Source organism: Danio aesculapii, chromosome 10, assembly GCF_903798145.1.
Source record: "Danio aesculapii chromosome 10, fDanAes4.1, whole genome shotgun sequence".
Lineage (NCBI taxonomy): Eukaryota > Metazoa > Chordata > Actinopteri > Cypriniformes > Danionidae > Danio > Danio aesculapii.
In genome coordinates, this window is record NC_079444.1 from 8,492,493 (window position 1) to 8,636,671 (window position 144,179).

A 144,179-nucleotide genomic window follows, 5' to 3' on the forward strand; every position below is an offset into this window, starting at 1 on the left:
TATTTTGTTTTCTTTTCAAAATAAGGCCCAAGATTCAAAAAAAGTTACTTGTAGTGAAAACATTTTTCATTTACACTAGATTCTATGTTTTCTTTTTTTTTTCACAACTGGACGTTGAAGTATAATTGTTTGCGTTTACTGGAAGCCTTCTTTGATGCCTTAACAATTTTTGATGGCATAGCAGTCAAAATAAGCCAAATTAGCTCATGTATGGGACAAATTCTGGACCTTTTATCCCTTCTGCCTACGGGCCTGAAAATACAAGACACGTTTTTTCATTACAACCTCTGAACCATGTCTTTAGGTGTGATACTTGCAGTATAAACCTAATAACTGGTGACAGGCCATTCAATTATTGGAATATAATAATCTATGTGCATTGACCACATCAGTTCAGTTTCAGTTTCCTTTATTTTGTCATTCAAAACATCACAATAAAATTGTAATGCAGAACGAAATTACGTTGCAACAGACCCAACAAGAACATAAAAAAACATCACTATACAAACATTATAAAATCCTAACATGAAAGACAAGCTTTATAATTTCATAAAAATATAAAAATATTGATATAACCTGATTTAAAAAGAAATCTCAGTAGAGAGTAACTTAATACTAAAATACCTATTTCACCATTTGTTATAATAGTTATAATATTGATAATTTATGCTAGTTTAACTATTTATTGATTTACTATTTTACACTAGCTATCAATAGTGTTTAAGAATTGGTCTTATTCAAAAGTCTTATAATGACAGGATAAAAACTCACGAAACCGCACTGATTTGGTCCTCAGGCTTCTGTAACGCCTGTCTGATGGCATAAGCGTGAGCAGGCTATAGCCAGGGTGAGTTGGATCCCTTAAAATGCTATTTGCCCTAGACAGACAACGTCGTTGATAAAGTTCCTCGATAGATGTCAACTTGACTCCAACAGACCTTTCAGCTGACTTTATGATCCTCTTGGTGTTCTTGTCAGATACACTACTATTCTCATACCAAAGGGGAGATGCCATTAGTGAGAACACTCTCAACAGCCCCTCTGTAAAAAGTTGTAAGAATTGATGGGCTGAGGTGTGCCCTTTTTAACCTTCTCAGAAAGTGCAATCGTTGGTGCGCTTTCCTTGCAAGACAAGTGGTATGGAGAGACCAAGTCAAGTTCTCAGTAACGTGGACCCCCAGGAATTTAACCTGCTGTACAGTCTCCACCGCAATGTTGTTGATATATACAGGGGAGTAAATGGGGCACCTTAGGTGGGCATTATTTTGTAATAATTCAACTGCATATCAATTATTCAGCTTATACAATGTGGTTACTTTACCTATAGTCATTGTTCAGATGTTTGTAGCGTTACTGAAAGTTTTATTTGATTTAGTAATAGCAATATTACTAATAATAATACAACATGGTTTCCGCTACATTCATTCTTCCATGGCGGGGCGCCACACCAAAATTCATCCCGCCACGGCTACATTACAGCTTCTTATTCAAAACATAACATTTTTTTAATAGCGGGTTATAATTGCACCAAAACGTATTAAAGGGAAAGCGCGAACTTTTCTGTAACCGTAGTAGTGCTGTGCGTCATTTGTTTAACCCTTTAAGGTTACGTGCTGACTGACAGGTGCGTGATGCGTGAGACCCAGCAAACACGACGTATAGCCCCTTCACTTTACTTCAGGACGCATTAATACCGCTCTGTAGGTCTATTGGACGCATACATAAATATTCCTAGCAACTTGCTGGAGACATGCTCGTTACATAAGCGCACTACATCGCACTTCAGCAGCGTTTATTTAGGAGCACACAAGAAGATCTGCGCGCTCTTGAATCGGCTTATATTTGAGGGGGCGTGCAAGAAGTTTTATGCACAAGCAAAGGAAAACGGCGCACAAGCAAAGAGATTCGCATGCTGTAGGCTATTACATAAATGCAATCTCGACTTCTAGTACTGCACTCACAACATTTGTCATTAAAATAACGCCACAGGTAGTTGGTAAATCTGTGTTTAAAAAAAAAAAAAAAGGTCTGCCGCCACAGCTGGAAAAAATCCTCGAGGAAACACTACTAATTCTGTTAATCTCACTTAGTGTTATACTTAGTGGTCTAAGAGCAATAAACCATGAACCAACAGCAGTTGTTAATTTTTATAGCTAGATTTTAATATTAGAACATCTTTCTCTTTCTATAGTTGCAAGAGAAATTAAACTGAATATTTCTGTTGTATCATATCATTAGAATGTCATACATTTTTGACATAGTTAGGAATAGTTCTCCCTAAAATTAGCCCCACTGTATATTTTTTTTCCTTGAATTTGGTTTTTAACTGAAATAAGATTTTTACAACACATTCTTTAAAAATAATAGTTTTATTAACCAATTTCTAATAACTGATTTCTTTTATCTTTGCCATGATGACAGTACATAAAATTTTACTGGATATTTTTCAAGATACTAGTATTCAGCATAAAGTGCCGTTTAACGGCTCAACTTGGTTAAATAGGCAAGTTAGGGCAATTAGCAGGGGAGTAGCGGACATTTTAAAAGTGTGGGGGCACCTGTATGAGATCCAAAAGTTTACATTCATATAATTAATAAACACCTGTTTCTAAATGGTCTGTCTCTAAAAGTGAGAGGGACATATCCCACCTGAAAGAAATTTAAAACGGATTAGGGCAAACTTGGGGTGAATAAATGAGTTTTTAGGTGAACTATCCCTTCAGAGATGGATATTAAATATTTGCCTGGGTTTTTCTAGGTTCTTGTGGGAGGATGGCCATCCGCTGTCCTGATGGATCATGTTTAACACAGAGACAGAGGTGTGATGGAGTTGCTCAGTGCTCGGATAGCAGAGATGAACCTCTTACATGTGGTACATAAAGACTCTTGATGTTACATGTTTACTTGTACAGTACAATATCTCATTCCGCAATAGTTACATTGCAAGATCTGGAATAGTGAATCAGGATTATAGTTAAAAACACATGATTTGTGAAGGTATTGCAAGGTTTAATCAAAAAATATATTATTTAAATGTGTTTTAATGGCCTGTGATTCATTTCAAGCTAGATTAAATCATTCAGGCACAAGGAATGTATAATGTTTGTTACTTGTAAAAAAAAGTATTTGTGTATATACAATGAAGACTATACTGGATTTTTATTACATTTAATTTATTTAATTTGTGTACCTGAATCCTTTGTAACTTTGCTCTGCTGTATTTATCAAAGTTTCGTGATTTTGGTTTATTATATTTTATGCAGATGAAATCCCATTTTTCATCTGGAAAATTGCAAAATGTATTGCAGAAAATTAAAACAAGTCAATTTTCATTCCGATATCATACAGCCTTTGAACACAGTACAGTTTTTTTTATTCTTTTTTGTAGTAGAAGTAGCATTAGTATTATTAATATTATTTATGTTAAAACAATTTTTTAATGCCAAGTGTTTGACTTTTTCTTGTCATCTAGGTAAAAGTTGTCTTGATGGAAATGGTGGCTGTAGCCATTATTGCACTGACCAATTTTGGGGAGCTTTGTGTTCTTGTCCTGCTGGTATGACTCTTTCTGCAAATGGACGTGATTGTGAAGGTACAGTTTTGGTGTTTGATTAGGGGTAAGATAGCTATACATTGCCAGACCCAAATTCGTTTTTGTATAAAGTCTCACTTGAAGAAAATGGAAATTAATTTGGATCTCTTTTACTGCCCCACCTGTGGTCCCCCCAAAGTCCCCAAAATAAATGAATAAATATAAATGAATGAATGAATGAATTCGTATACAATTGATTAAACTTGGCTTAATATAAAAAGATAATTGTCAGTGACGAAGAAAGTCAAACAGTCTTGTATCTGTAGGTGTAGCAATTGGTTCAATACCTGGAGAAATAGTCTTCACAGCTAACTCTTGTTACATTTTGCTTTAGATCGAATAGAAAAACAAACATTATATTGTAATTTAAAAACAATGTGATTGTTAAACCAAATAACAATTCGTAATTTAAAAGTGTGTAACATTTCCGTTTACAAGCTCCTATGAGACTGAACATCAGTGTAATAGACAAAGTTGGATAGCAGTCCATATAAGATTCGTTACTGTTGTGGGTTTTTATTATTATTATTATTATTATTATTATTATTATTATTATTATTATTATTATTTTATTTTTTTCATTTATATTCAAATATATGTTTTTTCTTTGCTTGACTTTGAAAGAAAATTGGTCAATAATTGTAAATATTTTAAAAACATTGGTGGATAAAGAAATTCTGTTTTTCCAGAGCCATTGTTGATGACATGGCATTAAATTCTAAATAAATAAGCAATAATATATGTATATGTAACAATTTTGTATAGTTTTGTTTCTATGCATGTGTGTGCATCACATATAATTTTATATAATGCACACATATATTATGTAAAAAAAAAAAAAAAAAAAACTTTCATTTCGGATGCGATTAATCATGATTAATCTTTGCCCAGGACATTGTTTTATTAAAGTAGATCTTAAACTAGTTTAGATTTTTATTTTTATAATGATTTTTTTCATAATTTTATTTATAAACTTTTGTTTTATTGAAGTGTTATTTATTAAAAGAAAGAAAAAAAAAACACTTATGCCATGAAATTTCCATGATATGCCAATAAATTACTGGCGATAACTATTGCCAATAAACTACTTAATGTTTACTATTTAATTTATAAACCCATTTAAAGTAGCAAACCATTTGAACACAAGGTTTTTATTGTTCACTTTTGCTTAATATTGATTTTGTTGCAGATGTCAATGAGTGTGCCCAGTCTGTTGGTCCCTGTATGCATTTGTGCTCAAATACACCAGGGTCTTATCGGTGTCAGTGCACGAATGGTTTCAAACCTCTTGGCAATGGCTCTTGCGAAGCCCAAGGTAAATAACGCAGTTTGTTCCCAGATTAATGGCAAAGTATACAAAAATACTAATGTCAAAATTGTTTCTACAAGGGCCTGTGATAAAGATTTTGACAACCAAGAGGGGTCTCGTCGGGTTAGTGAATGTAAAGACCAGAGTGTTTGAGGCACTCTTTACAACTGAGACTGAACCTGTAGCCATGACCTCTGATATCCAGAGGAACCTCATTTACTGGGCTGATGGAAATGGAGCCATTTTTAAGACATATAACCGGAAGAGCACAGTTCTGTATTCAGGTTAGATGAGTGACTGATTGCTGATAAATTGGTGCGTAAATGCTTAAAGCTAGACACGGAACGAAAATGTATTTTTTTCAAAGTTTATTTTATAAATAACAATAATTATTAATAATTATTATTAAAACATATTTTTATTATTATTAAAATATTATTTTATTATTATTATTAAGTTTTAATATTTCTTTTCAGGTACTTGTCAATTTTGACTGACAATTTTTTTATATAGTAATATATTATAATAAAAATTGAAAGCAACAACTTTTAAATGATTATCAGCATTAAGTATTATTATTATTATTATTATTATTATTAATAATATAAATTTATTTATTCATGCACTTGTCAATTTTGACTGACAATTTATATATATATAGAGAGAGAGAGAGAGAGAGAGAGAGAGAGAGAGAGAGAGAGAGAGAGAGAGAGAGAGAGAGAGAGAGAGAAATTGTGGGCTTTCTGGGTTTTTAAAATCTTTTTTTTCAGTCTAATGTAAAAAATCCAAAATACAGAAGTGTTTTATAATACTTGATCATTTATTCATTTCAATTGTGATACTTATTTTTGAAGGCCATTTCTCAAAGTTTTTTTTTTCCTCCTGCACTAAACCAGAAGTTGTTGTTATTGATATTTATTTTTTTAGGTGTTAGTATTAATTATGTTCCTGCACTTGTCAATTTTGTCAATCACATTTTTCATTTTTATAGTAATAATATATTATAATAAATAAAGGCAACAACTATACATGATTTTTAATAAGTATTAATATTAATTTATTTTATTGCACTTGTCAATTTCGACTGCAAAAGTTGATGGATGAGGATGATTGTGATAATAATAGTTGTTGTTGTTGTTGTTAATAATAATGATAATAATAATGATGATGATGATGATGATGATGATGAATAATAATAATAATAATAATTGTTAAAAATAAGTGTTAATATTAGGTGTTAATTGTTTTTTATTTTATTTATTTTATTATTTTCGTGCGCTTGTCAATTTTGGGCTTTCTGGGTTTTCAAAGCGTTATTTTTTTTAGTCTAATGTAAAAAATCCAAAGTACAGAAGTATTTTATAATACTTGATCATTCATTCATTTAGATTATGATACTACTTTTCATTATTATTTATAGTTAAGTTATAATTTTTCCACCTGCCCTAAACCAGAAGCCTTAAACTTGGCAGCGTTTAGATAAACCAAACTTCATTTTTAATCATATTAATATTGTATTTAGGTTTATAGATTGTTTTGTTCATACATAATTAGCATGATTATGCACATTTTATTCAACACAAATAAATTTTAGATTATAATAATATCTTTTTTTGTTATAATTATAAATATTCACTCACTGTAAAGACAAACTTTTATTTTGTGCAAAATTAGTCACGGTCACTATTTGAAACCGGTCTCTAAAAGTGTAGTCCAATTTTTGTGCAATAAATGCTCAGCTTAATTTGCTGAAATAAAACCTGTTATACTCTTAGTAATAAGTACTAATAGTAAGACTATTAGTAATGTTTACTCGCATTTGGAATTTTGCTGCTGTACATTAACCAGACCTGTTTTCATCTGACCGTTTTGTATAAAATCTCACTTAAATATGGAAATTATATTGGATTCCTTTTGTTGACCCATCTGTTTTTTTTTTTTTTTTTTTTTTTTTTTTTTTTTTTTAACCCTAACCTCCCCGAAATAAATATTTTAAAAAAGAATATTCATTTATGATGTCGGTCATAACAAAATATTGTTTAAGATGTCGGACTCTATTTGGAACCTGTCTCTAAAAGTATGGTCCAATTTTGTGCTAAAAATGGATTCAAATCAGTGCATATTTAATTAAGTAAATAAATAATGGTTCATTTGCATATTTAAGCAATTTTAGATAACTTGTGATGCAAAAAGTTCTTAATTCTTAACCCAATTAGACCATTGTGGAAGTATGGTGCAAAATATAAGTAAATTTTTGCCTAAGCAGTGTCTTTCCTTCAAAAAGTTCTAAAGTTTTGTTCTCCACTCATTAGGCCAATGGGGTGTGAAGAGTCTTGCAGTTGACTGGCTCACTGGTCAGCTATACTGGACCAGTGTTACCCAGAAAGCCATCTACACTGGTGCAGCTGATGGCAGCGCTGTAGGCATGGTCATGTCAAAAGAAGTGGACCCAAGGGATCTTGTCCTCAGTCCAATTGAAGGGTAAAAACTGCTGTTTAAATGTGCTGCTGCTTTTGAGGACTACAGTTATATCTGGCTTTTTTTTTCCTTGGTAGTTTTATGTTTTGGTTGAATAAAGGAGCGAATGGAGAGATGACCATTGAAAGGGTTGATATGGATGGAATGAATCGGAAATCGCTGGTTTTTGTTACTGCACAGCTACCACGAAGTCTTACGCTAGATGTCTCTGCACGACGGCTTTACTGGATCAGTGTGCACAAGATGGTATGTAACATTTGGAGAAGCCACACCACAGAACAGCATATTATTTTCAGATTCATCATAGTTTTTCAAAATTTTGCCAAGCAATATATATTGCAGAAGTAGACCAAATGCACAAACAACAAAAAAAAATTATTAAATTAAGGATAAATTAACAATAAGTTGAATTAAGTGATAGAAGATAGGATTGTCAAAAGTATCGACTTTAGAACCAATCAATAATTTCTGTGTATCTTTTTTATTATTATTATTATTATTATTATTATTATTATTATTAATAATATTATTGACACTTTAATAACAAACATACAAATATGAACCTACACAAAAAAGACAGTGATGGTAACAATGATAGTAACTTAACAGAGCAGGGTAAATGTTATTCAAAATGCATATAAAACATGTGTTTTGGAAAATGTGATTTTTTTTTATTATTTTTTTTTTTTTTTTATATTAAGAAATTGGTACCAAAGTCTATACTTTTGAAAATCATAGTAGAGAAAACATGAATCCACTTTAATCAATGTTTTAGCTGTTTTACAGTATGTTTACCAAATATCATTGGCATCTTTTTATAAAAATCATGTGTGGTTAACTGAAACCAATCAATTTGTAATTGCTTTCTCATTATTGTAAACAAAATCCATAAAACAGAGTTTACACTTATTAGTAGACAAAATAAAATAAAAATACTGAATTCATATGCAGGAAATGACTCCGTAATCGAGAACGTCACATTTAATGCATTTTTTTTCTGTGAATGATCTTTTCAGACAGTTGAGAGCATCAGGACAGATGGCACTGGGCGGCACACCTTTTGGGATGTTTTTCAAGGAAGTCCTGCTCAAGCGCTAGCCGTGTTTAATGGCTGGTTTTACTGGGCCGATGACAAACGGCTCTGGCAAGCTCCTCAAAATCAGCCTGCTGCCAAACAAAATGGATTCATCTTAAAAGCCTCTCTTCCTCTTCTGACCATCTACCATCCACTTCAGCAACCCCAAGGTGAGTTCATTTCTCTATCCACATTGAAAGTGGTTACACCATTGGCTTCAAGCTTAAACTAAATACGGTTTCCTTCATGTAGGTTTTTCAGCGTGTAAAGGCTCAGGCTGCCAGCTGTGTTTGCCCACTAAGAGCAGTGACACTGGATTCACCTGTCTGTGTCCTGAGGGAGCATTGCCCATGGCTTATGGATCTTGTGAAAGTGTGTTGCTCATTTAGTGTCGTCTTTGCATTTCAGTAATCAGTTGTTGTTGTTTTTTTAATTACATTTAAAAAAAAAAATAATTTTCAGATTTTAAGGTTGCTTATGCAACGTCCACGGCTATATACAGTTTGGAGTTTACAGGGAAGACTCCTGTGAAAACTGAACTCTTTACATCGAATGAAGACATCCAGTCCTTTGATATGTACTGGCAGCAAGGATTGGTGATCTGGTCCAATGGCACAGGCCACGTAAAGACTAACACGCGCTCTGAAGACTTGTCAGAGTACATTCTGACGTTGAGACCAGGTATGTTGTTTACATTTCACCTTAAAGGCTCCTATTATGCTTTTACAATACACATTTTATAATAAGTTTATAGTTATGATGTATTTTCAGCCTTAATCTCCTGAAAATAAGGTAATTTTAAGTAATCTTTAATTAAAATCTGACTGCTCTGACTGCTGAATTTGCTTAGCCATGGCCATTTTAAATGTTTGCAGTGAGTGAAAGTTTAGAGAGAGTGCACAAATAAAGAGTAGCCCTGCCCCATACTAAATATTCCTTTTCAGTTGGAAATGCATCATAATACTGGAATAAAAGTTTGCAGCAATTTCTGGTTCATGCAAAGAACACATTTAAATGCGAGTAAGATGCTGCTTCCATATGGTGGCGGAGCCTTTACATCTTCTGCATTGGTTGCTTTGGCAGCAAGCAAAACTTGTTTTGTCAGTTTAAACTGACCTGATTCAGTCAATGCCAGTGTCGTTTACATGCACACACATGATCACACTCGCATGCTTGTGATTTGAAGCTTGAACTAACACGTCGTAATTGTCAAATTTTCCTCTGCAAAGAGCATAACTAGTTTTAACTGGTCTATAACTTGGCAAATGACCATGGAATAAGCAGGATAATCAGTGGCTTGCCATGTCCCCATGTGCGCTGTTTACTGAGTGTAACCACAGATACAGGGATACTGGAGCATTTTAAAACTGCGATTCATCAGCAGTTCGCTGGTATGTCAGCTTATAGACAAAGCAGCCGACTGACGTGACTGAAAAGCTCCAGTGTCCCTGTATCTGTGTTTACACTCAGTAAACAGCTGTGAGTTCGGTGAACTGATGACGTCCAATCATGGTCATTTCTGTTGAGCACGTGAACACATTGGCAAATCAGCACTGTGTAAGAATGTTACAGCGCTCAAATGTTAGCAGGAAATGTACACATTTAAAATTTCAGTATCACTTGATACTGAATTCCAGCATCCTGGCAACCCTAACGCACAGCAGTCTATTGATTATTCCTTATTACACAGCTGTCTGGAATATATTTTTTTAAAATTCTGACTGGTCAGTCGCTGATTATTATTTTGTACTTCAAATCATCTTGACAATCGGTAAATACATTCACATCCACATTTATACTTGTCTGTCATGCCACTGTTTTTGACTTTGTCACCTTCTGACTGAAATACGTAGGTTAGTGTATGCTCCATTCAGCCATTTTTAGTTTGTCTCATTTGCATTAAGCTATTAGGGCTCAGAACAATGTTTTGTCTATTTTTTTTTTACACTTTGTCAAGTAATAAGAAAGATTAAGTACGTCCAGGCAGTTGTTATACTGCCCTTCAGTCTTGTAACACTATGTTTCATTTAAGATAAGGTTGTCAGTCTTTGTTTTGCGATAACCACATGTATTTTATATTTTTATTGAAGTTGCTGATGTGACAGTAAATAAATAAATACTCTTGACCATGGTGACCGATATCAACGTGCTGAAACTTAAGAAATACATGCAAACAGTAAAAACACTAGCAAATTAAGAAAACATCTTCATCGGTTTTACATCTTTAAAATCTTCACAATGTAAATAAAAATGGAGAAAATGCACTGCAAAGTCTCAACACATGCACATTAAGAAATGCAACACAATAGCATTGGTCACAACAAAAATGTTTTAGGGGCACCAACTGAAAAAAGTGACAGACCTGTCTGGGATTTGCTTATTGTGCAGTGATTGATCAGTGAATTGTAGGTGACCTGAAAGGTTAGGTGTTTTTTTTTGTTTTTTTTTGTTTTTTTTGTTTTTTTAACTCCAATAACATGATTCCATTTGTCTTTTGCATATTATAAGCCCAAATAAGGTGACAAGTAACTGTGAAACAGTATTTTAGCTAAATGAACTTTGTCCTAGACTAAATATCATTTGAAGATTAATGCAAATAAATACATGAAATTTATGAGTATTAATTATAAAACAAGGTCAAAATAAATGCATATGATAATATTTAAGCTTATTCTGGCCCTTTTATTAGGCTGGAAAGGACAACAATACTAATACAAAGTGCTAACTGCACTTGTTTTTTGCTTGTTTGTTTTTTAGATCAAAGTCTGCATGTGTTGTGACGATTTGCAGCATGTTTTCTATTTGTTTGCATTGTGAGGATGTGCTGTTAAACCAATGATGTTTTTTTTTTCTACTTGCATGTTATGTTAGAGCGTTGAGCTCCCTCTGCCACCGTACTTTACTAATAAGATGACTTTAAATAAGAATAAGCTGTAATCTTCGAAATTAGGAATTTCTCAAGTTTTGACCTCCATTGGATATACAATAGCTTTGAGGTTTGTATGATGATTCTGTGTAAACAAATCAAATTCAGATATATTTTGTCACTTCATTTAGCGTGCATAATCAGAGTTGACCAGAGGAATGGAAATCTGTATTGGTTGGCCTGCGACGAGCTTTCCATTGGCGTTTCCACCATTGGCCCACTTGACCAAAGCATTTCCCGACAGCTATATCAAGGCAGATCAGCAATCCAAGACCTGTTTGTGGACTGGCAGAGAGGAAAGCTGTACTGGCTCGAGGGACAGCAGATCATGAGAATGAAGCTGGGTCTGATTGGTGGAAATGCTGAAACAATTTACACCTTTGAGGAGAATGCCATTGACCAGATTGCATTTGACAGAAAAGGGAACAGTTTTCTTTGGACCACAGAGACTTGTGAGTGTGCTTTTAATTTCTGAATGACCCGTTTCTGTTTCTTAGCTGAATGTTTGAGTGCTCGCTTATAGACTTGCAGGTTTTCAGTCTGCTGAAGATGAGGAAGTACTCTGCTTCTAAGGAATGGGTCGTTCCTGGCTTTGTCATGTCTGCTTATGAGCCCTACATGGTGGCTTTGTTTAACAACATCCTGACCATTTGGAATCGCAGAGATGGTGCTCGTGTTTCAGGAGTGGCGGTGGAGAATGGGGTTGTGAGCTTGTCTGTTGCTCTTAGGGAAGTCCAACAAGGTTTGTATTCTTTTTGTATGGTTTTCTTACGTATGATTTCATGGTGTGGTTATTTGTTTTCTTTGTGGTCATTTTAGAGATAGTGACCAAAGATGTGCCTCCTACTGAGGTGACTTGCCAAAGTCCTCAAGTATTTTGTCCAGGATCAACAGTGTGTATCAGCCGATCACAGCGGTGTGATGGGAAGAGAGACTGTCCAGATGGGTCTGATGAAGCCTCTTGTTTGCACATGTGTGCAAAACCAGGTATGCTTTGACATGGTTCATCCCTTTTTTTCCTTTTATTGAGTTAGTTGAATCCTGTATAACTGAGACTTTATAAGGGCTCTTGGTCCGCTTATACAGTGTTTTGAAATAAATGACTCCAATTATTTAATTCTTATTTTTGAAAAAGGCAAGTTTTAGTATAAATATTTTGCATTTGGTTTACAAAAAACAAAACTAATCAAACCAAGCAAAATCAATAAACAATAGCATAATTTTTAATTTTTTTTGCTGGGGAAATTAGGCTCTAATACATTTTAGTTTTAAAACGGCATTTTAAAACAAAAACGATACACGTCCGCACTGGTGTTTCACCTAGCATTTCTGAACAGCTCTCGGTCTACACTACACTGCTGAAAACATACATCATGGGGCCACACACACACTCTGGCATGCGCTGCAGCCAGCGGGTGCTTTGAGCCCACCTCCCAAGGTAAGAGCAGCACACGTCGGACAGTTTATCAAGGATCTACTGCTGCACCTCATCTCACTATAGTGTTAAACGTAATGTTTAACGACTCTTCAGGCTTTTGAATCTATTACTTGTTCTCAGGTAACGTGTTTGGCTGAAGCACAAAGACCACGTACACTGATTCTGCACATTTGACTGATTGCTTGCCTTCCCTATATTGTTAACTTATTGTACATTATACTTTTATAATTGGAATTATTGTTTATTAAAGCTGATATTCAGCTTTATGAAGCAAAAGAGACGGTATGTTCATATTTTTTACTGAAAATAAAAGGAGGCTGTTATGTTAGGCTCCGTTTTGTTATAAATATGCATTCAGTGGAGATGACGGTAATACAAATATGTAGCTACATGATGCCTCAACATTTTAATGTCTTAAGTTGTTAATATCTAAATGAAAATAGGTAGCTCCTTATATCATGTTTTCATTTTATTAAAGTGAAACAACGTAGCCAGGGTGATGTGAATGACGTTGAAAAAGTAGCTACACTGTTGCCTTTGAAGATTTACCTGACGTGCAATCGGGTGTTTGTTTTTCATATTAAACTCGCAAGTCTGAACAAGGAAAGGATGCAAGACTGAATTTTGTGCACTTGATATTGATTAAAAAAGCCATGCCTTCAGATGTCTCCATTTTCCAGAGAGCCAAGTTTTCAGATCTCTCCATTTTCCAGAGAGCCAAGTTTTCAGATCTCTCCATTTTCCAGAAAGCCACATTTTCAGATCTCTCCATTTTCCAGAGCGCCACGTTTTTCAGATCTCTCCATTTTCCAGAAAGCCACGTTTTCGGATCTCTCCATTTTCCCGATTGCAAAGTTTTCAGATGTCTCCATTTTCCAGAAAGCCACATTTTTCAGATGTCTCCATTTTCACTCATCCACACCGATGGAGCAGCATCTTTTTAAAATGAAAACGAACTCTTCATTGTTTCCAAAAAACTCCAGAGTAGTGTGGACGGAAGGCATAACCGTAGCAAAACTTGTACGTTTAAAAACAAAAATGTATTTGTGTAAATGGGGCCTTAGTGAGGCTAGTGGTGCTAATGGCACAAGTGCGCAACGCCCATCTTGAGTCCCATGTAGGAGGTGTAAGGATGATAAAAGGAGTGATGGGCGGAAGTTTTTTTTTTTATTTAGGAGGGGCTTATGCGGCATGTTTGTTTTGTTTATTTAATAGTGTCAATGTTTGTGGATTATCCACCTCCTCCCTGATGACTAGTGAGCCATCAACTTCATTACAATAATAAAGCATTAAAACTTAAAGTTTTGTTTGTATGCATGTTACTTTTTTTTTTTTTTTTGTCTGCTTTCCTTTTTCACTTTTTTTTTTGTTCTTCACCGTTTTGTTTTCAATTGTTTTTGTTTATTGTTTTGTGTTTGATTTACTTGAGTACTTTTTTTGTTGTTTTAACCTCACATAGATCTTAACATGTAACAAAATAAATGAAAATAAGAATTATATTTTTAATTTATTTTTATTTTTTTCTCTCCAGATGATTTCCTGTGTAAGGATGGCAGTAAGTGTGTGGGAAAGGATTTGGTGTGTGACGGCCGCTCTCACTGCTTTGATGGATCAGATGAGGATAGATGTCCCACTATAGCTACTGAAAACTCAATTTCCGGACCACTGAGGTGTCGTGTGGGCTCTAAACTCTGTAATGATGGACGTCAGTGTGTTCTGCACAATCATGTGTGTGATGGAGAGAAGGATTGTGAAGATGGATCTGATGAGCAGGGCTGTCCTAACCGCTGTAAAGCAGGTAAAGCTTACAAAATTGACCCATGAGCTGATTTATGACATAAGACTTGTGGAACTGACATTTTAAACAAACGTTTGCTCATAGATCAGTTCCGCTGTGCTCATGGGAGGATGTGTATTGACAAAAAGCAAGTGTGTGATGGCACCCCTCAGTGTCAGGACCGCTCTGATGAACTGAACTGTTTCACTCGATCACACGACTGCAGACATCAATGTGATAATAAAACTCGCTGCATCCCAGAGAGCTTCCTCTGTGACGGAGAGAGAGACTGTGTGGATGCCACTGATGAAGCTAACTGCTGTGAGTTTTTTTGCCTACTATATATTGGTAACATCTAATAAGCACAATTGCTGTACTTTTAGTATTTATAAAATGCATACCTAAACATAAATAACTCTCTTTTAGTAACCATTAATAAGCCTAAATTTAGAGTAAAAGTGTTGCCTGAATATTTGTCAACATGAGATCAAATGTATATTTATAATGTGCAGGTCACGCAGTGGACAGCGACTTTAATCAGAAATAGCAAATGCCATTTGAAAGGGATTCTGGTGCTCAGGCAAGGGTGGTCAGATTGTTAGAGATTAATATTGTTGTTTAACAACATAGAAATCCAACAATTTAACAATAAATTTACTTTCGTTTATTTAATATAGGTATGTCCACAATTATCTGACGTTAAGGCTAACATGACATAGTATTCATTTTATTTATTGGTAACACATTTTATTTTGATGGTGCATTTGAGTATTAGTAGACTCTCTGCTTAATATCTGTTTATACTGCTCCTTCAACAGACATTTAACTGACAATAAGAAACTTTGCAAATACGTCAGCTTACACTAATCTTAACCCCAACCTAACAGTCTACTTATAATCTAATGAGAATTAGTTGCAATGCAACACAAATTGAACAAATGGACCATCAAAATAAAGTATGACCTATTTATTTTTTTTACAAATCCCTGACACACTTCAAACCTCTGGAAAACCAGCTATTTTTAACCACTGTTTTATGGAGATTACATTCATAAAGTGCAATTCAATCATATAAAATATTTTCAACTATAACTACAACATTTTTATTTACTACACAAATGGCACAATTTTAGTAGTCCCTTTTATTTGTCTTTCTTAACCTGTGAGTGTGCTTTCAAGTTAAATAGGTCCCATTCAATGACTCTAAAAAAAATATATATAAATATATGGACAATGCAACAGAGCCTTTTGAACGTTTTGAATGCAGAACGCATTATGACAGGCAAAAACTGTCGCAAATAACTGCTGAAATTGGAGGTTGTCCATGCGTATAAGGGACTACCAGATGGAGCCAGAGGCAGAGCCACGGAATCAAGCTTCCAAACAAACGCTTGTACGTCAATCAACCACGCCCCCCGAACTTCTTATTTGACCGCCTGTATCTGCACTGTTACATATTATACATACATAATTTGCTTTCATGAATACTGTACCTTTTTGAGTGTGAACATTATCTGTAAATTACAAAGAACATTGACAACACTAAAAGGCAGTTATTCTCTATTTTAATTAGCACTGTTCCAGAACGTCTTGACTGCAGTCCTGAGTTTTAACGGAACAAACATAAAAATATCCACACATTTAATAATTCATGCCCAGCGCATTTCAAAAGGAATGAAACCTGGATGAGCTGCATTAGTATTGTGTTGACATAATTTTCAAATATACTGTTTTTTTTGTTTTTTTTTACATGCAGTTTCTTCAAACCATTTACATTCATCCACAACTGTCCTAAACCAGGGGTGCCCAAACTCTGTCCTGGAGGGCCGGTGTTCTGCATAGCTTAGCTCCAACTTTCTTCAACACACCTGCCTGGAAGTTTCTAGTATACCTAGAAAGAGCTTGATTAGCTTGTTCAGGGGTTGGAGCTAAAATCTGCAGGACACCGGCCCTCCAGGACTGGGTTTGGACACTCCTGTCTTAAACAATCCTAAACTAAAAGGTTTGTCCTAACCCATAACAATTGTAGCATCTCAGACTGCACAAACATGAATCCTAAGTCAAACTGTAAGATCTGTTGTCGTAATGTCATATAACTGATTATGTGGCAAACACTAGGCCTCTCAGGTAATCCATTAAAATATTGCGATAACCACCTTCAATAGAGACGTCTCTATTCTTCATCTGATCAGCTGCTTTGACACAATCTACATTGTAAAATCACTATAGAAATAATGACTGATTTTAATTGATAGGATTATAAACTTGATGATTCTGTTATCATTCAAAGGTTTCAGTATAATAACTAGCTATTAGGGGTGTAATGGTACATGTATTCATCCCTAATGGTCACAGTACGATGGTCATGGATCAGTTCACGTGGTCCCACAACGAATGCAATCACTCCAGATGTGCAGTAGCTGTTAGACTGGGGGTGTCAAAATTAGCAGTTTCTTCGGTGCGATGCAGAAGCGGACAATTTGGTATCGGTTCAGTAATAATCATAACAGGTTATTATGTACTGATGTCATTTATCTCATATGCGCTCTGTTGCGAGGGAGGTGAGCGCGGGTATTTATAACACTCCAGCCGCCAACTACTTAATGCAGAAACTGTGCACAATTTCACTGCGTGTGTGTGTTCTGACCACACCAGTATAGGTTCACACCTCTGTGTTAGACAGAAAACATCACAGCAGTGAAGCAACTGAGAAATTCACAACGAATTTGTCTTTAGGCCCTATCATACACCCGGTGCAAGAAATGCTTTTGTTGCTATTTTCAGACCAGCGCATCCCTAATTTTCGTGCTTTGCGCCACGTTGTTTAAATGGCAAATCCATGTGTGCCACTTTGTGGATTCATGGGTGTGCTGGTCTAAAAAGGAGGTATGTTATGGATCATTAACACGTTGCTATTTTGAGGACCTGAAATAAACTGCACCATTGACCGTCTAAAAGCTGTTCTAAAGTCCAGGGAAGAGCGTTTTAGTTATGCGCCTATGCTAGTCCAAATGCTTACACGTTACTTAATGCACACTGGATGTACAGTAGTACACATATCTTTACATATTAAAAAAATTAAAGGATTAAAATGTTAAAAAAATTATTTTCTGCATAAATATAAAAACTACATCCATGTCTTCATCTCAGGGCACTTTTTTTAGTTTATTCATGACGACAATTTTCAATAAATAATAATAATTATACAAATTGTTGTTATTACCAGTATTATTTATTATATGCATATTTATATTTGTTTTAATAAAAACCAGTTTAAATATGTATGCATCGCCATATGGGGCATAAGAATAGGACGTGTGTTTGGATGGAACTCAGTTTTTTGACCACATTTTGTTGTTATTGTACATACATTTATTTGTTTGCTGGAAATTAGAACTGAATTTAGAAATAGTTTTGAAACTAAACTAAATTATGCAGATGGTTTGTTTAAAGGTTTTCAAAGTCCGGTATGTAAATGGCAAATGCGCTATGGCGTGACGCAACTGACTCTTAAAGAAAATGTGAGATGAGACTCTGATTGGTTTAATGCATGTTATGCTCAAAACTCACCCATAACTCGCTAAGAGAATAAGCACAACCCTGTTAGGCCATGTGCAGGGACGCAGAGAGTATTTTTCGGTCTTTAAAATAGCAAAAGTGGATTCAGACATGTCCTTTGCTTTTTCGCCATGCACTTTGGACTTTGCACCTAGATCGTTAAAATATAGCCCATTGTGTCTGATACAATGGCATAGCAGCGTTCAGGAGTGGTTTTGCCATTTTCTTTTAAAGAGATTTCAGTTTGTTTGTTTTTTTTTTAGGAGAGGGCTGAGCTTTAATTTTTGAATTATAAATTCCTAATTAGTTTGCTAATTATAACGTTTTATTTCAATATTGTGTTTTTGTACACTTGCATCACAGGTAGCTTTTCAGTTCTGTAGCTGATTGTGACAAACACTTCTGCCTGTTCAAAATAAACAGAAAAAGTACCATATCTGTATCGAAACGTGAAGCCAGAACCGAAGTACACATCAAACCGTGACTTGACATTACATCCCTACTAGCCATTTATGCATATTATTTTGGACTAACAGTGACACTATTAACAAACGCTTTTTTTTGTGTATTTGTTTTTCCTTTCCAGCTAAGACTAGCAAAGGGGAAGTCAGTGTGATGCCAGTCTATGAAGACACTTTTACTTCATCTCCTCCAGTCTGTCAAAGTCCATCAGTGTTGTGTCCAGGAACATTAGTGTGCATTTCTCCGACTCGGCTGTGTGACGGGAGAACAGATTGTCCTGATGGTTCTGATGAAGATTCATGCTTTGACAATTGCGCAAAACCTGGTAAAGTACTCCATCTTGCAATGCAAACATAACATTTAAGATACTAATGAAAGTGACAGGCTTGCATTTATGCTTTTCCAGATGATTTCCTGTGCAAGGATGGCAGTAAGTGTGTGGAAAAAGATTTGGTGTGTGACGGCCGCTCTCACTGCACTGACGGATCAGATGAGGATGGATGTCCTGCTATGGCTGCTGAAAACTCAAACTCCGGACCACTGAGGTGTCGTGTGGGCTCTAAACTCTGTAATGATGGACGTCAGTGTGTCCTGCACGATCATGTGTGTGATGGAGAGAAGGATTGTGAAGATGGATCTGATGAGCAGGGCTGTCCAAACCGCTGTAAAGCAGGTAAAACTCATGAAATTGATCACAACTGTTTTGAGATGTTAGACTTGTGCAACTGACATTATCAATGTTTTGTTTGTACCAATGCTTCTAGATCAGTTCCAGTGTGCTCATGGGAGGATGTGTATTGACAAAAAGCAGGTGTGTGACGGCACCCCTCAGTGTCAGGACCGCTCTGATGAACTGGACTGTTTCACTCGATCACACGACTGCAGACATCAGTGTGATAATAAAACTCGCTGCATCCCAGAGAGCTTCCTCTGTGACGGAGAGAGAGACTGTGTAGACGCCACTGATGAAGCTAACTGCTGTGAGGAAAATTATTATTTTTTTTTTTTCTTTCACATTTATTTATTTATTTTTTGACTATCCGATTTGTTACTTAGCAGGTTTTTTGTCATGTCCTGCGTCAAATTTCACATACTATTCGATTAGGTACTATATTTAAATCTGAATATGCTACTCAACCTTTAAAAAGTGTGTTCTATATAGTATGAATAATAGTAGTACGAGTGAAATTTGGACATCTGCCATGTTGTCATTCATAAATCCTCTCCCATGGCCTTATGGGATGGTAGTGTGCAGTTGTGTATGTATTTCAGAATCTCACCGGAAGTAGACCATACAGGTATTTCTCACAATCTGTTTTTCAAATACTACGCAGCTCGTAATCTTTACCATACGACACTCTCTGGCCACTAGGCATGTGCCGGTATCACATTTTCATGCTGCGATTAATTGATTGAGCTTTTATCACGGTTTACGGTATTATCACGATATTGTAATTTTACTAGAGAAACGGGTAAAAAAACACAAAAAACTTCAGTTTCGTCAACTTAGTAACTTTAATAACTTTTTAATTAACTAAAAGTACTTCAAACATTTAAATACAAATAAATATAAATAAAACAATACACAATATAAAAGTAAACTTGAGCAATTATATCAAAGTGAATGTGCAAAGGGAAACCGTCTTCAATCAGCAATCGTGGAATGAACTGCCAACTATTCCAGCATGTTTTATGCAGCAGATGCCTTTCCAGCCACAACCCAATATTGGAAATCACCCATACACACTCATTCACACACACTCATACACTAAAGTCAATTTAGCTTATTCAATACACTATTCACTCAGCCTATATTCAATAATAAACATAACAAAAACTGCCTGCTAATGCATGGGTAAATCTTCAAAGGGAACAGTGTTACATTTTAACCTCTTTCACCTCATCCTGCTTGCTGTTTCACTATCTAAACAATGAAAACATAATAGAAGTCAAATTTGTTTCATTTTGATATTATGATTAATAGACACCAAACAGCCTCGTGTAGCTGCATATTTTTATGAGCATCATCTTCACACTGCATATTTATAACAAAACAGGGCTTAAATATAACTGTCTCCTTTCATTTCCATTGAAAAGAATGAACTTTACCCTGTCTCTTTTGCAGAATATCAGTTTTAATAACCAATAATGGCCATTATAACAGTATAACGTACATTAAATTTAAACGATAAAGGTAAGCAATCAGTCAATGTGCAGAATCAGTGTATGGTTACATAAATTAATATATTAGCTTATCTTTGCACTCAGCCAAAACAGTTAACTGAGAACAAGTGATTCAAAAGACATAAGAATTGTTAGAGACAACAAGATGAATTCAATATCACGTTTAACAACTATAGTGAGATGAGATCATCCAGCAAATGAACTGTCTTACATGCACTATACTCTCACCTGGGGTATATGCTCACCCGCTGAACTAGTGGCTGCAGCTCTGGGCAGAGAGTGTGTGGTCACGTGATTTGCGTTTTTAGCCGTGTACTAGAATGAACAGAAAACTTTTCAGAATCGCTAAATGAAACGCCGGTGTATTTCTCGCGATTTCTCTGCGCCTCCCTTGCGTTTCTTCTCTCTGACTCTCGACTATTTTGACAAATACACACAGACAACGCACGCTCACACGGAGTCCAAAATAGGAGTTTGTGATTGGACCAGCCCAATGTCAATACCGAAAAGAGCCAATGGGCTGCAGAGTGTCACATGGACTGGCCCGGTCTGTCTGTCCGGGAAAAAAGCATCTACTTTCAGAGAGTCACAGATCACAGCAGCGTCAATCAAAAAGGCAGAAAAAAACGATAGGCTGCTTAGCCTTTTATGGGCCGATCAAATCATAAGACGATGATCAGCCCGGCCCAAAAAGTACGTCGGCCCACCGGGTAAGTGCCCGGTCTGCCAAATGGCAAGTCCGCCCCTGCATGTGAGGATAATAGTGCGGTGGCAGCGGCGGCGCGCGCACAGGGCTTCTACATGTGGGATTGTTTACATCAGAGTGCGCATCAGTTCTGCGCAGCATATACGCAGTGTTTCTTCAAGCGGTTGATGGAAAATAAGCTAAGGCGCGTTCTAAGAATATAAATTCGGATCTATTATTTTTCACGGTATTTTGAAGTGCCCGCGATAACAATATCGTGCATATTCATTACCGTGATTTATCACATTACCGAATACCGGCACAAGCCTACTGGCCACATTATTAGGTTCACCTGTCCAACTGCTCATTAATGCAAATTTCTAATCAGCCAATCACATGGCAGCAACTTGATGCATTTATGGATGTAGACATGGTCAAGACGATCTGCTACAGTTCAAACAGAGCATTAAAAGGTGAACGTGGCATGGTTGTTTGTTCCAGACGGGCTGGTTGGAGTATTTCAGAAACTGCTGATATACTGGGATTTTCATGCACAACCATCTCTAGGGTTTACAGAGAATGGTCTGAAAAAAAGAAAATATCCAGTAAGCAGCAGTTCTGTTGGAGCAAATGCATTGTTGATGTCAGAGGAGAAGGGCCAGACTGGTTCGAGCTGATAAGTCAACTAACTCGAATAACCACTCATTACAACCGAGGTACGCTGAAGAGGATCTCTGATAGCACAACACGTCCAACCTTGAGGTGGATGGGCTACAGCAGCAGAAGACCACACCGGGTGCCGCTCCTGTCAGCCAAGAACAGGAAACTGAAGCTACAGTTCACACAGGCTCACCAAAATTGGACAATTGATGATTGGAAAAACGTTGCCTGGTCTGAGTCTCGATTTCTGCTGCGACCATTCAGATGGTAGAGTCAGAATTTGGCATCAACAACAAGAAAGCATGGAGCCATCCTGCCTTGTATCAACAGTTCAGGCTAATGTCCCTGCTTTTAACCACAGTGTACCTATCTTCTCATGGCTACTTCCAATAAGATAACGTGCCATATCATAAAGCGCGAATCATCTTAGACTGGTTTCTTGAACATGACAATGAGTACACTGTACTCAAAAAGCCTCCACTGTCACCAGATCTGTCCAATAGAGCACCTTTGAGATGTGGTGGAACGGGAGATTTGCGTCATTGATGTGCAGCTGACAAATATGCTGTAACTGCGTGATGCTACCATGTCAATATGGACCAAAAATCTCTGAGGAATATTTCTATTACCTTGTTGAATCTATGCCATGAAGGATTAAGGCAAAAGGGGGACCAACCCGGTACTAGTAAGGTGAACCTGATAAAGTGGCCGGTAAGTGTATATATTAGTGAGGAAATATGCGATTTCTGATGCATCTATGCTCAAACAGGTGACTAAAGTAAGTTGAAAGTGTAAAGATGTGCATACAACCACTTTACTATATTTAAGCTGTTTGCTTGTGGAATAAGTTACAATCATGCATGTTGTAATTTTTATATTTATTTTTTTCTCACTTTTACAAAAAATACCTTTTATATACGAATATGGTACCTTTTGTATGAATAAAAGTATAAATAGAACGTGGAGTAGCCACATCCTCGATTGTAATCACATGACTAACCATGTCAATTTGATCTCATCACTCCCATTCATAAATCCTCTCTCATGGCCTCATGGGATAGTAAAGTGTCAATTGGATGTGTTCTTTAGAGGTTCCCTGGAAATAGTAGCCCATACATGTACTACTTACCCACTGCTACGCTTCCATATTAAATACTAAGTAAAATCTATAAAATAAGTTTTTGAAATTTGAGATTTTGCATGGACCTAATGTCAAACTCCAACATTATGCACCAAGTTAAAAAAATGCATACAAGTGCATACAACCTCTGTTATGCACAAAAAAGTGCTGGGTTCCACACAGTTCCCTTATGTTGTCCCAAGACAAATTAATTAACTTAATTATTTTTATGAACTCAAGTGGACTGAACATAATACAATTAAGTTGTCCCCCAAAAAATGTCAGTAATTGTGTTGATTTAGCTCCATTTAAGTGAAGTTTTAAAAACTAATTTCGATCGAGGCTGGTCTCTTATCTGTTATCATTAGAAAGCCAATCTGAGTATTTCAAACTCACTATAAATAGCCCATCTAGTTTAACACCCTTTGTTTTTTGTAGAATCCACCCCATCTCCCCCTTTTCCTCATTTACCAGAAAGAGCTCTTGAGAACTTACCTGACCTATTGATCAATTATTTCAGAGCTCAGGGTTCTCTCCTGGGACAGCATGCCAGACCTGCTATTATTAAGCAATATCGAAGTGTGAACTCTTGAAATTAGTTTGTACAAGCAGCGAAAGTTGTTTGCATGTGGGATAAGTAACAATCATACATGTTGTGGTTTTAATCTTTTCATTTCCGATCTGCTCATCTTTCCAGCTGAGATTAAAAGTGTGGATAAAAATGTGGTCGCACGAAACAAAGACCCCTCAGATGTTCAGCCTCCACCTCCAGTCTGTAAAAGTCCTTCAATGTTGTGTCCTGGAACGTCACTCTGCATTTCCCAGACTCGGCTCTGTGACGGGAAACTTGATTGTCCAGATGGTTCTGATGAAGTTTCGTGTGTCCATGCTTGTTCTAATCCTGGTAAATGTTTGTTTGATCTTCAGCATAAGTTTTATTTCAAAGAGCAAACCACTGACATGTGTAATATTATGCCAGGTGACTTCCTGTGTAAGAACAGCAGGAAGTGTGTTGATGGAAATCGGGTGTGTGACGGTCGATCTGACTGCTTTGATGGCTCTGATGAGATGGCTTGTTACTTGTTGGCCAGAACCTCAAATAAAGTGCCACTGAAGTGTCGTGTGGGCTCTAAACCCTGTAATGATGGGCGTCAGTGTGTCCTGCACGATCATGTGTGTGATGGAGAGAAGGACTGTAAGGATGGGTCTGATGAACGAGGCTGTCCAAACCGCTGTAAAGCAGGTAAAAATTTCTTTGAACTCTTAGGGATTTTACTCCATTAATATAGTCTTTGATCACTTGATATTTAACCTATTGTCAATATTAAACACATATTTGCTTCTAGATCAGTTCCGCTGTGCTCATGGGAGGATGTGTATTGACAAAAAGCAGGTGTGTGACGGCACCCCTCAGTGTCAGGACCGCTCTGATGAACTGAACTGTTTCACTCGATCACACGACTGCAGACATCAGTGTGATAATAAAACTCGCTGCATCCCTGAGAGCTTCCTCTGTGACGGAGAGAGAGACTGTGTAGACGCCACTGATGAAGCTAACTGCTGTAAGTTTGTTTTTTGTTTTTAAGCACCACAACAGGGGGTTACTTTTTTTTTTTTTTTTTTTTTTTTTTTTTTCACTGTAACTTTCTTACATGTTCCGCAGGAACACAGAACGCATGCTCTGAGAAATGAGATGCAGCATTCTTCCTGTTGGTCACATGACTTTCACGTGTTTCTTTTAATGGAAAATTATTTAAACATTACAGCATTTATACAACAATTATATTTTTTTCCTTTTTAAAATACATAAGGACAGAAACATTACAAATATACTTTTTTACGTGTTCTTTAACTCTCAAAGTCTAAAAGAGTCTATCAAAATAATTTATTTGAAGAATTAGCCAAAATGCCTTGCCATTCTGTATAAATGTCAGTACAGACCAGGTCAACAGCAAACAACTAGCGCCAACGAAATCCAATTGTATTGTAACCTCATGTTTTCTCCCATTTGGTTCTATTTGGATCAAAAAGCTGTGTGGAAACACGCCAAACGGATAGCAGCCTACTGATTATAGAGCATGTTCTGTGCCTGCGTCAGAGGGATTTCTCTTTTCACACCCGCAGGTGGCAGTGATTTTTCTCGTTCAATAAAAAGCAACCAAGCTTCCAATGGGCACATGCACATAGTAAACAAAGCAGAATTTAGTGCCATTGTCTCACAGTATTTGTCACACCCCACAGAGGGATTCGCTTGTGCACATGTCCAACAATCTAATATTCCAAATCTTTTGCAAATATTTGAGAAATGTAACTACGTCACTTTTTAGTTTTTGTTCTCGCACTCTGATTCATTGGTTAATAACCAATAAGAGAGCACTCTTCGGCCGATAATGATTCTACATGCTGAATTAAATCAACGAGCTCCAACATTAATTCAACTAGGGGTGACGTGGAACACACCAAACCCAACATCCGATCATTGGCTTGGTGTGTCCCAGCATTAATAGGTAGAAGTATTGACTTGAACAATTACAGACATGCCTTTTTAAAGAAAGGGGTTTTATGCTCCTATTCCTATAATTAAGTCTTTATGCATTTTTATAAAAGATTTAACTTGACACCCAGGTTTGTTAATGGCTGTTTCTCAATTCCAAGTTCACAGAGAACATACTGGTGTTCTTGTGGAGACCGTTCTTGCCGGTTTACCTTGGTGGTATGAACTTGGGAGACGACAGGAACAGAACGCATCCTCTGAGAAATGCTCTGCGTTCTTCCTGTTGGTCACATGACCTTCAAGTTTTTTTAATGGAAAATTATTTAAACATTACAGCATTTATAAAAAAAAAAATTCCCTTTTCAAAATATATAAGGACAGAAACCTTATGAAAATAAATTGCACAATACTAATGAACCACATTTTAATACAAATTTCAGCAAATAAACACCCTCGATGTATTTATGCCTTTTATTAAGGTATTCATGTTAATGTTTACTTTCACAGTCTCATTTAGGGAAACTCCTGAGATGCTCAAGTTCTATCTCTGAACTTTTAATAATAAGGACATAAAATGGCGCGATTGCCACCTCCTTTATTTAGCCGCAATGACTTCTAGGACTTCTCGAGTGAGTTTAGCACTTAAGTCTGCATCGACGTAAAGAACACATCCGGGAACTACAAGCATGTTCTCCGTTCTTGTGGTCTTGAGTTTTTGGTGATGACATTACACAAGGACACAAGAACGCTGAAGAAGACATTTTGAGAAACAGCCAATGTGTAAGCTGCTGCTTCCATCCCCTCCTCCAGAAGAGGGTGGAGTCTTTACAGCTTGTGCCTTAATTACTCTGGCAAAAACAAACCAAGCATCTGCATGCATTATAGCAGGAGTCGGTTTAAACTCCTGATAATGATATTTGAGCACGTAGACACAGTGAAAGATGGCACCGTCAAGATGAATCAGCAGCGTTTCCTCTAGGATTTTTTTTCCAGCTGTGGCAGCAGGCGTTTTACACAGATCTTCCAACTACCTATCGCGTTTTTCAATGACAAATATGGTGAGCACAGTATTACAAGTCGAGATCATATTCATGTAATACAAGCAATCTCTTTGCTTGCGCACCAATTTCCTCTGTTCGTGCACAACTTCTTGCATGCGCACTTAAATATACGTTGCTCAAGTGTAGATTGTCTTGTGCACTCTCAAATAATCGCAGCTGAAGTGGGATTTAGTGCGTTTATGTAACGAGAATGTCTCCAACATTTATTAGAGTTGCTAGGAATATTTATGAACGTCTCCAATAGAACTACGGAGCGGCATTAATGCGTCCTGAAGTAAAGTGAAACAGCCCTAAACTACAGGATTCTATGCAGGGCCATAGACCTTTAAAGTCTATGAAGAAGTATAATAATGGAAACTGTTCATCTTAACTGAAAGCTACGTCGTGTTTGCTAGGCTCATGCATCACGCACCTGTCAGTCAGTCATAGTCACCTTAAAGGGTTAAACAAAATACGCACAGCATTATTACAATTCCAGAAAACTTTGCACTGTTATAATGCACTTACCTTTTTAATGTTTTGGTGCGATAATAACTTGCTATAAAAAAACAACGACTGAATGTTTTGAATGAGAATCTGTAATGTAGCTGTGGTGGGATGACGGGATGAATGAATGTAGTGGAAACCATGATCAGGTACTATGTTTAAATGTACTTTGACCATTAATGTCTATAGTGTGAATGGAATTTAAAGTAACTACACCTGCTATGTTGTCGTCACATGACCAGCCATATCAATTCAATTGTAGCTTGTGTGTATTTCTCACTGTATACTGTTGGAATACAAAGACTTTGGAAATGCCAATCCTCTTACATACTAAATAGGTAAATGTTTCAAAGTGCGATTTTTGGACACACAAACACTAATTAGTGCATAGTGAAAAATGTGCATATAACTACTGATATATTTGAGTAAGCTGTTTACATGTGGAATAAGTAACCGCCTAGCATGTTGTGGTTTTAATCTTTTAGTAAATGCCCGTTCTACTCCTTTTTCCAGCTGAGATTAAAAGCGTGGATATAAATTTGGTCACACTAAACAAAGACCGCTCAGATGTTCAGCCTCCACCTCCAGTCTGTAAAAGTCCTTCAATGTTGTGTCCTGGAACATCACTCTGCATTTCCCAGACTCGGCTCTGTGACGGGAAACTTGATTGTCCAGATGGTTCTGATGAAGTTTCGTGTGTCCATGCTTGTTCTAATCCTGGTAAATGTTTGTTCGATCTTCAACATAAGTTTTATTTCAAAGAGCAAACCACTGACATGTGTAATATTATGCCAGGTGACTTCCTGTGTAAGGACAGCAGGAAGTGTGTTGATGGAAATCAGGTGTGTGACGGTCGATCTGACTGCTTTGATGGCTCTGATGAGATGGCTTGTTACTTGTTGGCCAGAACCTCAAATAAAGTGCCACTGAAGTGTCGTGTGGGCTCTAAACCCTGTAATGATGGGCGTCAGTGTGTCCTGCACGATCATGTGTGTGATGGAGAGAAGGACTGTAAGGATGGGTCTGATGAGCGTGGCTGTCCAAACCGCTGTAAAGCAGGTAAAGATTTCTTTGAACTCTTAGGGATTTTATTCATTAATTATGGTCTTTGATCACTTTTGATATTTAATCTATTGGCAATATTCAACCAATGTTTGCTCCTAGATCAGTTCCGCTGTGCTCATGGGAGGATGTGTATTGACAAAAAGCAGGTGTGTGATGGCACCCCTCAGTGTCAGGACCGCTCTGATGAACTGGACTGTTTCACTCGATCACACGACTGCAGACATCAGTGTGATAATAAAACTCGCTGCATCCCTGAGAGCTTCCTCTGTGACGGAGAGAGAGACTGTGTAGACGCCACTGATGAAGCTAACTGCTGTGAGTGCTTTAAAAATTTTTAAAAAAGACGCTTATTTTAAATACAACCCCCCTTTCAGTGTTTAAATGTGAACTAATGTGCACTACCAAACAAAGTTCTAGACTGCATTTTTAAATGGGGTTTCTCAGACAGTTTAACAAAATATTCCAATTTTCAGTTGTTAGACCAGCAGTTCTTAACCAAACTTACACCATAATAGTCCAATGATACCTGTAAGCCAGGATTCTGACTCTCTGAGCATTAAATAGTCTAGGATGTCCTTCGAAAAGAGTAGGGGGTGTAACCTTGGTATCCTGACCAAACTTACCCCCGGTCTCTATCATGGCATCCTAACCATCCATATATCATTATTGGCTTCATCACTCTCTTCTCTCCACCAATAAGCGGGTTTCTGACACAAAATGGATAGTCACATCATCCAGGAGGATGCTACACACTGATGGTGGTTGTTGAAGAGTTTCCCCTCCAAAATCTGTGTGTTGTGTGCCCAGAAAACTACTGTACCGTCAGTGACAGACTGTCTTCGCACGAAGTGAATTGTGCACTGTTGTCTGCTTTTTAGTTGGAGCATTTTAATTACTCTCCTCCCTCGGCATAGTATGTATGAGAAAAATTACATCAGTACAGAATAAACAGTTGTGATCTATTACTGAACCGAAACTGAATCATCCATGTCTGCAACCCAAGCAGAAATCAGTCTTTTACCAATCTTCTATTGTAATTTTATTGGACCTGTGGAAATGTTAGGCTCCGTTTTCTGCTTCTAGCCAAAAGGGGTATCTTCCTCTGGTGCTATAGCTCTGCTTTTGGTCTTGACGTGTTGTGTGTTCAGAGATGTGCTTCTGCAGACCTTAGTTGTAATGAGTGGTTATTTGATCAAATAAAAAAGTAACCATTTTATCAAATTGAAACAGTCTCTGACATTGACGAGGTATTTTTACCTGCTGAACAGATAAAAATGCCTAAACAGGCGTTTTACACAGCACCCTATAACAATGTACAATGCAATACTTTCTCCATTCGCATTTGTACACATCACCTTGTAACCTGTATATTTCTAACAAATCTGTACATACAATTCAACATCCAGATCTTTTTGACTAACTGTATCGCTGTTTAATGTTTATCGCCTTTTTTCATATTTATTTTGTGTTCACTTTATGTACACTGGAAGCTTCTGTAGCCAAAACACCTTCCTTGTGTGTGTGTGTGTGTGTGGGGCACACTTGGCAATAAAACTGATTCTGATTCTTAACTGCAGTTGAAATCATCAGATCAGCAATTTCTGTTATGGTTAGACCAGTCAACCTAATAATTTGACATGTAGAAAATGGAACAGGCTTAATAAGGGTTTTGATTTGAATCTTTCACAGCTGAAATTAAAAGTGGAGAGGATAAATTGGGGACACCGAACAAAGACACTTCAGGTTTGCAGCCTCTACCTCCTGCCTGTAAAAGTCCCTCTATGTTGTGTCCTGGAACATCACTCTGCATGTCCCAGACTCAGATCTGTGATGGGAAAATCGATTGCCCAGATGGTTCTGATGAAGTTTCATGCATAGATGTTTGTTCAAAACCTGGTAAACCTTCACTTGTGTCTGTGTAAATATTTTTTTTTTTTGACAGAGTAAACTAAATACTAATGTAACACTGTAATATTGTGCCAGGTTATTTCCTGTGTAAGGACCGAAGAAAGTGTATTGAAGGGAATCTGGTATGTGATGGTCACTCCGACTGCCTTGATGACTCTGATGAGCTGGATTGTTCCATACCATCTAAAAGTACAACCAGACCAGCACTTGCATGTCGCGTGGGCTCCAAACCTTGTAAAGATGGACATGGATGTGTCCCACAGAGTCATTTGTGTGATGGAGACGAGGACTGTAAGGATGGATCTGACGAAGAGGACTGTGGTCATCGATGCCAAGAAGGTTAGTCTAACCTTCATATTAACACTCACTGGCAATTTATGTCCAAGTACTGACGTTCTTCTGTTCTTGTTCTCCCATCACAGGCCAGTTCCAGTGTGCTTCTGGGGGGAGATGTATTAAAATGAATCAGGTGTGTGACGGGACTCCTCAGTGTCTGGATAATTCTGATGAAGCAGGATGCAGGAAACCCTCTAGGAGCTGCAGCATACGCTGTGACAGGGACCATCACTGTATTCCTGAAGCCTTTATCTGCAATGGGATTACAGACTGTCGAGATGGCACAGATGAAGCTAATTGTGGTGAGTTAAGATTTCTGAACTGTAGAAAGCCTTCATCTATACTGGATTTGGCCCTCAAGATCCACAAAAGATGTTGTTTGGTCCTCCTACTATTCATGGCATTGCCTTTCTACATGCTGTTATTATCAATATTAATATGTGAAAATTGTAATTCATTTGCCACTATCTTAAGTAATTTGGGATCAAATGCCATTGTGAAGTCCAATGTTAACAAACTTTTAACATTCTTCCTCCAAACCACAACCATGGAAGTATCCTAATAGCAAATGTACTATGGCCAAATTAAATGAGTAGTAACAAACTATTTCCAAAGCCTACTGGCACTGCTACTTATAAAACAAATAACTTTATATAATGCACAATATTTAAACCGCTTGCAAAACATTAATTTGTTTGCACCACTATTGTTTTAAATCTTACCAATGATGCACAGTGAAATTCCTTGCTTTGCAATAACTTTGGTAACAAAGTCCGATAATACCAACAAGCCTGGTATGCAAAAGTGCTTCGTTAGCTCTGAACCTGGTCTGCATTTCATTTTAATGACGTGTACAACTGCATACCAGTCATGTCCACCCCTGGTTCTTGCAATTAATGAGATGCACGGTCATTGGCTCTGATTGCCTAGTGGTTAGCATGGTGACAAGTATGGACATTCCATCCCTTCCCCACACTCACAACTTCACTTCCTGTCTAACTACTGTTCTATGTTAGGCAAAAATGCCAAAAAATAATAGTAAATCTTATAGCTCGTTGTAAGATCAGGTCAAAATCACAATTAAAGGTGTCATTAGATGCCTGTTATACACAATTTATTCCTATCCCGACATTAAGATGGAAAGGTAACCGGATTAGTCCAAGGCGTGAGTAGACAAGACTTGACTTGTCAGGTGTTCCTTTTATTAATTTTATTAACTCCTTATTCATCTAATCTTCTATACACATTTTTTTTCCATTAATGGTATGTTTAAATAGTGCAGATGAATATCATTAGACCCTACCTCCTTCATGTTTCATGACAGCTGCATCCAGACCAGATCAGAAAAGCTGTGAGAGTCCCTCTGTCCTGTGTCCGGATATGTCAGTGTGTGTATCCCAGGCTCAGCTATGTGACGGCAGAAGAGACTGTCCTGATGGATCTGATGAAGCTTCTTGTATAGATGCATGTGCTGCTCCAGGTAATTCTCTCCCAGCTGAAAAAAAAAAACTGCTGAAACCAGTCCAAGTGGATTTACTCTTTGGAGCCCATCCTGCTCAGCTTACTAGTGCCCTAAACCATTCTAAGGGGCCATTCACACAAAACTTATTTTCCCATTTTAGTGTGCTACAGTCCCGTTATTTTTCCATGGAAACATGTGCTTGCCTTGCATGACAATATTCTCATCAGTCTATTTGTTCTGTTTTTCATTCACTTCCCCTCATAAATCCTGTTTCTCATTCTTCACCTCATCCTGCTTAACATTTTCTCCTCCCCATCATTCTTGTTCTACTCTTCATTGTTCTCCTCTCTCTGCTCCGTCCTATACATATCCCCATTGTACTTCTTTCTCAACTTTCTCTATCTTCTCAATTTTCTTTGCTTTTCTTCTGCTCCTCATTTTCCTCCTACACTTCTGCCTTCACTCCTGCTTAACGATGTCCTTGTTTTTAACCACATTATTCTCCTCCTTGATCTCATTCCTCCATTCCACATCAATGTCCTTGTTCTTGTCCTTGTCCTTCCTTCTTAACCTCCTTAACATTTGTGCTATTTTACCCCTCATTTCTTTCTCTTCCTCCACCTTCTCCTTTACCTTCTCTTCCCATTTGTTCTGCTCCTTCAGTAGGCCATTATCCCAAAGAAGCAATCTGTCATGACTCTTGCCAATTATGCCATTTTTCTGTTGATCATAAAGGTGACTTCCTCTGTGAGGACAGGAGGAAGTGTATTTCAGAAGCTCTTGTTTGTGATGGCCAATCTCACTGCTTCGATGGTTCTGATGAGGTTGGTTGTAGAACCAAAATGACTCCGTTTAAGTGTCGCGTGGGCTCTAAACCTTGTAAAGATGGACGCGAGTGTGTCCGGTACAATCATCTATGTGATGGAGACAGGGACTGTAGGGATGGATCTGATGAAGAAGATTGTGAACTTCAGTGCTATCCTGGTGAGACGGTTTATAAAAATTGTGAAATTAATTGAAACTAAACTAATATCTGTATTACCAGTAACTTTACTCCAACTCGCCCGTGGCATGCTGATTTCTTCACAGGTATGTTTCAGTGTATTCAGGGAAAGAAGTGTATTGATTTTCGGCAAGTGTGTGATGGGACTCCACAGTGTCCGGATCACTCTGATGAAGCTGACTGCTGGAAACCCACCAAGAGCTGCACTATTCGATGTGATGGGAACACCCGCTGTATTCCAGAGGTGTTCGTCTGTAATGGTATGAGAGACTGCTGGGATGGTGCCGATGAAGCTGACTGTGGTAAGTTTGCTGTAGAAGAATCCAGAAATGGCACTTTTGCACCTTTGATTACTCAAATTAGAATTGCAAAACAAATGTAATGGACATTACTTAAAGTCTCCACTAGGGTGCATCAAAGCTTTCGTTGAAATGGTGGCAAATGAAAGTGCCCAATTTTTTGCAGTATTGTTTTTCAGGGCGTACTCATACTATGTACAGTTGCCTTGAACCGGGCTAAAGCACGCTTGTCCCCCCTCCGGCCTCCCTCGACGGCCCGCACTCACATTACATTCAGGCCTGGGCATGCTTATGTCATCGATGATGCGCTGGTCAGAAGTGCTCTCGCTCAGCACAAGAGATTTTTTTTCAGTTATATCGTCGTTTAAGTCATTTGATATGCAGTGACGCGCAGACAAATATTTAGCTGAACAGATCAGCCACTTTTGACGCTTATAAACAATCATAAAGTCCTCGTGCTGCAGTTATTGGGAGGATTGCTGAAGGTGTGGAGCTTTCGTGCAGTGAGGTTTGCATTTTCAATAAACTACGACAGCTTAAGTTTATTGAACAGTAAGAACGATTAATAAACGCATATGAAACAGTCCCTTAAAAGTCACGTCTCGCTTTCAGTTTCGGGCTTTGGCGCGTTTTGCACTCATAGCATGGTGTGAGTAGGCCCTTTTAATGTGTAATTGATCTTTGAGACTTTGCCAATTTTTTTTTACTGCTATAAACAGCTAAAAGTGCACAATATGTCATAGTCTACAAAAACAAAGCAATTCTGAACTGCCTGAAACGAGTTGTGAGGTTGTTGATTCTGCATGGGTTTTGGCATGTAGTCTTAATGCAAATCAATGGTCTTTATTGTCTGCAAACCACATTGTATTTGATAATCCTACATTGTGGCTGTAATTTAGGCCTAGAAGAGTTTGGTTTGATCTTGATCAATCAAAGTAGAATAGACTCCAATGGCCAGGATTTGGGCAGTGTCAGGCCGTCTGTGAGCTACTGTCATGCTAACTTATTTGATGTGTTCCACGTGTCATTTTTTATTGAGTTCAACACAGTTGGATTTGATTTTTTTGGCTCATATTTTTTAGGTCAACTTGGTGTCCCTGTTGTGGAATTACAAATTTATAAAATCTAGGTTTCATTGCAGTAGTTTATATCTGAAGGTTAAGTACATTGTATTTTACATTGACATTCTAAAGAATGAGTCTTGCAGTCCAGGTGTGAGAATCATTAACCTTTTATGTTTTACTGACTATTGGCAAAACCCAATGCTAAATTCAAGGCACAGCTGTTCCTTTTTGTTTCCATGTAATTTCAGGGCAATAATACTTTCAGACTGTTTGTATTAGCAATGTAACTATGAATTTTTGTTGAATGAGTTTTGTTGATTTAGATCATGGTGGGTGCTGGAAAAAACCTTTCAATTATCTACTTTGTTGCTTTTAGTGCATGTTTTCCCTGTGTTCGTGTGGGTTTCCTCCAGGTGCTCCGGTTTCCCCCACAAGTCCAAAGACATGCGGTACAGATGAATTGAGTATGCTAAAATTGACAGTGTAGGAGTATGTGTGTGTGTGAGAGTACATGGATGTTTCCCAGTGATGGCATCCGCTGTGTAAAACGTATATACTGGATAAGTTGGCGGTTCATTCCGCTGTCAACCCCAGATTAATAAAGGGACTGAGCTGAAAAGAAAATGAATGAATGAATGGATTGTTGCTTTTAGATAAGTCTGTACCTCTATCACTGCCCCGCTAACTTGTATATAACATTCAGTGCAACACTGCACAAGCAGACTACTGTTAGACATCATGACTGCAGCAAGGGTGAGTTCAATAAAGAGTCCTGCTTGAAGGAACAAGAGTCTCAATCTTCCCTTTTGCACAACACTGGCTTAAGGAGTTAAGGAGAGACCTCATCCTTAAATGAGCTGTTTGTCACTGAGGAAAAAAGAGCTATTGCTCTTCAGAATGAGCTTTAGTGCCAGGTATGTTCACACAGAATTTGTTCATGACAGAGCTTCTACAGTGCAACAGAATTACAGAAACAGGACAAAGAAAAAACAGATAATAAATATATATTAAAAATAGAGATATGTAGTGAATGCAAATATACAAATTGATAAGTGTATGTACAGGTATATTACTATATACAACGTTATATGTGCAGCTGTTATGTGCAAATTGGCATGTAAAGTATGTTAAGTGTGTGTAAAAAGTGTATAGCAAGTAGTGATGTTTGCTTAATAATTATCATCAAGTGTTCATGAGATGGATTTCCTGAGGGAAGAAATGATTCTGTTCAGCTGTTCTGGTGCGCAGTGCTCTGTAGCGTCAACCAGAAGGTAACAGTTTGAGCAGCTCAAGTGTCTTTGACCTTGAATGTATGTAAACCTGTTGTACAAATTAAAACAAATTTGACAAAACAAATTAGGAATCTTTTAAAATGGCATAAGGCATTTTGAAGTCTAATATATTGTTTTCTTTTAGCCATGCCCACTCCTCCATCACCCTGTAAAAGCCCTTATGTGGCTTGTCAAGGGACGTCACTTTGCATCCTGCAGCAATATCTGTGTGATGGGAGAAAGGACTGTCCTGATGGCTCTGATGAGAGACCTTGCCTTCGCAACTGCCCATATCGCAGTAATGAACACATTTATTTATTTGTTTGGTTTATTTGTAACATAGTGGATGTAATCTCTTGCTGTCTTATTGCTTTGCAATCTCCTTTTCTGCCAGGTGACTTCATGTGTAAAGACAGGACAAAGTGCATTGACAGAAAGCTAGTGTGTGATGGTCGATTTCACTGCATTGACCATTCGGATGAGATTGGATGTCCCACCGCAGCACCTACAACCACAACTAAAGCATCACTAAGGTGTCGTGTGGGCTCTAAACCCTGTAGGGATGGACATGAGTGTGTCCTGCACAGTCATGTGTGTGACGGAGAGTCAGACTGTAAAGATGGATCAGATGAAACCGAGTGTGATTTTAATTGTAAAGCAGGTAAATCATCCAAACCATTTTATATACAGGTATATAAAATTAGCTCTGCAAAAAATCTTTAGTTATGTGGTAAATGATTTACTTCTACATGGTCCGCTAAATGCATTTATGTAAACACTAAAACAGTGAAATCCTGCATTTTCAAACATTACTCTATTCAATATGGTGTCAACTGCAATGCATGTGTTAGCAGCACTACCTACTTTATTGCTTGTTTTATATAGCAAATGACATGCAGCTGCTAAGAACGCTTTGAAAAAGTGTTGAACAAATCCCAAATTTCTCCTTTAGAGATGAGACCATTTATTAATGTTTACTTTTTAATAAGTGGCAAGAGGAGTGGGATGCAATATGAAATAATTAACTGTATGAAATAGCACCTGAAATCTCAAACAGAGTTTTAAGACTAGATCAAGTGTTTTGTTTGTTTTTTTGTTTTTTTTTGTTTTGGAACTAGATGTCGGATTGAGCAAAAAACAATGGGTTATTCTTGTATGTCCAAAGATGAAGACCCTACTCAATGTTTGTACTCAGGGCTTGACATTAACTTTTTTGATCACCAGCTACTGTGACTAGTATTTTTCCAATGTTACCAGCCACTTGTCATTTTTATTAGCCACAATTTTGTTGTTGAGAAAATAAATATTTTATATGCATAAATTTGACTTTGGCATACTAAATTTACTTGATTTAAATTGTTATCTCCACATGCATCCTTGTTAATTTAAGTTTTGTGTGTGCTGTATATGACCTTGTTTAATGAGCATGAAAAAATGGGTTGTGGTTTCAAAGTGTCGCATTGCAATCAATTAAATTTCACATGAATTTTTAGGGCTCAACACTAAGGATTTACCAATTTTTTATTTTTTTTCCTCTGGCCACAGCTAACAAATTATTTCCTTGCCACAAATTTCAAATAATGGGTCAAAAGTAAAATATAACATTTTTATCAAACAAAAAACAAACATTTGACAAACTATTCTTGTCTATGTAAAACTATACACAGTAGCCGGTCATCACCAGTTAACTATATAGATAAAAAGAGAGTTAATCTTCTATTAAAGCAATGTTATTGTAAAGGATGATAATTAAACTATATTAATAAAAATAACTGTAAAATAATCGGCTGGAAAAACATTCCGTGTGCAATTAATGAAAGGCTTATCGTGCGCACACGGATAATGCATTAATAAACTGTTCAAAAATTAAAAGTGAAAGCGGCAACCACTGCTGCTTAAAAAAACAATCTCAAGCTCTTGAATTTATTTTTTTTTTATTCATTTTTTTCCTCCCTCCTCCCCTCAGTCTGTTTCAAAGAGAAATGATCACACCAGTTGTTTCCTCTAGGTACGATTGCTTCACACAAGGAAACGAGACACAGCTTTTTCGGTATTCACCTGCTTTCTTTTGCTCATGTGGACACTTGTCAGTTGGCTGCTTCTCAATTCCAAGATGACGTGTGCACGCATATTGACAAACGGTTTTACACTAAAATTCTAATCTTTAGTGACGAAGCAGCTCTGGCAATTTAAAAAATAATTTTAACCAGCCAAAGTGGCTTGTCGTGGTTTCTGTCTAACCCGCCACAGGTAAAATCTACCCGCATTTGGTGGGTTAGCAGGTGTTAATGTCAAGCCCTGTTTGTACTGCATAATTCTCCTTACTATAAAACACATTTTACTGCCTACTTTTAATGATTCCAGAAGGCTTTTTTATGAAGTGACACCAGGGAAATTTTTTAAATTTCTATCGTGTATTAACTTTAAAAAAATCGTATTTCATTCATGTATTCAATTGTTTGTTGTTTTTAATGATGTTCATATATTATTGAAATGTTTTTGCCATGAAAATAGTCTTGGTTGCTGACATGGCATCAAATTAAAAATACATTAGCAAATGAGGACAGAATGTTAAACAAGATGGGTGTATGCTTTAATTTTAAGAATTAATTAAATTTTTTTAAAATTAATTTTATTAATTTAAAATTGCAGTTAAATACAATAAATCTATTGACAACCATATGTACTTTTTAAAATTTATTTATTTAATTTTTTTTATACAGTTTTTAAATAAAACTTTCTTTTTTTTCATAAATCTGAAATGTTTTATTCCTGACTCCCCTCTAAAATGTATCTTGTTGTTGATGCCCTTTGTTTTTTTTTTTTATTTATTTATTTATTTATTTTTTTGGTGCTGCTCAGGACAATTTCAATGTGCCCATGGAAGAAAGTGCATTGATGCCAAGCTTGTGTGCGACGGCAAACCACAATGCCAAGATTTCTCTGACGAGAAGGACTGCTTCACTCGCAGCAAGAGCTGCAGCCATCGCTGTGACAATAAAACCCGCTGCATCCCAGAAAACTTCCTCTGTGATGGAGAGACAGACTGTGTGGATGGCACTGATGAATCTGACTGTGGTGGGTACTCTTTGATTTGTTCCTGCCTGAATTTGAAATGAAACTAACTACAGTATTTACACTGGTTTTGTTTTCAGGTTACCCCACGAAGGTGGTGAAATGTGAAAGTCCTTCTGTATTGTGTCGTGACGGGTTGCTCTGCGTCCCTCCCACTAGCCTCTGTGATGGCAAGAGAGACTGTCCTGATGGATATGATGAAACCTTTTGTTTTGACAGATGTCCAAACTCAGGTACTCCTTATAGGAAGTTCATTTTTAAAAAGAATTTATTTTGCTATGGGTTTAGAGTAATAGTAATTTCCAAAGTGATATTGCTTCGTTTCACACCGTTCACACTTAAGCCATTATTAACAGTTAATCTAGGGTGCATGCAAACTGACATTATCTTAAAACTGTAGGTTGTCCTTCATATTTGCGACGTTGAATGGATCAGCTTTAGGGTGTGTTTTTATCACTGCCTAAATTACTGGTGTGAAATGTTTATTTACCTGAGGAATATTTAGTATAGAAGTAACATTCCTTTTACTTTGTTGTAGGTGACTTCTTGTGTAAGGACAGGAGGAAGTGTGTTGAGAGAGATTTAATGTGTGACGGCCGCTCTCACTGCTTTGACGGATCAGATGAGGATGGATGTCCCACTAGGGCTACTGAAAACTCAAACTCGGGACCACTGAAGTGTCGTGTGGGCTCTAAACCGTGCAATGATGGACGTCAGTGTGTCCTGCATGCTCATGTGTGTGATGGAGAGAAAGACTGTGAAGATGGATCTGATGAGCAGGGCTGTCCAAACCGCTGTAAAGCAGGTAACTCATGAATAAAATTCCAACTGATTTTGAGGTTTTGGACTTGTGCAACTGACATTTTAAACAAACGTTTGCTCCTAGATCAGTTTCGTTGTGCTCATGGGAGGATGTGTATTGACAAAAAGCAGGTGTGTGATGGCACCCCTCAGTGTCAGGACCGCTCTGATGAACTGGACTGTTTCACTCGATCACACGACTGCAGACATCAGTGTGATAATAAAACTCGCTGCATCCCAGAGAGCTTCCTCTGTGATGGAGAGAGAGACTGTGCAGACGCCACTGATGAAGCTAATTGCCGTGAGTTTTGTAACTGCTTGCAAATTAATTTGCTGGTTGGCTGGTTTAAATCATTAATTTATAACTCTGCAACAGTTTACATTAAGGTTCTATTAGTTAATGTTAATTAATATATTAATCAACATGAACAAACAATAAACAAAACATGTATTACAGTATTTGTTTAAGATAAAGGAAAGTAGTTTTTCATTAGTTTGTTAACTCAGTGCTTTAAAGAGCCCATATTATACATGAAATAGGGTCATATTTAGGTTGTAAGGGTCTCCAACAACAGTCTAATATGCATGCAAGCTCAAAAAACACTTTCATGGTCTTATAATCTGCATTTATTTTTACCTAATTATCCCAGCGACTCCCATATGAATCGTTCAGCGATTTCGTTTGTTCCCAAACCCGTCCTCAGCGCGAAGCTAATCTGTGCTGATTGGACCGATGACAGCCTGCTGCTATTGGTTGACGAAACTGACAGGCTTCAGCGCGAGACAGAGTGAAATGCCCAGCTGCTAATCAACAATATTAAAGTAGTCACAGTGCATACACGCTTCATAGTGGATTTTGGCTGCCAGTGAGTGAATGTAAATACAGACGATGGACTAGAAAATACTGACGACTAACTATTTTATTGAGCAAAAAGTCCAAGAACTGGCGAGGAGATCTTCTAGCCCGTCACAGTCTGCTCTTCTCACACACGCACACGCGCGCACACACACACACAGGGCCGGCGCGTCCAGAATAGAGAAGGCGCGGCGGCGACACCTCCCTCACCACCCACGTCCTCAGTTATATCCGCGATTACCCCCCATCCCCCCACCGGTCCTCACTTTACAAACGGGTCCCTTTCGTTTTCTCCTCTTCAGAGGAGACACACACACACACTAACACTCACGCAAACGACCGTCCTTACAGGAGACTCACACACACACATCACACTCTTCCTCGAGGACACAACACACACGCCTAGAGCGCCAGTTCAGCTTGCTGGGTGCAATTTAGACACCTCACCTCGAACCTGAGCTGAACTATTTTGAAACTTGACCGTTGTATGTGTGTAGAAACAGCTGACGATCCGTAAACAAAGCGGCACGCGTCGCGTTTTCAACGTGGCTTTACACGTGATATGAGAATATAAAGAGTTAACTTGATACAGTACACGCAGTTACAAGTAACAAAACACAACTAAAAATACATAATTTGCAAGCTAGAGTAAACGAGGCAACAGTTTTAATCGCACGTACTTACACTGGTGAATTGGGGGAAGAAACTGATTCATGATGCACTGATCCATGTTCTGACAGTCTTTACTGATCCTTCCTTTAACAAACCGATGAAGTCTTCTTTGTAAGCATGTAGTTTCCAGAAGCACTCGGTCTGCTCAAGGCTTTGCTATATTGCTATGGTTTCATCTTTGGGTGAACTGTCAATAATATCCATCTGCACAGCGTGACTTCATTCGACCGGTGTCTGTTTGTGTCTCTGTGTGTGTGTGTGTGACTTTTTTTCTGTTAGTGGGCGGGGCCGCAGGTTTCAAATCTCCCGGGTTTGCGCGCACAACTACTTGTGTTTCGTAGCCGTGTCATCACGAAACACCTAATGACTCGTTATCAAGACGACTCGTTTGAAGCACTATGAGTCGACTCTTTTATAGATGAATCAATAATTGTAAACACTGTACACTTACAGATTTAAGCCTTAGCTGGACATTTCACTTCACTTAGAGCTATGTTACACACTACATGGAAGAGCATTTTCAAAAACCCATAATATGGGCTCTTTAATCTATGTTAACAAGCATGAATTTGGATGTTAATAAAGCATTAGTATGTGTTGCACTAATTATGAAGAATACTTTTATTATTTATTAATCATAGTTCATGTTAGTAAATACATTAATGAAAACTTATTGAAAAAGTGACACACAAATCTGTTTTAAACTCTGATCCTTCAGGTAAAATGCAATATTTCATCCTTGTGACATTTAAAGAGCCCCTATTATGCATTAAAAAGGGTCATATTTTGGTTTTGTGGTTCTCCAACAACAGTCTGATATACATGCAAGGTCAAAACACTTTCATTGTCTTATAATATGCATTTATTTTTACCTAATTATCCCAACGACTCCTATATGATGTGTTCAGTGATTTAATTTATTCCCAAACCCCTTCATAGCACGATGCTAATCTGCGCTGATTAGTCTGATGACCCAGTTTGTTGTGATTGGTCTACTGCGTTCAGCGCGAGACAGAGAAATGCCCACTACAGCTTATCAACAACTTTGAGGTAACGTAGACTTCAGAGAGTGTGAACCCAGTGCACGAGTGCAATAAAGCAATGCAGTTAAACGCCATATTGCTCTATTCTTAACCTAAAGTAAAAACAGTGACACACGTTCAGTATTATTGCACACAGTGGCAAAAGCTGAATTATTTTGAAATTTGACCGCCACAAGTGTGTAGGAACAGCTGATGGTGACCATAGCAATGACAAATGGCAGAGGATCGCGAGCACCCAAACGCTTTTAAATCCGTAAACAAAGCAGCATGCGTCGCGTTTTCAACGTGCTTTTAGACATGATATTAGAATAGAAAGAGTTAACCAGATACAGTATAAGCAGTTATAAGTAACAAAACAAAAACTAAATGCATGATTTGGAAGCTAGAGAAAACAAGGAGGCAGCCATTTTATGGGATTGCATTCTTAAACCAATTTGCCCTGTTTATTACATTTTGGTTCTAAAAATTCTATTATTTTGTTTGTTCTGTAGCTTCCATCCCTGACGCATCCAATACAGACCCTTTAAAAACATCCGGCTGCAGAAGCCCATCAATGTTTTGCAAAGAAACATCAAACTGCATGCCAGAATCTCAGCTCTGTGATGGAAAGGCGGACTGTCCCAGTGGAGCCGATGAGCAGTTCTGCATATATTCTTGCTCAGATCCAGGTAAAGGAAGGAATTTGTCCTCTTAAAATGTTAAATTCTTAAATGCCATCTTTAATGTTCATGCATATTTGCTGTAATATTGGGTTTGTTCTGCCATCAGACCACTTTCTGTGCAAGGACAAGCGGAAGTGTGTCCACAAAGCTGTTGTGTGTGATGGTTACTCACACTGCGCTGATGGTTCTGATGAGTATCAGTGCCCAACTTGTGCTTTGCAGTGTGACCAAAAGACTGTTTGTCTGACTAAACAGCAGCGCTGTGATGGAAAGCCCGACTGTAGAGATGGTTCAGACGAGAAGGATTGCTGTAAGTTAACAGCGGTACTTTGGTTGTTTTTTTTATCACTTTTAAACATAGAATTTACTGTAGGTAGCTTCCAGTGTTGCCAACTTAACAACTTTATTGCAAGATTTAGCAACTTTTTATAAAACACTAGTTTTACGATCTCAACGGTGGTCAGTCAAATGGCAGGAAAGTAACAATAGTTTTTGATAAAATCTGCAAAAGCAAACACACTATTAACGAAAATCTAATTGTAATAAAGCGAGTTATTTACAAAAGATCGTGATAAGTGGGATGGATGGATGGCACAACAAAGGGTTTGATAATGGTGGACGTCTAATGACTACGCCTCCCTGGAATATCACCAGGGACCTAAAACACAAATTAAAGGCAACACACAGGTAAGCTGGCAGTACTGTAAATCAGCAAGAGACGTGTGTAGAAAAATACAAACAACTTAGTTTAGAAATGCACATGAAAGTGAGCAAATATATACTTTCGTATATACACATGCATACATGTACACATGCATACACACACACGACTTAAATACTAAAACACCTGAATCTGGGGTGCAGGAGCTGAGGCATGACAGCAAGGACTAAGGGCACATCAAGGCCTCCACAGCAAAAAAATCACCAAGACCTGTGACATACGAACACTCACACAAGTGCAAGAAAGACCTCCACCAGAAATCCACCCCTGCCTTAAGCACTCGACTCCTGCAGCAACAAAATCCAGTTAAATATGCTTCTTATAAAAAATGTCATTTACACCACAGACAAAATCACTCAATACAATGCTTGGCGTAATGCTGTCGAAAGCCAATACATGAACAATGCAGTCACTGTGAAAAGCAACAAGGTTAGACCATCGCAAGGAAAATGAATCCAAAAGAATAAGCAGAAAATACAATTTCAATAAAGCATTCAAAACCCAAGTATAATAGAAAAAACGAAACAATATTTTATATATGTATATATATTAGACTGTTGCATTTTTGTCTTGTTAGTATGCTTGTGTTTATATAGCCCTATAGTTGTCTGTGCAACATCTTTTGTATTTAGGGGTGTCAATTAATTGTTTCTTTGGTGCACAGCGACACAGACGCGGACAATTCGATATCGGTTCAGTAATAATCCTAACCGGTTATGTACTGACATTTCTCATATGAGCTATGTTGCGGTAGCTTACTATGGTGAGGGAGGAAAGTGAGTTAATAAAATGCTCCAAATACTTAACGCAGAAACTGCACAATTTCACTGTGTGTGTGTTTGCTGGACCGTCTCTCACTGACACTTACAGCAGAAGTCCCAATTTCACTGCGATTTGAGAATGAAAGTAAGTTCCGTTTCTCTCATTGTGGACCTCTGACCTGTTGGCATGACTTCCTCTCCTCTCGGCTGTTAGTGTAACTTCTGTAATACAGATAGATCGTGTCTGCAGGGCGAGTTTTCTCCACCACGTCTATTGTGGATCAGCTGTGATCACCAATGCCGTTTATCATTGGTGAACGGCACCAGAGCATTGGAGCCAATCACAGACCAATCATAGGGGTGTAAGAACTCTCTTGACAGGGCTCAGAAAGTGAGCAGGATATTTATTTGTTTATTTGCTATGAATGCTCATGTTGTTCTGTGCCTGTACTTAAGTTTTTAAAGGTACAGTTCATATATCTGACTGCTTGTAATAAAGAACAAAATTGTATTATAATAATAAAATATAAATTTATTTATACATTTTTTTTTTTTCTTGTGCTGTGAAGTGAAATATAAAATTGTGTATGGAAACCATCGTCGATGCACCGAGATATTGAATTTAATTGAACCATGGGACCAGTGTAGGTTCACACCTCTAATAACCACCTTGGAGTAAAATGGGTCTCGTGAGCCCCTGACATTGTCATTTTGGTGGTCGCAGGCTGAAAAGTTTGGCAATCCCTGCAATAGGGAGTGGTTAGGTTTAGGTGAGGGAACGGTGGAGGACCATATTAAGGGGTCCTAGAAATGCTGTCCTGAAAGTGCAGCCTCTCTGGTTGTGCAGGAACACCAGCATAAAGCACATTTGCATTTGCTTACAAAAAAATATAAATAGCAACTGAACAAGGCAGCATTAACTACCAATACAGTGCTATAATTGAACATATTTCAAATTATATTTTTGTTGAGATGGCCAGTCAGATTTAGAAGTCATTATTTTATAGGTTACAAAGTTTTGAGTTGTGATTTATGTAATGTCATCACACAATGACATCACAGGGTCCTTTAGCAACAAATTATTCCACCTTTCGCAAATTCCTCTATAAATTAGTTGGTGACTGATAGCTTCACAACTAGCATATTTTGTATCATTTTTTTTTTTATTATTGTTTCATTTTCTTTGTATTTGTATCATCTCAAATTGTGTACCTTTTGTATATTCTAATAAAAATAAATAAATAAAAAATTGAGTGCATGTACTGTGCATGTATTATATTCCATTACAATTTCCTGTTTTTACCTATGATGGGGCTTGTTCTATTTTTGCACTTAATGCAATAATTGTGGACTAATTGAAGTCTTTAGATCAATTCTATAACTGTGCAAGATGTTTAAAAAACTTAAATTGCACATTTTCTAAGTGTTCAAAAAACTAGTGTGTGTAAGGATGAAATTTTTCCTCTTTATATTGATCAAATTGTTTGTTTCAGCTACTGGTGGTGTGATTGCTAGTGCTTCGTTACCGCTGAGATGTCCTCTAGGATCCAAACCTTGCATGGATGGCAAAGAGTGTGTCCTGCTGGACCATCTGTGTGATGGAGAGAAAGACTGCAAAGATGGATCTGATGAGAGGGCCTGTGAGCGTAAATGTAAAAAAGGTACAATTTATTGTGGAAATACATTTCGCTCTTCAGTAAGAGAATTGAACTGACCAAGCTGACACTACAAATGTTGTATCCTTCAGGCCAGTTCCAGTGTGCGCATGGCAGAAAGTGCATAGACATGAAGTTTTTATGTGACGGCACACCTCAGTGCCAAGACCGATCAGATGAAGTCAACTGCATGAAGCTCTCAGATGAGTGTAGACACCAGTGTGACAACAAAACCCGCTGTGTTCCTGAAACGTTCCTCTGTGATGGAGAGAAAGACTGTGTGGATGGCACTGACGAAGCCAACTGCGGTAATGAAGTATTCATGGTAGCAATTTATAGAAATATTTCAGCTAACGTTGTATCCTAACGACACTACAAGCACATTGGCTGTCCGCACGTGACTCAACACAACCGAAACTACCCATTGCACTCTTAATGAAATGGAAAGAGAGAACTCGTAACTAATACACATTAAAGCTTTTTAATACTATTAAAAGTACATGGACTACTAATTGACTGATGTTGTTGGTTTACACGGAGTCATAGTTCTGATGTTTTCAAATCATTTGCTAGTTATTTTATTTTAATGATCTGGGGTAAACTTATTGCCATACTTAAAGTGGCAGCAGATAGTGTCACATGGCATTCAAACTCACTTTTTAGCAGTTGACACTGAATAAAGCACATCAACTGTACCTGAGGGGATAATTCTCATAGTAGCTTATGCTGTTGTTCACCTCCCATAAAACATGAACGCTGACAGACTGAGATTACCATCTCTTATATTAATCTATAATTAATATAATATTACAGTAGAAACACAATTAGCTTGTGTGTCGACTAAAGCATCTTATTCTGAGGCACATACAATTTTGCTGTTTTGTGAGTGTGACTCTCTACAAATCCACATCTTGATAGGCAGGTCTGACAGCCTATCGTAATGTTTGGATGAACATTTTTAATTTTAACATTTAGATTTATATATTTGATATATTTTTATAAATATTTCTACAAATTTGACCCCTTACCGTAGAGTGCAATTGAGATGGGAAGAGACTTTCATCCAACATGAACCAAATAACCACCTACCCTCCCTTTAAATTAAAATTATGCACAAATGATCTTATTGTTTGCTATATAGAATTGGTTTTTCTGTGAGGATCTTCATCTGGATTGGTAGGTCCGCAAGCATGCAATACAGTTTTACTTGTGCAGTTTGAGCCTCTTTGTAAACTGATTTACTTAAAATTCAACATTAAAACTAGCTGAGTATTTGAAAACACTGATAAAACCATATATTGGCCCAATTTATTGTCTTTAATGTTTGATCAGTTCAAGAGGTAGCTGCTTGCTGTTAGCATTGTTTACTGCGATGCGTATTTCCTGTATGAATGAAACGGATTTTATTTTACATCAGTGTGTTACATCACAACACCATACCTTTTGTTAAAACAAATAGTCAAGGCAATACAGTTTTAGGGAATATACAGGAGTTTTTGTCTCTGTGGATACAAATGAATTATCTTCATTGATACAAGTATCACACCCATTTCACAATATTTTCTGGTATTTATTAAGTCAATATTGACATTGACATACCAGAGATTTACCTGGTGGAGTGCTGGCTGACTGTATCTTTTTTTTTTTTTTACTTTATTTTGTTTTTGCTGTTATTTGTTTTGCAGTTGTAGAGCCGTGTTCGGGTGATCGTTTCCAGTGCAGTAATGGTCAGTGTGTGGCTCTGAGTCTCCGCTGTGATGGGTATGCAGACTGTCGTGATCACACAGATGAGAAGGGCTGTCCTCAGCCTCCACACTGTCCTCTGGATCATCGCTGCCCTCACACTCACGAGTGTCTGCTGAAAGAGTGGCTCTGTGACGGAGACAAGGACTGCAGCGACGGCTCTGATGAGAGGGTGAGGAACTGCACTAATCCAAACTTTTGTGTTGTGTGTGGAGTTTTGATTTTTATGTTTGTCTTTTATTCATTTCCTGAAGGCAATTTGGTTGCTGCAACAAGCATATCACACATAATGCACAAAGCACTTTATACAATACACTGTGTATTTGGCGTTTTATTTTTCTTTGTTGTCTGTTTGGCAATTTATGATGCTTTTGTAATAATTTGTTTGGCTGTGTGTTTTTGTGTTATTTTTAATTTTTTTCTCTCTTTTGTTGTGTGATGTTGTTTTTCTGGTGCGTGTGTTTTAGTTTGCATGATGTTTTTATTTATTTATTATTTTTTTGTGGTGGTATTTTTGTTTGGGTGTTTGTACCATGTGTGTTTGTGTTGATACCTGTAATGGTATTTCTGTGGTGTTTGTTAGTGTTCATAATGTTTGTTGTTGTTGTTGGTGGTGGTGGTGGTGGTGTTTGTACCATAGTAATGTTTGTTTGCTTGTTGTTGTTGTTGTTGTTGTTGTTGTTATTTTGTACCATAGTGATTGGTTTTTGTTAGTTTTTTAGGTGTTTGTACCATAGTGGTGGGTTTGAAAGTGTTGTGTTTGTTTTGATGACTGTTTTGGTATTTGTGTGGTGTTTGTAAGTTTGTAAACAGTTTGTAAGGGGGGCTTTATTGCAGTGTGGTATACAGTATATCTTTTTTTATTGTTTGTTTTGTAGTGATGTTTGTTGTGGTATTTAGTTATTTAGTGGTTTAGGAGTCTGGTGCTAACAGTGATGTTTGTCTGTTGTGTGGGATTTATGGTATAGATTTATTATGATGTGATGAGTATAAATGTAAAATCCCTGATCAAATGCGATTTGAAGCTTGACGAATACGCCCATCACTCTTTAAATATTCATGTAAATGTTCAGATTCATAAATCGAAGTATTTAATTCCAACAGAGACAAAGTGTCCATGTAAATGTAGTTAATCCACCACTTTCTCTCTGTCTGTCTCTCTGTCTGCAGAACTGCAAAGCGACTCCGCTGAAATGTGGAGAGTTCCAGTGGTCATGTGCATCCAGAACTCAATGCATTGCAAAGACCTGGAGGTGTGATGGCATGAAAGACTGCCAGGATGAGAGCGACGAATTTGGGTGTAAGTTCACATCTGAAATCCAATCCAAACTCTATACCAGAATATTTTAATTAATGCCAAAGCGTAAACATTGCTTCTTTTTGTAGGTGGTCAATCGAAATGCCCAACGCACTTGTTCCAGTGTGGAGATGGGGAGTGTGTGGACCCAGATCTAGTGTGCAACAAAGCGTCAAACTGTGCAGACGGCTCTGATGAGGGTGTGGGGTGTCTGAAGAACAACTGCTCAAGTCCTGGAAGCCCATCATGCCAACACTACTGCATCAACACTCCACATGGAGCAGTAAAGCATCAATTCATTAAGTTTCATAACAGCCAATGCATTAATTATCCCTAATACATTAATTAAATTGTAGCACGATTTAGTACATTGAACTAAATTCTGTAGACCTCAATTTAAAAGCATAATATCAGAGGGAATGTAAATGCAAATAGCTGCATGTTCAAAAATGTTGTGTGTTTTCAGAGATGTGGCTGTAAGACTGGCTTCAAGCTTCACTCTGACGGGTTATCCTGCGTTGACGTAGATGAGTGTAAAGAGATTCAGCCTGCTGCATGCAGTCATAAATGCTACAACACACTGGGCTCCTACATCTGTCAGTGCCATCCTGAATTTATACTGGAGCCTGATGGTCACAGCTGCAAAACTGCTGGTATTGGCATAGTATTTATATTTTCATAAATATTTAGATTCATCATAAACTTCTTATTCAAGTTCTGCTAAAAAGGGACCACTTGTAAAGCAACCAAACAGAATTTTCCATTTTGACTGCCTTTAAATGAGTAGTTCACCCTAAAATTATAATTTGTTTACTTATTCACCCTCAAGTGGTTTCAAACATTGAGTATAGTTTGTCTGAACACAAAAGATACTTTGAAGAAAGCTGAAAAACTGTTTGACGTCCATAGTAGGAATGACAAATACTACAGAAGTCAATGGTTACAGATTTCCAACATTTTTTTTTTCAAAATATTGTCTTCTTGAAGAAAGAAGAAACTTTATAAAGATTTCACAAGTAAAGGGTGAGGTAATGACAATTTTCATTTTGGGGTGAACTATCCGTTTAAGACAGTGGTCTCAAACTCAATTCCTGGAGGGCCACAGCTCTGCATAGTTTAGCTCCAACCACCAACCACCTCCAACTCACACCTGCTTAATAGTCTCTAGTAGTCTTGAACACCTTGCTAAGTTGCATCAGGGTTGTTTGATTAGGGTTAAAACAAAACTGTGCAGAGCTGAGACCCCCCCCCCCCCCCGCCCTTTTTTTTTTTTTTTTTTTTTTTTTTTTTTTTTTTTTTTTTATATATAAAGAGTTTTTTACTACTATTAAGTATTTGCTCCTTGTAATCTGATGGGAATCTTTTTGGGCAGATGAGCCCAGTCTTTTGGTCTCTGAACAGGATGAGCTGTTAAATTTGGGTCTGCGAAGCTTCAGTATTCAGACACTCACCGCTCCTGGACGGAAACCCATCTTTTCTCTGGACTATGATCTGAGGGAGAGAAGGGTTTACTGGGCCAGTCTGGAGGACGAGAGCATCAAATATGCCTTCCATGGAGAAAAGGACAATACTGGAACTATTGTCAAAGGTAAAAAAATAAATAAAAAATAATAAGGGCTTCACGGTGGCATTTTTGTGTGACGTTTGCATGTTCTCCCCATGTTCGTGTGGGTTTCCTCTGGGTGCTCTGGTTTCCCCCACAAGTCCAAAGACGTGGTATAGACGAATACGCTAAATTGGCTGTAGTGTATGAGTGTGTCATGACTGTGTATGAATGTTTCCCAGTGATTGGTTGCAGCTGGAAGGGTATGCACTGCGTAAAACATGCTGGAAAAGTTGGCGGTTCATTGTGCTGTGGTGACCCCTGATTAATAAAGGGACTAAGCTGAAAAGACAATAATTAATAATAATAATATTTGATTTGATAATGTGTCTTTGTGATTGTGGTTCATGTCTAACTGGTTTTATCCTTTTTAAAATGTATGATCTTGTCATTTCTTACATTTCAGAGTAATTTACGCATTTAAAGAGTTGGTCTCCTGCTACACTTTCATAGCCAAATGATTGTAGTAGAATACATAGAATCAGCAACAAAGAAACCGTTACTTATCCTACAGACTCAATGTTAAACATTACAGAACTTAATTTTAAACATTACAATGTATTGTTGCTGTGCAAGAATACTGAGGTTTGAACTTTTTGATTTGAACTCATTGTTTTGATAGTGAAAAAATAAAGCATAGTTTTCTCATCTGTCCTGACTATTGTACTAATACAAAAGTTTATTTTGCAAGAGTGGATCTGAAGGTCTGAGAAAGCTCATACACATGTCTACTCTTAAACCCTCTACTCAAAGCAACCAGGAAAAGGATCAAAATAGACAAATAAAACATCAGGCGTAAACTGCATTGTCTCCCTCATCTGATTATGATATGATTAGCAAAAACTAATCTTAAATAGAAAGTTCAGCAAAATAATGAAAACATACAGAAGACTGGTTGGAAAAAACAGCCATTGACTTTAGTACTTTTTTTTTGTATCCCTATATTGATGTATTGATCTTGTTTTGTGTCCAGCAGAAGAAATTCATTAAAGTTAAGAACATTTGAGTGTGAGAAAAATGGTGCGGAAGTTTTCCTTTTTTGGTGATCTTTCCCATTAATTCCAGCTGTAAACACAGCCAATAAAAAGTTTGAGAATTCCTGTCTTAAATCTTGCATGTTTAGGTGTGAAGTCAGACTGCATTGCCATTGACTGGATTGGAAGGAATCTTTACTGGGTGGATGGAGTTGCTGGGCAGATTCTAGCTGTGAGACTGAGCAACAGTGTTGTACATCCACAAAACTATGTTGTAGTTTTGGATGAGGATCTGAAGCAGCCAAACTCACTTGTGCTGTTGCCTCAAAAAGGGTAAGTAATGCAACACTGTAAAAATGCTGGGTTCCACACCATCAATTTGTGTTGGGACAACATAAAGGAATTGTTAACTTTATTAGTTTTTACAAATTTACGTGGATTGAACATAAAACAATTAAGTTGTCCCAATGAAATCTCAAGAATTGTTTCAGCTCATTTTAAGTAGTTTTGAGCAAGCTACAAACTTTTTTTTTTTTGAGTGAATGTTCAAGTGTCAGTTTCTTTTTCTTTTTTTTTTTATACAATAAGTAATATTTTGCTGTGTTTTTGTGCTGGGACCTTAGCAATTTTAGACATGTCATAGATGAGCAAATTACACTTTAAACCACCAGTAGGTTGCAGGTCTTTGATTTTAATTACTCACCGCCATGTCGTTCCAGTCCTTTGAGAACTTTGTTCATCTTCGGAACAAGATATTTTTGATAATCTTAGAGCTCCTTCATTCTCCATAGATGGCAATGGTTTTGATATGTTTGAAGTCCAGAAAAGGAGCCATGTGACTTCAGTGGAAGAACTGTAATCATAAATGGCTTCATGAACTGAATGAAACTCCACAGACCTTCGGGTGAACTAATTTTTAATGTATGATTATCTCATATATCATATCTCATCTTCATTAAAATGTTTCATTCAAATGATTTGAACAAAGCAAAGGAAAAACAAAGAAATTGACTCATGTGACTCATTCAAACGAAGTTTTATTCAGTAAATGAAACATTGCAGCATTGCTCGGATAAACAAATGTTCTGTTCTGGCTTTGTTTACAAAAAAGCAATATTGTGTCCTTACAATAATTTGTTCAGTTTTACTATTTATACTTTTTTTTTTTTTTTTTTTTTTTTTTTTTTTTTAAATATACAACAGTTTAACAAACATGACATTTGTGATTTATGCTACTGTTAATGTTTGGTAAAACAACACCCTTTCTTGAAATCCACCATATCCTTTAACAGCAATTACTATGTTTGCATTCATAACTTTAATGATAGGGTCATTCTTATTGATTTTCAATAGTCGTCATAATGCACTAAATGCCTTGTTTTTTTGGGAGGTTTTTTCTCCTTCACTAAAGTTTTTGAATACCCCGTGTTATCAGCTCACATTACAGTATCATCATAGATCTTCACATCCTTATCTTATGCTATTACAGGAGAGTTCAGTCTTACTGTATGAGTTGAGATGAGTGTTTCTGGATGTTGCAGGATCATGTTGTGGTCACAGGTTGGAGGTCAAGCACAGATCGAGCGCTCCAGCATGGACGGATCAGACAGGAGGGCAGTGATCAGACGTGGACTCAACTGGCCTGTCAGTGTGACGGTGGACATTCTGACCGACAAAGTCTACTGGACCGACAAGAAGCTTGGGTGTATTGGCTCAGCGACACTGGATGGAGAAAACATAAGGGTAATTGGACATTTAAAAGACATTTAAAATTGATTTCAGTTATTTTATCGCCCTCATTTCAATGCTGCAAATGGTTAAGCGAAATGATTGGCTTTTTTTTTTTTCCTCTTTTCTCCAGTTTCTCCAGCTGTCTCATATGCCCAGTCCATTCTCCATGGCTGTGTTTAATAGTATGATCTACTGGTCTGACACTCAGAGAAGATCTGTTCAAGGGGCCAATAAACTGACTGGAAAGAACCGCAGAGTTTTTCTCAAAAGACCCGGACAGCCATTTGCTCTTAAAGTGAGAATACACACTGCAAGCATTATTAAATTTCATCATCTTTACAGAATGTGTCAAAATTGCTCCTCTTACGAAGCAACAAATTTTTAAAATGCGGTTACATTGCAAAATCGTTTTCTCTAATGTTTGTAAGGACAAACTTCTATGTTGGCTTGAGAAAGCCTAGCTGGAAAGTTTATAAGATTTTCAAGTCAAGTGTTTAAACTTGGGTTGAAGTAGGAAAAAGAGTGATATTAATATTAGTAGTATGATTTGCTAGTTTTTTTTTTTTTTTTTTTTTTTTAGTGGGATTTGTCAGCACAAACACATTTTAGCTGTTAGCGTGTTTAAATGTTATAAATTAACATCTTTTTGTTAGCCATTTTTAATGCATTGTTGCTAACACCTAGCATACGTATCATCTCACCTAGCATACATATCTAACATATCTTAGCATGTTAAAATGTTAGCATATGTAAACACTTACCTTTATCTAACACATTAGCATATTCATAGCTTTTAGTACATGTCTAACAAATTTTAGTTGGTGGTGGTGGTTTAACAAAATATTTTAGCATTAGCATGTCTTTAGCATGTTTAACATGTCATAATATGCTTTTTAGCTTTATTTAGTATATGATTAACATGTATAAGGTCTTGAATATTATTTAAGTTAACATTTGAAAGTAAACATCTCTCCATAGGCTAAAAAAGTGCATGTTTTGCATAATAGACACTTCGGAAGAAAACTTGCAGCATATATTAATGATAAAACTGCTACATTGTACACATTGATTTTTCAATATGTAGCATGTTAGCATTTTAGAACATGGCTACCAATGTTTGCATTCTGGAAAATGCGGCATAATATTATTGCTGATAGTTTGTACCAGTATTTGATCTTTGTGTTCTGTGGTGGTGGTGTTGTAGGTTGTCCACCCTCTTCAGCAGCCCAGTGTCCCAAACCCCTGTCAGAGTCTCCACTGTTCTCACGTGTGTCTGCTGGCTCCAGGACTCAGAGCGGTGTGTCGCTGTCCCACCAGAGCTCCTCTGGCTGCGGATGGATTGACTTGTGGTTCGACATTGGATGATTCCTCATCTTACCTTATGTTACTGTCTCTCACCACGATCACACAGGTACTCAATGAGTGAATGACACAGAATGATTAATCGCCAGGACAGACAGTGGTCTGGCAAACAGATACTTGAAGCTGGGACAGACAGACAAATATTCGAAGCTTGCACTGACAGACAAATATTTGAAGCTTGAACTATTAAAAATAAGTCCAAGCCTCAAGTATTTGTTGGTTTTAAAAATCAACAGGGATCAATTTTACTTATTTACCTGAATATACTATCCCTGGCTGGCTGTGCTGATTTACCAGACCAGTTCAACAGACTTGTGTTCGTAATCCTTAATTAAAATCTAAAAGGCATTTTATAAAATATTTGTGATTTTTATTTTATTTTTTAATACTGTCTAAAAGTGACTCAAATTTTATCAGCTTGGAGAATAAGGGAATACGAAAGTTGGGAGACTTGTATATTGAATATCTGTTTGCAAGCTTCAACCAGCTGATTTCAACATTTAGTTTACACAGGCCAGACTTTTCTATTCAATTCACCTTTATTTGTTTAGCACTTTTACAATGTCGATTGTGTCAAAGCAGCTTCACATAAAAGGTAATTGAAAAATGAACTACACCGTTTTAATTGACTAAGTTTCAGTTCAGTTTAGCTCAGTTCAGTGTGGTTTAATAATCACTACTGAGAGTTCAAACACTGAAGAGCAGTCCATCGATGCGCAGCTCCACAGATCCCGAACCATGCAAGCTAGTGACAACAATACTTTTCGATACTTCACGACATTGCAAGAACACACACAGCTTCATTCCCACATATCCATACACCTGGCAGGATAGACTAGGATTTATTTACTTATTTAATTTATTTTGACCCTTGTATTATTTATTTATTTTTTTATTATTTTTTTATTTTATTTTATTTTTTTTACTTCACCATCTGTTATATGTTTTACAAGGAGATAGCTATGTATGAGTATGTGTGGGTGGGTGGTTTGGGGGCGGGGGCGTTTAGGGTTAAATGTTTATAAAAGTGTTTAACAGGAAAAAAAAAAACGAAATATATATTTATATTTATATTTGAGGGAATAGCCAAAAATACATAAAAAAAAAAAAAAAGAAGAAACTTGTAAAAATGTATTTTTGGCTATTCCCTCAAATATAAATTTCGTTTTTTTTTTTTTATTATAATTATATTATGTACAGAATGTTGCATGAAGACATTTGACATTCCCAACTGTTAATGCATCAACTTAGTAGTGTGCTTTGAAAAGAACTTAATTTGGAGATTTTTAAAAGCCGGTTTTATTTATTTAATTATATATTTTTTATTTAATATTTTATTTAATTATTGATTTTTAATTTTATTTATTTAATAGTTTAATTAATTTTCAAATATTCAAGTAGTTGCATCTTGGCCAAATATTATCATAGCCTAACAATCTATCATTGGAAGGCTAATTGTGTATTATACTTGTCTTAATGTTTTTAAATAAATGAAGCTGTCTATAACTGTAAAACATTTTATACCAGTGTATATATACTGTATTTGTGTACTGTAGGGAGAGTTTTAATTTATATATTTTATTATATGTACAAATAATGTATAAATCTATTTATATTGGGCCAGTTTGTACAGATCAATATACTAGACAATATTCACCAAAATATCTATTGTGTACTAGAAATTTTGTCGCATTATAAAATGGATAAAAAAAAATGTAAGTGTCATTTGTTGTTTTTATTACTAACATAATGCCACAATAAGTCTTGCCCTCTGTCTTTCCTCATGAAGATTTTCACCAAAACCCTGCAGTCTGAAGTGGGCCTGAAGCAGTGGCCCGATCACCGCTCTCTGCCTCTCCCTGGCATTTCTGAAGCCTCTGATTTCGATGTGCTCCTCCAGGACCGAAGTGTCACTCTAGCAGATGCCTCTCAGGGCTTTGTCTCTCAGCTTAGTCTGCACAGTTCCGGCTTCTCTCCACTCGGCCTCGTCCTCCAGCTGCAGGGGGATGTCCTGTCAGCTCTGGCTCTGGATTGGGTCACCAAAAACCTATACTGGAGCAGCATGAAGAGGCCGGAGCTGTTCGTTACGTCTCCTGGAGGGAAGCTCACAGCTGTTGTTCTGCAGGCTGAGCTGGCGGGTACAGTCTCCATCGCTCTGCATCCCCCATCAGGCCGTATGTGTTTCACTGCTGTGGGTCGCAATGGTGCTGAAATGCTGCCCCAGGTGGACTGTGCTCACATGGACGGGGCAAACCGAACCCGGCTCTGGAGCAAAGCAAAGATGCCAGTGTCACTCGCCTTGTCAGAGAAGGGGAATATATTGTACTGGGCAGATATTGGTAAGTTAATAAAAATGTGTGTTTTGTGCCTTAAACAAATAAGGTGCAGAATGGAGTCTCATTTTAGAAATGGCATAGAGTTGATCATTTTATATATTTTTTTTGGACATTTTTAATAATAATAAAAATAGTTGTTTGTTTCATAATAATGACATTTGTTTTTGTTTGTTTTTTCCAGGGAGTGAATTGATTTGTTCTATTACTGTTGATGGCTCTAACTATAAGGAGTTCAGCACCGGATCTGAATTTATGGTGTCTTTTGCCCGTATTGACAACATCTACTTCTGGATCACACTGGACAACGGTAATGATTCAAGACCTCCAGAAAGCTGCTCGCAGTGCAGTTCTATGCAGGAGCCACAAGATGGCATGGAGAGATCCTTCTCAAATATACAGTTTACATTTCAAAATATTCTATATATATATATACACACACACATACAGTACTTTTAAAGAAGTTTCAAGGCATTTATTGATCAAATCTCAAGTGAGTTTATATTTATTTATTTATATATATATATATATAATTCTTATTTTTTTTTTTTTTAATTTTTTTTTTTTTTTTACATTAACAGGAATCATTAATAGTACTCAAACCACATAAAATTCTCACAACTCTGATTTATGAAAGGTTTGTTTCTTTAAAATAGTCTCTGGATTTGCAGATATGCAATTTGCAGAATTGTGCTCACCACTTTTCAGCTTTGACTTTATTACTTACATTTACAACTATTTCTTGCAATTCTGATTAAAAGTTAATCTGTAATACATGTACAAATAATAATTTTTTGCATTTCTAAAGGAAAATAATATTCATTGTGAGAAAAAATATCTTTGTTTCTGAACCAGGTACTTCTCAACTCTGGTACTCTGATGGTTTCCAGCCCAAACAGATGTGGTTTGAGGTGAAGACAAGTGTAATTGAACTAAAGGCTTACAGCAGGTCCAGTCAGAAAGGTGCTTCAGCTTCTCCTGTGATTGTGTGTGTGCGTGAGAAACGGGACTGATCTGAGGTGTATTTAGAGACTGGTCACGTGTGTGGAGGAGCTTGAGCCACACAATAGAAACCTTTTAGCGGCTCCTTTTACTTTTCCCACACCCTTCACTGCAAAACAGACTCACTCATTCACTCGAAGCCATTCAGTTCACAATCACAGACTGACACAAATTGCTCTTTATGCAGAGAACATTGTGTGTGAATGTATACTGTGTGAACATTTCTGAATGCTTGGTGGCTGAGCCATCTAATGCATTTGTTAACAGAGCATCCTGTGCTACATTAGTAACTTTGGTTTAGCCTTAAAATTCCTTTGTCACGGTATAGTTCAGATGTTCTCTATGGAAATTACGTTGTTTGACATTTTTAAAATGTGTATTTTTTTAAAACAATTATACATTGGATATTTGTCGTTTTGTAATTTAATTTATTTCTTATTCGTTAATTTATCTAATTTAGCTTAATTGCATGTTAATGTAATATATCGTTTTGTTTTATAAATGTACATAGTTTTTCATTGGAAGTTTAAGGCTAAACCCAAATTGTTGGCTAAAGTAGCAGGTTTTTCTTGTTTTTTTACACTGTTGACAATGTTAATTGTATTTATTGTATTTTTCAAATGTTTATCTAATTGTTCTAATTTATCTTAAATATACATTGTACATTAAAATGCAAATATTTCATTTCATAGCTATTTTCTTTTGTGTGTATTTGTCCATTTCTTATTTTGAGTTTCTTTGTCATTTTCTTTGTCAGGATCCAATGCATGCTCCATAAACAACGGAGGCTGCAGTCATCTCTGTCTGCCAAATCCTGGTGGTCGCTCGTGTCGCTGCGCTCAGGACTATCTATCGGTGAACAACACCAAATGTGTGTCCAGCCTCAAGTGTCCTGTGGGATTTAAAGCATGTAGAGACGGGCTCAAGTGTGTCCCTGTGGCAAAATTCTGTGACCAGGTCCCGGACTGCCAGGATGCCTCCGATGAGGAGTGTGAGCCATTCCTAAATGCTAACCTTTGTTACAAGTCAAACATTGCATGGTCCAATTAATCAATAATAATATTACATTAATGAGCTCGATTACAGACTCTCTACAGTAGTTTAGGTTCTGGTAGTTGTTCTGTTACTGGTTAGGATTCTTTTGAATATTCTGAGTAGCCTTTAGCGTGTTGTTAATCTAGTGCTGTACGATAACAGGAAAAACGATCATCACTGTTTTTTTGGTCCATTTTAATCATGATAAGCATTCACAAATTAGTTTGAGATAAATATTATAGAATTTGGGCACACTTGTCTTATGCCTTGTTTCCACCAAGAGGTACGGTTCGATGTGGTTTGTTCTCGCTTGAAGATGTATAGGTTGTTCACCTATCACATGTTTGTAGGAAAGTGTCTGATGCATATGGAGTGTAAAGAGAAGTGTTTCTTACATATGGTTTGTCACACTCGCTTGCCTGAGACAAACAGTCAGAATTGCGCAATATTTTCCTGGTATCATTAACGGACCTAACTAATGACTGCACAGCAGGGAAAGTACAGGTAGGGAGGGACGAATCAAGCCTGACTGGTTAACAGCTAGGGTACATAAGATACTAAAACAACCTGAACGTTATGCATTTGCACCAGTGCAATTGTTACGATTTGTCTCTCTAACATTATCAAAAAAAATAAGCATGTTCCACTAGTTTGGTTGCAGTCTAGAACCATTTTGTCCTTACACATTAATACTGCAACAGATTTTATTAATTAGTCTTATGGCACAAATATGAAAAAATGTGATTGTGCAGCCCCATGCTAGCCAGTTTCTAGGGTTTTCTGACAGTTGCTGCTAGCTGGGCTGTATTTTGAGATGTTCTGCATAGTTGTTTCAGTTGTTGTTCTCATAGTGTTTCAGTGGTTGCTTCTAGCAGGGATGCATGCTAGGATGTTCTGTGCAGCTGTTAGCATTTTTGCTAGACAATTTGTAGAATATTCTGTTGGTGGCTACTTGCTAGGCTGTACGTTGAAGTGTTCAGACTAGTTATTAGCAGTTTCAAGAAATTTTTGCTGATTGCTACCTGTTAGGATGTGGGCTAGGGCAATTAGGCTAGTTGATGACATGTTCCTGGACAGTTTCTATGATATTCTGCTAGTTTCCTTTTGCTAGGCTGTGTGCTAGTGTTCAAAGTAGTTGTTAGGATGTTTATTCTGGTAGTTGCTGCCTGCTAGGCTGTAAGCTACAGTGTTCAGAGTAGTTGTTGGCATGTTGGTAAACAGTTTCTATGATATTCTGCTTGTGTCCTTTTGCTAGGCTGAGTGTTCAAAATACTTATTAGGAAGTTTTGAAATTCTAGAAGTTGCTGCCTGCTAGGGTGTTTGAATTGTTAAATCGACCAATCAGAGAAGGCCTCTCTCAAAGAAGGCTTTTACAAAAGCCTCACCCTTGAACAAGCTGCTAATTTATTTATTTTTTTACTTTAGATGAATATAAACCTTCTGCTATTAACACTCAAAAGTTGGAACTTTGGTGTAATGTGGTCAGTGTTTAGAACTCCCACATTAACTAATGCTAAATAATTTCTCCTATTGACAGGTGACCGTGTGAAAACCAAACCAGGGGTGAAATCCAAATCTGGGCCTGCCTCCCTCGACTCGGCTGTTGAACTTTCTCCATCTTCAGAAAATGGTGTTGTGGTGGAGAATGTGGGCAGTGTGTCATGTGCTGCGGAGCGATGCAGTGCTCATGGGAAGTGTGTAAGTGTGAACGGTGTGCTGGCGTGTGAATGTGACGAAGGCTACAGTGGAGATAACTGTCAGAACACCAAATCCAGCAGCACAGCTATCGCTCTCACACTCCTGTTTCTCTTCGGAGGAGCTCTGGTGGTCGCCATCATCCTCAAGAGAAGGTTAATCCCTTTTTTTTTTATGTAACCCACTCACTGGCCACTTTATTAGGTACTAGAGTTTAACTGCATGTACAGTCAACCCAGAACATGGAAGCACCTGTTCATGCATTTAGGCATGCAGATGTGGTCAAGATGATCTGCTTAAATTTAGACCAAGATTAGGTAATTATGGAATAAATAAGTTGTAGGTGACCTAATCCTAAAAAAAAAAAAAATTCAGCTTCATTTAAACACCTACCGGAGTAATTTATTTGACTAACCCTTTTCGGTAATGTTCATTATCTCAATCCAATACAGCACTATTCGGATGTGCTGAAAGAGGGAATTCACATTGTAGATTTGTAGCCAACAACTTTGTGTAGCTGTCAACCAATTCAGACTAAAATCATTAAGAAATGGATCTACATTACCTTATTCAGTCTGTACCATAAAGAAATTAGGCATTTCTGAAAGCAGAAGTGGGTCCAACCTTTACTATAGAGGTGTACACTACCTGATTAAAAAGTTTCAATCCCAATTGTAAGGGCAACAATAATTTGACTTCTAGGTGATCATTTTGGAAAAGTGTCAGAAGGTAGATTTTTTTTTTTTTTTTTTTTTTTTTTTTTTTTCCCCAGATAAATCATCTGTTAAACTGCATCTCAATCATCAAAAATACCGCAGAAGACCAATTGGAGCCCACATGGACCCAAGATTCTTACAGAAATCAGTCAAGTTTGGTGAAGAAAAAATCATGGTTTGGGGTTACGTTCAGTAAGGGGGTGTGCGACAGATCTGCAGAGTGGATGGCAACATCAACAGCCTGAGCTATCAAGACATTTGTGCTGCCCATTACATTACAAACCACAGGAGAGGGCAAATTCTTTAGCAGGATAGCGTTCCTTCTCATACTTCAGCCTCCACATCAAAGTTCCTGAAAGCAAGGAAGGTCAAGGTGCTCCAGGATTGGCCAGCCCAGTCACCAGACATGAATATCGAGCATGTCTGGGGTAAGATGGAGGCACTGAAGATGAATCCACAGAATCTTGATGAACTCTGGGAATCCTGCAAAAATGCTTTTGTCATTCCAGATGACTTTATTAATAAGTTACGAGTCATTGCAGAGATATGTGGATGCAGTCCTCTAAGCTCATAGGAGTCATACACAATATTACTATATTACTAATACAATATTACTAATATTACATACTACATTATTTTTGTTGTGACAAGACTTTTGTTTATGCAAAGTCAGACCTTACTGTCCTAATTAAATAAATAAAAATCAAGACATGATCCTATTTTATGTTGCTAAAACAAGCGTAATCTAGAGGCCTTTGCCTTTCAAATAAGCCACCAGTCAAGTTATTTGTTTTTCCTAATACTTGGATAGGTGACTAGACTTTCCTCAGGTAGTGTACCTAATATAGTGGCAATGGGTGAAGATTTAAAATGTAGACCTCTGATTTGTATATCAAATTGTATCCTGATTTGTTCCTGTTTTTACAGAAGGGCTCGAGCAGCAAGGGAAGAGTCAACTGAAAAAGAGAATCTTGTGACTGATGTGAAAGAGCACTTGACCTTCTCCGCTCAGAACTTTGCTAATGAGTTGTATGATCCAGAAGAGGTATTTTTTATTTTTATCTCTTTGCCATTTGGAGCACAAAAGGAGATGTTTTGAAGAATGGTTGCACTTTATTTATGTGCTGTGATGGGCATATAAACAAACTTTGAAAACATTTGACTCAATTTTGTAGTTTATAAAAAACCTTGGTAGAATACAGGACCATGAGTGTAGTGGTGCATAGTGTTTGTTTGCATGGTTTTCTTAGTACATCTCCAATTGCTGGCCATTTGCAACTGTTTTTTTGTGCAGACAGATGAAAAATGAGTTTTTTTTTTTTTTTATCCCATTTCTCTTTCATATTTAATAATAATCTATCAAAAAATACCAACAAAAAAAGAATTGTGCTGGCCGGAACTGTCACAAACAGACTAGAATTGCATAACTTCCATTTCAACCCAAACAAAAGCTTTGTTCAAGATCCAACCCATCGTTATTTTCCTTTAACTGAAATGTATGGGATAGAGCAGCCTGAACAGTCTGCTAAACCTCTCCATTTGTGTTCAACAAAGAGAATGAGTTTAGAATGACATGAATATATAAAAGTTGAAAAAGTTGACTCAGAATTCAATCATATGACTCTTTTTCTCTTTCCTGTAGGTTTCTATTTCTTCAGCCGTCACCACACCTGTTGTCAGTTAAAACAATTATACAATTTTTAATAAAAAATAAATATTAATTGCAAGATATATAGTGTGGTTCACTTTCTGGTCATATAAAATGTTACATGGAAAAGGGGCTTTAGTGCTTTTGACAAAGTAGATGTTGAAATGAGTTGTTTGAAATTCTTAGAAAATATTTACGCAGTACTTCATTAAGGAAACCACACAATGTACATGCCTTGGGCTGGAGTCATTTCAGTCCGTTTCAAAGCACGCAAGCATTTGGTTATGCAAATCCCACTTTCAATACTTTTCCTCCAGCACCTCCACCTCTGTGAAACCTAAACCAAGAGGAAAAGCCAGTGAATCAGGAAGAATAAACTAGGATACTTCCTTAAACTTCAGCCTCCACATCAAAGTTTCTGAAAGTAAAGGTCAAGGTGCTCCAGGATTGGCCAGTCGAGTCACCAGACATGAATGTTACTGAGCATGTCTGGGGTACGAAGGAGGAGGCGTTGAAGATTAATTCAAAGAATCTTGTTGAACTTTGGGAGTCCACTGCACCATGACTTTATATTCCACGCTGTACATTATTTCTGTTAAGTGACAAGACTTTTGTCTAAGCAAAGTCATGCCTTACTGTCCTAATTAATTAAAAATCATGGCATGATCATCTTTTTGGGTAAAATAAGCGTAATTTAGAGGCCTTTGCCTTTCATAAAAGCCACTTCTGATACCAAATGATCAACGAAGTTATGTTGTTCCTAAAACTTGGATAGGCGACAAGTCTTTTGACAGGTAGTGTACATGCTTCGGGTCAAATGACCCACATTCAATAAAGCTTTTAATCAAAGCAGGGGAAGCTTAACTTCAATTCTGAAAGTTATTTTGAATGAAAAGCAACAATCACAAACTCTGCAAATGTCTGTATGTTGTCTTTCATCAGTGTGCAGTATTTCATCAATGTTTATTCTGTGGGCAAAACTTTTGACTAAAGTGAAGAGTATAATTTCTGATGCTAAAAATATCTGCAGATTTGTACAATTTGACAAGAAATTATTCATAAAAGGTAGTATTTTGAATTGATCACATCAGTATTGGTATAGATATTATTGATATTTTAAGCTCGTGGTCACCAAATAATGTAGTGATGATTTGAATTCATCAAATATTGAATTGTATAGCAAAACTTTTGTCAACCACCCTTCAAGCATCAACAGATTTAGATTTGTTACAAGCAAAACCTTTTACAAACAACAATTTTTAAGGGAATGTTTTATCCTTTCCCTGTAAGGTAGTATTGAAAAAATGGCGCCTTTCAAATCCAGCATTGTGATTGAATGACTGTGGGATGTTTATTCAGAATTAATTTAATTCATTTACTTTCATCTCTTTATTAAAAACGTTTTATTGGAAAAGATTAAGGCTCAAACATGATCAAATATGGATAACAGAATAAAATCTAATATGAATCAAGTTAAAATGTTGGAGAAGTTTAGGATACTGTTCAAGATATTAATTATCAAGCAATGTGTGACTGACATTTGCATAGTCGTAGTTAATAATAAAACGGTTTAACATTAAAAAGTCATGAGTTTTTAATTATTGTCAACAAAAGGTTAAATACCCTGCTGCAGAATTTTTGTAAAATGCATTTTTTTATGAAATTTGTTATACTGTCAAGCTTAATAATTTATTAAAAACACACTGAAGATCATCGTGTTTCTCAGTGGTGATTCATTTGTGTTAGTGGTGTTACTGTGTTTTACTCGTCGCATTAACAAAATGCTGAGATACATAATTTAGCATTTATCGATCAATTATATAGCAAATGCATGCGGTTGCAGCAATAAACCAACATTGTGAAATAGCATCTTTAACAAACCTGATAGAAGGGGACCTATTGTGCACCTTTTTACAAGATGTAAAATAAGTCTCTGATGTCCCTAGAGTGTGTATGTGAAGTTTCAGCTCAAAATACTGTTTTGATGTTTTAATTCTTACTGTTAATAATGTTTTATAACTCTGAAACTGCTCCTTTTGAGCTGTCACTTTAAATTCAAATGAGATTGTGCTCCTAGCCTGGTTTTCAAAAGAGGGCGGAGCTACAATTGCCTCTGTGTGGACCATAGACTGTAAAATATATGGACGGAGCATCCGTGACGTCACCCATAGGTTTCTGAAGAGCGCAAAAGAAGCCACAAGTAGGCGCGGCCAACCGTCGCCATTTTGTTCGCGCGTCATCGCACCCACGGCGGGATACCAAACAAGGGCAAAGAGGCGGAGAGTGGGCGGAGCTACGGCCACCTAATGGCACTTTGCTTAGACCTGGCAGACAGACTTTACTTTGGGAGAAACGCTTGATACTTTATTACCTGCGAATCATTTGTGTTCTGACCACATGTGCTTGGCTGTACACTATATCAATAAAGTGTTTAGACTTTTAAAAACACTGTAGTAATACATTGAGCCACTAAACATTGCTCCTATGACGTTTTTCTACAGGAGGTAAATGCGAATTACTTCCAAACACTTCAATTATAGTCTGTGTTCGTAAATGCAGGACTATTGATGAACTCCAGCATAACACTGTATGATAACACTTCAGATGACTGTTCTAGAGCCTACAGCTAATCAATCTGTCAAATTCTGGAGTGCTTTACGGGTCTAAAGAAAAATATTAATGATAAATGATCTTAAATAAAACAAATACATTTATAGAGATGGTGTATAAGTATATAACTTTACTCACATGGGAAACGGAGGCCACGTGAACGGTTTGTGAGCACAATTAAGTGCACACAGCATCCCATATCATCTGATAATTGTAAGAAATAAGTCCAAAAGGCAGCTGACTGTGTAAGCCACATAAAACAGCACAAAAATACGATGAATATGCCGAGATCAGTGGCTAATCTGCCGGATTCAGCTGAGGTGAAGTGACGGCGACCAGCGAGACCTAGCTGTCACTCAAGTGGCCACGCCCTTAATTATGCAAACTTAAAATAACCTAATATAAAGGAAATGGAAGAGTTATAAAAAAATTCACCCCCCTCACAGTTGTCATGGAGGGTAATAATAGCTATACGAACCAAAATCGTTCTTTGTACCAGGCTGTAAACACATTTTTTTCTGCTGTAAAGTTGGCCATTCTAACACTGGGCTCAATTGCACTTTGCTCTATTATGGAGCCAGGACTAGCGGAATTTTGATGAATCGCAGTTTCAGTTACTTCCGTATTGGCCTCCTGAGGGAGAGAGGGAGGTTGCCGCTTGGTCCACACCAAGCGGCAACCTCCCACTCTCTCTCGGGAAGCCAATACGGAAGTAACTGAAACTGCAATTCATCAAAATTCCGCTAGTCCTGGCTCCATAATAGAGCAAATTGCAATTGAGCCCACTGTTAGAATGGCCATATATTTTACAGTCTATGGTGTGGACCAGTGGCAGATTCAAAATCAAGTGTAACTATGCTATTGAGGGAGACATCATAACTAATGGGCGGGGCTTTCGTTCTCTGACAAATACAATAGGAGAATGTCAATCAAAGTGTTTGTACTGACTGTTTTTATGAAGCGTGTTAATAAAAATAATTTTTAAAAATTATATTATTAGAAGTAAACATCTACTTTTATAAAATTATAATTAATAAACGTTTACATTAGAAGCTGGATATATTCATAAACTGTTGCCACACACACACACAATTGTTTAAATAAATGTGATTTTTTTTGCATATAGATCCCCTTTAAAACAGATAATTTTTCTGCAACTTACTGCATGTGCTGATAAAAATCAAGAAATTACTTCTTTAATATTTCCAATAACGTAGCTTAGGTAACACCAGCGATAACACTAATATACGGTACATGTGAACTTTAAATAATTTGTACAACAAACATATTTAAAAAGGCTGTCACTAATCATCCTCACGTGATAATATGCGCCGCGAGAACAGATAAGGGCGGAGGGACACCAGAGCTCACTGTTTATCGACGGCCGCATGGCGCGCACTCACACAAATACACACAAGCAACAGTGATTTAAATGTCGCCAAACTGTTACCGCAGTACTGCTGCTATATTCACCTGCCCCCTATTTGTTCTGTTAGCTAAAGTGGTACAGGACAGCAGGAGTCCGGTTTCTCTGAGTTTATCCGTGCTGGTGTAAATGGGTGGGTCTGTTTTCTGCTTGGGCTTTCTTCAGTTCACTTTACTCATTTGTATGTATTTGTGTATTGTAAGCTGGAGACCTATATTTTTGCATTCCAGTTTTGGTTTTCACTGTTTTTCACCTTTGACTTGGCAAAATTGTGAGTATTAGATCTCTTGTTGTTGTTCTTGTGGCTTAGGAAGTTTAGCTTTGTTTAGTTTTTTCTTTTAAAGGGTCCATTTTCATAAAATGCCATGATGTGCTTTCAGACCTTTAAGGGCTTGTGTGTGTATATTCGATTCCTTCAGGTTAAATAGTTTTTAAAAGTTGCTTTAAAAGAATTTGATTAACTCTCTGTAAAAGTTGACAGTTTTTATTTGATCGCGTCTTTATAAATAACTAGTGTTTAATAAGAATTAATTTAATTCATTTACTTTCATCTCAGTTGTTTATTAAAAACGTTTTATTGGAAAAGATTAAGGCTCAAACATGATCAAATATGGATAACAGAATAAAATCTAATATGAATCAAGTTAAAATGTTGGAGAAGTTTAGGATACTGTTCAAGATATTAGTTATCAAGCAAGAATGCTTTCAATTTCAATAAATGTAGCAACATTGTTGCATTTTAAAATATATTCAAACAGAAGGGAGTTGTTTTAATATTATTAAATATTATTTATATACAGTTGCAATCAGAATCATTAACCCCCCTTTGAAATTCTTTTTCTTTTTAAAAATATTTCCCAAATGATGTTTAGAGCAAGTAAATTTTCACAGTATGTCTGATAATATTTTTTCTTCTGGAGAAAGTCTAATTTGCTTTGTTTCTGCTAGATTAAAAGCCTTTTTTAATTTTTTAAAAACCATTTTAAGGTCAAAATTATTAGCCCCTTTAAGCTATATTTTTTCAATAGTCTACAGGACAAACCATCATTATACAATAACTTGCCTAATTACCCTATCCTGCCTAGTAAACCTAACTAGTTAAGCCTTTAAATGTCACTTTAAGCTGTAAAGAAGTATCTTGAAAAACATCTAGAAACGTATGTAGTTTATAAAAAAAAAAAAAAAAAAGTATATATACTACATATTATCATGACAGAGATAAAGTAAATCAGTTAATAGAAATGAGTTATTAAAACTATTATGTTTATAAATGTGTTTTTAAAATATGCTCTCTGTTAAACAGAAATTGGGGGAAAATAGACAGGGGGGCTAATAATTCAGGGGGGTTAATTTAGTTTTAGAGTTTTAAAGGTATATAAATTTAATTTGTGGTTGAATAAATGCACTTGCAATTACCATAAATTTCTTATTTTGCTCAGACTTATAGTAAATCTCATTGTGAATTCTAAAATGCAAATCATAAATGTATGTCCTCTATTCAGTTTATTAATTTGTAATTTGATTGAGTAATCACCTAGATAATTAATCACCAACTTGCAAATCGACTGCATTCTGACAGAACTGCACCTGTACGGCAGGGTATGTGAACCTACACATAACTTAGAGGTAAAGTTGGTTTTATATTCGCACAATCTGACTTTCTCCTTAATAATATAATTTCATAAAAGTATTATTTGCAAACTCTAAATAGCGAAATCATATTAGCAGCCAATGACTATCAAACTACAACATTGTTTACAGTCAAATAAACAGTGTTAATGTTGTTTTCAAGTCACACTTGCAGGTTATTTCAAACCGAATATTCAAAGTGCCATGGTAAACAATATAGGGAGTGTGTCACAAGTTGTCACTGAATGAGTGTGTGAATATAAAACCAAGTTTACCTCAAAAACTTACACTTTCACGTTTCATTCTGAGCATTCAGTGTCCGCAGTTTAATTAACCGTATGTTACTGTTTTTACTGAAATTGCTGCAATCAAAAACAAGTGATGTGTATGATTCAGCATAGCGTGAACTTACCTGATATGACATGAGAACTGCACAGTCCAGCAATTATAATTAGGTCGTCACTTCATTCAGCTCCCTTTTAGCCAAAGATGTCTGCAGTGTGGTGTATGGTAAAAAGGTATGCTAAGTTTTCTATTTTTGGACTTTGGCAGCCTACCGCACAACACAACATCTTTACTATTGCAGCCTGTGTTGTTTTTTTTTTTTTTTGCAACTGGGTACCCGTGTGACGTATGTTGGTAATTGGTCTATAGAGCACATATTTTTTCTTATTTCCCTTATCTCTACTCTATAAAATAAGGCTTCTTAACTAACGTGGTACCACAAAGATCCTTTAATTAATTTTTTTTTTTTTGTTAAAATGGAAGAGGATGTTCATTTACCAAACTGTCTCTTTAAAGGCGGTGATTTTGTAACCTTTTTGAACTTTCACTTTTTTTTTTCTTGAATCAAAATTTGTTTATGCAGATTCTGTGTGCTTTCTTTTTTGCTTCATAGTTCAGCATGTCTGTACCTGCCAGGAGTCCTCTGGATAAAGATGGTGGTGTGTCTCGACAACCGGATGCATGTGTTGATGTCATATGTCAGTTTGGCAGATGTGTGTTGGTGCATGAGGAACCTGTATGTGAGTGTATGCTGGGATACACAGGGGAAACCTGTCAGGAAACAGTCAATGAGACTCTGGTTGTCCCACTCACTCTCGGTGTCCTGACTGTCACCATTTTCTGCGTCATCCTGTTATTTACCATTGCAATTTTCTCTCAGAAGCTAAAGGCAAAAAAGAGGTAAGACTCTATATTTTTTAAATTACTTTTGAATTTATTAAGAGTTCATAAACAAGGCAGTTTATGCATACGACGATATAAACACACCAGACATACTCTCAGCAAAGATCTTTTTTCATTCTTCGTTAAACACAAAAAAAAACTGTCAATGTTTTAAATGAGAAATTGGATTGTAATAAAGCAGCAATATTTTGCAGATATTTGAACAAAAGGAATGAACAAAAACAATTATCAAAGACCTATTTAAAAATGGAGAGCGATGGGATCAGCATTTTTTTGCCTAATTGAGTAAAATTTATTGACGATCCTTTTATGCCAATGCATTATATGCCAAGCCAGTAAACTAGCATCAGAGAAGGATTCAAAACCATTGCATAGAACATACGTCTATGAGTCTTAAACAAATGAAAACTCTCTATAATAAAATAATAAAAAGTCTTTATTATTTCTTCCATTACTGCTTGTTAATATCTGTAAACATGTTTTGTACTTTAAATGAGGAAAATAAACATGCGTTATGGATGTGACCCAAAAAGTCTGCGAGTTTTGCTGTATACAACATACTTTGTAGAAATTCTGTAAATAAAACTGCACAACCCAAAAGAAATAATGCTCATCAAAAGGATAAAATATGGCTCTCTAAAGAACAAAAATTGCATTTATGAGGAAAAAGTGTCATTATGGATGTGACCAATGTAAAATTTCCACTTGTGTGACCAATATAATTGTTTGAAAACATTGACTGATACATTTTTGAGTATTTCTAAAGTACTGTAAAATACAAGCCTACACAAAAAACATAGAAACGGTTTCCATATTTTGGTGTTGACATTTTGCATGGAATTGCTCATCTCTCTCTCTCTAAATGAAAAGCATGGGATGGTAACCGGTTTCAGGGTTTTGCATGGTTTAGAAAAGTCACGGTCTTAATAATTTAATAAAATTTTCTGTTATATTGTTCCAAAGGTATGTGTAAGGTTTTATGTATTTTTTGTGTTGTAAAGACAACTGTGTTTTTGAAACTAATGAAGAGAGCAGAAGTCAATGATTTATTTTAACTATTTAGCCTGACTTGTTTACTGTTCCACATTTTTTATATTCTAAATGTTTCTTAAAATAAAATAAATAGTGTTCAATGGGGGAAATTATTTTTTTTTTTGCTTGTTTGTTTTACCCAGACGTTTAAAAATAACGTATTTTACAGCAGTAATCACAATATTGTGATAACATGGTATTTTTATCCAAGGTTATATATATATATACATACATATACATACATACATACATACATGCACATATATATATATATATACATACATACATACATATATATATATATATATATATATATATATATATATACATACATACATATATATATATATATATATATATATATATATATATATATATATATATATATATATATATATATATATATATATATATATATATATATATATATATATATATATATATATACATACATACATACATACATACATGCATGCATGCATGCATGCATGCATGCATGCATGCATACATACATACAGTTAGGTCCATAAATATTTGGACATCGACACAATTCTAACATTTTTGGCTCTATACACCAACACAATGGATTTGAAATGAAATTAGCAAGTTTTGCTTTGACTTCACTGTGCGCTTCAGATGGCGCTTCACAGTGAAGATGAAGAATGACCCAAAGCATACTGCAAAAGCAACGAAAGACTTTTTGAAGGGAAATAAGTGGAATTTTGCTGAAGACAAAACTGAAGGGAAAATGCCCCATAACGAGCAGAAACTGAAGTCAGTTGCGGTGGAGGCCTGGCAGAGCACCACCAGAAATTAAACCCAGTGTCTGGTGATGTCTATGCGTTCCAGACTTCAGGCTGTAATTGACTGCAAAGGATTTGCAGCAAAGTATTAAAAAGTGAAAGTTTGATTTATGATTATTATTTTCAATTACTTTTGGTCCCTTAATAAGTGAGAGGCACATATGCAAACTGTTGTCATTCCTACATGGTTCACCTGATTTGGATGTAAATACCCTCAAAATGTATATAGGGTACTAGTGATTATAAGTTGGTTTTTATTAAATGCTTACACTACACAATATTTACTTTGAAGTGACAGGCTACAAAAATCTTTTGAACACTTATATTTCTAACAACATGTTATGAAATTAAGATAGATTTTTGAGTTGATTTGCTATAATGACAAAATTACAATACTGATTTGATCTTTTTGTCAACAGAAAGAAGGCAGCTGAACAAGCCCTGTTAAGAAGTAGAGAGCATCTTTGACATGCCTTAATGTGTCATTCCAGAGAAAAGGTTTGTCTTTCAGCCTCACTTAAATCATCACTCTCACTCAAATCAACTTTATGACCACAATAAAATAACTTGCTCTCTTTTTGTTTTTTTTTCTCTAAACAGTACAGTCAATGCACCACTTACATGTCACGTGAAAGAACATTCCAGCATGACATTTTCTATTCATTGCGCATGAATTCAAGCTGTGATGTTGTTAGAGGAATATGAGTGTCACTGAATGTACTTCACAAAAACTATTTTAAGTCAAAAACGCATGGTTCACAACATTTTTGGATGATTTCTCTCCTGTACTTCTCTCCTGCTATAGATGTGCATTCAAGTAAAACAAACTAGTTGCTTAAACATGGTTTTAGAATAAGCTCATGAGTGCCAGGAGAGTCTGATTGACTGAAGAGACTGAGATTTGTATACTGATGGATGAGTATTTTTTTTAAGCGTTCATGAAAGAGTCACACCATTTTCATGGCCCTCTGTTGCTTTTAGTTTTACTTTTGGAGGTACACAACTGTGTTTATTGTGCATAAAGGTTTCATCTTAACATTATTAGCTTTCTGTACAGTATTTTCTAATAAAGATTTGTTTTGCTTATATATTTGAGTGCTAATTTTTGTCTTGTTTCAGGCAAACCGACAGACTGATTCATTGTTCATTGTGATACGTTTTCATATGACATTATTTAATCTAAAATTTCTTAATTTATGTATCTTTAATCATGCAAATTAAGTTTTTATTGAGGCTATGTTTACACCACAATGATGTAGTGAAAACTACTAAATAAATAATTATCCTTTATTTATAAGCCGTATAAAATTCACATGGTCACATTCATTTTCAGAATCAGTTTTATTGCCAAGTGTGCTTCACACACACACAAGGAATTTGTTTTGGCTACAGAAGCTTCCAATGTACATAAAGTGACAAGTGACAACACAAAATAAATATGAAAAAATAAAAAAAAGAAAGAAAGAAAAACATTAAACAGATGCAGTTAGTCAAGAATCCTGGATGTTGAGTTGTATGTACAGATTGTTATAAATATACAGGTTATAAGTGTACAAGTGCGAATGTAGAAGGTATTGCATTGTATATTGATAAAAGGTGCTGTGTACAAGTGCGTATGATAAAGTATTGCACATATTTATTGCACAGTAGGGGAATATTTAACTGTTCATAAGGTAGACAGCCTGAGGAAAGAAACTTTTCCTGTGTCTGGCTGTTTTTGTGCTTGGTTCTCTGAAGCGCCGACCAGACGGTAACAGTTCGAACAGGTAGTGTGCTGGGTGTGAGGGGTCCAGAGTGATTTTGCGAGCCCTTTTACTCACTCTGGAAGAGTACAGTTCTTGAAGTGTAGGAAGGGTTGTGCCAGTGATTCATTCAGCAGTCCGGACTATTCGCTGTAGTCTACGGTGGTCTGTTTTGGCAGCTGAGCCAAACCAGACAGTGATTGAAGTGCAGAGGATGGATTGGACGACAGCTGAGTAGAACTGTACGAGCAGCTCCTGTGGCAGGTTGAACTTCCTCAGCTGACGAAGGAAGTACAGTCTCTGCAGGGCTTTCTTCACAATAGAGTCTATATGAATGTCCCACTTCAGATCCTGAGAGATGGTGGTGCCCAGGAACCTGAATGACTACTGCAGCCACAGTGTTGTTCATGATGGTGATTGGGGGGAGTGCAGGGGGGTTTCTCCTGAAGTCCACTATCATCTCCACTGTTTTGAGAGTGTTCAGCTCCAGGTTGTTGTATCTGCACCATAACACCAGCCGCTCCACCTCCTGTCTGTATGCAGACTCGTCACCGTTCTGGATGAGGCCGATAACAGTAGTGTCGTCTGCAAACTTAATGAGTTTGATGGAGGGGTCTTTTGCAGTGCAGTCATTGGTGTACAGGGAGAAGAGCAGTGGAGAAAGAACACATCCCTGGGGGGCACCAGTGCTGATGGTGCGGCTGTCGTATGTGATTTTGCCCAATCTGACAGCTTGCTGCTGTCTATCTGTCAGAAAGCTGGTGATCCATTGACAGACAGAGCTAGGAACACAGAGCTGGGCCAGTTTGTACTCAAGCAGTGATGGGACGATGGTGTTAAAGGCAGAACTGAAGTCTACAAACAGAATCCTTGCGTAGTTCCCTGGTTTGTCCAGATGTTGTAGGGTATAATGCAGTCCCATGTTGACTGCATCATCCACAGACCGGTTTGCTCTATAGGCGAACTGCAGGGGGTCCAGCAGGGGTCCAGTGATGTCCTTCAGATATGCTAGCACCAGTCTTTCGAATGACTTCATGGCCACAGATGTTAAGGCCACAGGTCTGTAGTCATTGAGTCCTGTGATCTTTGGCTTCTTCGGGATTGGGATGATAGTGGAGCGCTTAAAGCAGGATGGAATGCACTGTTCCAATGATCTATTGAAGATATGTGAGAAAATGGGAGCCAGCTGGTCAGCGCAGGTTCTCAGATAGGCTGGTGAGACACCATCTGGCCCTGGTGCTTTCCTTCTCTTTAAATATTAGTGAAAGCTGTTAAAAATGTATTATGTGCCGAGCCATTAGATGCCACTGTCAGCTTGTTAGTAAACAGTACCTGTAGGAAAGTCATGATAAACTCTTTGTTGGCTAATGTCTTCCAGTGTTCTTACATGTCGATCCAAAAACATATTTCGTCAGTACTGACATGTTTCAAATTTGCCTTATGTGCATGTGTCCCTGATGTTTGTTGTAATATTTGTGAAGTAAATGCAGTTTTTACGTTAAGAAACTCTTGAGCAGCAACAACACTACCATGTACTCCACCATTGTATGTTTGTTTAAGCTTGCCTTTAAAATGGTCACATATACTGAGCAAGCTAACCTGTACTGTGATGCCCATATTGGGTGTTAACGTTGAAATAATAGCAGTGGTGTTTTTGCACTTGTATTAAAAAGAAATTTAGAATTGACTTCTAAATTTACTTTGACTTGTATTTCATTGCAGAGAGTTTATATTTGAAGATGTTTAAAGACTGAAGACACCAAGTGTTTTGGTGTAATTTTGTCCTGTTGTTCCTGCAAGGTGGGCACCAGTACAGGGTCTTCATTAGCCGCATTTCCACGCAAACGAGCGAGCCAGCCAGCCAAGGCCAGTCACGTTTCCACTGTCACTTTCGGGGACTGATCAGGCCAAAGCGGTGCTTTCTTGGGGCCAACAGCAGGCCTTTTTCGGCCCGCCGAATTCCTTGGGCCAAAGAGGGCCAGCTGGGGCTTCAGGGTGGAATGAAAGGAGAGGCGGAGTTTGCTCGAGACTGCGTAGAGATGGCGTGTTGCCATTACACCAGTTTCCCGATAGCACAGGAGTACATGTGGCAAAAAAAAACTCAATAAATAAGGGAAAGGAAAACATATAGCTGGTCTGTTTGTGATAGACTATTCCATAAAACACCTTATAGGCTAGGGGTCTTTTGCTTCGGATCGCCCTTATGTTTCCCTTTTCAGAATCAGAATCAGAAAGAGCTTTATTGCCCGGTATGTTCACACATGCGAGGAATTTGTTTTCGTGACAGAGCTTCTACAGTGCAACAGGATAACAGAGACAGGACAAAAAAACAGATAATAAATATATAAAAAAGAAATACAAGTAAGTAGTGAATGCAAATATACAGATTGACAAGTGTATGTACATGTTTATTACTATATACAATGTTATATGTGCAGCTGTTATGTGTAAATTGGCATGTAAGTGTGTTGTTAAATAAGTGTATATGTGTATAAAAGTGTATAGCAAGTAGTGATGTTGGTTCCACAATTATTATTATCAAGTGTTCATGAGATGGATTGCCTGAGGAAAGAAACTGTTTCTGTGTCGGGCTGTTCTGGTGCGCAGTGCTCTGTAGCGTCGACCAGAAGGTAAAAGTTCAAAGAGGCAGTGTGCTGGGTGTGAGGGGTCCAGAGAGATTTTGGCAGCCCTTCTGCTCGCTCTGGATAAGTACTCTGAACCCTCTGTAGGCAAACTGAAGAGAGTCCAGTGAGGGTTAAGTGATGTTCTTCAGGTGAGCCAGCATCAGTTTTTCAAAAGACTTCATGACCACAATGTTAGTGCCACCGGTCTGTAGTCATTTAGTCCTGTAAGTTTGGGTTTCTTTGGGATGGGGATGATGGTGGAGCGTTTGAGGCAGGAGGGCACTTCACACAGCTCCAGTGATCTGTTGAAGATCAGGGTGAAGATGGGGGCCAGTTGGTCAGCACAGGATTTTAAACAGGCTGGTGTTATAAAATCTGGGCCTGGTGCTTTTTTCCTCTTCTGTTTCCGGAAGACCTGGCGCACCTCATCTTCGTTAAACTGTAGTGCAGGTATGGGGGAGGCAGGGGGTGGTGGAGGTGTTAATGGTGGCATGAAGAGCAGTTCAGAGTGGGTGTGGGGGGTTTTCTCAAACCGGCAGTAAAACTCATTCAGATCGTTTGTAAGTCGTTCATTGTCTACAGTGCTGGGGGATGGTGTCTTGTAGTTTGTGATGTTTTTCAGACTTTTCCACACAGATGCTGAGTCGCTGGAAGAGAACTGACTCCTTAGTTTCTCAGAATAGTTCCTTTTTGCGACTCTGATCTCCTTTTCCAGTGTGTATTTGGCCTGCTTATACAAGGCCCTATCCCCATTCCTGTAAGCAACCTCCTTGGCCTGACGTAGCTGTCTGAGTTTTACAGTGAACCATGGATTGTCATTGTTGTATGTGATTTGAGTCCTGGTAGGAATGCACACGTCTTCACAGAAACTGATATAAGATGTTACAGTCTCTGTGAGCTCATCCAGATCGTTTGCAGCAGCTTCAAAAACACTCCAGTCAGTGAGGTCGAAACAGGTTTGTAGATCCCGCTCTGTTTCGTTAGTCCATCTTTTCACAGATCTTAATACAGGTTTGGCTGTTTTCAGTTTCTGCCTGTAGGTTGGAATGAGATGAATCAAACAATGGTCAGAGTGTCCCAAAGCTGCTCGTTGGACGGAGCGGTATGCATCCTTTATTGTGGTATAGCAGTGATCCAGTATATTTCTGTCTCTTGTGGGACATGTAACATGCTGTCTACATTTTGGCAGTTCACGGGACAGTTTTGCTTTGTTAAAATCCCCGAGAATGATTAAAGGAGAGTCCGGGTGTTGTTGCTCTATCACTGTGATCTGATCAGCTAGTTTCTGTATCGCCAGGCTAGCGTGCGCGAGCGGAGGAATGTAAACACTGACGAGGATGAACGAGCAGAACTCGCGCGGGGAATAAAAAGGCTTACAGTTAATAAACAGTGCTTCGAGATCTGGACAGCACATCTTCTTTAAAACTGTTACATCTGTACACCACCTTTTATTGATGTAAAAGCACATCACCGCGCGATTTCCGCGTTGATTCTTCGTCGCGATCCGCTCTGAACAGCTGATAGCCCGGTAGGTGAAGTGCGTTGTCCGGTATGGTGTCGTTCAGCCAAGTTTCCGTGAAACAGAGCAGCTGAATGCAGAAAATCCCTGTTTGTCTGAGAGAGCAGAATGAGTTCGTCTATTTTGTTGGGTAGAGAGCGGAGATTTGCCAGATGGATGCTAGGCAGCGCGGTCCGAAATCCGCGCTGTCTCAGTTTCACAAGCTCGCCTGCACGCTTTCCTCGTCTGCGCGCTTGAAAGCGTTTGAGTAGCACCGCGGCTCCTCCGACTACAATGTCCAACAGAACATCAGATAAATCCAGGTGTGGAAAAATATTCGGTGGTGTATGTGCCCGAATGTCCAACAATTCGTCTCTGGTGAAACTAATTGTAGGAATATGACTCGAGACAGGACAAACTAACAAAAACACAAACACTACTGCAGAGTACGACACGGAGGCGGCCATCGTCATCGGCGCCATCTTGCAACTTGCAAGTCACTTTTATGATCAACAGAAAATGTGTTTTAAGTGTAAGGCTGTTGCATAAAATAGTTTTAATTTATAAGTGATATTTCTTTGCTGCGTCATCTGCGTTTCAGTAACGCATATAAATCTTATCACCACATTAAAGGCACAGCAGCCAGTAATTTTCAGTTGTCAAGAGTTTTTGTCAAGTTTAAATGGTGTGTTTTGAAGTGTGTGTGTGTGAAAGAGACTGGCCGAAAGAGTGCTTGCTTGACTGGGTTACTTTCTTTGTTTCTTTTTTTATTTGGGAGATATATGGAAATCCTTTAAAAAATTACATATATCGGATATAATAAAATCACATTAAATAAATAAATAAACCAATATAAAACAAACAAAAGCTATAACAATTTAGGTATATGCAATACAAATAAATTCAACCGTTTCAAGCCATTTGAACTTTCATTTTACAAAGGCCATTTTAAAAAAATATTTTAGATATTTATTAAAAACAATAAACAACGTCACATGTTGTTCTCCCCATTTTTCACCTTGTTCTTCCATTCCTCTTCAATCGTCTTTCCATATGTTTCTTTCATGTTAACCTCCTTCATATTATTGCTATTTTACTCTCATTTTCCCCCCCTTCCTCCTCCTTCTCCTTTACCTTTTCTCCTGTTGTTCTCCTCCAGTAGGCCATTATCCCAAAGATGTATTTTTTCATGACTCTTGCCAATTATGCCATTTTCTGTTGATCATAAAAGTGACTTCCTCTGTGAGGACGGGAAATGTATTGCGAAAGCTTTTGTTTGTGATGGCCAATCTCACTGCTTTGATGGTTCTGATGAGGTTGGCTGTAAAGCCAAAATGGCTCCTTTCAAGTGTCACGTGGGCTTTAAACCCTGTAAAGATGGACGTGAGTGTGTCCAGTACAATCAATGTGATAGAGACAGGGACTGTAGGGACGGATCTGATGAAGAAGATTGTAAACTTCAGTGCTATCCTGGTGAGAAAAATTTGTGAAATTCATTGAAACTAAACTGTATTACCAGTAACTTTACTCCAACTCACCTGTTCATTGCATGTTGATTCATCCACAGGTATGTTTCAGTGTATTCAGGGAAAGAAGTGTATTGATTTTCGGCAAGTGTGTGATGGGACTCCTCAGTGTCCGGATCACTCTGATGAAGCTGACTGCTGGAAACCCACCAAGAGCTGCACTATTCGATGTGATGGGAACACCCGCTGTATTCCAGAGGTGTTCGTCTGTAATGGTATGAGAGACTGCTGGGATGGTGCCGATGAAGCTGACTGTGGTAAGTGTTCTGTAGAAGAATCAGGAAATGGCACCTTTGGTGACTCCAATTAGAAATGCAAAACAAATGTAATGGTCATTACTTGGAAAGAGTCCATTATGCGGCATCAAAGCTTTCATTGAAATGGTGGCAAATGTTAAAGTAGCTGTGTACAATGTTGAAGTACAAATGTTAAAGTAGTGATTCCAAGTCATTCTGAACTGCCTGAAATGAGTTTTGGTTTGTGGTTTTTTTGTGTCTTCATAATTCCAGTCAATGGTCTTTACTGTCATTGATCCTTCTACATTGTGGGTGTAGTTTAAGCCTGGTTTAGAGTTAAAAGAGTTAGAGTTTGGTCCTGACACCAAGCTAATGATCAGTCATTGGGCATCATTAGGCCATCTGTGAGCTACAGTACTGTCATGCTAGATTGTTTGATGATTTCCACATGTTGACTTTCATCGGGCTCATGGCGGAGGGAGTTTGCCCGATTCAGCATGTAGAATCTGCGTCGACCATTTGTGAAAGAGTGCTCTGATTGGTTGATGAATTGGAGTACAAGCATAAACTGAAGTTACGAAACTACGCAAACGACACAAGTCAAGATGGAATATGAAGATGTAGCCTGTCATTTCTTAAATATTTGTAAACAATATGAATTATCAGAGTATCAAGTAGATTTGCATAAGTGAATTGCTCTGTGTTTTGTGAGAGTCACTGTGAAAATGGTATGCAAACTCTGCTTTGTTTATGGTTTGTACTGTATGTGTGCAGCACTATTTTTTATACTTTGTGGAATGACTATAGATGCTCTCACCTGCAGGTGCAGATACATCTGCTTACTCAGGTGCAGAACATACATTCTCTTTTCAGTCGGCTATCGTCTGCTTGTTCACACTAATTTTTTGGGTCCAGATGAGACCAGACAGCCAATGCGAGGTGACAACACGGATCAATTTCATTGCTGCTAATTCTTTAAAGGCAACTTGGTGCATCCCTGGCTCAAGAAGTTCAAAGAACACATCCTTGAATAAACTGTTTTGTTCAGAAAAGAGTGATAGCTACATGGATTGAGCAGTTTAAGTGGTTTTTAACTCGAATGGATGTAAACCTAGTCTAGGATATCGTCAAAACAAATTAGGAACAGTTGAATTGACATAATTGGGCACTTTAAAGATGGGTATATGCTTAATTTCATGACAACTAAATACAGTATGTCACAAAAGTGAGTACACCCCTCACATTTCTGCAAATATTTATTTATATCTTTTCATAGGACAACAGTGCAGAAATGACTCTTTGACACAATGAAAAGTAGTCACTGTAAAGTTCATTTAGCAGTGTAAATTTATTGTCCTCTCAAAATAACTAAAAATACAGCCAATAATAGCTGAACCCCTGGCAACAAAAGTGAGTACACCCCTAAGTAAAAATGTGAAATGTCAATATTTTGTGTGGCCACCATCATTTTCTAGCACGGTTTTAATTCTCTTGGGCATGGAGTTGACCAGAGCTTCACAGGTTGCCACTGGAATTCTCTTGCACTCCTCCATCACAATATCATGGAGGTGGTGGACAATTGACACCTTGTGCTTTTCCAGCTTCATTTTCAGCATGCCCCAGAGGTGTTCTATGGGGTTTAGGTCTGGAGACATGCTTGGCCAGTTCATCACCTTTACCCTCAGCCTCTTTAACAAGCCAGTGGTCATTTTGGAGGTGTGTTTGGGGTCATTATTATGCTGGAACACTGCTCTGCAGCCCAGTTTCCTAAGAGAGCTGCTTCAGTATGTCACAGTACATGTTAGAATTCATGTTTTCCTCAATGAAATGTAGCTCTCCAATGCCAGCAGCACTCATGCAGCCCCACATCATGACACTCCCTCCACCATGTTTGACGGTAAGCAGGACACACTTGTCTTTGAATTCCTTACCTGGTTGCAGCCACACATGCTTGACACCATTTTAACCAAATGGGTTTATCTTGGTCTCATCAGACCACAGGACATGGTTCCAGTAAACCTAGTCCCTAGTTTGCATGTCTGCAGCAAATTGTTTGCGAGCTTTCTTCTGCATCATCTTTAGAACAGGTTTCCTTCTAGGACAACAACCATGCAGACCAATTTAATGCCGTGTGCAGCGTACGGTCTGAGCACTGACAGGCTGACCTCCCATCCCTTCAATCTTTGCAGCAATGCAGGAAGCACTCATCCATCTGTTTTTCAAAGACAATCTTTGGATGTGACGCTGAGAACGTGCACTCAGCTTCTTTGGCCAACCATGGCAAACCCTTTTCTATGAAGAACCTGTCCTCTTAAAGTGCTGGATGGTCTTGGCCACTGTGCTGCAACATAGTTTCAGAGTGTTGGCTATCTTCTTATAGCCTAGGCCATCTATAGGCAAAGCAAGAATTAGTTTTTTCAGGTCTTCTGAGAGATGTTTGCAATGAGGTGCCTTGTTGAACTTTCAGTGGCCAAGTTGAGAGAGTGGAAGAGCTTTTATACCAAATTTAACTCACCTGCTATCTGGTGACACTTGAGACAGTGTAACACTAATAAATCACATGGCATAGGGGAAGGAAAATTACTAATTGTGAGCATTTTGTACATTTTCACTTAGGGGTGTACTCACTTTTGTTGCCAGGGGATCAGCTATTATTGGCTGTATTTTTAGTTATTTTGAGAGGACAATAAATTTACACTGCTAAATGAACTTTACAGTGACTACTTTTCATTGTGTCAAAGAGTCATTTCTGCACTGTTGTCCTAGGAAAAGATATAAATAAATATTTGCAGAAATGTGAGGGGTGTACTCACATTTGTGACATACTGTAAGTGCAGTTAAATACAATTAATCTTTTCATAAGCTGTACTTTACATTTATTATTATTATTATTATTATTATTAGTTTTTACTAAACATTTCCTTTTTTCATAAATCTGTTCCTTTTTACCTTTTTAAATCTGAAATGCCTTTTGCCTGACTCCCCTGTAAACGTTTCCTTGTTGCTAAAACCTTGACGTGGTGGTTTAGTTGGTTCTCCGAAGAATCCATGTATTTACTCTGCTTTTGTTTTTAGGTTAACCTACGAAGGTGATGAAATGTGAAAGTCCTTCTGTATTGTTTCATGACTGGTTAACTCCCACTAGTCTCTGTGATGGCAAGAAAGACTGTCCCGATGGATATGATGAAACCTTTTTGTTTTGACAGATGGCCAACTCATACTCTTATAGGAAGTTTATTTTTAAAAAGGATTCACTTTACTATGGGTTTAGAGTTTGGAAAGTAATTTCCAAAGTTTTGATTCAAGTTTCACAGTTCATGCTTTTAGACTTTATTAACAATTAATCTTGGGTGCATGTAAACTTTTCATACTGTTTTTAACATGCCCTAAATTACTCGTGTGAAATGTTCATTTACCTGAGGAACTTCACTAAATATGGCTACATTTAGAAGCCATGCAGTAACAATCCTTTTACTTTGTTGTAGGTGACTTTGTGTGTAAGGACAGGGTGAGGTATGTTGATAAAGATTTGGTGTGTGACGGATCAGATGAGGATTGATGTCCCACTATGGCAATGGAAAACTCAAACTCAGGACCACTGAAGTGTCGTATGGGCTCTAAACCCTGTAATGATAGGTGTCAGTGTGTCTTGCACACTCATGTGTGATGGAGAGAAAGACTGTAAATGAGCAGGGCTGTCCATACCGCTGTAAAGCAGGTACAATTCATGAGTAAAATTCTAAAATTGATTTTAAGATTCAAGACTTATTCAACTGACACTTCAAACAAACGTTTGCTCCTAGATCAGTTCTGCTGTGCTCATGGAAGGATGTGTATCGACAAAAAGCAGGGGTGTGACGGCTGAATGCAGTGTCAGGACCGCTCTGATGAACTGGACGGTTTCACTCCTCCACGCCACTGGAATGTACAAAGGGAGAATGTCAGTGTTTTTGCAGACTGTTTTTATGAAGTGTATTCATAAAAAGTAAAAATGATTACATTTTTTACCATTAGAAGCTGATTATATTCAGACCATTGCCACACAACTTTCTTTAAAACCCTCATAAATGTGATTTTTGCATAATAGGTCCCCTTTTAAATAAATAAAACATAAGCTCCATATTTGTTGCTTTATCGTTATTTTTTCTGTAACTCTGACTACATATGCTGAAAAAAAATCAAGAAATAATACTTCACATAATATGGACCTTTACTATTGAATAATGTTGGTAACGCCTGTGACAAAAATGGTAGTCTACATGTGATCTTTAAATAGGCTAATATCTACAACGATCATAAAAACCTGCCATTAAAGTTTTCATAAAATGAAAAGGTAATTGATTAATGCTCCAAGTAATTTATTTTAATCGTTTTTTTTAGACATTTAGACAAAAGTGGACGTTTCTGTAGAATGACTAATCGTCCACTCACGTGATCATGTAAAGGCGCCGCGATGAGGAACAGATAAGGGCGGAGGGACACCAGAGCTCACTGTTTATCGACGCCTGCTTGACACACACAAGCAACAGTGATTTTAAATGTCGTTAAATTGTTACTGCTGCTACTGTATATTCACCAGACCCATATTTCTTCTGTCAGATAAAGAAGGTACAGGACAGGATTCCGGTTTCTCTAAGTTTACCTGTGCTGCGGTAAATGGGTGGGTCTGTTTTCTACTTGGGAACATTGGCGCCTTCAGCTCTCTTTACTCATCTGTATAAACCTGGATATATATATAATTGCATTCCAGTTTTAGTTTTGACTGTTTTCCAACTTTGACGTCAAAAGTGTAAGTATTTGTTCTTTTGCTGTAGTTCTTGTGGCTTAGGAAGTTGTTAATAATGTAAATGTTTTGTTAAGTTGCTTTTAGAAGTTGCTTTAAAAGAATTATATCACCTCTCTGTAAAAGTTAAATTCTAAATAATGAATGCTTAATAAGACTTAATATAATGCAAAGGCTCTTACCTCAGAGCTGTTTTTAAATTAGTCGTTATTAGAAAAGATTAGGCTCAAATTGATCAAATAAGGATAACTAAATAAAGTCTAATATGAATCTACAAGTTAAAATGTAGGTGTAGTTCAGGATATTTTTTAAGAAATGAATATTTTAGTAAGCAAGGATGCTTAAAATTGATTTAATGTGGCAAAATTCATAATTCAAAAAAATTCAAAGAAATGTTCTTTTGAACTCTCTGAACACAATTTTCCAGTTTTTCCTCAACATTTATAGTAATGATAGATGTTTCCTGAGCATCAAGTCAGCATATTGTAATGATTTCTAAACTGTCATGTGATAAATTCAAAATTCTGTTTAAACAGGAATAAGTAGCTTTTTAATATATTCAAATATATATATATATATATATATATATATATATATATATATATATATATATATATATATATATATATATATATATAAATTTAATTTGTTGTCTAATATTTTTAAATGCAAATAGTCTATTTAACCTCTATTTAATTTATCAATTTGTTGTTGTTCATGTGCTTTGTTAGTTAGTTTTTATTGGTTTGTTAATATCCTGAAAAAGGTGTAATTGTTTACGCCTGGTTTCACCTTTCCTAGGGCACACCTTTTTTGGATTTGCCAGGTTATCCTACTTTTCCTTATCTGTAATCTTTAAAAATAAAGCTTCTTTACTGACATGGTACCATAAAGATATTTTTTATATAATGGAAAGGGATCCTCTGATGTTCGCTTATGATTCTGTCTTTATTAAGCCAGAAAAAAAAACACTTAAAAATGGTTCCTCTCTGACATCGCTGCAAAAAAAAAAAAAAAACATGTTTTGTAACCTTTTTGAGGTTTGAGTTTTTTCTTGAATGAAAATTTGTTTATGCAGTTTCCGAGTGCTTCCTTCCTTTTTTTGCTTCATAGTTCAGCATGTCTGTACCTGCCATGAGTTCTCTGGATAAAGATGGTGGCATGTCTCGACAACCGGATGCATGTGCTGATGTCACATGTCAGTTTGGCAGATGTGTGTTAGTGCATGAAGAGCCTGCATGTGAGTGTATGCTGGGATATACTGGGGAAACCTGTCAGGAAACAATCAATGAGGCTCTGGCTGTCCCGCTCACCCTTGGTGTCCTGACTGTCATCGTTGTCTGCATTGTGCTGTTTTTTGCTGTTGCAATTTTCCGTCAAAAGAAAAAAGCAAAAAAGAGGTAAGAATTTGTAATTATTTTTTAAAATTGCTTTAGAATTCATAATCAATTAAAAAAGGGGAGTTTATGCATACAACGGCATAAACACAGCAAATGAACTCTCAGCAAAGTCCTTTTTTCATTCTTCGTTAAACATAAAAAGAACAGTGTCAGTTTTTTAAATGAGGAATTGTATTATAATAAATCAGCTTTTCAGTTTTTTATATTTTGTAGATATCTGAACAGAAGTAATTAACAAAAAATTGATTCATCAAAGATCTATTTAAAAACAAGTAATGGGATAAGCATTTTTCGTCTGAGCAAAATCTATTGACGATCTTTGTTTGCTGCATTATATGCCAGTGCTATATATATATAACAAGTTGGTAAACTGATAGCATCAGAGAAGGAATCAAAACCATTGCATAGAACATACCTCTGTAAGCTCTAAACGCATGAATACTCATAAAAAGTCTTTATTTTTCCACCTTTACTGCTTGTTAATATTTAAAGCATTGCGTCTGCCCAATTAGACTTGTGGTGCAACCAAATCATGCAGAGAAAAAAATAATCGACCTCACGTACCTAATTAAACTTATGCAAAGCTTAGTTCAAGTTGTAAAATGTCAAGTTGTACAAATATCCGAATTGTTCATTTGTATATAACTTATTTTAAAATATACTCACCAGCCACTTTAGGTACACCTTACTAGTACCGGGTTGGACCCCCTATTGCCTTCAGAACTGTCTTAATCCTTCGTGGCATAGATTTAACAAGGTAATTGAAATATTGCTCATAGATTTTTGTCCATATTGACATCATAGCATCAAGCAGTTGCTGCAGATTTGTCGGCTGCACATCCATGATGTGAATCTTCTGTTCCACCACATCCCAAAGGTGCTCTATTGAATTGAGATCTGGTGACTGTGAAGGCCATTTGAGTACAGTGAACTCATTGTCATGTTCAAGAAACCAGTCTGAGATGATTATTTTTTATCTTCATTAGTATAGCGTTTAGTATAATTTTGTGAAAGTTGTTTCTGCATCATTTGTCTTTCAGGGTACTAATTAAAATAATTTGTTTTATACTAAATGGTTACGCCACACGACATTAACTGTGAAGTGACAGGCTATAAAAATCTTTTGAACATGTATTTTTTTTAACAACATGTTATGAAATTAACATTTTAAGGAAACAAAAGGAAATCAAATTGCGTAGATGGACTTGATTTTTGAGTTGATTTGCTATAATGACAAAATCGCAAAACTGATTAGATTTTTTTTGTCAACAGAAAGAAGGCGGCTGAAGAAGCCTTAAGAAATGGAGAGCATCTTTAAAATGTCTTAATGCAACATGTCAGTGAAAAGGTTTGTCGTTTAGCATCACTTAAATCATCACTAGCTCAAATCAACTTTATGGCCACAATAAGATAACTTGCTTTTACTTTTTGTTTCCTTCTCTAAACAGTACAGTCAACACATCACTTACACGTCACATGAAAGAACATTCCAGCATGACATTTAGTTTTCTATTCATTGCGCATGAATTCAAGCTGTGATGTTGTTAGAAGAATAGGAGTGTCACTGAATGTACTCCATGTTTAAACAAACTATTTTAAAGGGCACCTATTTTACCCCTTCAAGATTTACGATAAGTCTTTTGTGTTCTCAGAATGTGTCTATAAAGTTTCTGCTCAAAATACTCATCATATTATTTATTATACCTTTCTGAACATGGAAATTTTCAGCTCTAAACACACGGTGGCTGTTTTTGTTGTATGTGCCTTCAATGCAAGTGAGCTGCTCTCCCTGCCCACCATTCCCACGTGCGTGTCAGAGCCACAAAGATTTCTCTGTATTGCTCTGATACATGTAGCCTTTACATAGATAAACGGCACAGAGACGGACAAGAATGAAGCAGATCTCCCTTACTACAGTAAGAACTTTCCAGATGGAAATTTGATGCAGTTGTTGTGGAGTTAATTCAAGCCTTTTTGCAATGAGTCACACACAATGTTGTTACAAAGTTTGCGTCACACACAAACACACATGCGCATGTGACAGGATCCATATTAATATCCACTGCTGCATATTCGTTATGTTAATGTACAAAATAAATCTGATTTAAGTCCTCTTACCTGGATTAATGCATTTTCTTTTATAATTGTACTGACATGCGGCTGTGGTGATGAATTACGTAGCGATTTTACTGACTTTATTACAAAAATGCACTCTTAAAAACGTGTTGTAAACCCTTTCTTGAGGTGCAGATGATCAGAGAGCTGAACGGATCTTTTATTGCCAGTTGCGTTGTGCAAATTCTGTCTTGTGAATTTGATTATACATGTTACTATGGAGGCATGTTAATACGCGGCTGTCAATCAAATCAGTGGCCGGGGAAAACCGCACTCCGACGTCATGTTGTGGTGGGTCTCAGAATTGCAGGGGTTTGGATCCTATTTTAATGTCCAAAGTTCCAAAAAACTCCAATGTGACCGTGGACACACTATACCTACACATAGTTCTGTCCAAACAGCTTACAAAAGTTGATTTTCATCATAGTTGCCCTTTGTGTCAAAAACACATGAAGTTCACAACATTTTTTGAATGATTTCTCTCCTGTACATGCTGGGGGCGATACGTGTGCATTCAAATAAAAGAAACTAGTTGCTGAAACATGCCAAGCATTTCAGTGCTAATGTGGTTTTAGATTTAGTTCATGCGTGCCAGGAGAGTCTGAATGACTGAAAGAAGATGAGATTTGTACACTGATGGATGAGTATTTATCTTTGATGCGTTGATGAAATGCAGTCACACCATTTTCATGGCCCTCTCGTGCTTTTTAGTTTTAGGAGTTACACAACTGTTTACTCTGCATAAAGAATTCATTTAAACATTTTTAGCTTTCTGTACAGAATTTTCTAATACAGGGTGTCTGCAGGTTCTTAAATTGTCTTAAATTCCAAAAACAAAATTTTAGGCCTTAAGTCTTAAATTGACTGAAATATTGTCTTGCAGGTCTTAAATAATTTTTGAATGGGTCTTAATTTTCCTTTTGTTTATGCAAAGCTACCAGGTCAATCCAACATGCATCCAATCACTGACAATACATCTCAATAAAACTTTAAGCAAAACTCTATTGATAACTAATATTATAACAGTTTGTTGTGCATACATTTAGTTTATCAAAGTTTTAATTTACGTTATATTAAAACAATTAAAGGTCTGCTTGTTTTCACACATTAGTTAAAATATGTTGCTTAGAAATAACTAATTAAAAGGATGGGGCAATCATTTTTTTATTGATTATAGATGGGGGAAGTAATTTTTTTATTTCTGGGCCTTAGCGTTTAGCCCTCATATAAGTCTAAAATTTCATTCTTGAAGGTCATAAAAAGGTCTGAAAGTCTTGAATTTGACTTGGTGAAACCTGCAGAAACCCTGTAATAAAGATTTGGTTTGCTTGTATAATTGACTGCTAATTTTTGTCTTATTTCAGGCAAACTGACAGACTGATTTACAGTTTTTTTTTTTATGTGATAGATTTTGAAATGAAAGTATTATTTATTTCCCATTTTATGTATTTTTAATCATACAAATTATGTTTTTTTGTTGAGGCTACATTTATACGACAATGTAGTAAAAACTAGTAAATAAGTAATTCTCCTGCTTTTTTTATAAGTTGTATAAAATTCACATACACACATTTACAACAAATAATGAAAGCTGCCAAATGTATTATGTATGCCGAGCCGTTAGATGGCACTGTCAGCTTGTTAGTAAGCAGTCCATGTAGGGAGTCATGATAACCTCTTTGTTGGCTAATGTCTTCCTGTGTTCCATGTTGATGCAAAAAAAAAAAATTCATTAGTATTGTTTCAAATTTGCTGTGTGTGTATGTGTTCTTGATGACGGTTGTAATATTTGTGTAATTAGGGCAGTTTTTGCTGAAGAAGAAACTCTTGATCAGCAATAACACCACCACATATCCACCATTGTTGTGTATGTTTGTTTAAGCTTGCCTTTAAAATGGACAAGTACTGTACTGCGCAAGTCTACCCAACCTGGACTATAATGCCTATATTGCTTGTGTTTGCATTGAAATGATAGCAGTGGCATTTTTTGCACTTATGAAACTTTGTTAAACATTGTAACAAAATGTCATTATTGTGTAAACGAATAGGCAAAACACATTAAAACTGTCCCATTTGTGGCTGAAAATCACTTATTTTAAAAGAGACGAGCTAAATAAGCAGAATTGTACAATGCAGTGCAACACACTTTGCGTTGTGTTGTATTCTTACCATCATATACATTTATTGTCACTTGTGGCACAATTGACTAGATACCTTGCCATTCTGCATTAAACTTTGCCAGTTTGTTGTGCTCCTAGGGCTGCTAGTGTTCATAAAATCCCACCGCTGTTGACCAGGATCAGCTAATTAAGCTGTCACAGAAATATACACACACAGTCATTGTATCATAACAGAACTGATGTTTGACACTAATATGTGGCCTTAAGAGATTAAAAACCACAATAACTTCACCTGTGACTTGTCACAACGTTTTAGCTCATCATTAATGAATATATTTGCATATGCAACAATAAACATCAAGTTTGTTCAAATTTAGCTTTAGTATGATGGAAATTGTGCACCCAAAAATGTCCATAGTTGCATTTTGTACAGGTTTTTACTAGATTTGTGTCAATCAATTTGGAAATTTGAATTTGTTTCATAGCAGAATTTAGAAGACCTTTAGGATTTAAATGATTTGAGCACAAACAAGAGCAGAGTTGCATAATTAGTGGCACAGATGGGACAGATGTTTCAGTCAGTATATATATATATATATATATATATATATATATATATATATTTTTTTTTTTTTTTTTTTTTTTTTTTTTTTTTTTTTTGGGAAAAAAAAGGTTTTGGCAGGTTGCTATGAAAACTATGTATGTTCCTATAAAATTAACTATACTACCATAAAGTGGTCCTGTAGGTCAGTTAGTTCAGCTTACTACTGAACATCTCATTTTGTCATTGTGAAAATACACAGAAATCAAAAATTATTCCGGTGTTAAATCTCCAATGTGGTCTAAGCTCAGATGGTTTGCTCAGAGAAGCTGTAAACTACCTGTCAAGCAAAATAACCAGCCCCTGTTTTTATAGCATAAAACTATAGCATAACAAATTCAAACTGTTTGAATAATAAATTCAAACTGACCCCAAAAACAATCAAACAATATATATTGTTTCCATTGCATAAATTGCAAAGATATATCAGCGTGATATCACCTACCTCAAATAACCAAAACCATTGTCTGGAAAATATTATTAGAAGTGTTTTTTATTTATTAATTGTGTTTGTTTCATACTGGCCAACATTTGTCTATGAAAATCCGGGAGACTGGGGGAATTACGGGAGTTTTTTGAGAGAAATAACAAAACGGGAGGGTGGTGGGAGATGGGTCTGAAATACCGGAGACTCCCGGGAAAAACAGGAGTGTTGGTAGGTATGGTTTGTTTTTCTTTCGGTTTTAGTCCCTTACATTTACATGGCGAAGGTGGGGTTTATGACCTGTTTTGCATCCAGCCACAAGGGGGTGATCAAAGAGCACGCGGCTTCATTTATTTCTGGATATATGAGGCACGCACCTGTGTTAGATCTGTATATATTGGTCTCCAGAACCAGCGCTGTCAATCAAAGCATTAAAGTATTCGAAAGGTGTTGCTCAATATACCCAAAAGCATAAAAATCCTTAACAAAAACTGCCTCCTCCTTTTAAAGAATTATTCGGTTTTAAATAAGAGTCCAAATGTTTAATTAGAACTGTTCACAAGTGGTGAAAATGCTGTCAAATGAACTGGTATTTTTCATCACTGACTGAATAAGAATACTAAAAATAAAAATATTTTTATACCTTAAGGCATTCAAGTACTTAAACCCCAAATATTGCCACTTGCAGCTATATTTTATATATATATAATCTGTTATCAAAACAAATACACCAACATTTGTTTTAAATAAATAGTACTTTAATACAAGAAAAGAACATTTACACAAAGTTGCATTGTTAAGAAACCTCACAAATCTTAAGCCCAGTGTAAAATACAGCATAATCTGATGAGTTACAGGGAAAAAAATAATGCAGCAAAAAATGAATACATCTACTTCCTCTGTCTGAAAGCTTTTTATGGTTTTAGAAATTTAACCTCATTTACACCTTGCTGCTGTCACATGTAACTGTTCTACAGTTAATGATTAATTAGCATAATTTATTGTGGTAATATATTTCATATTTTGCTCCATAGTCAATTTACGTAACAGGTACTGTACAAGTTTGTTTTGATGCTGACTGAAGGTACAAACTCAGCTCATTGTTCTACAACAGCTTCTTGCTCATACTATTACATTTAAAAAAAAAAAAACCAATAACACAAAGTAGGCATTTACTTCTTCATTGCTATCGTTTCATTGTTCACTTGACTCATGGATCACCTGACAATCCAAACATGACCCATAATCTCGTGTGGAGATCAAACTGAAACAACCAGTATTACTAGTTTTACTGCATTACAGAAACCATGATGACTAACTTTAGCTTGTACTGTATTTCCACAGCAAAGGAAAATATTGCACATTAAATGCATTCAAATGACATTTGTTATAATTTGGTATTAAATCGAACCTTACGATATTAATGTGATACCGATTATATGTTCATTAAGGTGCATGAGCTAATTTTAAACCGACATTATAGCTATTTACAAATTCAGAGTTGTTTAGCTTCAGGTTGCAAATGGAAAGCACAAACAGTAACTGCTGTAAACATTCAAAGTACACTTGTATACTTGTAAAAAAGAATGCTGTAGAAAATTCACAATTAATTGCAACTAGAAGTCAAACAAGACATTGAATTACAGTTAAACTCAGAATCAGAAAGACTAGTATTCTCATGAAACAAACTTTGAAAAATCTGTTTATACAGTGTACTTGTACGTTGTAAAAAAAAAAAACTGGTGTAACAACAATTCCAAGAATTTACACTCCAGTTGCTCAAAAAGCTTTGTCGTCTACACTCACAAAATTGTAAAAGAATATTCACAGTATGTCCTAACCAAGTTAATACCTCTAGAGATCAGCATCATACGGTCTTCCAGTGTATGATGCATTGACTGATCCCAAATCTCTCCCTCTGTCTGTTCCTCTACCTCTATCTCTGTCTCTGGTTTTGGCTCTTGGGAAGTCCAGGTCATCGTCCAGAGACTTCTGCGAGTATGGTACGCTGCTGGAATTGCTTGGACTCACAGTTCTTGGTCTGTAGCTCCTCGGCTGAGCCGTTGGTCTGGTCACAGGCCTTTCTCTTGTTTTGGGTTCAGGCTTTTCTCCACGATTCCGTCCCCCGCAGCAGGAGCAAATCCCGATGAACATCACGAATCCACCGAGGACCTCCATGATGCCTCCAATGTAGCCCAAAATGATGCAGTATCCTACACGGATGTCTGGGGTCGTCGTCGTGCTTCTTATGACCATTGTGGAATTGATGCTGGTCATTATGTGAGTGTACCACGCAATGGGAATGATGGCCAGGACGCCGGAGCAGAAGATGAGAAGGCCACCCAGCGCAGCCAGTATCCATCTGGGTTTTTCCCTCCAGCATCGGACACCAGGAGTTGCCACCACCAAGCCGAGTGCAGTTACGATCAAGGATGCGATCATCATTCCTTGAGCAATTGGAATGATTTGGCTGGTGAAGTAGATTTGGTCGTTGCCTTGTTGGTTACACGTTTGGGTTCTAGACGATGTGTAGGTCAAGCAGCTATCCCAGATTCCCTGTCCCACGACCATATCTGTAGAGAAACCTGGCACGTTGTTGACAGTGCGCCAGTTTGTTGCAACCGTGCTGGTCAGGTCCAGGACCCAGCCGCAGGGTGCCATGACCATCCCGAATATCAGAATCCCTGGAGTCCGCATGGTTGAGGATTGAGCTGCTGTCTGTCTTTGAGGTGAGTGAAGTGTGTCTGGTGCTTAAGAAGAAACACACTGAAACCTGGAGGAGGCGATTAGCATCTGAAGGGTGTGGTGATGCATGTCTCCTTCAAACTCACAAACTGGTTTCTGCTGCATTTCTTTTACTAAGCATTTCCGTAAAACTTGGAATTCCAGTGTTCAGGGCAGTGATGCATAGTTGAGGGAAAGTTGATAAAGTTTCATGTTAAATGTTAATCAAAACATTTGTTTAGCAATTAAATGTGCAAACCTACACTGTAAAAATATCCACACTGTAAAATAAATCCATTATTTTAAGCTAGGGTGTCGAAAAAAAAAATCGTAAAATAATGACCGGTAAATTACAGACATTTACCGGAAATTAAAATTTAAGGAAATTACTGTAATTTAAAGGTCTGTTATTTTATGGTAAGTGTCTGTAATTTAACGGCTGCTTTCTTGCGTTTTAAAAAATGATTAAAAAATGCATAATAACAGATTTTTTTTACAGTGCATACATTAACAGTTTTCCTTATTTTTTGTTTTTATTTTTTCCCATTTATTTATGCTTTTGAATTGCATTATGAACCTTAAACTTCTTTCTGACAACTTTTAACATTAAAAAGTTGGAAAAAGTAACATTTTCAATAGTATAAAGTGATATATTGTCTGGGTTGGTGTTATATATTAAGGTGCAAGTCCTTGTAATAAGCTGCCAGTACAGTTTCTGTTATTTTACAGACTTATGTCTTTATACATTATTTCTTATACATTACATTATTTCAAACTACTAAAATGTCAATAAAAGTCACTTTGTTAACTTGTAGAGTTGAATTTTTAACATCAAAGGTTGAAAGAGCAGATAACATGGTCCCATAATACAATTAAAATGACTTATTTGATTTTAAGGCTTCTTTGTGATCCTTAAGTATTTTTGTGTATTCTTTGTGATCCTTAAGTATTTTTAAAATGGCTTTGAATAATTCTTCTGAATATGCCTGACTTTTTTTGGTATACAAACTATTTTTATATTTAATAACATTACAGTGGTCTCTTGTAAAGATAAAAATGTAAAATAAATAGCTTCACCCAAAAATGAAAAAGTGAAAACATTTTATTTACTCTCCCTTGTGTGGTTTTGACTTTTGTGAGTTTCTTTCTTATGTGTTGAACACAAAAGAAGATGTTTTGAAGAATTCTGTTTGGTAGAAGGGGTAACATGGTGACTCGGTGGTTAGCGTTGTCAATAAGTTTGCTGCTTCGAAGCCCGACAGGGTCAGTTGACATTTCTGTGTGGAGTTTACATGCTCTCCCTGTGTTTGCGTACATTTCCTTCGGGCGCTCCGGTTTTCCCTACAGTCCAAAGACATGTGCCATAGATGAATTGAATAAATTGGCCGTAGTGTATTGATGTTTCCCAGTACTGGGTTGCAGCTGGAAGGGCATCCACTGTGTAAAACATATACTGGATAAATTGGCAGTTCATTCCACTGTGGCGAACCCTAATGAATAAAGGGACTAAGCCAAAGGAAAATGAATGAATGAATGTTTGGTAGAACCCATCAACTTCTAGAGAGCAAAATTACTATCAAAGTCCCAGCAACCAGCATTCTTCAAATTATCTTCTTTTGTGTTCAACAGAAGAAATAGGTTTTGAACAAGTGAAGGGTGAGTAAATGACAGATTTTCCATTTTTGGGTGAATGATCCCTTCAGTTAAAATAAACAGGACACATATGTTTTAAAAATTTTATTATATTACATTTTATTGTTTGTTGTTGATAGAGTTTTTTTGTGGTTTTATATTTTGTATCTTTATGCATTAGTAACTTTCAGAAATAAAGTGTGACCAAATATTATATAATAAAATATGTGATCATTTTTATCACTTTTGTATTTTATAAAATAGTTATAAATAACAAAAGTACAACATCATATAAATTGACCTTTTATTTCTTCACTTCATCATTCAGTATATTAATGCATGTAAACATCTGCGCTAGCTCCAGGACACTGTTCATTCGTCACAATTATAAAAATGCATGGAAATAAACAGCCTTCAGTCATTTCCATTAAAATGGATGAGTTGAAAACAATGACAACATTATTGTGCACAAGAAACCTCATTTACATATTTTGTCACGACATCAATTTTTGCAAACACGCATATCTGTTCATGTGTGAAGTGGTAGTACAACTTCAGAAGAACGTGTTTGCTTTTTGTACAGCAAAATCTCAAAAGGTTGCTTATAAGTTATGCATTTACACACATTACCTACTAGTGCTACAAAAATACATTTAAGGTACAGCATGAGGGCTTTACAATATAAAGTGCAAAGTATACAGGCAAAATAATGTTAGTGCTGTTTGAAATAATCTCAGACTAGAAAGCTTATGCGGGCAACCATAATTTCTGACAAATTGCACTGATTAGCTAGCAATAACAACATTCATGTTACACGCTGTAAAACGTAAGAAATTTGTTAATCAATATGGCCTTTCTGTGAATAGGTAACAAACATTCAGACAGTGAAACATAAAATACACCAACATAATGGTTAACATGAAATAAACTGCCTGAAGTTTAACATGAAGCACATGGCTATAAAAGTAATAAACTAATAAACAGCTTTTCAACTATGAGAAACTTTGTTTTAAATTTTACTTTACTTTGTATTAAGTTCAACTTGGAACAACTTAAATTAAGCATTGATACACATGCCATATTTATGACGTACATGTAGCTTAAGAGATTTGACCAATTAAAGTCTTCACTAAAGCTAAGACATTAAGCCAAGAAATAAAAAATAAAAAAACGGTTAAAAGACAGTAGCCTACTACAGTAGCCAAAACAACTGAAAATAGGCCTAGGCTTACATAAAACGAAGAAATATACAACTTTTGTTTTAAAGTTAGTTCTATATATAGAAACAATATATCTATTATTTAAAATTTGCTTCTATATATATAGTAATAAGTATTTTAATAAGTATTAATAAGTATATATTTTGAACGTGTAAAGAGACTAAGTAGATCTACCTTGGAGTCATTGTGCTTCGAGTATGTGGAGCTAATCAGTTTTTGCTGCTTTTTTGTCACCAAAATTGGTGGAATTGTCTGTAATAGTTTTTTTTCTGTATGAATTACTGCTGTATACATGATTGATTTAAAAATAAGTTGAACTTATGCACACAATTCCAGACGAACATCACCAGAGTCTTTCTTTAAAGGTTGAACAAATAGGCCTTTTAAAAATTATTCTCCTAATGGATAAAATGAACAAGCTATTACTTTCAAAACCCCAATATTAGTCTTTTTAATAAATATAAATGCAAGGCACTTAGTCTACACTGCAGTTTTCCATATTTTGTGATCCATGTTTTTTTATTTTTTTCCTGTTTATTCATGCTTTTGAATTATATGTGACCTTAATTTTTGTTTTCAAAAGCTTTAACCTTGAAGAGTATGATTTTCTTTCTTTTGTGACTTCTATTAGACTTTTTCTAAACATTTTTAATACTTTAAAGTGATAAAATGTCTATGTTGTATATTATGGTAGAAAAACCTTGTTAAAAACAGTACGCTGAAAAATTATTTCTGCTAAATTGTTGCAAACAATTTATATAGGTTAAATTTAAACAAACAAATTAATCTGAGCTAGTGTTCAACATAATTTGCTTGTTTAAAGTCAGCCCAAATTTAAAAAATAGTAAATCCAAAGAACTGTCTTTGAATCCTTGTTTCAGTGTAAATGTTCTGTTATTTTACAGACTTGTTTCTATATAATTTTATTTCTTATACATAAAATTATTTCAAACTACTAAAATGTCAATAAATGTCACTTTGTTAAACTGTAGAGTTGAATTTTCAACAAAAAAAGTCGACAAAGCAGAGATCAACATCTCGTAGGCCTAATGCAATTCACAACCGCAAATAAACAGAAACCACAAAATACAGAAATTATTAATTAACAGGTATATTTACAATGTACTGTACATATTTTCACAATAGTCTATTTTAGTAGGCTAAAAGTTGTCATTTTATTTAAAATAGTCTGTATTTCCATAGTATAAACGAGGATCCATAAAAAATATTTCCAAGCTGAAATGTGTTAAGATGTAATGACGTTATTGTAAGGCTGCATGCCTAGTCTTCAAAGCTTTTAATCTACAGATCTGAATCGTAAGGTCGTGCTTTATAAGCGTTCACTGGTCTGCTGTCCTCCTGTCTCCTGGCTCTGTAGAAGTCCGTCTCGGTGTGTTTGGAGTAATAGGGCGCGCTGCTGGCACTGCTGATGCTGCTCACACTGGGCACTGTGTCTCTGCGCGCCGGTGGGGGCATCGGGTTTTGCGCGGACCTGACCACGTTTATCCTCGTCCTGTCAGCTGGCTTGCTTCTGCCACATCTCTGACACAAGCCGATAGACATCACCAAACCCCCGAGCACCTCCAAAATGCCCCCAATGAAGCCTAGCACCAGGCAGTACCCGACGCGGACATCTGAAGACGCGGCGGGGATGGTAGTCATGATGTTGGTGTACCACGACACCGGGATGATGGTGAGCACCCCGGAGATGAAGATGAGGACACCACCGACCCCAGCCACCGTCCACTGCGGGTATTCAGTCCAGCACCGCACTCCAGCAGATGCCACACCGATGCCAATTAGGTTAAGGATAAGCGACGACAGCATCAAGCCCCGCGCGATCGTGATGATCTGCGCGCTGAAGTACTGCGTGTCCGCCTGTCCGCAGAGGATGTTCTGAGACGACGAGTAAGTCTTGCAGATGTCCCATAATCCTTGTTGGAGGACCAGATCGATTGACTCCCCATTTATGTTGTTGATCGTGCGCCAGGCTGGTGCCACCGTGCAGACGAGCTCCATGATCCAGCCGCAAGGTCCTAGCACCATGCCGAAAATAAAAATCCCAGGAGTTCTCATGATTGATTTAGGGAGTGGGGGAAAAAGGGGGAATGAATGAGTTTGATTCAGGCTTGTTTTAGGAGTAGCAGGGAACCTGAAACTTCATGTGGGAGGATCCCATCTAATCTGGCTATTGTTGAGCGTCACGTGACTGTCTGCGTTTGTCAACATTAGACTGCTCCAAGTTTCGACGGACTGCTCCAGCCACACCTGTAGACCACGCCCACCACAGTGACGTCACGTGCGTTTGGAGACTGTAGGTTTGCAGAGGAGACAGTCTGTTAGATAAGAAATGTAACAAATGGTTTCTGTGTCAATTTTTTCAATTTAAAAGGAAATTTATTGAGGAACGTTTTACTGGAGGTCCTTAATTGAGGATATAGACTGGAATATAACCTGGCTTTTACCTGGGAAATATTGCATTTCCTACAAGGAATACATTTTAGAAATACATTTTAAACTTTACATAAAATTTATCTGGTAAATTCTAATATTACTAAATTTTTGGACATCAACAGCTCCTGTTCTTTCTGCAAATAAACAGAGGAGACATTAGTACATATGTTTTTTGATTGTCCAATATCCAAGCAATTTTGGTCACTCCTATAGTCCTATACTCCTATAGTTCTCATATATTTGATTCTGCCAATCCAGTGAATTGCTTTAGTCTAAAAGACATTATTTGTTATTATAATAACCCAAAAGATAACCCCCTGAAACACATCATACGTTTTTTTTATCTTATATGGCAAAATTTTCATTCACAAATAGAAATTTGCAGATAATTACCCATCCTCTGCTCATTTTAGAACAGAATTTAGCTACCTCCTAAAATCATTTCATCTTAAGAATAAAAAAAAGATTCCTAAAATATTATACAGATGTATTTACAGAACATTCTCAATTTTAGTTGATTTCCTTATGGTAATTTGTTTAAGTGTCATTGCAATTTTTATTCATTTGTTTAATTTTGTTTGTTTAATTTAGTATTTTTAGTATTATTATTTTATTATTATTAATACTATAATGGCGACGTGGTGGCGCAGTGGGTAGCACGTTCGCATCACAGCAAGAAGGTTGCTGGTTCAAGCCTCGGCTGGGTCAGTTGGCGTTTCTGTGTGGAGTTTGCATGTTCTCCTCGTGTTCGCATGGGTTTCCTCCGGGTGCTCTGGCTTCCCCCACAAGTCCAAAGACATGTGGTACAGGTGAATTAAGTAGGCTAAATTGTCTGTAGTGTATGTGTGTGAATGAGTGTGTGTGGATGTTTCCCAGTGATGGATTGCAGCTGGAAGGGCATCCGCTGCGTAAAACATGTGCTGGAAAAGTTGGCGGTTCATTCCGCTGTGACGACCCTGGATTAATTAAGGGAATAAGCCAAAAGAAAATGAATGAATGAATGAATAATACTATAATTATTATTATTTTTTTCCATTTCTGTCTAATGTTTTTATTTGTATTTGAATGTGATTATATTTTTTCTTATGTCTATGTTTATTAATGACCTTTTTTAAGATCTGTTTGTGATACCTTGGACTTTGCTCTGATGTTCTTGTATTGTCAGTTCAAGCAATAAAAAAAAAATAAAGTTTGTAGAGGAGAAAAATTCAAATATATTCAAAAAAATAATAAAAACTTTGTAGAGTACACTTTGGTGCTGGATTATATGGGGGGAAACTTCTCTCTAAACTGATAAAAAAAATCATTTTAATGTTACATTTCGATTTAAGGTAAATGACAGAATGAGTAATGATAAATGACATATATATGCTTAGGGCCATAGCCAGCCTGGTGAAAGGGGTGAGTCTTTTTTTCTCAAAAAGTGGACCTATTTGCAGTTATTGGCCTCGTTTTCTATTTAATTATGAGTTTAAGTGCTGCATTTTAATGACATTTTAAGACCTTTTTATTTAAATAACTGTTTGATGTACCAAAACATTTCCTTATTGATTAAAAAAAAACATACATTAAAATACTCATTTATTATCATTGAGAAAAAAAGGACTCGTTACGTTTTTTTTTTTTTTTTTTACTAAAAACTGATACTTATGATCATTTATTAGGCAAATAACAAACTGGCCAGCACATTTAACTTTCCTGAATTCGAATTGGCCATTTGAATAAAAAACAAACAAATAAATAAACAATGATAATGAAGAGCTTCACAATTTTTCTAGATTTTACTCATAAAAAAAGTAAATTTGAAAATTCATAAATAACAATAGCCTGATTAGTATTAAAATTCACTTTAATACGGGCTGCCTTTGGTGCTTCACACCTTTATATTGATCTTTTTTGTTTCCAGCCTCCGGCGCCTAGACTGCAACTCTGTACAAGAAGTTTGGCCAGAGGAGAAATGGTCGTGCTTAACTGAGCCTGGTTTCTGTATTTTTTTTTATTTATTTTTTTTATTCACTTTTGTCAATTGGTGAAGTTTTGTTCCTCGCCGCTGTCACCACTGGCTTGCATGGTTTTGACTTGAAGAGCTGCGCATCGATGGATTTGCTCTTCAGTGTTTGGGCTTTCAGCAGTGAAAATTAAACCACACTGAACTGAACTAAACTTCAACTCTGAAAACAGTTTCAATTTAATATAATCTTCTATGTTTAGCTGATTTGTCACAATCTACATTTTAAAAGCGCTATAGAAATACAGATGAATCATGAATAAGGTCCAAAATTTAGAATAAATGTTTTACTTGTAAAATATTTTCTCTATTGAACAATACAGTGAGTGCATAGTGAAAGATGACTTGATTTTCGTCAGATTGTTTGTTTTCTTGCACAGATGTTGGACTAATAATTGTTTGTTTCAAAGGATTCCACTTGATCCTAAAGCCTTCTTCGATGAGTTGTTTTTACAATTTATGATGGAATAGTAGTCAAGATAGGACAAATGAGCTCATGTATGGGACAAATTCTGGACCATTGTCAGTGAGGGGTGGGTCTTTCCAACCATCCATTTACAGATAGCAAAATTTGCTTTGGTATAAAATGTTATAATTGCTCTCTTTTGTAATTTGTTCCTTTTTAAATTAAGTTTATCCTTAGTTATTGTTTTATTCTTAGGTTTTTATTTTTATGTTTCTACATTTCTAACAAGTTTTCAGAAAAACAATTGTAGAAAATTGTTGAAATAATTTTTTTGTCTGCTTTTGCTCTAAAGTCTGCATTCATTCATTCATTCATTCATTCATTCATTCATTCATTCATTCATTCATTCATTCATTTTCTTTTAGGCTTAGTCCCTTTATTAGTCAGGGGTCGCCACAGCGGAATGAACCGGCAACTTATCCAGCATATGTTTTATGCAGCGGATGCCCTTCCAACTGTGGGAAACGCCCATACATACTCATTCACACACATACAGTATGGACAATTTAGCTCATCCAATTCATCTATATCACATGTCTTCGGACTTGTGGGGGAAACCGGAGCACCCAGAGTAAACCCAAGCCAACATGTGGAGAACATGCAGACTCCACACAGAAATACCAACTGACCCAGCCGAGGCTCGAACCAGCGACCTTCTTGCTGTGAGGCGATTGTGCTGATTAGTGATGATTAATGTTTCCATTAAACAAAATTTTAAAAGTGATATTTTAAAAATGTAAAAAATTAGCTACTTGCTATCAATGAGCAAAACACAGTGTTTTAAAACCCAAGTCATCAAATAATTATTGCTCAAAATATGGCTGACAGGATTTTTGGTATATAAACCATACTTATACTGAATTACAATTTAATGTGTCTTTTTAAAATGATGCTAGTCATTTTAAGAGAAAAAAGGACACATTTTAATGCAGAGAGGAAAGAATGTACACTGTAAAATAAATCTGGGGTGCTGGAAAAAAATGCAAAATAACGGCTGTTAAATTACAGGAATTTACCGTAAAATAACAAAGTTACAGAAATTCACCAGAAATTTAAATTTAAAGAAATTTCTGTAATTTAACGTCTGTTATTTTATGGTAAGTTTCTGTAATTTAACAGCCATTATTTTACAGTAAATTTCTGTAATTTAACGGCCGTTATTTTACGTGTTTTTTCCAACAACCCAGCTGCAGGAAAAAAAAGTAAAATTACAGATTTTTTTAACAGTGTATTGTTTTGAAAACCCCTTATTTGTCATTAACCCACATTTTACAAAACAAAACTAAAAAAAAAACTAAAACTATAGTAACACAACAAAAATATAAAAGCTATAATACAACAATAACCCCAAAATAACACTTCACTAGAGTTTGCCTGAGAGCTTCTTTTATGAAAAAGGAGTTAAATGCATCATTTTGCATATATGTAGAAATGCGGATGGAAATACACTCGAAACTATGAAAGCATGTTTGAAATGTCATCCTAAACATAACGTTGACTCTGAAACTCAAGAACACACCCTTACACATGCTTTCACTACACTCTATTTATAGACTCTGAAACTATAAAGCAAATATCCTTGACTCTTTAACCATATTAAACTTCTAACATGTTTCCCAGCCCAAAAGACCAGTTTAAACCAGCATACAGAATATTGGTTGGAGCTCTATATAGTTAAGCTGGTGTCAGAGTCTTGTTGTCAAATATGGCCTTTGCAGAAGTTTAAGTTTTAGTGTTCTGACTGGCTTGATCTGTTTTGTATTATTAGATGTTAGATATCATCGCCATAATGACATGGTACATCTGTGAGTTGCAAAACAAAGTCAACATGCACTTTGTTCTGAATGAGCTCCACCTGTATGAGTTTCTACACACGTCTTGACATATTTTGACAGATCATCGTGGAATGTGGTTTGGAATGAGGATCAACTTGACTAAACTGTCTCTTTCTATGCCAACATGACTGACTGCAACAACTCATGTTAGCATTTCTTATTGCTATAAGCTTACTAGTGTATGCTTACAGGAAAATTTACATTCATTACTTATTTATTAATTTATTTACATTTAATGGGGTTTTGTGGCATTGTAATCAATGTTGCAATAGGCACTGTTTGAGATACTGTGCATCAGTATTTGATTAATGTTATTATTTTAGCAAAATTAGTAAATAAAACTCGATTAGTTACTTTATTTTTAAAAAGTACGCATGTTGCTTTTGAAGCGATTAGTTGACTTTACTTTTTTAAAAAGTGAGTACATCTGTTGCTTTTGAAGCAATTATTCGATTTATAAAAAGTGGGGAAATCCATGTTTTATAAAGTGATTAATTGGCTTTACTTTAAAAAATTGAGTAACTATATTGTTTTTAAAGCAAATAGTGGACTTTACCTAAAAAGGAAGTTAATACATTGTTTTTAAAGCAATTAGTTGACAACTTTAAAAAGTGAATAAAACTGTTGTTTTCAAAAAGTGAGTAAATCCATTGTTTTTAAAGCAATTAGTTGACTTTACTTTTAAAATTTTAAGTAAATCCATTGTTTATAAAGCAATTAGTTGACTTTTAAAATAGTGAGTAAATCCATTGTTTTTAAAGCGATTAGTTGACTTTTAAAATAGTGAGTAAATCCATTGCTTTTAAAGTGATTAGTTAACTTTGCTTTTAAATGAGTGAGTAAATCCATTGTTTATAAAGCAATTAGTTGACTTTGCATTTAAGTTGTGTGGAAATCCATTGTGTTTAAAGCGATTCATTGATTTAACTTTTAAAATAGTGAGTAAATCCATTGTTTTTAAAGCAATTAGTTGACTTTGCATTTAAATTGTGAGGAAATCGATTAGTTGACTTTACTTTTAAAATAGTAAATTCACCCGTTGCTTTTGAAACAATTAGTCGACTTTACATTTAAAAAGTAAGTAAATATGTTGTTTTTAAAGTGATTAGTTGGCTTTATTTTAAAAAGTGAGTAAATCCGTAGTTTTTTTTAAGGTGTTTAGTTGACTGTACTTTTAAAAAGTAAGAAATTTGTTTTTAAAAGTGATTGCTTGACTTTACTTTTTTAAAAAGTGCATAAATGTGTTGTTTTTAAAACAATTAGTTGACTGTACTTTTAAAAAGTGAGTAAACATGTTGTTTTAAAGCAATTAGTTGACTGTACTTTTTTTAAAAAGTGACTAAACCCATTGTTTATAAAGCAATTAGTTGACTGTACTTTTTAAAAACGTGAGTAAACCCATTGTTTATGAAGCAATTAGGTGACTGTACTTTTTTTAAAAAGTGACTAAACCCATTGTTTATAAAGCAATTAGTTGACTGTACTTTTTAAAAACGTGAGTAAACCCATTGTTTATGAAGCAATTAGTTGACTGTACTTTTTTTAAAAAGTGACTAAACCCATTGTTTATAAAGCAATTAGTTGACTGTACTTTTTAAAAACGTGAGTAAACCCATTGTTTATGAAGCAATTAGGTGACTGTACTTTTTAAAAAAGTGAGTAAACCTGCTGTTTTAAAACCTATTAGTTGACTGTACTTTTTAAAAAAAGTGACTAAACCCATTGTTTATAAAGCAATTAGGTGACTGTACTTTTTAAAAAAGTGAGTAAACCCATTGTTTATAAAGCAATGAGTTGACTGTACTTTTAAAAAGTGAGTAAACCTGTTGTTTATAAAGCAATGAGTTGACTGTACTTTTAAAAAGTGAGTAAATCCATTGTTTATAAAGCAATGAGTTGACTGTACTTTTAAAAAGTGAGTAAACCTGTTGTTTATAAAGCAATGAGTTGACTGTACTTTTAAAAAGTGAGTAAATCCATTGTTTATAAAGCAATGAGTTGACTGTACTTTTTAAAAAAGTGAGTAAATCCATTGTTTATAAAGCAATTAGTTGACTGTACTTTTAAAAAGTGAGTAAACCTGTTGTTTATAAAGCAATGAGTTGACTGTACTTTTAAAAAGTGAGTAAATCCATTGTTTATAAAGCAATGAGTTGACTGTACTTTTAAAAAGTGAGTAAACCTGTTGTTTATAAAGCAATGAGTTGACTGTACTTTTAAAAAGTGAGTAAATCCATTGTTTATAAAGCAATGAGTTGACTGTACTTTTTAAAAAAGTGAGTAAATCCATTGTTTATAAAGCAATTAGTTGACTGTACTTTTAAAAAGTGAGTAAACCCATTGTTTATGAAAGCAATTAGTTAACTTAAAATAATTAATTTTGTTGTTTTTAAAGCGTTTCGTTGACTTTACCTTTAAACAGTGAATAAATCCATTGTTTTAAAATGATTAGTTGACTTTACTTTAAAAAAGTGACTAAATTTGATGTTTTTAAAGCGATTAGTTGACTTTTTAACCATACTGTGACTTTTAAGGCAATGGGTCAACTAATTTCTTTTAAAGCACCTACTTTTTTAAACCTTTGACATCCCACATAAAAGCACTATAATTTACAGTAATTACTATAGTGAATACTATAGTACTATATATGAGTCTGTAGAATAGGACTTTAATTAGTCTTTTGTTGTGATTCTAAAGTTGCCAATGGTAACAACAGCTGTAATATAGTAGTTTTCGACAAGTTTTCTATGTATTACAAGACACCATAGTTTACTGTAGTAAAAACGAAACACTACAGCATTTATTACAGTTTATCAGTTCACTGTTGTTAATAAAGATGCTGTAGCATTCATTATCAAAGTGTTGTAAATACTATACAATGTAATACACTTTACAATTATGGTTCAAAAATACTTTATTTTTTACTGTAAATTACTATAGTATATTTTCAAAAATACTATATTTTTTACTGTAAATTACTATAGTATATTTTCTAAAATACTATATATTTACTGTAAATTACTATAGTATATTTTCAAAAATACTATATTTTTTACTGTAAATTACTATAGTATATTTTTAAAAATACTATATTTTTTTACTGTAAATGACTATAGTATATTTTCAAAAATACTATATTTTTTACTGTAAATTACTATAGTATATTTTTAAAAATACTGTATTTTTTTACTGTAAATGACTATAGTATATTTTCACATTTTTAATAAAGAAAACTCATAACCCATAACCCTAGAAAATTAACAACAATGTTTGGTGTATTATTTAGCCTATAGTTAACCGACTACAGTATGCCTATAAATAAATAAATAAATAAATAAATAAATAAATAAATAAATAAATAAATAAATGTCATCTCACATGAAAAATACTATAGTCATTTTTTGAAAATTCTATACAAGCCTAATAGTGTATACTAAAGTCATTTATATAGTGTTTTTGTTTTGATGCTGGTTTTCTGGTTTGAACTGGTCTACTATCTCTTACTGGTTCTTTGTTGGTCATATGCTGGTCCTAAACGGCAAAAGGCATTTGTAAATCAAAAAAGGCTCTGTTTTCCTTAATTTTACAAACTGATCATGTAACATGTTTTTATATTGCAGTTATTAGGTAGGTCTATTGTAACGCAAATAATTTTACTTATTTACCTGTCAGGGCAAATGAACCAGAAGTTTCACACATTCAAATACTTCTGCATTGCAAAATGAGGTGTCATACATTTCCACGTTTTTACAAATCTCGCTTAGTCTAGATAAGTGATCAGTCAGTGCATATTTAACTAGCTATATTTTTTCTGTTGTAAATTTATACTTTCTTTCTTTCTTTCTTTCTTTCTTTCTTTCTTTCTTTCTTTCTTTCTTTCTTTCTTTTTCCTTTCTTTTCTTCTTTCTTTCTTTCTTTCTTTCTTTCTGTATTCAGTTGGAAGCTTCAGTGCATACAATAACTTAGATTTGCTACCATCTAGTGGAGAGGTAGGCCATAACAAGCCTTTCCTTTTGATTTCTTGACATCTGTTTATAACTTGTTTCATTACCATCTTTTTTAATTATTATTTTTCACTACAGTCATTTTTTCAAAGGTAGCCCGAATTTCAAGCACAGTTTTTTTTCCTTTGCTTATTTGATCATCAAGCCATGACTTTATTAGAGAAGGTCACGACGGACTGGTTTGGAGGCGTGCACGCCTGCGCGCTCCCGCCGTGCGTGTGAATTTCCTTCTTGTCACTCACATGTGTTTTAGAGCGATAGAGAAACTGTTCAACAGTCGTTAGGTTAGACGTGGGAAGAGGAAGACAAATGAAAATGCACATTTCGGCGGTGGTGATATTAACAGGTATGTTTGTTTCTTCTCAATCATTATAGTATGTTTAGTTAACTAGAAGCTATTATTAATAAGACATACAATTTTTTATACACTTAATAATTTGATGTACGTTTAAAGTTCATTGTGTTTGCTGTTATAATGAAGTATGTATGTGGTAGTTTTGTTGCAACGAACGACGTAGGCTAATTATTAAATATTAAGTTATCAATAGTGCTACCTTTGACCACACTGTACAGTAAGTGTAGCGTCTAAATCTTTCTTCATCTTTATAGTGTGAGCTAAAAGTGGTATTAATGAAGGAGGAAATTGATTTAAACTTAATAACCACAGAGCTTTAATGTATTTAATTGGGTTTCCCCTTTCACACACCGTGTTTACTGTAGACTTTCATATTTGAAGATAATGCTACCTGTATCACATGTATTTATTGTTTGTAAGTTAATGCCTTTTGTGGCGTTTTGGTTGTTTTGTGTGACATCAAGGTTGGATGATAATTGGATGCAGCACAACTGATGCTCCACCAACTACAGCTGCAACTACAGATGCTATGGCAGTTAAAGATTCACAAGCTACAACATCACTTTTAGCTACAACAGTTTCTCCAGTAACCGAAACATCAGGTGGTGCCACTGAGGAACAAAAAACAACAGCTTCTTCAACAATTTTGACCAGTACAAGTGAAACAACAACCCCACTTACAACACTTACTTTCACCTTGAGCAAATCTACAATTGATCAGATAACTTCTAGTGGTAGCGAGTCTACAACAGATCAGACATCCTCTACTGTTTATCCTAATTCTCCAACAACTTTAACTTCCACCTCGAGTGCTACAAATGACTCTACAACAAATCAAACAACCCCTAGTGTTAATGCTACTTCTCCAGCAACTGAGCTCACCAGCGTAGCCCACAACGAGACTGAAGAATCGACCACAGGCACATCAGGTTTGGTGACTGAAAGTGAACCAACAACATCCTCTTCAGAGAGTTATACTACTTCAGAAAAAACAACTATGGGCAGCACAAAACCAGTTACTACTAGTGCCAAAAGTACACCTAGTACCAAAACTACAACTACGATAGTTACTGCGACCACTAAACCAGTGCTCTCTACTACAGTATTAATAACGTCAACTACAAAACCGTTTACAGCCACGACTCCAAACCAGAATACTGCTGAGCAAAATAAGAATGACCCAGCAGCCCTGAGCTCAGGTATGTGTGCATTTTTCACACAATGTATTCATTTTTATTATTATTATTTTATTTTTTATGACATGTTTTGGTTTGCTTGCTTAAGTTGATCTGTTTGAGTAAGCTTGAATTCTTTCTGACTTTCTCTTGCAGATCTTGTGTAGGTCAAGGGTGTGTAATTTATTTCCCTATGAGACTTTATCTATAGTTTCATATGCTGTTCATAAATTGCGTCATTTCTGGTAAACAGTGTCAGGTTGAGGTTAACAATTTCACTTTTTTTTTGGTGTTTTCAAAATGTGGTCAAAGGTGAGATTTAGCACGAAATTTATTAAACCATCTACCTAAAATGTACATTCACAGTTTATTTTCTTATAGGGATATTTCACCCCAGAAGATTTGATATTTATTGTATTTCTAACAAAAGAAATGTTTAATCAGGATTATAATACAGAATGACAATGACAAAATCAATAAATCAAGATCTGTCTCCATTACTGTACTGCACACAGGAATTTACCAGCAGTAACCTTATAAATGACTAAGCAAAGCAAACATTAAACTTCAACTGTATACTGTACAATAATAGTGAGTCACTATTGTGTAAGGTATCAGCTGTCAATAACTTCAAACATGAAAGTACTATTAAAAAGTACTATTTATATCAGATATTATTTACTGAACAATATTTAGCCAACAGTTATATAAAGATGCTTAGCAAATCAGTAAAAAAAAAGTTAGATTTTGATATACACTACCTGACAAAAGTCTTGTTGTTGATCCCAGTTGTAAGAGCAACAACTAATAGCTTGATTTCTAGTTGATCATTTGGAAAAGTGGCAGAAGGTAGATTTTTCCGATGAATCATCTGTTGAACTGCATCCCAATCATCACAAATACTGCAAAAGACCTATTGAAACCCACATGGACCCAACATTCTCACAGAAATCAGTCAAGTTTGATGAAGGAAAAATTTTGGGGTTACATTCAGTATGGGGGCGTGCGAGAGATCTGCAGAGTAGATGGCAACATCAACAGCCTGAGGTATTAAGACATTTGTGCTGCCCATTACATTACAAACCACAGGAGAGGGAAAATTCTTCAGCAAGATAGCGCTCATTAGCCTCCACATCAAAGTTCCTGAAAGCAAAGAAGGTCAAGGTGCTCCAGGATTGGCCAGCTCAGTCATCAGACATGACCATTATTGATCATGTCTGGGGTAAGGGGAAAGAGGAGGCATTGAAAACGAATCCATAGAATCTTGATGAACTGTAGGAGTCCTGCAAGAATGCTTTCTTTGCCATTCCAGATGACTTTATTAATAAGTTATTTAAGTCATTGCAGAGATGTATGGATGCAGTCAAATACAACATTAATTCTTTTTCCACCACATCATGACTTTATATTCTAAACTGCACAATATTTCCTGTGAAGGGACATGACTTTTGTATAAGCAGAGTCAGACCTTACTGTCCTAATTAAATAATAAAAAATCATGATCATATTTTATTTTGGTAAAATAAGCGTAATATAGAGGCCTTTGCCTTTCAAATAAGCCACTTCTGATACCAAATAATCATCAAGAAGTCAAGTTATTATTTGTTGTTCCTAAAACTTGGGTAGGCGATAAAACTTTTGTCAGGTAGTTTAATATTTAATCTGTATAGCGTTCAAAAATATAACATTGCCCTTAGTTAAATATGTTTACTCCAGAACAAATTACATGTGATAGACTAAAAATAAGCATTAGATATAAATATAAATACAAAATACATTTAATGTTTAAATACATTTATTGTTTTCATTACACATCTCAGCCACCGGTAGTTTCCACAAAAACAGTGTCTGTTGTAAGGCTGCTCTCCGCGGGGTTAATGTGCAATGAATGACCTGCACGTTCCCTGTAAATATACTGTGTATTTAAAATCTAAATAACTACTCTTGAAAATACTTTGCAAATACACAACAACAGCTGTATTTGCAAAACTATCATGAGTATAGTCCTCAGCCATGATGTGATTGCAGTGAGGAATGATGTAGGTGGACTGTCAGCCAATCGGATTTGAGAACTGGAAAGAACTACTGGATTAATAATCATACAGAAACATAAAGTGCTGCTTGAAAGTTCATGGACCCCTTGCAGAATCTGTGAAAATGTGAATAATTTAAAGAAAAATAAGAGCAGTCATAAAAAATGCATCTAATTTCTTTTATTTAGTACTGTGTTGAAGATATTTTATATGTAAATCTCTTGTTTCGTTCAAATTATTTACATTTCCACAGATTCTGCAAAGCAGTAATGTATACAGAAACTGTAAAAAAGCTTTAAAAAGCATTGGTCAAACAGTTTTGCCTATATACTATATATGTTTGTTTACCTCAAAGTACTGGTACATCTTTCATTTTATGAATCACCAAAGAAAACAATAACAGCTAAAATCTTCTGTAATGTTCCATGACGAAAAAAGTAATTTACATACATTGTGCATACAATGGCTATGTTTACATGGTCATCAGTAATCGAATGATTTGCCTTAATCTGAATAAGACATTAATATAATTAAGCTATTTACATGAGTTACTTTTAATTGTTCTTTTCATGATCTGTCTTGACATGTTATAGCACATAATTCATCATTTCGCACATAATACGTCATTGCATCACCGGGCTATTCACATTTCCTCCGGAGTTTTTTGTCATTTCGAGTGATTTATTTTTCATTTGTCAAGTTTGGCACTTTCACTTTCATTCAGGAACATTTCATGCATGCCCCCCATGAAAAATGAGATGTTTGATGCGAGTTTGAACTGCTGAAAGAGTGTTATTTTAATAGAATTTGATACTAAAACTTAATATTAAAACTCAGCATTTTGTGACGCAAGTGTCTGTGGTCCTTCACTGACTCGGTAGGTGCAGAGAATAGTGTCAAACAGCCGTGTGTAGTCTGCGCAATAGCCTAGTGGTTAGCGCGTCGACATATGGTGCAGTAGCACGTCAGGGCGTCGCGAGTTCGAATCCCGACTCGATGACATTTCCCTTCCCTACCCCTCTCTCTCTCTCTCTCTCTCCAACATCGCTTTCTGTCCTATCTAATAAAGGCAAAATGGCCAAAATAAATCTTAAAAAAAAAAAAACAGCCGTGTGTATGGAATATCCTGTCGCAAAATGCGGCGAAAAGTCCTACACAACAGTAATAGTTTTTAAAGGTGTTTACATGTCTGTACTGCGCTTCAATAATGCGACTAAAATTTGCATACCACATGTCTTAATTCCATTTCTGTTTAGTTGATAATGACTTTAGTCTGATTAAGGTAATAAAAAATCGCTGTTTACATGGTACACTCTTTATCAGAGTATTGTCTCTATCGTATTAAAATCGGATTATTGGAGTTCATGTAAACAAAGTCAATGTTATAGTTTTAAATATTAATCAAGATCAAAGAAAGTGAACACAAAGCTAAGTGTTTTCAGTAGTAGGATTTGGTATTTAGCACAAACTACTGAACGGACAGTGTTGAAAGTTTATTTAATACATAAACTAAGTGATCAAACCATTAACAGCTCGCTAAGCTTTTACTATAAAGTTTACCTTTTTCTTCACCCTTTTCATAGCCCTGTAGGATTTTGTACTTTGTACAGCTGAATGTGAATGATTTTGGCCTAGAACATACTGATAAAGTCATGGCCTCAAAAACATTTAAACACTTGAACAGTTTAAATGTCATCACAAATAAATAGCAGTGTCATCTGCAAACAAAAAGCCAAAACGATTCTAATAAATAGCATTTCTTGTCTACATTTTTGCTCAGAAACATTTTAAATCACCATGAAATCAAAAATTACAATGTTTATTTGGGTAGTGCGCTCTGTTAGTCTTAACAATTAATTTGTGTAAGTTAATCCGCTGAATATTTTTTGGTAAAAAAATAACCATTTGCTTCTGCTCTGGAATGGCAGCCATTTTCTGATAATGTCAGTTAGACGGCATGGATGACATGCGCTAAGGCACGGCCCTTCAACTATTAGTTTGCTAAGTTAAGCTAAGTTAAGCTCCAATATGCAGAAGGACTTTTAATTTTTTTAAAATTTTTCAACCCAGTTCAACTGTATGCCATTACAAAATCGAAAATCATTACAATCATTACAAAATAATGTTACGAAATAAAAATCAATGATCTTCACTGCCTGATAGCCTGAAAGTGGGTCTGAGAATGTAGAAGCACTGCATTTAATTCCATTGCTTCATGCCATGTCTTTAAAATATTAAATTTACCACAGTATTTTCAATGGAGTTTCATCACTTGCCTGCTGCTTCAGACAGCGCTTAAGTTTAAGCGGCTTTTCATCTCGTTTTGTGCCTGATTGAGTAAATGAACACTAAATGAATGTCTATTTAATTGATTACATTTTAATTACATTACAACATCCATGCTGTAAAAGTTGCATTATTGCTTCCTTGTCCTCATTTGTAAGTCGCTTTGGATAAAAGCGTCTGCTAAATGACTAAATGTATATGTAATGTAAATGTAAAAGTGACCATATGGAATTGAAAGTAGTCACATTCACTTTTCACCAGAAGTTTATCAGTGGGGGAAAAACACTAGAATAAAATACGTCAACAAACTGAAATAAACATCTGCAGAAACTTCCAGTACATGACCATTTACATGATCATGATGTGTTTTGTTTGTATTTTAAATAGCCTAGTATGATAAAAAAATATACTTGCGCATTTTTTTCTGGCTTAAAATTGCTTTTATGATGGACTATTTTCATATATGATTACTCAAAGTAATTTTTTTACCTTATTTGTTTTCAGGAAGTGTCGCTGCTATCGTAATTGGCTTTCTTGCCATCGTACTAATCGTACTTGTTGGGGCGTATTATTTTAAAATGAGGTGAGTCAAGCTGCTGATGTAGTCATTTGTGTTGTGAATCCTAATGCTGATTATATTTCAAATTTCATATACAGTCAAGCTCAAAATGATTCAAAGATAAAAAGATAATAAGATGATGTTCAAGAGGCATCATTGTGGAAACAAAAAACGTTTCTCAACTTTTATTTACATTTGAACAAAAACTTTGAGACAGAACTTGCCAGATGTATGAATAATTTTGTGCTTGACTGTATGTGTCTGGGTGATTTTTAATATTTGAGTAATATTATATACAATAATAATGATGATATATGATTATGAAATAGATGTCGTTTATATTCTGATAAACTGATTAAAATATGAAGTTAAATATAATAAATAATATGTAACAAATATATATATTTGTTACATAATTTACATATGTTAATGTCATTAATTATATTGCAATTACAAAAAACAAAGAAGAACAATGACAATTTGTACAATTTCTTCATTCAAAATACGTTAAAAATATTGTTTAATAATGATAATGTTTTTAAATCTTAGAGTGAGTATATATCAAACCTTAGGACTTAAGCAGTTGTAATTATTCAATAAATTTGCAAATCAAATATGTAGATTAATTGATTAGCTTAACAGGTTTACAGGCAGCTCTAAGGGATTCAAGAAAATTCAAAATGTGAAAGATTTAGTAATGTTTTTTAAAAATAAATAAATAAACTTGTTTGTGTGTTGCAGACGTTCCTCTTATGGACGTCTTTTGGATGATGGTGAACACGGCTCTGTGGGGAATTTTCTGAACCCAATGTTTGATGGCTAAATCAGGAAGTGCTTCCTTTCTGAAGAACAACCTACACCTCAGTGTTTAACCATGAACATGGTTACATCAGATTCTGTATTTTGGCCCCAAGATTATCACTTAAGTCTAAGCATAAATGATAAACTGACCTGAATTATCAAGAGGTTGTAAAACGTAGGCAAGACTTTCTGTAAATGAGGATATTTCTGTGGAAGCCTGTTCTTGTTGATCTTGGAATTTAATTGCATTGCAAATGCATTTGCTATTTAAAGGAATAGTTCACCCAAAAATGAAAATTGTCCCATAATTTACTCACCCTCAAGCCATTCTCAGTGTATTATGACTTTTTTTATGTCAGACAAACACAGTCGGAGTACTTTTCAATTTAATCTGGGCTCTTTTATGCCTTATAATGGCGTTGGATAGTGGCTTTTATTTTGAAGCTTTCAAAAGCTAAATAAATCTGTCTACTTCTTACCCATACGTGCCAAAAGGATAACATATGCGAATCAATGTTTTTTGTTAAAAAAATATCTAATTTTAAAACTTGCCAAATGCACATCTGACGTAAAATTGAAAAAAAAAAAATTCTATTTACACAATGTGGCTATTGACGTTAAAATAGCACCTTCATTGGACTCCAACTAGTGTATATCTTTTTAACTTAAATATATTGCAAATGAAATTAATAAACCCACAATTTTGAGAAAAGTCCAATTTGTAAGATACTTAAAATATTAGTTCTGTCATGACAACTCGCTGAAAGATTTATTATAGTATCGAATACGTATGTGGCAGTGTTGATGTGTTTGGTCTTGGTGGAATAGATCTGTTACACTGCTGCTGCTGTTTGATTAATGGTGCAGAGCAAGTACTGAGACTTGCTAATGCCAGTTTGTTCACAGACATGCAGTCTGAGACTGCTGCTGCTGCAAACTGAACGCATAAAAGCCCTATAGCAAATTTATAAACAGGTGGAGCTGCGGTGGAAAAGGGATCTGAAAACAATCTGCGAATTTCTGTCAAAATTGACATTGAGGTATTTATATGTTGAGGAGCATGTTCATCGGCTACTGAGAAGACAGCAACCAATCACTCGCAACAAGTAGTTGGAAGCAGATTGGATAGGAATTATCAGCCTGCACTCTCAATAGAGTTTCATGACAGAACTTTGTATTTGTACAAGAGTGTCTTAATAGTAGTACAATTAGCGTTCTTAAAAAGTACTGGTCTAAAAAGTAGCAATTACCTATTTTTTAATACATTTTTAACAAACTTCAGTAGATTTCAGTTTTGATGAATGGAACACTGTGATGTAGGGGTGTGTGTCCATCAAAGTGTTTTTTGCGCTGCAGAAGCATGAGCACTGTTCTAAAAACAAATTTTTGCAGCTCAGTGTTTTTTCAGTCAGTTATTATTGGCCTGTTTCCACTTGGTGGTAGAGTACGGTGCGGTACGGGTCAGTATGGGTCACCTTTATCAGGCTTGTGTTTCCACTGCTAAAAGGGTACCAATGGTACTCTTTTAGTCGGTGTGTATGACAGAAAATTTCAGTCAACATCATTCTTGCTCGAGAAAATGTCAAAAGTAAAGTTGTATGGGTCATTCACATATCATATGAGAAGCACTTCTCACAAACAGATGCTTTATACACATAAATACTTGTGTATAAATGTTTAATACTAACCTTTCTATGAACAGGATTTGATTATAACAGCAGATCAATGAAATAGCCTACTGTAATTACAATTAAACTCTGTAAATTAAATAAATCTTCAATTACATAAAATAAACGCAACATATATGATTACATATAGTTCTTACAGTCTCTGATATGTTACCAATTACAGAAAAACTATACACAGCATACATTTAGTCCTCATTTGGGTTTAAAAACAACACACAACATATTGTCCAGTCAGTGCAAACCTCTCATCTGTATCTTTAATCTTCACCAGCACATGTAACCTCTGTTAAAGAGTAATTCCGTCATTCAGAGTTCATAATAGTCCAAAAGGCGATGATAATAATTAAACATGACAGTTTGTTCATGTTTTAGGCTGCTGAAAGCATCATTTGTTCTTTTGTTTTTCTAGCTTCTACTTTGTTTTTTCACGCAGCACTTTCTCGTTTGTTAGTTTCTGACAGGATCGAATGTCAAAAGCACTTCAATAATCACGTACACGTTATTATCATCAGCTCAAGAAGTTTGCTATTTCAAATATAGATGCGTGGCAAACTCAAGCGAGAAAGCGAAACCACTCGTTTGTTGATGGCCTTGTAAAAACTACAGGGCACATGGCAGATTCTGCTCTTCTTCTTGGCTTTGTGGCTGTTCATCAAGATGACACCAAGGCTTATTTGAACTTGGGTCGACCATGGTTCATTATTAGATGTGTGTATATATATATATAATTATTATTATTAAGGTGTAATGTCTTTGCTGTGTATTTAAAACATGGCGGTTTCTTTGTTTTCATTCTGGCTTTTTACACGAGCGAGTGACGAAACTGCCTTTTGGTACCCTTTTGTTGTGCTAGGTACCCTTTGCAGAGGGTACCTAAAAGCGTACCAAACCGAACCGCACCATTTAGTGATGGTACAGAGTATCTCTGCTGTTCCACTAAAAGTTGAAAGTCTTAAGCAGATTATTTGTTGACAGTTGTGTGGTATTGTCCCACTCCTCCTCCACTGTGATTGGACAGCTAGATCAAAAGTGACACTGATGGGTGCTGCATTTTTAAACCTAAATCGTAAAAACACCCACTTCGATACATGCTTCGATATGAAGCAATTGCTCAAAAATGTGGCACTATCATTGACAACAAAATAAAACAATGCTCAGATTGAGAGAAAAGACACTTTGGTGGACATGCACCCTTATGTCCTACAGATGTATTTGATTAGTTTTTGAAATGTAGTGTTTTTGGGTAATTTTTGGTTAATTATTAATTTTCTCTGTAGATAAGCACATTTTTTCATTTCATGATAATATCTTTAAATGTAAATGGACTGCATTAATAACATTAGCTATCATGTTTTGTAAATCAAAGCCTCATTTCTCCAACAGGCCATGCATTTATTATTGGTCTCTAAGACTGCCCTTATCATATAGCATAATTACAGCTCTGCATTCAACCTCCCACTATTCATCCAATGACAGTCTCTGTTTTAACACCAAGACATTTCTGTTGCCTTAACAATAAGATTCTTTTCCTCTTGTCATTGTAATAGCAGGGATCCACAAACAGCCAGCAATTAAGCATTTAAACAGTCAAGACTGTTATTAGAGTCTTAAAAATAAGCCATCAAATGGAGGCACATTAACAAAACATCTGGTGTTTGAGAACGGCTTCAGTCTTGCTCCGTACATTTATTTGTGAATGTTTAAAACCACTCTTGTTTCCCAACCTAGTTTCTGTAACCTGTTGAACAGCAAATGCTGTTTCCTGTTTTTGCAAACGTTCTTGTTTCAAGAATATCAGAAACCACAGGAACATTGTCTGAATCACTGGTCTGAAGCAGCAGAAATGAATGATTGTAAAACTGTCAATGTGTTTGTAAATTTAGATTATTAAAATTCATTAATTTATTGTATGTATATATAATTGATTTTTATGTTGTGCATGCTATATTACACAGAATTCTTGTTAAAAATCTAAACCTTTCTTGTGCTGTACTCTTTCCTGTGTTAATAATTCTTCTGTCAATAAATACGGTGCACATTTTAAGGTCTTAGCTCACACACACATACTTGATATATAATAGCTTATAGGTAATTTTTTTTTGTTCAAAGATGTTCCAATTTTCATGTAAAGATCATACACCATTTTATGTGCCATCTCAGATATGACTGACCTAAATGATCAAAAAACTGACCTCATTTCACTGGAGTACAAACAACCATGATGTACTGAATACACATTCACATATTCAAAACATAACATTTACTTAAATGGGACGCTGAACGCTGAATTCTGATAGGCTAAGAATTATTCTGTGCTGTATAATTTGCAAATGGCAGTTTTTAAACAAAACAGCTCAAATAGTTTCAGGCAGTTCTCCACTGTATCATCATTTTATCATTAAATAAATCAATACTGTACATGGCATTTCTGACTTTTAACAATGCTACTGAAGCAGTTAAAATTAATGGAGATGCTGGTGCTGCTGCCAAACCGTTAAGAGACAACCTCAGTTCACACAGGCTTAATCTAATATTAATTACATTTTTCTAATGATTGATGACAAATTTTGATGTTGGCTTGTCAAAGCTACATGAATTAGCATATTGATACATTGAACATGTTGCTAACATGTCTTTACTATTTTAGCATGATTTGGAATGTTTCTGTTATTTTATTGCTAGCATGTGTTGCTAGCATGTTTCTGAAGTGAATTAGCATGTTTTTGCATTAGCATGTTTCTGCATGTTGACATCATGTAGCTACCGTTAGCATGTTTATATTATGCTTCTTTCCAAAGATAGCAAATTGTGAGCGTGAGTTGTCTTGTTTAACAATGCTGATAGAATGAATAAGCATTAGGCTATGTTTTATGCTAGCTAAGATTTGCTTTATAGCAAGATAGAATAATGAAGGTTTTAAGATCTGCAGTGGTTGTAGGTTATATGCATTAATATGTTATCTTGAAATAAAACAGAACATAAAAATAATGTTGCTGTAACATTGTTATCTGGTCATTTAAAATAATAACAACCAAAAATGGTTATTTAAAACGTAAAAAACAATAGGAACCAAATAGATACTAATGCATAGGTCTCAAACTCAATTCCTGGAGGGCCGCAGGCACAGCTTTGCTCAGTTTTGCTCCAACCCTAATCAAAGACAGCTGATCCAACTAATGAAGGTGTTCAAGACCAGTAGAGACAATTAAGCAGGTGTGAGTTGGAGGTAGTTGGAACTAAACTGTGCAGACCTGTGTCCCTCCAGGAATTGAGTTTGAGACTACTGTACTAATGTCAGTAGAATGTCGTGTTTGTAGAAATGTCCAATCAAAGTGATACAATCAAAATTCCAGCAGGTTGAATTGAAAATGTTAACTATTTTATTCGTATCTAAATAACATAATAATCCAGAATTTTTGACATCTCATTTCATTTGTACCAAATTTGCCCTCCATTTCAACAGTTGTTAGTGTAAAACAGCAGATATGAGCAGATGAGCTGCCATCATGCTGATCTCAGCTGTGAGTGTGTTTCAGTCTGATAATGAGTGGCTCTGTTATTAACACACAGCTGAGAGATACTTGCTTAAACTGGTCATTGAGCATCAAACTGTGTTAAAGCTCCAGCATTCTTTCCACTTCAACACCTCATGACATTAAGTTTTTTTTTATATATACCTTTATAATTCATAATGTCATTATTAAAAAAAATTATTTCAAATAAAATGTTTTACCAGTTGAAACAGCAAAATTGCAATTTTTTATGGATTATTGCAATGCTTATGGTAAATAATTTATCCATAATAATTTGTAATTTTATTTAATAAATTCATTCATTCTCTGATGGGATGTAAACAGAACAAACAATACTGATAAAGGAACTTAAATCTTCAAATGTCTTGAATTGACTTTCTTTCAACCTCAATGCATTCTATTCAATCACACCACAAGGAGGCGCCATGACTCAACAAAAAGATTTTTGCAAACAACAATGGCAAAACATCTTAAGTCATAAAAGTGAAATTACTGAACCTAATGCTGATATTAGAAAAAAAAACATTTCAAATGGCACTTTAATATTTTTGCCCCTGAACCATTCAACTACTTTTTTCTCAAAGATAGTGTCATATCACAAGATGGCGCCATAAATCATCAAAAACAGTGCTTTGCCAGTTACACTGAAACCTTGTGCACACTGTATGCTTATTTCATTAAAAGGTCCAAAAATTACCTGAAAAGTTTTATATTTTTTGTTAAGTTCCCAAATGCTTCAATAAATTTTCAAACTCAGAGAAATTTGCTGTTTTAACTAGCCACATGGTCTGTGTCATCTGTGGCCATGCTAATGATGCCAAACACTTTTGATTTCCAGTTGCAACATGCTTGTAGTCATCAGCAATTGCTTCTGTGGTCTTATTTCACTTTGATGCTTCATATAAGTTCTGAATACTTTGATTCTACTTCAGTGATGTAGGCTATCATCAAGCTGCACCTTTGTTGTGAATATATATGTTGTGAATCTATCTATCTATCTATCTATCTGTCTATCTATCTATCTATCTATCTATCTATCTATCTATCTATCTATCTATCTATCTATCTATCTATCTATCTCTCTCTCAGTCTGTCTGTCCGTCCGTCCGTCCGTCCGTCCGTCCGTCCGTCTGTCTGTCTGTCCGTCCGTCTGTCCGTCTGTCTGTCTGTCTGTCCGTATAGATATAGTTGAAGTCAAAATTATTAGCCCTTCAGTGATTTTTTTTTTTTCTGTTTCAAATATTTCCCAAATTATGTTCCTATAATATATTTTTTCTTCTAGCGAAAGTCTTATTTGTATTATTTTGGTTAGAATAAAAGCAGTTTTAATTTTTTTCAAAAATGGGTCAATAAATAAAAACAAAAGGTCAATAATGTTAGCCCCCGTAAACAATTATTATTATTTGGGAGCGTTGGATTCAGTGCATCGGCCGCCATCACCCTGTCTAAGCGGACTAAAAAAAGTGACTGTTGACGTTCAGCCATAAAATAGTGACAGAGACCGCATAATAAGTCCTTAGGGGAGAAAAACAGCAAAGTTTCAAACCACAGCTAAGCAAATCAGTATAAATCAGGTAAGTAACATTCTAAGTTGATCTCCCTCTTTTGTATGTTGTAGTGCTGTATTTATACACAGAAACTAGTGTTTGTTTTTCTCTGGCTTTTTCGGGGTTAATTACTGTGATATCCTGATTGCAACAGAGAAATACGAGGAATCTCTGTAGATTGATGGCATTTCATGCCGTTCAGCCTTAAAACCTTAAAATGTGAGCAAAAATTATCATCAGACATTACGACATCAAGACATTACGCTAGAGAATCATTCAAATACTATAGTTCTAAAGTGACGTTTGTGAAGTAGCAACGATTTCTGCTGTTAAGACGTCAGCTGCAGATGTGATATATACAGTATATGAGCAATATATCTTCATTTTTGTAATATGTTTGCTTTACAGTTGTCTGTCTAGAAATTATTGAACAAGCAAATGCTTAGAACAGACACACCCACACAATCAAACATACTATGGTATATTTATTGATTATTGCACATTCGTACAACTTGTGCAACATAGAAATTCCACATGCACTGCCTTTGCTATGCTCACTGGTTGCCACCATCTTGGAAATAGAGATGTGTTTGTTTGAATAATCTGGCTTAAGGACACAGATATCTCTTGCTCTAAATATCCCTTTTTTATATAGGCGATGAGGAAAATGTGTTTGCAAATACAGTGCAGAAAACAAACAGGTGCAGGTGAATATAATAAGAAACAATAGTAAAATATGAGGAAATAGGGAAAGTAACACAAGTATAAAGTCTAATAAACTGATACCATTAATGGTCTGTTTGATACATAATGCAATTGAAGTTATGATTTAGCCAGTTTCAGGGATTTCTCTGAGGCAAGCTTATTATAACAGGTGGCAATGAATAGGCAGGGTAGTGTGGGTAACTTGGGTAACCTGGGTACAGTGGGTACTGCGGGTAATAAGGGTAGTATCCATATGGGTTCATAAAAGGGTTCATTAAATGGTTTCCCAGGAAGCCATCAGCTCTAGGAACAGGGTAGAAGATAGTCCTGGTGATGGGGTCTGTCTGATCCAGTGGAGAACCAGCAAATTGCTGACCCTGTATCAATAAATAAACATTATTTACTCATTTTTTAAAGTAAGTGGTTGCAAATAATTTATATGGGCTGAATTTAAACAAACAAATCAAATTGAGTAATGTTCAACCTAATTTGTTTGGTTAAATTCAGCCAATATAAATTATTTGCAACCACTTACCTTAAAAAATGAGTAAATCCAATGAATCCTTTTTTTCAGTGTATTATGACACACACACAGATTGTTTTGGAATATTGTTATACAGAATCTACTTTCTCACCTCATCCATTTCTTGCTCGTTATCCCTATCGATATCATGCTCCACCTGTATGAAGAAAGACAACATTGTTTATAATGATTCCGTATGCTGCATTAATCATTTTAATTTATTGGTTTTCATGAAACTTACTGGAGCACCGAGACAAAGACCCAGGATAGACAACACTACAATGACTGTCTTCATATTTAAGTTTTACCCTAAAATGCAGAAAAACTTATCACAAATAAATCTTTATAAATAATAATAAGAATAATCATTGCAAAGTGGTTTTATCAAAGTTTATCATCCCGCACTGTAAAAAGTAAAAAAAAATTAAACAGATTAGATTAACATGCTACACCAAAATAAATTCAAAGTCAAACAAACAAAGTCTTTTCCACTTTTGTTTTAGGTAATACATTAAGTGGTGGGAGAAGCAAATATTTTAGTTGTAAGAGTTGAAAGTATTTAAGTTGGTTCAATTTTTTTTACTATGATCCAAAGCTGTCTAATACTTTCACTTTAGCTAATACATTTAATTAAAAATAAATTGTTTGTCTAATGTCAAAATGTGGTATCTTTGAAAAGAGATCTGGCCTCAGTATCAAGCCCTATGGAACACCACAATAGATTAATGAAACTGGAAACTTCTGATTTCATAGAAATAAAGCAAATGTTTGATTCATGGCCACTGGTTTGCTTGGTTTGGGTTTTGTGGAGCTGGGTATCCAACACAATCTCACGGCAATTCATAACTTTTTGATTTAGTGGCTAAATCAAATCTATCTAATTCGTACGATTTTGTACGATTTGCTCATCCCCCAATGATGGTTAGGTTTAGGGGTGGGGTTAGGTGCCACGCCTCCTTTTTAATATCGTACAATTTCATACGAATGAATTCGTACGAATTAGCCACTAAACTGACAAAACGTAAAATACTTACGTTTTCTCGTGAGATCAGGCTGGTGTATCAATGAATTTGCTCTTCAGTATTTGGACTTTCAGCAATAAAACTTAAACCAAACTGAACTGAACTAAACTGAACTTTATCTCTGAAAACTGGACTGACACAGTTTCAATTTATAAGAACTTCTATGTTAAGCTGCTTTGACACAATCTACATTGTAAAAGTGCCATAGAAATAAAAATGAATTGAATTCAAGAAGAAAACAGCGCCATCCTAATTATTCTAACAAATTACCTTTGAATGTCTGTCAGTCGAATTTGAATTAATGACTGCAATCAGTTGTGTAATAAGCATGGTTAGACTGAGATAAAGCACACATTAACATCATCAATAGGTCAGATGATAAACCTGAAAACGGTAATTTCAAAGAAAAATATAGTACATTTCATAAATACTAATTTTACATAATGACAAAATGACCACAATCCCTATAGATCACATTTTGGAGTTACCCAGAACCAGTGTTATTTAATTTAATTTAATAAAATCTATTTTATTATCATATTGATATATTTTTCTATTATAGCATTAAGTTTTGTCACTTTTGTGGTGCATTTTTGCATTTGTATTAGTCTTATTTTCTATTTAAATTTGACTATGTAGCCATTATGTAAGTCATAACTTCTGGTATTTGAATGTGTGTATATTGACTGTACACATACTCAAATATGTGAAGTTATTACTTACATAATGGCTTTGTATATACATCATGTGTCATTTGCTGCTCAAATCGAGGCCATCTGTACAGTATAGCATGCATGTCTGATAAAAAAAGTCAATGTGTGGTAAAAGTGCAGATAATATGGAGGTCTTATCTGAACGCCAGTTATAATAATCCACTTTTCCATTGCAGATGTCACATATACTGTATCTAACAAAGTTACAAAGTCCAGAATATCTGACTGTTGAAAAGGTAAAGAATCATAAACTTACCAACAAGTGGGAAACGATCAGCTCTGCTTTAATCTTGGATTAAGTACATCTATATACCTTATGGCAAGAACAACAAAAATCCCTCCAATCAGATTTTACCACACATGTGGCCACAATGAAGCAATAACAGCGCTAATTAAATTTCGACATCAATTCATTATGACTTGAATCCTGTGAAAAAGCAGAAGTTTAGTTAATATCACGCTCTTTACAATCAGACAAGAAACGTCTGGTAAAGTAGTGAAAGCAACTTTATTAATAAGATGTCTCAGAGAAATTTGTGAATAGATTTTGACCACATCTAGTCAAGTCTAGACATCATTACTGTGTTGTTTATGTCTCTGTAAACTCCAGGTGTTTTTGTCAAGATTTTCCCCAGTAATTATGAAAAACCACTGCTGTACTGAAACATGTTCACATTCCAAAGGTCTTATGTAAGGTTAATATATACAGTAGAGATCAAAATTAGGGAACATCCTGGAAGAACCTAAATTTTGAGGTCACTGCTTAGTCTTATTTGGAGCTGTCCTAAAAGAAGTGACATGATACAGTAGACATGAGAGTAGATCAGAGGAAACTCACAATCAATAAAAAGTTATAGTTACCTTTTTTATTTCTTTATCCTGATGGGGGAAACAGCACACAGAAAAGCCTGCAAATCTGGTGATTGATGTGTCACATGCTTTATATGGCAATATAAGTTTGCAGTTTATTTTTAAGATTAAGATAAGTTATATAGACAGAACATGTACTTTGGTATACACTATAAAATTGCTGGATTCCATGCAATTCCTTCATGTTGTCCCAACACAAATCTGTTAAGTTAACTTAATTGTTTTTACAAGTTCAAGTGGATTAAACATACAACAAATAAGTTGTCTCAAAAGACACTTAATGATTGTGCTAATTCAGATCATTTTAAATAAGTAGATTGAACAAGCAGCAATATATGTTTGAGTTTATATAATATAAATATAAATAATTTGACATTTTCACCAGTAGAGGTCAGCATTTCTCTCTCTTATTGTAGTTTTGTTTTGCTTTATGGTTGATTTTCTTTAATGTTAGTCTACGGATTATTTTGTCACATTCAAAGCGTTTGGTGCGCTAATGAGGCTCTGGGTTTTTTTGTTTTTGTTTTTGAGAACCCTGCTGAAGAAAATCAGCATATGCTAGTAAGGTATGTTTTGATGCTGGTGTGCTGGTCTTGCTGGTTTCAGTGTTGGTCTGGCTTGTTTCAATGCTAGTTTTGCTGGTCTCGATGCTGGTCTTGCTGGTTTCACTGCTGGTCTCAGTGCTGGTCTTGCTGGTCTCAGTGCTGGTTCTGATCTGGTCTTGACCAGCATTGAGACCAGCAAAACCAGCTTTGAAGCTAGCAAGACCAGCATTAAAACATAACTTACCAGCCTTATAATCTTAAAATGCGAGCAAAAATTACCTGTTTTATCATCACTTTAGACATTAAGCTAGAGAATCATTCAAATACTAGTTCTAAAGTAGGGGTGCCCAACCCTGTTCCTGGAGATCTACTTTCCTGCAGATTTCAGTTGCAACCCATATTAAACCCACCTGCCTGTAATTATCAAGTGGTGTTCAGATCCTAATTAATTGCCTCAGGTGTGTTTGATCAGGGTTGGAGCTAAACTTTGCAGGAAGGTAGGTCTCCAGGAACAGGGTTGAGCAGCCCTGTTCTAAAGAGACATTTGTGAAGTAGCAACAGTTTCTGCTGTCCTGACGTCAGCTGCAGAAGTAAATGAGTTTTGGGAGAAAGTAGTTCCTCGGACAAAAGGGTTTATGAGACTTTGCCATCGAGCTGTTGTATAAACGCTATATCACACTCATAACAGTGCGATTTTTTTCAGCAGGGGATGAAGGGATGTCATTTTCAAATATTTTGTCATTTTTTCATATGTAAAACTATTGAATTACACTCATACTTGTAATTTTGTCCCTATTTTATGTGAACAATATCATCAGGCTTCCATTGTAGGCTGCATCAGCATCCGGCAGAGGTTCTTTATTGTTTTAGAATATTTAAAAAACTGATGGTAAATGTCCAGTCACAACTATAACACTGTATGAGCAATTTCATCCAATTCCTGAGGAAATTATCTGAGTTTTTTTTTTATATTATTTCTCCCCCTGAAGCAGGTAGCATTAGCATCTAGCATTAACAGAAAAACCAAAATGGAGAACTACGTAAACAGAAAAACTACATAAACTCAGTAGCCTTTGTTTTTTGAAAGAAGTGCTTAAAATGTGTTTCTTGAACTTGATTCTTAAAAAAAACAGTGAAACAAAATGTGAATGTTTAAAAATCTTTAGAAACATTAGCACTTACTGTTTGTTGTGATTGTTTTAATGCAGTAATTGGTGAACTTCCACCAGGTTTACAACACTGCCCTCAGATGTTTCACCTCTGTCAAATGATAATTAATTTTGCTATTTTATATTTGTGAAATATATAATCACATGTGAAAATACAGCCTGTCTGCTAACAAGAGAATTTTAGGTTTATTAGATATTGCACTAAGTAAAAAGTTATTATTCATCTTTATTTATGGTCTGAAATCAATCATTCCTTATCAATTTCAAACACAAATACTGTAATTTAATGGTATTATAAATAATACGATCTTAGGGGTGGCACGGTGGCTCATTGTTTGTCGCCTCACACGCCAGTTGGCGTTTTTGTGTAGAGTTTGCATGTTCTTCCTATGTTCGCGTGGGTTTCCTCAGTTTTCCCCCACATTTTAAAGACTTGCGGTACAGGTGAATTGGGTAAAACTAAATTGGTCATAGTGTATGTGCCCAGCAAGCATTTTTTGTTTTTAAAAGATGTCTAATAGACGTCTAAACATAGTCATCTTGGCTAAAACAAGGCTAAATTTGGGCTGTAATAGAAGTATAAGAATAGGCTAAAACTAGACTAGTAATCAAATAAACAGAAATGAATGACTACACACATAAAGTCTGTCTTATCTGTCGACTAATTTGATGACTTGTCTAGTTTTGAACTATTCTTAGATGTCTATTATATTTTTACTGACAGCCCATGTTTAGCCTTATTTTAGCCAGGCTGTCTACGTTTAGATTTCTATATTTGTTGGGGTGTGTAAATAAGAGTGTGTTTCCCAGTTCTGGGTTGTGGCGCGGAAGGACATCCACTGCGTAAAACATATGCTGGAATAGTTGGTGGTTCATTCCGCTGTGGTGACCTCTGATATATAAGGGACTAAGCCAAAAGAAAATTAATGAACTATAATAGGATCTTATTCAATCCTCAATATAAATGTTTTATTTGTCTGTATGTAAAAAAAATAAGCAGGTTGTGGGGCCGCAGTTTGTGCAATAATCACACAAATATTTCAGTTACAACATCAGCTCATTAGGACTTCCCATTAATAACATCATAAAAACTGTGGAATAAACCTCAGACTTCTGGTGAACCCAAAAATACCTGTTACACCCAACAAAATATAACCAAAATATGACAGATGTCTTCTAGAGCTTTAAGCCTTCATAGTTCTCTATAAACTCGATATTGTGTAACTAACATATTAAAAGTTATTGTAGATCTTATCATGAGGTAAGGTTACCACATCTGATCTTATTTCAACATATAATATCTCAATTATGACTCCGTGTATATTTCACAGATGACTGAAAACCACTTGTGTAATCATAAATAAAATGAAAGGTGTTATTAAGTGTTTAATTAACCCAAAGGGAAAGCAGAAATTCATCATTTTTATTATGTTTTGTTGATTAACGACATCATAGCATCACAGGCCTCTTCTGATTGGTTGGATAAGTAATTTATATGCATTCTGAAAGTTGCTTTCTTTTCATTTGGCAGATGATTTTTCCTCTCCTTTGACTGTTTTCAGTTTAGTTAATAAGGTGAGTTATTTTAATACAGTGTTGCATATTTGTGCTGGTTTGTTTTATGTATGTTGAGTTCAGAAACTTTTTGTGAACGTAAAATATTCATGTACAGTTTTTATTTGTTTATTTCATATTTTAATCAGGTTGTTCCAATCATGAGGTCTGTGATCTTTTTCATGGGACTTGTTTTTTGTGGACTCAGTTCTGCTGTACGTCAATAACAATACTTCAATATGTTTGAACAATTTGTGTGTATAGTCATTGATCATATCTGTTTTTTGCACGTTTAGTTTGAACAGGGTTTGCAGCCAGGAGATGTTCCTATAAATGTTGGTGTGAGTATATTTAAATTCCTTTATAACAGGAAAAGTATAAGTTTATTTATTAGTGCTTAAAAAATACTTGTCATTATAATTACTAAGTCTATAATTGCTACATTATACATTATTAAGTAATTATACAGTATTAACATAAAACAAATGAAACCATTAAAAGAATAAAAGTGTAATACAGACTATTGCACAATTTACAAGAAAACACTATTTATGTTTATCTAATTAAATATTTAATGCTTAATTAAATGCATCACTTTGTTTTTCTTTGTAATTTTTGGTGATTTTTTTTTTCAGCATGTCAATGTTTTGTCAAACAAAGTTTTGTAAGTTCAGAAGAAATTGGTGTAGAATAAAAAAAAAATCACCAAAACAAAATGTCCTTTCTGGTCCACAAACAATTACAATAAAATCATAAAATTGCAATTTTATTTCATGCAAGAAATGATTATCTGGTTTTATTTTTATTTTTTCCCACCTTTGTTGGTAACACTTTAGCCTAGGTCACAATTCACAGTATTAACAAACCATTAACTAACACTACTAGCTTAATAAACAACTAATTAGCTGTTTATTAATAGTTAGTTAGGTTTTAGGTAGGATTAGGGATGCCTAATAAAATCATACTTTAAAACAACTAATGCAATTATTACCTTAATAATAGGCAGGTGATACCCCTTAGTTTAAAAAAAACGATAGAGGTTTGAAGGCCGACCTGGTGCAGATGTAATCTGAAATGCATGCAATGCTTTTATTGGGCTCACCTTACCCCATCACTAGCTCCATTGAGTGCATTGTGTCTGACATTGCATCGCTGAGAGATGCAACCTCAGCTTGCATCCTAAAGGCTGCATCCAGATACTATTGAAGAAAACACAATCTCTTTCCATGTGTAAACGTTAAAACACACTATGATGTATGCACGCTGACATATTGAGGCAAATATGGCCACATGACACGCTTTAAGCAGTTTCTTGTTTCTTCAAGTCTTCCTTATGACGAGTTTTCAGAAAGTTTCAGTTTTACTCACCTGATACAGCATTTTTGTGTTGATGAATGGTCAAACCACATAGAAAAAAATGCTTAATAAAACTTTCTGAATTACCATGTTTGTAAGGACAGGGACTAACTCTAATGCCCCTGTTGTTCTTTTTATTTCTGTACATAACAGAGTCTCCGGTTTATTCGTCGTCCTCTGTCTCAGAGAGTGGTCAACACAGTGAGCAGCTCATACTTCTATCCTTCTCCAAGACTGGAATACATCAGTGCGTTCGACCTGAATCCTCTAAAAAATATGCACTACCAGACTCCCTACTTCCCATATTATGACCAATCTTTCTACAATCCACTGGGCTCCCAGGTCTACACACACTATCCTTACCTCAGCGGAGGACAGAATTACCCGATCATCATTACCACCAATACTTACTAGACATGCACAAAGACTTGCAACCCAGGCTCATTCTGATTACGTACCTCTACATTCATTTCTGGAGAGTGCCAAATACATCCCAGGAGGTACGTTTTTTGCCGTTTTTGTTTTTGCAAATGCCCCAGAGGCTTCTGTGTACGCTTTTTTTTTTAGATCTCAAATTTCTCTCACAAATGCCATTTTCACCTGCTGTTCTCTCGTAAATGTATCTGAGGTCATTGACTGACCCACCCTCCTCCTTCCCTAAACCCAGCCAATAGTGTTTTCAAAAGCACTAATTGACCCGACAACCCACTTCCCTAAACCCAACCGCAGTGTTTTAAAAAGCAATCCAAAAAAAGAAAAGCCCTCACCTGATTTTTACCACGTTTTCAGAATTTAACACATTCTCACCCTGTTATTTACTGGTTTATTTTATTATTTCATTTTTTAGCTTCTGTTATTGTCTTACCCCCTTCCTGTAGCCATTCTTTGAGGACGCCGTCATCGTGGTTAACTCCTCTCTGCATCTCAAGTTCGCCGACGTACATGACGAGCTACTGGTAACAGCGGGAAAGGCGTTTAATTTAAAGCAGTATTATTACTTTAGATCAGCAGCGGTCTGGATGTACTTTTGGAGGACAAATGTATTTTGTTTTTAAATAAATATTATACAATTCACTTAATGACAATCAACAATTTTTGAAAACAAAGATTAATAAATAAATTAATGTTTGCACTCATTTAATTAAATCGTTTGTAAAGCCTTACATGAACTTTGAGAAATCATTTTAATATTATGACTTGATGCTTATATGACTCTGGAATGACATACAACAAATAATTTACAGTAAACTGAATCCATTATTAATGTAAAATAATGCAAAATGTTGAAATGTGTTAGAGACCGTTTGGTTTAGCTTGTTTTGTTTACTGAACGATTGATTAGCAACAGTATAATCACACTCTGTTGTGTTCTTTTATATATTCAACATTTGAAAAAACATGATAATTAATCTATTGCAAAGGTTTTTTGAAAAATGGCATCTCTTCAGGACTGTTGTGAGTCACTTTGGATCCCAAGCTGTTTTAGAAACCAAGAGGAGACAAAAAGAGAAGTTAACAGTACTCATATAGATTAGTGTTTTAACTTCAATGGTTTGTAGCAATCGGTTTCCTAAAACGGTTTGAGTTGACTTAACTTATTGGGTTTTACAGTACTCAGTTGTACTACAGTACTCACTCTTCATTTATTGGGTTTTACTGTGCTTAAATTGCTTCTTTTACTCAAATGGATTAAGTTCACAGTACTCATTAGGATTAGTTTTTGAACTTAAGTGGTTTGTTGCAGTCGGTTTTCTCAAATAGTTTGTGTAACATTAACTTTTTGGGTTTTACAGTGTACTGTCTGTATAATAAGCTGACATATTGCAAGTATAATTGTTTAGAACTTTATATTTGTGTATAAAATATACACAAACATAAAATATGCGTACAAAATATGTGTATACACTAATGCTCAAATAAGCGATGAATAAACTAATAAGCATGACAAAAGAATGACGCACAAAGAATCATTTTAAAGTATAAAAACATTTATTGCGACACAAAACAAGTTTGACTAAAAATACGCCACAGGATCTCAGGTGGCATCTTTACAAAATAGCCAACAATCATCAAATTGGCGCTTAACATACAGTGTATTAAACTCAAAGAGTTAAATATGCTTATACTAGGCATGCCGCCCTGCTCACATTCCACAATAGTTTTATGCATTTGGTTATAAAGTAAACAAAAATGAGAAAATGAAGTTTAAATAAAACTGTAAAAAATAATTAAAAGCAAAAATAAATGAAAACAAATAGAGAGAAAGAACTGAGGTAAAATAAAATAGAGAATGTGCTCCACAAGAATCATAGTGATGGAAATATCAATGCCAGTGAAGTTTTATAGTTAGCTGTAACATTATCAGAATATGTAAATTAGAGAACAAGCCACAAAAAAAAAATTAAATTAAAAAAAAAAAAATATATATATATATATATATATATATATATATATATATATATATATATATATATATATATATATATATGTATGTAGAGGCTAAGCCTATTGCTTAAAGTCCCTAAGATGTTGTTAGACAGGCACCCAGATGACGCACACTGTCCTTTGGCTGATGAAGTGTATACACAATGAACAGTCTTACTTGTTTTCATGAGTATTTAGGATTATTGCAGTTGCAAGCTCCAATAGTTCACAAGTTTCCTCCCAGGTAAGTTTCCGTTTGTACATCAAACACTGCCATATATCGTGACTTACAAGCCAACAAAACAAACCGTCACGCTAAAGCGTGAATGAATGTGTGTGCGTTCATTTTTGTGTGTGAATCATATACTGTAAAATATAGGTGTGAATGCGTGTATGTGTGTGTGTGTGTGTGTGTGTGTGTGTATGAATGTGTGTGGTCAAAACTGTATGTGCTCCCTTCCGTCTAGCAACACCTGTTACCTGAATATTCGTTCCCAGTTATAAAGCCTGTTTAAAGAGCACCACCTAGTGGAGCAATGGACAGTTCCCAAATGGCTCCTACAATATATATATATATATATATATATATATATATATATATATATATATATATATATATATATATATATATATATATATATATATACATATATATATATATATATATATATACATATATATACATATATATATATATATATATATATATATATATATATATATATATATATATATATATATATATATATATATATATATATATATATATATATAGTTCATATCTTTGATATCAGTAAACTTTGGTACATGTTATAGACTGTTTTGCTTAAAACTCTTTAAAGTTTACATTCATTTAATTGAATAAGACCACCAACTGAGCAATCAACCTGGAAAACGCCAACCCTTACACTGCAAACATTCCTTTTTTTTACAAACTTCGCATCTCTTTTTAGCCACACACAGCTATAGAAAAAAATGACTTTAATTAAATAAATTACACATAATTCATAGCTCGTGGTATGTACTGCACTGTAATTGAACAATTTACATGACGTACTCGCCATGCAGTAATGAAAACCAGAATCAAAAGTATATATTACGTCAACGTCAATACGTTTCCAATAACCAATGAAAGACCTGTAGGTGGAGTGACATGTTCAGCTCCGCCCACTTTTACTTATGGCTACACATACAGCCTCACCCCATATACACCCCTCCCCAATCTGCAGGCTGCAGATGGGTGTACTTGTCGCAAGTGCCACTTACGCCTGCTGTTCTCGTGTAAATCCACCAGAGGCTGCTGTCGACTGACTGACAACCGACTTAATCGACAGATCGATCGACTTACCAACCCTCTACCTTCCCTAAACCCAACCAATAGTGTTTTTAAAAGCACCGATTGACCCGCCCACCCACTTCCCTAAACCCAACTGACAGTTTTTACAAGCAATCCAGAAAAATAAAGCCCTCGCCTGATTTGTACCACGTTTTAAAACAGTCTCTCTCTGTTATTTACTTATTTATTTTATTTTTTTGCTTCTGTTTTTGTCTTACTTGCTTTCTGCATCCATTCTTCGCCAGACTCAAAACTAAAGGAATGCCGTCATACCGCCCTATAGCATTTGTGTTAAAGGCAAAATGCAGCCATACGTATGTCTGGCTACATGATGTATATAGGGCTATGTTTTCAGAATGAGCCTGTTGGAAAAGAATTACCCCTTTCAATAGGCTAGCTACGGGCCTGATGTGTGTGTGCGTGAAACTGACCCAGGCAACTTGCAGTACGGTGGTTTGAAGAGGTTACACGTCAGCAGTTCAATGGCAGGTGATTTGGCAGTACGGATGGTGAAAAGTGACAGATATGCAGCAGTTGTCAGAGTTGTCCTCACACACAGACACAGGTAACTTTGGCAGCATGACAACGAGAAAGGACTGGTACACGTCAGCAGTTACCAGGTAACTTGCAGTACGGAGGTTATGGAGGACAGTTCAATGTGTAAACCAAGCGGCAACCCTCCCGCTTTCCCTCGTGAAGCAAATACGGAAGTAACTGAAACTGCAATTCATAGAAATTCGGCTAGTCCTAGCTCCATATAGACCAATTTCCAACGTTACAACAGAAAAAAGGGTGTTTACAGCCCGGTACAAAGAATGATTTTGGTTCATATAGCTAATATCAGCATTATCTACTGTTGTTGTAGTTGTTAATATTTGTGTTTTAGGTATGGACTACATCCTTCATCATCTTGATTCCATTAAGTGCACCCATCCAAATGAAGCACAACTTGATGCGTCTGATGAGGATGCCTTTTTCTCCCATTAAGATTGTTCCATCCCCAACTGTATCTGAATTGGATGGGTACTTGGCTTGTGCCTCAGAAGAGATGGGATTGCTTCACTCATTTCCTTTGGTGAAAAAACTAAGCCTCAAACTGAACACACCCCTGCCTGCTTCTGCAGCATGCGAGCGCCTTTTTAGCTGTGCTGGGCAACTGTTTACACCAAAACGAGCAAGGCTGGAAAGAACACATTTTGAGAACCAGCTCATTGTAAAATTGAACAACACGTTTAAAATTTAGCTGTTGTTTTTTTTACCTCTACATTTAAAATTGCAAGTCTGCATTCATATTTTGGGGGTCAGTTAACCCATGTTGGATTCATTTGTTTAATCTTCTAATTTGTGCTACAGGCTCAACTTATGTTTATGTACACTTCTTTTCAACCTATTATTTATCTATTTATTTTTTGTTAAATTGGCCTGCAAGAATATTTTTGTAGAATGGTTATCATAACTGATTATTGGCTGTTTATTGTGATTATTGTTATTTTAAAACATAACATGCCAGGATGTTCAGTGCCTGCAGTCAGAAATAAAACTGTTGGGGAAAAATTTAATTGTATGTCTAATACTTATAATCACCCTTAAAAGAAAATGGTACTGAGATAAACCACATTTTTAATTCGCAGGATATAAGGTGGAATAATTTCAGTGTAATACTCACTACTCACTACTCTTGAGTACTTTTATGAGAGCTACTTTTTACTCATCCTTTGAGTAGTGTTTAGAACCGATACTTTTACTCTACTCTCTCTACTCTTTTGGGCAAGTTGTGGTACTTTTACTTGAGTATGATTTTTCAGTACTCCACCACTGGGCAGTACAGAAGTTTCTGTATTGTCAAACAGTTCGGCAAAAAGTTTACATTTCTTCACTTTATTTCCTCACACTCATTGGTTTTGAACTTTCATGATTTTTTTCTGTTGAACACAATACAATTACACAACGTTCAAATGAAGAAATTACAGTTAATCAGTTAAAAGTGTAACGCTTTTTTTTACAACCCGCAATGTACCACGTAAGTACAGTGAAATAACGGTGTACTTTTCGGTACGTATAGTAAGTATTTAAAATTTACTTACCATTTACTAAGTAACACAGAATTTAAATATGAACTGAACTGTAAATAACCTTTACTTCAAAGTCTTTAATGCATGCACGTATATTTAAACTTTTCCCCTCTGCGCTTTACTTATTGTCACGATAAATGATCACAATCTCCTATATCAGGGATATCAAACTCAATTCCTGGAGAGCTGCAGCCCTGCACAGTTTAGTTCCAACCCTGATTAAACACAGCTGATCAAACTAATTAAGTCTTTCAGTCTTGTTTGAAACCTACAGATAAATGTGTTGAAGCAGGGCTGGAACTAAACTGTGCAGGGCTGCTGCCCTCCAGGAATTGAGTTTGACATCCCTGTCCTATATGATCTGAGATAGTAGTTTTGTTTGATAGTAATGTATAGTATCCATAGGTATATGTAAATGTTTAGTGCGTGAAATTGGACAATCAACACGCACACATGTTAAACAGTATAAGGAACATGTATAGCTTGCTAAAAGCCTTTATGTCTATTCATATTTGTTATATAAAATGCAGAGCAGGAAGACCCATGGGATTCCATCAGCCACTCACCATCAGAGTCCTCAGTGGAAGTTAAGAAGAAGAAGAGCAGAAAAAAAGAGGAAGGCAAGCAAGAGATGCCAGAAAAAGGGGAAGGAAATAATGTGTTATTTTGTTGTTTGACTATAGACAATGATAAACAAGACTGTTTGATTAAGATAAAGTGTTTTACAATCCCTATTTATTAAAATAAAGTTTACAAAGAAAATAAATATATTGTGTGTTTGTATATTTATTTCACTACCTTCAAGAGTTACCCTGTAAACCACAGGGAAAAAGGTGGGAACAAATGCTGTATTTACCCTTTAACTACAGGGAACAAGAGGGAACAATGCTTCACTTTAATTTACAACCCACAAATGCTTATTTACCCTTTAACTACAGGGAACAAGGTGGAAACAATGCTTCACTTTAATTTACAACCCACAAATGCTTATTTACCCTTTAACTACAGGGAACAAGGTGGGAACAATGGTTCACTTTAAATTACAACCCACAAATGCTGTATTTACCCTTTAACTACAGGGAACAAGGTGGGAAAAATGCTTCAATTTAATTTACAACTCACAAATGCTGCATTTAGCCTTTAACTACAGGGAACAAGGTGGGAATAATGCTTCACTTTAATTTACAACCCACAAATGCTGTATTTAGCCTTTAACTACAGGGAACAAGGTGGGAACAATGCTGTACTTTAATTTACAACCCACAAATGCTTATTTACCCTTTAACTACAGGAAACAAGGTGGGAACAATGCTTCACTTTAATTTACAACCCAAAAATGCTGTATTTAGCCTTTAACTACAGGGAACAAGGTGGGAACAATGCTTCACTTTAATTTACAACCCACAAATGCTTATTTACCCTTTATTTACAGGGAACAAGGTGGGAACAATGGTTCACTTTAATTTACAACCCACAAATGCTTATTTACCCTTTATTTACAGGGGACAAGGTGGGAACAATGCTTCACTTTAATTTACAACCCACAAATGCTGTATTTAGCCTTTAACTACAGGGAACAAGGTGGGAACAATGTTTCACTTTAATTTACAACCCACAAATGCTTATTTACCCTTTATTTACAGGGGACAAGGTGGGAACAATGCTTCACTTTAATTTACAACCCACAAATGCTGTATTTAGCCTTTAACTAAAGGGAACAAGGTGGGAACAATGCTTCATTTTAATTTACAACCCACAAATGCTGTATTTAGCCTTTAACTACAGGGAACAAGGTGGGAACAATGTTTCACTTTAATTTACAACCCACAAATGCTTATTTACCCTTTATTTACAGGGGACAAGGTGGGAACAATGCTTCACTTTAATTTACAACCCACAAATGCTGTATTTAGCCTTTAACTAAAGGGAACAAGGTGGGAACAATGCTTCATTTTAATTTACAACCCACAAATGCTTATTTACCCTTTAACTACAGGGAACAAGGTGGGAACAATGCTTCACTTTAATTTACAACCCACAAATGCTTATTTACCCTTTAACTACAGGGAACAAGGTGGGAACAATGCTTCACTTTAATTTACAACCCACAAATGCTGTATTTAGCCTTTAACTACAGGGAACAAGGTGAGAACAATGCTTCACTTTAATTTACAACCCACAAATGCTGTATTTAGCCTTTAACTACAGGGAACAAGGTGGGAACAATGCTGTACTTTAATTTACAACCCACAAATGCTTATTTACCCTTTAACTACAGGAAACAAGGTGGGAACAATGCTTCACTTTAATTTACAACCCACAAATGCTGTATTTAGCCTTTAACTACAGGGAACAAGGTGGGAACAATGCTTCACTTTAATTTACAACCCACAAATGCTTATTTACCCTTTAACTACAGGGAACAAGGTGGGAACAATGGTTCACTTTAATTTTTAACCCACAAATGCTGTATTTACCCTTTAACTACAGGGAACAAGGTGGGAACAATGCTTCACTTTAATTTACAACCCACAAATGCTTATTTACCCTTTAACTACAGGGAACAAGGTGGGAACAATGCTTCACTTTAATTTACAACCCACAAATGCTTATTTACCCTTTAACTACAGGGAACAAGGTGGGAACAATGGTTCACTTTAATTTACAACCCACAAATGCTTATTTACCCTTTTTTTACAGGGAACAAGGTGGGAACAATGCTTCACTTTAATTTACAACCCACAAATGCTGCATTTAGCCTTTAACTACAGGGAACAAGGTGGGAACAATGCTTCACTTTAATTTACAACCCACAAATGCTTATTTACCCTTTAACTACAGGGAACAAGGTGGGAACAATGGTTCACTTTAATTTTTAACCCGCAAATGCTGTATTTACCCTTTAACTACAGGGAACAAGGTGGGAACAATAGTTCACTTTAATTGTTAACCCACAAACGCTGTATTTACCCTTTAACTACAGGGAACAAGGTGGGAACAATGCTTCACTTTAATTTACAACCCACAAATGCTTATTTACCCTTTAACTACAGGGAACAAGGTGGGAACAATGCTTCACTTTAATTTACAACCCACAAATGCTTATTTACCTTTTAACTACAGGGAACAAGGTGGGAACAATGGTTCACTTTAATTTTTAACCCACAAATGCTGTATTTACCCTTTAACTACAGGGAACAAGGTGGGAACAATGGTTCACTTTAATTTTTAACCCACAAACGCTGTATTTACCCTTTAACTACAGGGAACAAGGTGGGAACAATGCTTCACTTTAATTTACAACCCACAAATGCTGCATTTAGCCTTTAACTACAGGGAACAAGGTGGGAACAATGCTTCACTTTAATTTACAACCCACAAATGCTTATTTACCCTTTAACTACAGGGAACAAGGTGGGAACAATGCTTCACTTTAATTTACAACCCTCAAATGCTTATTTACCCTTTAACTACAGGGAACAAAGTGGGAACAAAGCTTCACTTTAATTTACAACCCACAAATGCGTATTTACCCTTTATTTACAGGGAACAAGGTGGGAACAATGCTTCACTTTAATTTACAACCCACAAATGCTGTATTTAGCCTTTAACTACAGGGAACAAGGTGGGAACAATGCTGTACTTTAATTTACAACCCACAAATGCTTATTTACCCTTTATTTACAGAGAACAAGGTGGGAACAATGCTTCACTTTAATTTACAACCCACAAATGCTGTATTTAGCCTTTAACTACAGGGAACAAGGTGGGAACAATGCTGTACTTTAATTTACAACCCACAAATGCTTATTTACCCTTTAACTACAGGACACAAGGTGGGAACAATGCTTCACTTTAATTTACAACCCACAAATGCTGTATTTAGCCTTTTACTACAGGGAACAAGGTGGGAACAATGCTTCACTTTAATTTACAACCCACAAATGCTTATTTACCCTTTAACTACAGGGAACAAGGTGGGAACAATGGTTCACTTTAATTTTTAACCCACAAATGCTGTATTTACCCTTTAACTACAGGGAACAAGGTGGGAACAATGGTTCACTTTAATTTTTAACCCACAAACGCTGTATTTACCCTTTAACTACAGGGAACAAGGTGGGAACAATGCTTCACTTTAATTTACAACCCACAAATGCTTATTTACCCTTTATTTACAGGGAAAAAGGTGGGACCAATGCTTCACTTTAATTTCAAGCCTTATAAACAGCAACGTAAACAATGCTCGTAAACTCTTTGCAACGATAGAGAAACTCACAACCCCCCCCAGTCGGATTCCCAGTGAGCTACTCTCTGAAAGCAAATGTAATGAGTTTGCTCATTTCTTTACTGACAAGATCAATAATATCAGAAAGGCAATCAGCTCATCCAATCAGCCAAATTGTGTCGACGTCAGACTAGCTCAACCACAACTTAAGAAATCAGACATTATGTCCGATTTCATGGCAATTAATGGCAAAATCTTAGAAGAGATCGTGCAAATTATGAAAACATCAACCTGCAGTCTCGACACGCTCCCCACATCATTCTTTAAAACGGTGTTGACCTGCTTAGAAATGGATCTTCTAAAAGTGGTAAATGCTTCACTTCTCTCGGGGATTTTTCCTAACTCACTTAAAACTGCAGTTGTTAAACCCCTCTTGAAGAAGAGCAACCTAGATAACACCATATTGAGCAATTACAGGCCTATCTCAAATCTCCCTTTCATTGGCAAAATCATTGAAAAAGTTGTTTTTAACCAGGTTAACAAGTTCTTAAACTTCAAGGGGTGTTTGGACAATTTTCAATCTGGTTTCAGACCACATCACAGTACAGAGAGCGCCCTTATAAAGATAATCAATGACATCCGCCTAAATACAGATTCAGGCAAACTAACAGTGCTGGTACTGCTCGATCTCAGTGCTGCATTTGACACTGTCGATCACAGCATACTTCTGGATAGGCTGGAAAACTGGGTTGGGCTGTCTGGGACGGTCCTCAAATGGTTCAGATCTTACCTTGAAGGGAGAGGTTACTATGTCAGTATAGGTGACCATAGGTCAGGGTGGACACCCATGACATGTGGAGTCCCACAAGGCTCGATTCTGGCACCACTCCTGTTCAACCTTTATATGCTCCCTCTGAGCCAAATAATGAGAAAGAACCAAATCTCCTACCACAGCTATGCTGATGACACTCAGATCTACCTAGCCTTACTGCCTAATGACTACAGCCCCATTGACACCCTCTGCCAATGTATTGATGAAATTAACAATTGGATGTGCCAAAACTTTCTTCAGTTAAACAAAGAGAAAACTGAAGTCATTGCGTTTGGGAACAGAGATGAGGTTCTCAAGGTGAATGCGTACCTTGGCTCTAAGGGTCAAACAACAAAAAATAAGGTCAAGAATCTTGGTGTGACTCTGGAGTCAGATCTGAGTTTCAATAGTCATATCAAAGCAGTTAGTAAATCAGCATACTATCATCTCAAAAACATTGCAAGAATTAGATGCTTTGTTTCCAGTGAAGACTTAGAGAAACTTGTTCATGCTTTTATCAGCAGCAGGGTGGATTACTGTAATGGCCTCCTCACTGGCCTTCCCAAAAAGACAGTCAGACAGTTGCAGCTCATCCAGAACGCTGCGGCCAGAATTCTGACCAGAACCAGGAAATCAGAGCACATCACACCTGTCCTCAGGTCTTTACACTGGCTCCCAGTCACATTTAGAATAGATTTTAAAGTATTATTACTGGTCTATAAATCACTAAATGGCCTAGGACCTCAATACATTATAGATATGCTCACTGAATACAAACCTAACAGATCACTCAGATCTTTAGGATCAAATAGATTAGAAATCCCAAGAGTTCAGTCAAAGCAGGGTGAATCGGCTTTCAGCTACTACGCCCCTCGCTGCTGGAATCAGCTTCCAGAAATGATCAGATGTGCTCCAACATTAGGCACATTCAAATCAAGACTGAAAACACATCTGTTTAGCTGTGCCTTTACTGAATGAGCACTGTGCTACGTCCGACAGATCGAACTACTATGTTTTTCTCTTCTTTTTAACTCTTTTATAACACATTTTATCAGCTTTTATTTTATTTTATTTTTATTCTTACCATTTTTATGTTTGTTTTTATTTCTCTTATAATTGTTTCTTTTATTCCTGTTTATGTAAAGCACTTTGAATTGCCACTGTGTATGAAATGTGCTATATAAATAAACTTGCCTTGCCTTGCCTTAATTTACAACCCACAAATGCTGTATTTAGCCTTTAACTACAGGGAACAAGGTGGGAACAATGCTTCACTTTAATTTACAACCCACAAATGCGTATTTACCCTTTAACTACAGGGAACAAGGTGGGAACAATGGTTCACTTTAATTTTTAACCCACAAATGCTGTATTTACCCTTTAACTACAGGGAACAAGGTGGGAACAATGGTTCACTTTAATTTTTAACCCACAAACGCTGTATTTACCCTTTAACTACAGGGAACAAGGTGGGAACAATGCTTCACTTTAATTTACAACCCACAAATGCTGCATTTAGCCTTTAACTACAGGGAACAAGGTGGGAACAATGCTTCACTTTAATTTACAACCCACAAATGCTTATTTACCCTTTAACTACAGGGAACAAGGTGGGAACAATGGTTCACTTTAATTTTTAACCCACAAATGCTGTATTTACCCTTTAACTACAGGGAACAAGGTGGGAACAATGGTTCACTTTAATTTTTAACCCACAAACGCTGTATTTACCCTTTAACTACAGGGAACAAGGTGGGAACAATGCTTCACTTTAATTTACAACCCACAAATGCTTATTTACCCTTTATTTACAGGGAACAAGGTGGGACCAATGCTTCACTTTAATTTACAACCCACAAATGCTGTATTTAGCCTTTAACTACAGGGAACAAGGTGGGAACAATGCTTCACTTTAATTTACAACCCACAAATGCTTATTTACCCTTTAACTACAGGGAACAAGGTGGGAACAATGCCTTACTTTAATTTACAACCCACAAATGCTTATTTACCCTTTAACTACAGGGAACAAGGTGGGAACAATGGTTCACTTTAATTTACAACCCACAAATGCTTATTTACCCTTTATTACAGGGAACAAGGTGGGAACAATGCTTCACTTTAATTTACAACCCACAAATGCTGCATTTAGCCTTTAACTACAGGGAACAAGGTGGGAACAATGCTTCACTTTAATTTACAACCCACAAATGCTGTATTTACCCTTTACCTACAGGGAACAAGGTGGGAACAATGCTTCACTTTAATTTACAACCCACAAATGCTTTATTTAGCCTTTAACTACAGGGAACAAGGTGGGAACAATGCTTCACTTTAATTTACAACCCACAAATGCGTATTTACCCTTTATTTACAGGGAACAAGGTGGGAACAATGCTTCCCTTTAATTTACAACCCACAAATGCTGCATTTAGCCTTTAACTACAGGGAACAAGGTGGGAACAATGCTTCACTTTAATTTACAACCCTCAAATGCTTATTTACCCTTTAACTACAGGGAACAAGGTGGGAACAAAGCTTCACTTTAATTTACAACCCACAAATGCGTATTTACCCTTTATTTACAGGGAACAAGGTGGGAACAATGCTTCACTTTAATTTACAACCCACAAATGCTGTATTTAGCCTTTAACTACAGGGAACAAGGTGGGAACAATGCTGTACTTTAATTTACAACCCACAAATGCTTATTTACCCTTTATTTACAAAGAACAAGGTGGGAACAATGCTTCACTTTAATTTACAACCCACAAATGCTGTATTTAGCCTTTAACTACAGGGAACAAGGTGGGAACAATGCTTCACTTTAATTTACAACCCACAAATGCTTATTTACCCTTTAACTACAGGGAACAAGGTGGGAACAATGGTTCACTTTAATTTTTAACCCACAAATGCTGTATTTACCCTTTAACTACAGGGAACAAGGTGGGAACAATGGTTCACTTTAATTTTTAACCCACAAACGCTGTATTTACCCTTTAACTACAGGGAACAAGGTGGGAACAATGCTTCACTTTAATTTACAACCCACAAATGCTGCATTTAGCCTTTAACTACAGGGAACAAGGTGGGAACAATGCTTCACTTTAATTTACAACCCACAAATGCTTATTTACCCTTTAACTACAGGGAACAAGGTGGGAACAATGGTTCACTTTAATTTTTAACCCACAAATGCTGTATTTACCCTTTAACTACAGGGAACAAGGTGGGAACAATGGTTCACTTTAATTTTTAACCCACAAACGCTGTATTTACCCTTTAACTACAGGGAACAAGGTGGGAACAATGCTTCACTTTAATTTACAACCCACAAATGCTTATTTACCCTTTATTTACAGGGAACAAGGTGGGACCAATGCTTCACTTTAATTTACAACCCACAAATGCTGTATTTAGCCTTTAACTACAGGGAACAAGGTGGGAACAATGCTTCACTTTAATTTACAACCCACAAATGCTTATTTACCCTTTAACTACAGGGAACAAGGTGGGAACAATGCCTTACTTTAATTTACAACCCACAAATGCTTATTTACCCTTTAACTACAGGGAACAAGGTGGGAACAATGGTTCACTTTAATTTACAACCCACAAATGCTTATTTACCCTTTTTTTACAGGGAACAAGGTGGGAACAATGCTTCACTTTA

The 144,179-nt window shown here is 36.1% G+C and overlaps 5 protein-coding genes and 2 long non-coding RNA genes across 8 annotated transcripts; 4 read left to right on the forward strand and 3 right to left on the reverse strand.

Annotated features, from left to right (window-relative positions):
• Positions 1–46,149: 46,149 nt before the first annotated feature.
• Positions 46,150–63,689, forward strand: si:dkey-88l16.3 (low-density lipoprotein receptor). Its single transcript, XM_056467455.1, has 17 exons — positions 46,150–46,267; positions 47,645–47,874; positions 48,873–49,002; positions 49,089–49,282; positions 49,466–49,652; positions 50,372–50,587; positions 51,726–51,909; positions 53,118–53,319; positions 53,438–53,602; positions 54,512–54,718; positions 56,459–57,008; positions 57,187–57,312; positions 57,858–57,965; positions 58,762–58,995; positions 60,577–60,889; positions 62,378–62,495; positions 63,093–63,689. The coding sequence occupies exons 1-17, from the start codon at positions 46,150–46,152 to the stop codon at positions 63,132–63,134; spliced, it is 3,324 nt and encodes a 1,107-aa protein (XP_056323430.1). The 3' UTR covers positions 63,135–63,689.
• A 3,518-nt stretch (positions 63,690–67,207) lies between these two features.
• Positions 67,208–72,837, forward strand: LOC130236392 (uncharacterized). Of its 2 annotated transcripts, none has more exons than XR_008838465.1 (4): positions 67,208–67,267; positions 69,662–69,948; positions 72,206–72,284; positions 72,387–72,837. It is a non-coding gene; the product is annotated as an uncharacterized LOC130236392 (long non-coding RNA). The 2 variants fall into 2 exon arrangements; XR_008838464.1 differs by lacking the exon at positions 67,208–67,267 and adding an exon at positions 67,278–67,405.
• Positions 72,838–83,867: 11,030 nt separating this feature from the next.
• Positions 83,868–87,712, forward strand: LOC130236391 (uncharacterized). The gene is made up of 4 exons (XR_008838463.1): positions 83,868–84,201; positions 85,309–85,595; positions 86,868–86,943; positions 87,044–87,712. It is a non-coding gene; the product is annotated as an uncharacterized LOC130236391 (long non-coding RNA).
• Positions 87,713–91,597: 3,885 nt separating this feature from the next.
• Positions 91,598–93,619, reverse strand: cldn23.1 (claudin 23.1). Its single transcript, XM_056467083.1, has one exon. The coding sequence runs from the start codon at positions 93,550–93,552 to the stop codon at positions 92,710–92,712; it is 843 nt and encodes a 280-aa protein (XP_056323058.1). The 5' UTR covers positions 93,553–93,619; the 3' UTR covers positions 91,598–92,709.
• Positions 93,620–96,522: 2,903 nt separating this feature from the next.
• cldn23.2 (claudin 23.2) lies at positions 96,523–98,653 on the reverse strand. The gene has a single exon (XM_056467084.1). The coding sequence runs from the start codon at positions 98,505–98,507 to the stop codon at positions 97,734–97,736; it is 774 nt and encodes a 257-aa protein (XP_056323059.1). The 5' UTR covers positions 98,508–98,653; the 3' UTR covers positions 96,523–97,733.
• An 8,793-nt stretch (positions 98,654–107,446) lies between these two features.
• On the forward strand, positions 107,447–119,083 carry parm1 (prostate androgen-regulated mucin-like protein 1). Its single transcript, XM_056467081.1, has 4 exons — positions 107,447–107,544; positions 108,018–108,752; positions 113,552–113,630; positions 114,348–119,083. The coding sequence occupies exons 1-4, from the start codon at positions 107,508–107,510 to the stop codon at positions 114,427–114,429; spliced, it is 933 nt and encodes a 310-aa protein (XP_056323056.1). The 5' UTR covers positions 107,447–107,507; the 3' UTR covers positions 114,430–119,083.
• Positions 119,084–121,642: 2,559 nt separating this feature from the next.
• On the reverse strand, positions 121,643–124,431 carry wu:fk95d07 (uncharacterized). The gene is made up of 4 exons (XM_056467087.1): positions 124,395–124,431; positions 122,645–122,712; positions 122,516–122,560; positions 121,643–122,257 (listed from the first exon to the last, which is right to left on the reverse strand). The coding sequence occupies exons 2-4, from the start codon at positions 122,696–122,698 to the stop codon at positions 122,015–122,017; spliced, it is 342 nt and encodes a 113-aa protein (XP_056323062.1). The 5' UTR covers positions 122,699–122,712; positions 124,395–124,431; the 3' UTR covers positions 121,643–122,014.
• Between the last annotated feature and the right edge of the window lie 19,748 nt (positions 124,432–144,179).

What these genes read in the sequence shown, in the direction of transcription:
- si:dkey-88l16.3 (XM_056467455.1), top strand. Translation starts at nt 46,150, where the DNA reads ATGAAGCTCTCAGATGAGTGTAGACACCAGTGTGACAACAAAACCCGC. An exon ending in TCACAGCTGCAAAACTGCTG is followed by an intron (nt 49,653 to 50,371) that starts GTATTGGCATAG and finishes CTTTTTGGGCAG; the next exon opens with ATGAGCCCAGTCTTTTGGTC. An exon ending in GACAGCCATTTGCTCTTAAA is followed by an intron (nt 53,603 to 54,511) that starts GTGAGAATACAC and finishes GTGGTGTTGTAG; the next exon opens with GTTGTCCACCCTCTTCAGCA.
- cldn23.1 (XM_056467083.1), bottom strand. Translation starts at nt 93,552, where the DNA reads ATGCGGACTCCAGGGATTCTGATATTCGGGATGGTCATGGCACCCTGC.
- cldn23.2 (XM_056467084.1), bottom strand. Translation starts at nt 98,507, where the DNA reads ATGAGAACTCCTGGGATTTTTATTTTCGGCATGGTGCTAGGACCTTGC.
- parm1 (XM_056467081.1), top strand. Translation starts at nt 107,508, where the DNA reads ATGAAAATGCACATTTCGGCGGTGGTGATATTAACAG. An exon ending in CCCAGCAGCCCTGAGCTCAG is followed by an intron (nt 108,753 to 113,551) that starts GTATGTGTGCAT and finishes ATTTGTTTTCAG; the next exon opens with GAAGTGTCGCTGCTATCGTA. An exon ending in GCGTATTATTTTAAAATGAG is followed by an intron (nt 113,631 to 114,347) that starts GTGAGTCAAGCT and finishes TGTGTGTTGCAG; the next exon opens with ACGTTCCTCTTATGGACGTC.
- wu:fk95d07 (XM_056467087.1), bottom strand. Translation starts at nt 122,698, where the DNA reads ATGAAGACAGTCATTGTAGTGTTGTCTATCCTGGGTCTTTGTCTCGGT. An exon ending in GTCTTTGTCTCGGTGCTCCA is followed by an intron (nt 122,561 to 122,644) that starts GTAAGTTTCATG and finishes TTCTTCATACAG; the next exon opens with GTGGAGCATGATATCGATAG. An exon ending in ACGAGCAAGAAATGGATGAG is followed by an intron (nt 122,258 to 122,515) that starts GTGAGAAAGTAG and finishes TTATTGATACAG; the next exon opens with GGTCAGCAATTTGCTGGTTC.